The following is a 120,367-nucleotide window of genomic DNA, read 5'->3' on the forward strand; positions in this document are numbered from 1 at the left end:
TTCTATACATTCCATTCATTCTTAATGGAAGTTCAAACAAATGCGGGCTACATACGCGCCGCGCATGCGTCATAGCAACCTGAAGATTAGGATTGCAGTCTCCTCTGGTCGCCCGCAGTTAAGTTGAAACTTTGAAAGGTCTAGTTAATTTGAAAATTTGTGCACTTTTCAGCTGCAAGCAATCTATAAGGAGACAACAGCCATCTAAAACTGCGAAATTGTTAAGTGGCAAAAAAGTAAAATTGCAAACTTCCAGTTTTTAAAAAATAATTTCTCCGAAACTGTTCTGTGTATTGGGTTCAAATTCTCAGAGATACTCATATTCCTGTCTTTCAATATTCAAAATACATTAATGAGGCAAAAAAATGTAAACAAGGATTCGCCTATACAACTTATCAACTTAATGCACGTTTGATCAGGACCTTAAATGATATTGTAAATAATATCAGTAGAGTTAATTTAAAAGGTGTCCATACTCCGTTGTTTTAGCTATTGTCCAGTATCGTTCAAGTCTCCTCGCAGCAGTTTTGTCACACAATTCTCCTCCCCATTACGAGCCAAGCGTGACGAGCCAAAACTGGGCTGCGTGGTAAACTAGTATACCGTGTGGCACGAAATTTTTGCGGTTTTTCCAGCGATCCGTAAAAAAAAGTTCGCGCAAATAAAAATTACCGCAAACATTTTTCCCGCAAAAATTTACTCCAGAGTATATATTCTCCAAGTTAAATTCGCTACACAAAAATACAGTAAGAAATCGTGTCTGTTCAATGACAACTTGTCTCTTTTATTTAGAAACAACGAAATACTGGTTTATTGCTTGAAAATATGTATTTCTATTGCACGTACTCAATAAAAACGAAAATATTATCAATGATGGAACTGGGTACTTTCAGAAAGTCACAAAAATTTATTCCCAGCAAGAAAAACCAATCTGACCTAATCGCAGAAATTAGTTCCCGCAAAACACAAAAAATCGTCAATCCGCAAAAATAAACTCCCGCAAACATTTCGTGCTACACAGTACTTAAAGGATTAGAGAAATTACCTGGGCCTGTCGTTAAGCTTTTTAGCCTCTACAGCGATCGGCATCTAAGTTCTCCTACGAATATTAAGGTGTAGTCAGCCAGAGAGGTAATGAGAAGGTTAGGTTAGGAAGGTTATGATAGGCCAAGATAAATTTTTGTGAACTTGACAGCTTCTCGTTACTTCTTTTAGAAATGTAGGTGGAGAAGAAAGGAGAATTTGTATGCTGTTAGTGGGAGTTAAGTTAACGGGGGGCTCCACTGTGCCAATGCGAGTGGAATTTTCCCCGTGGTAAAGGTTACAGAGTTTAAAAATGGGTACACTCTCGTAGAGCAGTTTTGGTTTAATGTCGAACATCATTTCCTTATGGTCAAGGTTTTGAATTTCAAAAGTTTGCTGTTGGCGAAAAAATCTCGCCCTATTTTCGCAGCCAATCAGAATAAAAACTGAAACCATTCGTCAATTGCTCTCATCACTCCTTTTCCCGCGCGACACTGGCTGCGGGTGTTTTTGCTTTGACTTTCCTTGTTGTGATTGGTCAGAAGTTTGATTTTGGTTAGATACCTGATTAGTACATTTGATTGACTATCCTTGTTGTGATTGGCCAGAAATTTGATTTTTATCCCTGATTGGTTCTTTTGATTAACCAGCCTTGTCGTGATTGGCCAGAAGTTTGATTGAACGACATTGTTTTGAAAACTGCTCTATCAGATTTAGAAAACCAAGAAACTAAACGATATTTCACTCACAAAGGGCAAAATGTCCTAAAGAATGTTCCCAGTTGACTATGTTTGGATGGTTATAAAATAATTAGGACCTTTGCAGTACCGGATCCAGACCTTGAGATAAGTTGGGGGGGGGGGGGGGGGGGGGTGGGCGGTCATCCAGACCCTTAGATAAGGGGGGCTGCTCTCCAAAAACATTTTTTCGGCCCTTCGGGCGTCAGTTTGGTCTAAAAATAAGGGTGCCCCTCCCTTGGATCCGCCACTGCTTTGGCGACATATTGTGTTGCGCAGAGGTTGTAATAAATATATATATCTTACACTTTAGACAGTAATTTTAAGAAATAGCCTAGAAATATTTCAATCATTTCGTCACCATGTTGGTTTGTGGTGCGCTGCGAATAGCTTTTTTACTGCTAGTTTTAAAAGCCCAACAAGAATTCTTAGTGATGGTAATCATGTTTTTATACGAGTCCGTAGTTGTCCACTGCGTAGCGTAAAACATAGAGATTCACCACGGTCAAACGAGAGATTGCAAGTTAAGTTTGTTGCGTTCACTGTGAAAAGTGTATCACCAGCACACTGTAAATTTACTAAACTTTATGAAGGTGACTTACAAAGATCTTTTAGAACTGAAAATGATACTACTGTTGACGTTATTCGTGAACGCGTTTTTCCTAAGGGGTGAAGAGTTGTCAACGAAGCGATGCTCAGAATGCAAAAAAAGTAACATGCTTCATACGTTTGACCGTGAGGGAAAGGGGGAAACCTCGCTTCCAGGGACGCTCCAAAAGAGGAGAAACCCTGGCCACTAGGATAATACAGGGTTGATTGCTTACTACAGTTGACGTGTTGTAAAAGCGCTGCATCAGTGGCAACAAGATTCAATATGGTGGCCGAGAACCTTTTACGTTGTGTTAAATAAAATACTCCCCGAAGTTATAATGTTACTGAACTTATCCTTTTAAAGACACAATCGTTTATATATCAATAGTGTTACTGGAGAGAATGTTTATAATAAAGAAACTGCCTTGGTTGGTTGAGTTGTGAAGAATATTAAAGACATGGAGTCGACATAGTGGCTCCCTAATCTACTTCTATGGTCTCTCATGTTTTTGGTTTCCAAGGTAACAGTTGATTGTGGCACTCTGAACAACGTTTCAGCAGTTCAGCTGTGAAATGTGTGAGTTCCGTGGGGAAGGGAGAGGTGGATCCCCTAGGGGTGGGTAGGGGTGTAAATGGCAGACGTAAGTACCTGGTTTAAAAAAGAACTGTGTTTAAGACAGCATTCGCTTTCAACAGCTTATTAAGCATAATTTAAGTCAGTGTAGCTTTTATTCGCTTGTCTGTTTTAGTGAGGACTCCTTTAGGTAGCCTGCGTGGAAGGCTCCAAAGGGGTTGGGGGTGGGGGAAATGCGAAAGGCAAAATCCCCCTCCCTCACCCCTTTCGACGCGTGCCACCTTTAGTTCATAATCATTGCCTTAGCCTTAGCCAACTCTTTCTGGGTTAAATTCTTTTCACTGTCTTATGTTCGGACGAGCTTTCCAGTCCTTTTTATATGCCAGTCGTCCCTCCCCGCCATCCCTCTGGAAAGTCGGTGACTTTTAGGACCTTTAACAGACTTTTTTACGGGTGAACGTCTCTGAACTACGACACAGTTGATTATTGAAATTGCTGATCAGGGCAATATATCCATAAAGGCCGCGTCTAGCTTTACCTGTCAGCTTTCACGTCGGTGGATTTTCGTCAAATATAGATAGTAAAATTAACAAAACTTGATGCGGGAAGGTGAAAAGTCAACTTGAAGAGTCGTCCTTTTTCAGAAAAAATTGAGTGGGCGTAAACTTTTTTTTGAGACTCTCGGAGATTTTCGGGGCTCAGTCGTGGACTACGAAAAATCCTGTCGTTCTCAGTGAATCGAACCTTATCCCCGACCTAGAAAACCCGATCAGTCCGAAACGTAGCCAGAAATTCATCCGACTGCTTCGAGTCGTTTACTGAGGGAGTAGTAACGACTCGAAGTAATCGGATGAAATTCAGGCTATCCGAAACGTTGTTCTGATTCAAAAGGCTAACACTAGAAAACCGAATTTGCTTTTTCACTCTCCTATCAACTCAGCACCACACCTTATTCCAAGCCCTTTTCCCGCATTTTGTGAGCGTGGTTTCCGATTTTTTCCTACCGTCACTGGAGCAAACGGCAGGGATAACCACGTGACCGGTAATTTTTCCCGCCATTTCACCGTTTGCGGCTTCACGTTTTCAACACGAGGAAAAAACTTTTCATGCAATTAAACGTGGTGAGTATTTTTTCCTCTCATTTTCTTAAGTTATAGAGCCAATTTCTACGCTGAATATAAATAATTTACTATTCTAAAGAACTGTAAATTTGATAACCATTGAATTGTAGGGGGAAAGGCAACACATCGCGAGAATAAGCGATAGGTCTCAGAGTTGTTTTTTTTTGCTCGACGAATTCTTTTTAAAAGTTTATATGTTTAAGGCTTCTTTATTTGTTGTACGTTGAACAAACAGTTAATGTTGCCTTGTTATTCGAAGTTTACAGACGCCGGGACCAAGTGGGTGTAGAGCTTCGTCGACGAATCAAATGTTTCTCAGGCTACAAGAAATACAACAAAGTTAAGAACCGACGTTAAACAAAAAAACCGCTTAAGAGCGCTCATCTTTTTAAGGCTTCAGGTACTAAAACAGGTACGTACGGATTTCAAAGTCAGGGGTGTTGGCTCTAGCCTGGGAAAACAGCCGTTTTCTCCTCGCTCTTCGCCGCTGGGGACGTTTCGCGAGGAGGAACTTCTGCAACTCAGCGACAGAAATTCCAAACAGATGACGTAAAATCTGTCCGGAATCCTTGGTCGACGTAGTAGTTACATTGTTTTAGCTATTTTTTACGAATGACCGACAAAAGGCCACAAAGGTCAAATGTAAATGCGATGAATCTCTAACAATAAAGTCAATATTTGTGGAATATATAGATTTGCTGGAGCCCTCTCGCAGATGTAAACAACACTTTACCAAAATCGACCATGATAAAAGTGGAACCCCACAACTAACGGATTTATTATGTAAACATTGATTTACGTCATCAGTATGGAATTTTTGCCGCAGAGACGCAGACGTTCCTCCATGCGAAACGTCCCCATGCCAGCGGCGAAGAACGAGGAGAAGCGACTGTTTTCGCAGGCTATGTTGGTTCCTGCCGTTAAATTATACAGAAGCCAGGGTGGGGACGTTTGTCACTGAGATATTTAAACGCGCTTTCCATTACTTAAACTGAATAGATAGTGACCCCGGGTCTTACCCTCAACAGAAGCGCATAAACAAATACCGAAAATGGTCCTTTTCACATCAAGCGTAAACTTCCAAGACTTGTTAATCATTATGATTTATTTTAACCCACAGAGGTGGATCCAGGAATTCTTTCCAACTCTCCCCCCTGTTGTTAAAAAGCAAATAATTCAGGCCCTGGCTAAGGCTCCTTTTTATCCGATTTATTAGGGAGGTTAAGCAACGTCGACGGCAACGAGAACGGCAAAAAAGCAGTAGGTTTAGATCAGCAAAACAACAACTTTGCACGTGCATCACGCTTTTTTGTACATTTCTTTGCCGTCACTGCACGTCTAGCTACGACGTGAAACTTCCTAATTTTCACGTTTTATGGAGGACGGGAACACATGACAACGAATTTCTTTTTCTTTTTGTGAACTCAGATACAGTCCTTCGGAATTAAACTCCTGAAAAAATCGCCAACATTTGACAAATTAAAAGAGTTGCAATAAGAGCGATGAAGTTTGAAGCAGTGCTAATTCACGTTTCGGGTGACGTTTGGCGGGGCTGCCGTTGCCGTCGTCGTTGCGTAAGCTCCCTAATTTAGTTGGGGGTAGGGCGGGTGGGGGACGGCGGGGCTAGGGGATCCGGTTCCCTCTGGTCTTCTTCCCTTGTGGGGGATCCACCACTACCCAGTAACGTCGTATTGATTAAAACAGGGTTCGTACCCTTTTTGAACAAAAAATTCAAGGAATTTTCAAGGACTTTCAAGGAAACATTTCCAATTTTTCAAGGACTCCATTTAGTGCAAAAAAGAGCCTTGAGTCTGTCTTTTTTTGTTCTTCCACAACATGAGCAATTTTATCCTGATAGGTCTTTCTGTGTTTGCTCCTTTTAGACACTTGAGAATCTGTGTTGGATAAAGTTAGCACCGAAATTCAAGGACTTCCCAGCACCGACTGCAATTTTCAAGGACTTTCAAGGTGCGTGCGAACCCTGTTAAAAGTAAATTGGGGTGTGTTTTCTTTGTCTGCCCACAAATCAGCTCGAAGTTTCTCGAAAACGCGGATTTTTTTTCTTGTTATCGAGATTGGAGTGGTTTCTCTGCCCCCCCCCCTACCCCCGCCCCGCCCTTCAAACATCGTAGTTTTGGTGAAGCTTTCATAACCAGTAAAATCTAATCCTTAATCCTTATAGTTTTAATTAGCTTTACCGGGTCAGTTACATTTCCATGGTGTTTATTTACATGGGAATTTTTTTGGGTAGAATTTGAAAGGAAAAATCTGTCTCTACCTGCTACCATCCTGTTATTCCTGCCCTTGTTGTTTCGTTTCTGAATTTATTTTCAGCCGTTTTCTTCGATATTTTGTAGCGCTTGTATAGTCGTGGTAATAATGGACTTGAATGGAGCAAATTGCACCCGAACGGAATTTAATTAGACTGCCGCTATGAAGTTATTGAAAAATTTTAAAAGAACATATAAAGGTTTGATAAAGGCTCAACTACAGAATATTCCGGTGAGCCACATTCGCCGGGGGAGACTCCCATATAAAAGTGCCGGGAATGCTCGTCGGAAATTTAAACCGTAAGGGAGACCAATGTGGGTGTGGCTCAAGCTTAAAGTGACCCCCTAAGGAAGATTTCTGTGTGGTCACTGTCAGGGCCTTTTGTAAATTTCTTTATGCACAGTAGTAAGCGATACCTGAATGGGCAAATATAGTAACTTTCCATCCCAAACAGCTTAAGTGAGACCAAAATCTGCAATTTACACCCCAAAGGGAGACGAAGAGCATCCCCGCCACTTTTATACGGGAGTCCCCCACCGGGGCCACATGTAAGTTTAAACTCCAGAAAAGTGAATCTCAACCTTAAGCCCTATTCACACTAGCCTCCCACGCAGGCGTTTTTAGGAGAGCTCACTTTTCATCCCTCCCTTTAGAGGCGACATTCACACCAAAGCTTAAACATGAGCTAACATGTTTAAAAACTGTTTAGTCAAACATTAAATTTGTTTTGTCCATACAATATGTTTACCGTACTTTTATTGATGGCAAATTTAAAGCTCATTTGAATTCTGTGTAAAATCCTGTGTTCTAGTAACTATTTTTCATGTTTTTAAAATCAAATTTAATTAAAAATGTTTAGTTGGTGCAGAAGCATATCACCGTGAAAGAATTATATGCTTCTGGTTGATGTTAGTGGGGCTGCGGGCCAATTTAGGCCATTTCTTGTCTTATTCAGCGCATTTCAAGGCGCACACTTCTTTAATTTGCCGCTTAACTGGTTGTTAATAATTAATGATGTCCATCCATTCTGAGCGGGGAAAAACCGATCTGGAACATTCGGTCCTTTATGTTTTGTACATTTATTTCGTTAAAAAATAATACCTTTCTTAAATGCATTGCTCGATGAAATAAGACCAAGAAATAGACGGAAAAGACACTAAAAACAAAAAGACAAAAGAACAAACTAAAAGAACAAACAAAAAAAACACTGTCTCATTTCCTGAATTTCTCTCTCTAATGGTTAACCGACCATAAACTTAAAAAACTGGAATGTTCTTGGGTAGAAGTTTTTTCGCTGATAGCGATTCATAGCAAGGCATGCACTCTTCCACAACAGCCGCCACTTCCGGTGGGAGATCTTCAACATCGAACACAGCGCATGGGCGACTTCTGTTCTTCTTGACTCTAGCTTTGAACCCAGAACTCTTCAGTGCATCTTCATGCCATCCGGCCCAAACATCCCATTCAGGAACCGGCCCTGGTTCCCAGGAGGTCATGTTCTCTTCAAACTCTAATCCAACAGCTTCACAGTAGCTCTGCATCATTTCAGTGGGATAATCCAACAAATCGTCTGCGTCCACGACTATGGGGTTGCTGTGAATGTGCCTCTCGACAAAGTCACACAGCTCCGCCATCTGGCGAAATCCCGCTTCTGCGGGATCGAAGTAATCCCATCCCGTGAGCTTCGGGTTTGTAGAAGCTTTGTACAATGAGTATACTGCCTTAAGAGGATGGCGGATCAGAAATGTGTGTTGAAAGTCCTTAAAACCTTCTTCTGTGAAGATGTGGAACTTGTTTTCCACGCAGTAAGCCATTTCTTTGGTGAAGACGAAATCACTTCCGTCGTGCTCTTTCTGAAGCAGTTTACTTATTGAGCGGTAGGTTGCCTGCTGGTTGGTCTCTTGGGCTGCGTATCTAGGGCTTTGTCTCTCTGGGCCGAAATAATGGGCTGCTGAGTAAGGCTCGTGTAAAATTTTTGAATTCTTGAGCGTCATTATCGATCTCTCAAACGCGGTTGAAACACATCGTGGTGCAGTCCAAAGAATAACACGACGTTTAGACATCTTGTAACGTGAATATCCACACTCAAAACCAATTTGCTGACGGAAAACTGACGGGCGTTAATTGCCGGAGTATTTCACTCGTTTGCGAGCAACAGAGCTTTCAGAATTTTTTTTCTACCGCTCACCCCTTTTTTTCGCTGAAACCGCCTCCGTTGCTCCGTATTGATCGTAGTACTAGCAGCTTAGGTTGTCGACATCTGATTTATAAACTTGATTACTTTCCCGCTGTTGGTGTCCCAGGTGCGAAAACTTCTCCCCACGCATTTTGCAAGTTAACTGTTATTAATGAAAACAGGTGTGCATGTACAGAAAAAATTTTCTTTCCTATGAAAAAAACAACTGGGCACAATCTCTAGAAGACAATGACTGCGGCGGAATAAAAGAAAATTTAAGTTAAATCCATTTCAGTACACTCTTTGAAAGCCATAAGACCAAGAGCTAATAATAACTTGGGCGCTTAAAGTTTAATGAGCACTCCTGACCAGTTTTTGAAATTCAAACTTTGAGTATTATTCAGTAAATTCTGGATTAAAAGTATACCCATAGAGAATGTTATCTCTCTTTGTGGATTGAATACCATCTGCCCTATGACGTCACGTATTAAATCCTCAATCTTAAATTTTGCTTCAAATTTTCATTTTTTTACAAAACTACTTTTGCGAATACATTTTAAAGATTTTCTGGCAAAAGAATCAAAGAATCGTTCATTTCTAGGAAATATTGCTGTAAATTATTGCAACCATTATTAATTCAAAAAGCGTGTTACGAATGGTTTTCATGTTCGCGGTTTTTGATCATAGATTAAATTGCCCGGGCGTGAGAAACCACCATAAAAAAATTCAAAAGGGGATTTTTTATAATTTATTAGATAATTTAGGGCGTATATTGCGTTGCCTCTATTGATTATTTTGATTTTTACATCGTAGATTGAGATGTAATCGTGTAATTTTAATACCGCACATTTATTTTTGCAATAACACTTCCTTTATTCTCAAATTCTAACCAGTGATGACCTTCCGCAAAAAAAAGAAGATAAAAGTATGTAGGAAATCGCCTTTAAAATACGACAAATTTTTTTAGTGTCAGCGGATGAAGGTTAAGACACATCGACCGGTCTGACCTCAAAGTTGACTGGCAATGATAAAGTAAACCTCTTTATAGCAACCAAATCAGAGACGAACCAACTGGCCTTCATCAGATCGAGTTGAGATTTTAAATTGTTGGTTCATACCACCACACCCAGGAGTGAATTTAAAAATTAACAATTTTTGGAACTTAACTTCACAGCGTTGTAGTTCAACTGGTGATAGATAATTTATGGCGTATATTGCGCTGCCTCTATTGATTATTTTGATTTTTACATCGTAGATTGAGATGTAATCGTATAATTTTAATACTGCACATTTATTTTTGCAATAACACTTCCTTCATTCTCAAATTCTAACCAGTGATGACCTTCCGAAAAAAAGAAGATAAAAGTATGTAGGAAACCGCTTTGAAAATACGACAAATTTTTTTAGTGTCAGCGGATGAAGGTTAAGACACATTGACCAGTCTGACCTCAAAGTTGACTGGCAATGATAAAGTAAACCTCTTTATAGCAACCAAATCAGCGACGAACTAACTGGCCTTCATCAGATCGAGTTGAGATTTTAAATTGTTGGTTCATACCACCACACCCAGGAGTGAATTTAAAAATAAACAATTTGTGGAACTTAACTTCACAGCGTTGTAGTTCAACTGGTGAAAAAGATGACTTGGAATTTACCAAACTGTTGTTTTGATTTTATACCAAAATTTAAGTGGAACTGTCTCTGCTTGTGTGAAGTACTAACAACTAAAAGCTTGTTTTATTAGCGTTCACTTTTCACTCCATTTGGTCACAAAACCCAAAATTCAACAACAGTCCCAATCTTTTTTCTTTAGCTGATTCACCGAGTGTATCCTTTACCATCTTTCTTCATTTTGCCACCACACAATGTAACAAACCTTATTGCAGCTTCCTGGCGGTTTGGGGCAGTTTAATGGTATTATCATGGTTCCGTTAAAATTTTTCTTCCCTGTCATTCGCCGAGAGCACAGCACATGACCTGCAAATAACTGCCTACAAATAATAGTATCCCAGTATCCTATTACAAATTTATCCAGCTTTTTTCGTCTCTTCAAGATACAGTACAAACCCGCGACTAAGAAAAGCTGCATTTTCCGGAGAAAAGCTAAACAGATTCTTACATAAATGAAATTTGCACAAATTTAGGCTATTTTGGTTCTTAAATAGGTTCTTATCTTCTGAAGAAACAACACATTGTAGCTAAGAGTATTTAGTGGTATTCATCTCATTCTTTATTAGAGGTGAAACCTGTATACCATTATAATTGCAGTTAAAGCAATGAGGCACCTATGTCTCCAAAGAGTATCCTGTACAGATTTTTTTAAATATAGATGTAAGAAAATAAGAACATGTTTCAAATTTTACGCTCAACAGGTTCTTGTAAAGAGGGGCTCTAACTAGGAAATTTAAGCATAGCAGGTTCTTAAAAACCAGCTGGTTCTTAGTCGCCGGTTTCTACTGTATATTACTGATTTATCGCTATTGTTTCGTCTCAACATGGCCTAAAGAACAAGATATACCCGTATCACACGCGCTACTTTATTCAACTTTATTTCTCTGTATTACAGCTGATAAAATTTCGAACATGAGTCACATGACTATATATTTCGGGCGACATAACTCTGGTTTCGACTTTCGAGCGATTTGATTGTTTACCGTCTACACATTGCAAAGTCAAGAAGTTTTCTTTTCTAAAATAAACCATTCATTCGGGAGTTGTGAAATGTCCACGAAAAGTGATGTCCAAGATCGTATGTAAAGGTTCCAAGGCAGGGAACTGAGTCAAGGTAAGGGGACAGATGCAGCACATTCATAATGTCCCTCGGCATCATAGCGTCCTCTTGTAGACAGATGAATTGTGCCTAGATGGTATTCACCAAAGCTGAAGTCTTCAAATAACTGCAAACAAGAAAAGAAATAGATTGAAAGTTATAGACAAAACATGCAACAAATGAAACTCATCATTTGGGAGCAAGAGTGGTGCAGTGATAAAAGCACAAGTCCAGAGACGACGACGCACGAACCGACTTATCTCATTGACATTTGAAGTATACGGTTCGAGTGATCAACCAATTTTTAAGCAGGGAGTCTCCCCTGAGGTCCAAACCCTGTACCCTTTTATATACCATTTTTAATAGAAAAGCAACTCCTTTCGTATAACCTTCTATTGAAAAATGGTTCCCCGTTTCACACACCCAGCTTAGAACTTTGAATTCCTTTTAACTGATATGTAAATATATGAATAAATCATATAACCAGAACGTTTTCACGTCTAACTCATCATAGCCATAAAATGCATCAGTTACAATCCCTCTTGGGTCTTTTTACAGACCGAAAGGATATATTTTCCTACCCTTTCATATACTCCCTACCCTTTCATAAACCAAAAGCCTGAAAAAAGTACCCCCTTTTGGGCGGGGCCTCCCTCTATATACCATTATGGGGATCCCCTCAGGTATGTAGCCTTACCGAAATAATTTTCCTTGCATCAAATGATAATTTCTTTACAAATCTGGGGGGCACATCTGTTCGGCTTTTCTTAGCTGGGGTTTGTTCATCAGTGTTGCGCAGTTTGGAATTCATGACAGTTGCGTGTAGCTTGACTTGGTCATATTGTTTTTTCATCAAACCCTTGGATACAAATCTCTCAACAATTGCATCAGCCAGCCTTTGGAGCCTAAATTAAAAGACATATAAAAGATACTGAATATTGCATATTCAATTATTCCTACTATTTAATATTCTTATCGTTGTTGCTTCATGTTGAAATCGTGGCAGATTTTAAAGAGGAATTAGTGAAAAGATGTTAAATATTGATTGTGATTGGTAATAGTAATAGTAAAAATAATAAGTAGAGAAATATTTTCGTGGATTATATTTTAAGAGATACTGAGACATTATGATCTTTTCTTTTTTTCTAACAGATGTTAAGGTACAAATTTCGTTTTAATTCTTTTTAAGTGAACCACTGTACATAGGTCTTTTTTGTGAGTATTGAATAGCGATTTTTCTTTTTTTTTATCATATAGAGAAGGTTATTATTATCTTTACCTAACTTAAGCCCTGTCCACATGTATCCGAATATTTTTGAAAACGGAGATCTTTTCTCCGTTTTCAAAAATATCGGGATAAGCGTGGGGCAAATACAAAATAAGATCGACCTGAGGGAGATTTTGTGAGCCCGCGACACTGAGCAACACCAACAAACCCTTGTTTTTCACTAAAACCGCTGGACACAACACTTCTCCTGGGTCGATGTTATATTGTCACAACCTAGGTGTGGACAGGGCCTTAGATCGCTATTAACTTTTAATGAAAACGTGCAACTTGTTATGCAACATTGCTGCAAAACGAGTTGAATAGCGATGTTGCGCGTTTTACCACCCACGAATCAAACTTGTCTTGCAACAAATCAGGTTGTCGCAAGTTGCGAAAGTTCTTGCGGAAAGTAGAGAGAAGTTCTACTCTTTGTAACATAGTATGTACTCATTTCGCGTTTTACTGGCCCAAGGCAAACTGACTTTGCAGCAAGTGACGTAAATCCTGTGTGTGGTATGGACTCCCGCTTGATTTTAACCAATCAGAAGTCAGTGTTTGTGTAACATGCAATAACCTGATTTGTTGTACGTGGGTAATAAAACGCGAAACATCGCTTTACAACACATTTTGCTGCAATAGGGACCTTAAGATGCGACGACGGCGACAGCAACCTGAACGTCAAAACAGCAATAGGTCTCATAGGCAAAACAACAACTTTGCACGTGCAGTACACGCCTTATTTCAGGTTTTATGGAGGACGTAAACAAGCCACAAGGAACTTTTCTTTCCCTTTCTGAACTTGGACCTTAGGAATTCAACTCTAGGAGAGTTCGCCTACACTTGACAAAGTAAGTGAGTTCAAATAATTGCGATGAAAATTGAAAGACCGTTAATTCACTTTTTAAGCGACGTTATCATCCACTATAAGGAATTGTAGCACACTTTTATCATTTGAGAATAAAATAGGGAAACAAAATTTGACGGAACTTGTAGAAAGGGTCTGTCCACCAGGCTGTTTTTTCAGGTGCGTCATGAATCAAGTCTTCTTGTGGTTTTGTTTTAATTGGCAACCCAAATGGGATTCGACGTTTTTGGTGCGAAATCGCGTGGCCACCCGGACTTTCAGAGAGAAAAAGCAACAATTAAGTCGAGTCTTTTTTCAAATAAGTTTTAATATCTACACTGACGTGGATAACAGAGAAAGAGCTACAGCGAGAGATAAAAACAAAGGCGACGAATTATGTTGGAAAAATAAGTGAAAGTTTTAAATCGGCGATGAGAAATTGAGAAATGCTAGCGCTTAGCAAGGAGAAGTCAGCAACGTAAAAATGAGCGGCAGCGAAAAAAAAAGCGCACAGGAACGCAAGCAACAAAATCTTTGGTGAGCACATAGGACTTTTTTTTCCATAAAATGTGTAACTAGCAAGTTTTACGCTGTGGACGTGCCAAACAACGGCAAAGAAATCATTAAACAAAAATGTGTGCTGCACGTGCAAAGTTGTTTTTTTGTTGCTAATTAGACTTGATTTTTTGGCAGTTCTCGTTGCCGTCGCCGTTTAGCATTGCTCGATTTTATTTTTTGTTTGAGAAAATTATAAGTAAGCTTCAATTTTAAGTCTGGCTAAAAAGTGACGTTTTTGCTGCCTTCGCCGTCGTGGTATCTTTTTTAATTTCCTCTTTCTCAGCGAGAGTGCCGTTAGTAAAAAACTTCAAGAGCATGACACAGTCATTTCACCAGGTAATTCGAGAGATAAATTGTAGTGCAGTATATAACAACAAGATAACATTTTTTATGATTACAAGTATCACCTGTCCGAGCCATCTTTGGGGAGAACTTTTGCATACAAAACATCGACCTCCGCCGGATCATCGTTCATGTACTCTACACCTTTAAGTTCTATTTCAACAGCAGTGTCCTGCAAATACTCCCTGAAGGTATTGAACAAGGAAGTATATTATCTTTCTAATAAGTTCCTAAAAATTGTATTTGTTATAGTGTAATCCTTGACCAGTTGTTATGTTACCACGGAGTTGCATTAACGACTACACGGTCAACCAATGCAGCGAAACCACTCTTATCTTGTGTACGCCTCTTTGCTTGTTCAATGGAAATATTTTTAAAATAGTATTGCGATATTTTGCCAAGGGTCCAGTTGGTAAGGACGCTTCGGCTTCTCATATGGACATAAGTTTGCTAAATAAGCATATTATTCATACTGAACAATAATGTTTACGACAAAAAACTTAGATCTTTCATAAAAGATGTCAAATATTTATAGTAGAACTTGAAGTCATTGTAATTTATAAGGAAGAAGGCAGAGACATACATTCTCTGACAAAAAATGGATGCATTACAAGTACACTCTTACAGGAATACAAATAAAAGTTGGTCATTGGACAATGTACACTTAAATTAGCCCAGGCAGGTCAAATAAAATCTTTGTGGCATGTGGTAGGACAAGGACAAGGGAGTTCAAGCCCGACCTGTAGTACGCTATGAGAACCAGACAGTTAATGAATATCACGTCGAGTTGATGCTGAAGATTTCCATAGTACTAAAACATATACATGAATGGACGATTCTGGTTGGTCCAGCTAAAATACAACTGCATGGCCAAGTCTGTCAAAACATGTCCTTTCTGAAAAACATTACATTGCAACTCTGTTTTTTAAATGCACACACCTGACAAGTTCTTGGTAGCATTCTGACAATAAGTCTGCTGCATTTTTCTGCAATACAAAGATTGCTACATTTAACTTTGTTTGTAAATGTGGGACCTTTATGGAAGTACGTTTCAATAATCTCTCAAAATAAATATTGCACAGACCTATAGAAGGATTTTTTGAAGTTGACATCACCTCGTGGTTTTCACTTTGTTGTGTGATCTTTTAACTCTTTTTCACCATTACCAACCAAAAAATGCTACAGTAAGAACATCTGAAAACTGTACACCACCACTCAAAAGTAGGTAAAGAAAGAGTGCCTGTTGCTTGCAAGAACTTTAGTCATATCTCAAGGTTTTTTTTTTGTTTATTAATATCATTTCTCAACAAAAATGGCACCTATCCAACACTCAAGAGTACTGTATCATAACTGTTGGTCAACATTGTGAAATAATTTTTCAGTTTATTGACACTTCACCATTGTGGCACTCTAATCACTTGTGTCTGAAGTGACACAGATTGGCAAGAGGTGCATGCATATGTTGTGGTTCAATTTTATCCATGGTTTAATTTTCATTTCCTTTTGTTAAAACTCATTGCCATACCCCAAAACAAAGGGAGGTAAAAATTCTGTGGAGCAGCTGTTTTGAAACTTATGGACCAAAGGACACCCGTTAATTGCTGATGAAGTTATAAGGGGTGTATAACTGTGTATACAACTATTTCAAGAAAAGTTGTTGGAAAAAATGCGTATGCAACAGTCCCTAAAGATAATATTGGATATGCTCAATACACTGTTCCAGACACGGTAGCTGTCAGACCTACTTTTGTTGCTTTCCTTTAGCACTTGCACTCGCACGAGCTACTAGGATGCTGGCACAACAAATAAGAGAAAGTTTTAAAATTCCATTTCAGTTGAAAGTGGGTGCAGTTATTTGCAAGAGGGAGTCATGATCACTGAATGACTTGAATGGATTATAAGTTTGTTGAATAGAAAACCAGTCACAAGGTGGCCAGGGTTGTCATTAATATTATTTCAATCAAGAATAGCCATACTAATGTCAGCTAATTTTATTGTGATCTTATTCTACTTAAAACTCCTGTGTGGCCATGAGAGAAGAATGTTCAAAGCTGCCTCTCTTATGATCAGTATTTCAAAATTATGTACTGCATGCCACCAAAATAGTATCAGGTTCTCAGGGTGGAAGTTGTCTAAGAAAATAAACAGTAACAAGAAGAAAGAGTGAAAATTATTCTGATTATTAGCTGTTTGAAATATCATCACCCCCCATGAACAAATCATTCCTCTCCTTACCACATCTTTGTCACTCAACAAAGTCAGCATGCCGATGGTCAAGTGAATTTTGCTTGGTAGTTGGAATATACTTGCATCTATTCCTCGGCACTGCAATAATAACATTGACAATTATGCCTCACTGATTACAAGTACTGAAATTAAGGGCTTGAGAGACAGATGCCCACAAGTAGTTTACAGTGACAGATTTTAACTTGCGAGTCACCCTGGGTTCAAGTCCCTTTACCCAGCAGCTAGGGTTGATTACAGTTTCAATTTTCAATAGTCCTCTGGTTTGCCTGAGCCCCCTAGTTGGGATTTTAGTTTAACTTGCCATATTGTGAGTTATTTGTGGGTGACAGTGGATATTGTTTTTAACAAAAATGTTCATTAAAAATAAAGAAATCGTGAACAAAAGTGCCATGTTAAAGTTGAAGTTATCCTTTCCAAATTTTTCGGGCCTGGCCCTTCACCAGTGGAATTACCAATTCCTTGAAACCATTGCACGGTTTATTGTTTATAACCCCTATAAATACTGCAGTCGACTTTCTCTTAATGAACACCTCTATAAGACAGACACCTTGACAAATGGACACCTAGAGTTGGTCCCTGCCTTTCTTTACTCCCTTCATTTGACCCAAGAAAGACACCTCTTTAAGATGGACACTTAGTGCAGGTCCCAAATTAAAGGTGTCGGTCTTAGAGAGAGTTCACTATATGTGTTTATAGTTAGGTATAATTTGGTGGTATTGTTTTTTACTTTAAGTGATTATTGTGGTTTTAACATCCCATAGCCATGTTTAAGACATTATTATTGAGAATAGAAGAGAAAAATGAAATATGAGTTTGGTGAAAAACCTACCTCAAAACAATCCTTGAGTACTCTTACTTTGAACTCATCAACTTTCTTTTCCAAGTTGCTTTCATACAAAGGAAAACACAAAAAATGTGTAAAAGGAATCTTTTGTCTTGCAGATTCCGTTATTACTTCAATGCGGCTTCTTGCCCCCACTACACCACTCCTTTGGGGTCCCGTTATCACTGCAAAATGAGATACAAGGTAAGTCAAAAACAAGAGTCCAACATTATGGGGCAAGGTTGGGCAAAATGTCCCCATTTTATCAAGGGCAAGTGTAGAACAGATAGCATTATTTGTGTCTTATTTGGCATCAGCAAATAATATTTACTTTATTAAGTGTGTCAGATGAAAGATCATAAATTAAACTCATGACCTCTGGCTCTGCAGTCAACAGCTCTATTAACTGCACTAATCCTGCCTAATAAACGAGAAAAGTGACGTTTTAAAAGAATTGTCTCCCCTTCAAAGAACAAAAATAGTGCTTGCATATATTGTCAGTCAAGAAGAGCACTCAGGCCTTTTGTTAGCTGCAGATAATAGGGAAATTAGGTGGAATTTCTTGGAAGTCACATTACATGGCAGGTCTGATAAAGGGACTAATCATCAAAAATAAAAATCATTAACTTTAAAAGAAAATTCTTTTTGTCGGTTGTTACCATGGGAAATCAGTATCAATCTATGAGTTTAATCAAAGGAACTGTCAAATGGGTCTGTAGGGACATAATTTTTGTGGCACAAAAATAATAACCGTCCAACCCTATCAGCAACCATCTAAACTATAATGTAAATGCCAAACTCTGTTTACCCAGTAGTTAAAGTTCTGTACTGTAGTAAAAACGTTCTCACAAGCAACCAGCAAATTTTGGTATTTTGAGTGGTCTCTTATGTGGGTTTTGACTTTAGTACAATATAAATCTGATAAAAGGTCTCACCTACGTCTCCTTCCTGGCCCTGTCTAGGAATCCAGATACGTGTACCAGTGTCTTTCTCTATTTTCCTCTTTGTTTCCCCTCTTCTTCCAATAATAAATCGATGGAGCGAACTTGGCATTTCCATCGACAGCTTATAACCTTCATCAGTTTTTTCAACCAAACCAAATGCATCGCAAGCTTCATCATCCCACATTACCTCCTCTGCAAGTGACAAGTACATGGTGTTCTCTTAACTAAATCATTTCTGTTGGCTTATACTGTATGATACCATTCCACAATAATATTCATTGAATACTCTTTGGTTAGCCCGCTATGTGATATGTAAATCCTATTACAAATGCATATTTCTTGTTCTTAAAACATGCCATGCTGAATAACTACATACCACTTAGCCCACTTTTTAAGTTAAGATAGAGACTACTCTTGAATATGATGTATGTGTACAGGGACAGTGGAGTTGGAGGGCTGGCCATGGGATGGGGGGGTTTAGTTGCCCCCACTTTTTCTGGAAAATTTAAAGACTTAATGACAGAGGTGAGTCCAGCCCTTTAGCTAGCCTGCGAAAACATCTGTTTCTCCTCGCTCTTCGCCACTGGGGACGTTTCGCGAGGAGGAACGTCTGCAACTCAGCGACAGAAATTCCATACTGATGACGTAAAATCTGTCCGGAATCCGGTCAGAAGCGCTGATTGGTCGACAGAGTAGTTAGATTGTTTAAGCTATTGTTTACGAATGACAGACAAAACACAAAAGGCCACAAAGGTCAAATGTAAACGCAAAGAATCTCGAGCAAAACAGTCAATATTTGTGGAATATACTCTTCTCTAGAAGAAACATTTGAGTTTTGCTGGAGCTCGTTGGCAGATGAACACAATACTTTACCAAAATCGACCAGAAGACACATAAAATTGGACAAATTTGCATTTGGAACCCCGTGACTATCGAATTTATTATGTAAACATTGATTTGCGTCATCAGTATGGAATTTCTGCCGCTGAGTCGCAGACGTTCCTCCACGCAAAACGTCCCCAGCGGCGAAGAGCGAGGAGAAACAGATGTTTTCACAGGCTACTCTTTAGCCTCTCCACCTCAATTCACACTGCTGTCTACACTTTTAGTCTCTTAGCCAATGAGAAGACTGATAGTGGCTTCAATGTACAATAATCATCATCATCATCATAAAAACATAATAATAATAGATATCTGTAAATACGATTGATCGTACAATACTCCAGCTTTACATCCTACAAGGAAATTCAAACTAACTTATAAGTGAAATTTTTTTACAAACAAACATCCACCATTGACAACAACAAACATACAGAACAGTACGCTATTAAGCAAAGAAATGTACAAATTTTTAGCTTAAAAAAATTTATTCCTCTTTCGAACATCACATCGCTTCTGTACTATGCTTCTTTTGTATGAATGAATCCAACGTGCCTACCTTCGTCATTTCTTTGGCCTGAGTTCGAAGCCTGTTCAGTATAGGGTTCGATTTTCTGCTCAAACGGCATTTTTCGGTAACATCTTCCTCCTATGTTTATCAGAGTTGGCTTCATTACATCCATGGTAATTAAGAAACTCCACAGTTTCAAAAGAAACATGATCAATAACTTCCTTCTCTGTCTTGTCTGTCCGCCATCTTGAACGTTGGCCGAGTGCTGATTGGGGCGAGATTTGGTTCCCGGTTCACATCGGTTCACATCCGCCGGGGAGTGTAAGGAAATGGGTACGAGCGCAAATTGCGGCAACTGCATTAGTTACCTTATTTCGGATATTACAACTCAGTGTCACTCCAAACTTTGGGTACCAAGTAATAGGGAGGGTTCGTTTCTGCCCGCCCATGAGTGGAGACAGGAAACAGGGCTGACCACACCTTTTTTCCCAGAGTCTTTCAGGTACCCGTTCTTGAATGACTCCCTACCGGTCTAGTGGTAGGCTGACCAGTTCGCCGTGTATAAGCTTGAAAAAAGTTTGGTTCAAAGGGTACAGTACGTACATACATGCACACACAACCAATTTTACCTACAATTTTAGCGTAGCTACAAGTTAATATTTCCGAGGAAATGAAAGAATACATTATTGTCAATCCAACAAGTGAGCTAAGACACAGGACCTTAAAAATAGCAAGTCCAGATCTATGATTAGCTAGAAAACACCAAAGCCCGAAAGGACATCCGAGTGAACCTTTTCTCGTGTTTTCCTTTCAGTTTCTTTTCTTTTCTTGTTCTATATTTAGAGAGGTATGTATTTCTCATGCTCTGTAGACCTTACGAACGGGTTGTTCAAAACAGGGTTAAGATAACCTCGGGTTAGTGCAAAATTCCAATTCAGATATGAAAGCTTAAAAAGCAAATTCAGTTTTATTCCTTTGCCTACAATTTGATGATTGGATGCTCTAAAAAGAATAGAATAAATTATCCGGGAAAATGCTTGTGAGCAAATTAAAAGAAAAAAGAAACTCATGTTAAGATTCAACCCTGGGTTAGCGCTAACCGGCCTTCGAACAACTGGGCCCAGCTGCAGGGCTCTACTTATTCTAAAGAGAGACGGTTGCATTTAATGAAACTTTTAATTGCTGCCTTGTTCCTATGCCTCCCTCTCCCTGTTATAAGGTAAACTGCACTCAGCCTCTCTATTTTCTCCATGCATACTGGAAAGAACTCGACAAATACGGGTCAAAAAACTACCGCAGTGCAGTAGAGACACAGGTGTCCAAGTCATGGGAATAAACATAAAAGAGCTTAGAGGCTTGGACAGAGGACACTCCGTACCCAGTTGCCTGCGTTTTGGTTTCCATGACGTTCAGGTGCTTTAAAAAAGAACACTATACAAATGGTCGCTTTATTCCAATCATTCCGTATCCAGAAAATAAATAGGTCCCCAATATGTAGATGTGACTTCACATAACGTTATAAACGAGACTTCTTGTTGGTGAATTATAAGTCACGTTTTTAAATACAAGTCTGAGAGTCGTCATCGCCCCAAGGCCAATTAGTTTACTAGTAGAAAGAACTGTTGTTGTTGTTACCATACTATGGTATACGAGAACTCTAACTTGACTTGACTAGACTCATAACCTGATCTGTAAACTAAAAACCTACTCAGATTATCAAGTTACAACCGTTCTTATCAGAGGTACGTTACAGGCTGGGATGACAATCTACAAACATACGACACCTCTCCGTCAAAATCATACACATTTTTCCTTAAATAAGTATAAAAAAAATCTTGAGGTATATTGAATTTATTTTATAGTTCATTTTGAGACTGAGACTTAGATAATAATATATTAATACAAGAAAGGATTAGATATTTATCCTCTCTTAATTATTAATAATGTGTCGTTCAGTTATGATATGGGGCAAGGATTTTCGCATCTTTTTCTTCTACACTATACTGGTTCCACTTTTTATTGAATAAAAAATTAAGAAATAATATAAGGAATCGTATACTTTTGAACGCGAAAGGATTAATTTTGACTGCGAATGGATCAAATTTAAATATGCTATCAACCACATTTCAATCCGAAACGTGTTTACCATTTTCCACAAAAAATGAAAAAAAGCTCATTTGGACCGTCTACTTTTCTTCTTTTTGTGATATTGCTATAACATTAGAATCGTGAGAATGCCTCATAGTGTGGCTTACAATCTAAGTTCACGGTCATGCTCTGTGTTAAGAGTGTTAAGTAATCCTCTCGTAGACAATTAGGAATTCTTTGCCAGTCATGTACCCGAAGGGTTGACATGATCGATAAAGACTCTTGATCATTCTTATCTAGGGCCAACGTTGACTTTGGTTACAGATAGAATAACTCTTTCATTTTCAAATGATGCTTGGTGTATAAACGTCATTCAGTGACCAAACAGGCAGATTACAAGGTCGATCTTCTGAATGATGTTACATCACACAAACGTAACATTCACATCCATCGTAGAATTCGGACAAACGATCCCTGGTCCCCAAGGGCCACATACGTCCTATCGGTGCCTGGTATTGTCGTTGCTGCAGCCGCTGAAACGCCTTGAGGGCTCGTCATGTGCGCTAACTGTAACCCTGTATATTTCAAACAAATGCATGTTTTTCAACGTTGTGAACCAATTTTGTTTCCACGATCAGCCTTAACATAAGCGTAAATCACAAAACTTTTTTTTTTCTGCCAAAGTCCGAACAAATTCGAATGTAACAGATAGATTTTAACACGATTTTGAATTTGTAAGCTGAGCGCTTTTAAACTTCTTTTACATTTTGCCAAGCAACACCTATCATTGCCAAATCGAGACCCTTTCACGGTTTTTCCAACTTTTGACTGGGAGCAGTTAGTGAAAATCTGTCAACATGGCTAAAAAGAACGCCACAATAAATTAGCAAAGATACTACGTCTGAACATGATTTGTTGAAAACTAACGAAAATACATCTCCACAAAATCACCTAATTTTATACACGCTTGTATGGTGGGGTGGGGGGGGGGGGGTGCAAGTTCGTGCCCCTACCATACAAGCGTCTGTAGAAATTTCGCGACTTTGTGGAGCAATATCGTCGCTAGCTATTAACGTGTCACCTTCAAATTTGGTAAGTTTCCTAAGTTTAAGGCGCTCTTTCCAGCAGTGTCAATGGATATTCGCTAACTGGTCTTGGAAGAGTCTATTATGTAGAGGCCTGTTCTCGTCCTTGTGACAAAAATCTTAATAAGCAAAATTGTTAAAATGTTAGTGCTCGTCGACAGCAACAATTACGACACGCTAACTATTCGCGGGCGACACAGTTCTTATTAATCCCTGTATAGTGATATTTGACGGTCCATTATCATATAAACGTTTACAAAAACTGTGAAAGAAAGGACATACCGGTCTTCATGTCCAGGACTTTGAAACTTCGATCCTCGCACCCACTGACTACGAAATCCTGGCCATCTATTTGAAAACTACTGATACCTTAAATGACAAACAAAGGAAAAATTAAGTTAGTAATTGTAAAGAGAGTAGGTCATCCTTATGTTCACATGTTTTCAGAAAAAGATATTACCCATTTTAACTATGAAATTACAATAGAGGTAGATGCACGCGAAACTGGGTTGGTCTTGTATCAAACTGAAATGTAGGATAATCGTAGAGAGCTCCATCGCTTCTCCTATTCAGCTGCCTATTGCCTATCGCTTTATCGCTTCTACTATTTTCAAGGCCGCGCAGGAAACTGGGGTAATTAAAATTTCACCCCAAACCACTGTTTCAAAGGAAAAAGAATACTTTTTTCATAGTGCAATGCGATTCAACACCAGTTCAGTCTCTCGCATGATTTCACGATGGTCGTTTATCCTCAAAAGCAGTTATTAGCCTTGAAAAAACGCTTAAGGCATGGGCACGCACTAAATAAAATTTTTTGACAAATTAAGGTGGTTGACTGCAAGTCACAACCGAATGGCCTGAATTTCAGATATTTCTTCTAGTCGCTTACTCTCTCTCTTTTTCAACGCAAAATGGCAAAGAAAATGGCTAGGAGCATACTTGGCGTTCCCCATTTCTTCCAATCCTTCCTTTTCAGGTAGGTCTGGCAGTGTTCTTTGTTATTCAGCGTAAAAAATAATCAACGTTTCTAGAACAGCAACTGTTCCCGGTGCGTCAGTTTGCTGAAGTATGACTGGCTTGCTGTTTTCTTACCGTTAATTCTCCAGCTTTGGGGCTTTATTTCTAGCAGGTTCTTTCCGGTTTCCAGCTCAAAGACAGAAACATTTCCATCCCAGGACCCTGAAATAAATTCATAAATAATAACGTGACTAACGTTTTGTAATTATGAACACTTGGAGGTTAAGTTTCACTGACGACCCCCAATTCAAAATGGTCAGGCCTTTTTTGTCTTTTCATCACTTCCCTGGCTTGGCTCGATCTCCGCCGTTTTCTAGAGTTCGGTCTTCGATCCTCTCGTACCTTCGGCAAAAATGTCCAATATACTCCATTAAATTCCAGTCGTTCAATAACCAGAGTCCTTACTTTGGGGGGAGAAGTGGAAGTGCAATTCTCAGGCAGCGCTTGGTAATCGCACCTATAAGCCATTTGCATGATGGCTTCATTTTATTACTACGACCAGAATCCTTTTCGTTTTTCCTTTCATATTCAAATTTGGTAATCCTAGCGAGGTTTGAATAACAAAAGTCTTAATTTGTACAAGAAAGCAAAGCCCTGAAGGATTCTGGTCGTGGTAGTAAAATGACGTCATCATGAAAATGGCCTATTCCCTCAGATGCTGTTGTTGAAACTCAAAAAAAAAACGCTAAATACGCTAAACTGATCCTCAAGCTCAAAGCGAAGAGGAAAAAATTCTAAAATAATGTTGAAACATCCTGAAAGGTCAGCATTCTCTGACAACCATAAAAACTATCTGTCAGAGGATGCCCGTTGTAGTGTTGAGGGGTTTGAATGTTCTTCTAAATCAAGAGGCTTACCAATGATGCATTTGGTGCCGCTTACATCAAGACAGAAGCGACCAAACCCTGTTGGAGGTTTGATAGTCTGTAGAACGCTACCAGTTTTCATGCAGAGAACTACAATGAAATTGTTTTGCTTTTCGCTGCCAACGGAATAAAGCTTGGAGCCATCTTTCGAAAAGAACACCTGAGAAGTGAAACAAAAGAAAAAGCTTTCAATCAATAAGCACAAGGGAACTTCCTCAGTTATTGTAAAAAGTGAACTTGATCCTTCATGGAAAGTTTGCATTCCCAACTTAAGTACAAGAAAGACCTAAAAAATTGGAAGAACTAAAACATTGTCTTTTTTTCTTCAAATAAAGGTGTCATTGTCTATTCAAATCCTAAACTCAGAATCAGCATACGGGAATTTTTTTCAGTAATCAAAGTAACTCTTATGCCTTATATCAAAACGATAAAAATTTCATTCTTTACTTATTGCGCATGTATTAAAGAAGGAAAGATAAGATATAAGGAAGATTACTCACGCAGGGAATAAAGGTGTTATTGTCACTCAGATCATCAAACTGTTGAACAAGCTGCTTATCTGGATAAGTAAAGATCTTGATTTTACTCCGTGCATACCTCTGGTCTAAACCCTGTACTGCCAGTTGTCCTGGGTGAAAAAAGGTCCGCAGTGAGTGCTCCCTCTATTACATGCATAATTTAAAGCAAACATATTCTGCAATAGTGATGCAATGGCGAACTCACGTCTGCTTAAAGAGAGTGTTTGGGAAAAATAAGGAACTCAGGAACTCCTTTCTCATTGATTAGTTGCCATGTTAAATAATCGCAGCCTTATCTGCCTCCTCGACCTCAGGCGTTTCATTTCTCGCACAGACGCGAGGGCGAAACGCGAGTTACACGCGGTTGACTGGTGGTGAAGTGCAAGGAACTATGGGGAGGAGAAAAACGAGAGGGTTAGGGTACGAGGTAGCAGCCTTACCTTGTGGACTGAAGCAGGCCCTACCGGTCTCATAGCCATAAATATTCTTGAATCTGTCGACTTCTTTGCCGTTCTCAACATTGAACACGACCAGATTTCTTCCCTTAGAGACTAGCAGTTGTGAATCGTCGGGCGAAAAGCAACAATTATCTCTACTTGTGTAGAACTAAGAGGAGAGAAAAGAAATGAAAAATAAGTCGATTGTTTCTTACTTAAGCCAAAGTTGTTTAAATTATCATTTTCGATTGAGGTCGGCCCGAAACTTCATCCTTGTTCCCAGGGCTCTCTCCTACTAGCCTGGAAGGAGGTTGCCCGAAACTTGTGTACTACGAGACAAAGGGCGTCATTCAATTCCCAAACAGCGATACGTACGTAAAAAAAAAAGAGGCACAGGCTATTATTTTTAAACCAACTTCGAAGCACAGTCGTCTTATGACAAACACCTCTCTAAACAGACACTTCTGTTTGTCCCGAAGATGTCACACTTCATATATTTCCTACCTCATAAAATACGGTCACCTCAATAATGTAAGCAAGTGGCTCTGGTTTTCTGTTGCCCGAATAAAGAAGGTTCGACTGTAGCTGGATCTAAGATCAAACACTTTGTCGAGTGTTTTATGTAGTTTATCAAATGCGCAAAAACTCTTCAAGAAATTTACGATTTAAAAATTATAAATTTGCAAAATTGTATCAATGGTGGATTTCCTTTGTCTTTTTGTTCATTGTTTTCTGTTCGATCACTTTTATAACCTCTATGCTGGTTAGAAGTTTTCCACTCTCTGTTTCTAATACTTGGACATAGTCGCAATTATCTATGACAGCAGCTAGTTTGCTTCCGTCGTGCGAAAATTCCAACGCGGCAATCTCCATGGCTTTAGTGTCACCTCCATGTAACGACTGCTCTCCAGCTCCTGTCGAGGTTGTGTCCCAAACCTTAAACAGAAAAACACACATTGAGGTTTTAAAAAAGCAATCGTCTAATAGCCTTATAAAGATTGACCTTGCCACAACTAAGCCAAATGGGAAAGTGCAATTAGCGAATGAAGGCATTTAACTTGATCGCAACAATTGTTACACGCGACACTAGATCCAAATGCGTGTGCTGTTCTCCTGGCCGGGAGGAGGGGCTATGCGATAAAGCTTTATAAGGGGACCTCTTTCGTACATCTTCCATTGAAAAATTGTACCTTTTAACATCATTCGTCATTCTACTAGGAGTTTTAGCAAGAATGTCTCAGTGGCGGAAACAAGTTATCAAATGTAAGACGTTTTATCATTTTGCTATCGGGAGAGGGCTGAACCTCCTTCAGTATAAATAACTGTACTAACTTTTTTGGTGAAAAAACAAACAAACAAAGCAAAATGAAGCTTTCCGGCGTGCCTTTTGTTTCTGAGAATACGCGACTGTTCACTTAGAGTTCTTAATTAGAACTATAATTTAACTCACCAAAACATCTATGTTGTCACCATCGCACAAAGACACTAAACGCGCTCCATCGTAGCTGATAGCCAGTGTTTGTATTACGCTGCCATGTACGTACTCCGCTATTTGCTTTAGAGAGAAAATATACGCAGTGCCGTTTGCCTACAGTTCTCTTAGTTAACAGAATCATGTATAATACATATACATACTTTCGGTTTCAAGTAGCCACTTGCATGCAGTGTAAGTCTTTATCAACGCTGTTGTTAGAGTGGTTTTCGTTTGAGTGTCGTAAAACCAAAACCAAAGTAATTACTCTGGCCAATCACATAGGACACAGACAATACATTGAACCAATCAAAACTCGAAGTAATTACATGTGGCTGACGCAAAGCGAGGGAAAATGCATGCGAGCGCGTCACAATTGGCTTTGGTTTTACTTCTGATTGGATGAAAAGGTGGCGCGAATCTTTTAAGCCAATCGCATCGTGTAGAAAGTGCAAAACCAATTACTTTTCGACACTCAAATGAAAACCGCTCTAGCTATCTAGTCCGAGACTCTATAAAAGCCTACAAAAACTGAGATTCTTCGCAAAGGGAAGCAGGTGTGAAGAAGGCTCATGATTGAGGCACTGCCTCCATTGTTCATATAGTAAAACGCCGTGTGTGGGTGTTGTTTAATTGTTATTGGCCCTCCTCCTTACTCCGTAAGGTTTCTCTTCGAGAACTCCGCGGCTTTTTCCTCTCTTCTTCAATAAGTAAATGAATAAATTGAGATAAATAACAAAAATCAAAAGCATTTCTCAGAGACCGAAAAGCAACATGATCGTGAGTGGGCCACGTCGACCATCATTGCAGTTTTAATTTATCCCAGTAGACACTATCAGTATGAATTACATCTACTAACATCAAGTCTTCAAAGTAGGCTATATGACACGCAAGATGGATAGAATTTGTTCTTAATTACCTTCCGTGTGGACACTGAGAATCCACACACCGAACCATGCGCACTGCATCCATATACTACATCCGGGTTCTTAGGGTGAAAACGGACATCTTGTGGGTCTCCTCCCTGAGTACTGTAGCGGATCCACGTGACCATTTTTCCAAGCCCTAAGGGCTTTCTTCTTCTAGATGACACTTCTTTTTCATCTGAAATACACGACGTTTGAGTAATGACTTTCAAATTTCTTGGCATTCACTATCTCGTTTTGGCTTTGCAGGCTATAAAGTGACATCATTTTGTATGACGTACTTTGAAAGAAGCTTGCAGTATCACAAGGACAGAATAAACTGTTTAGGACATAACGAAGGTAAGAAGTGTATGAGGTCTAAAAAAACGCCTCTCTGAGAGAAGTGCTCGCACCAACTTTGTTCAATCAGGTGACACTGGTTAGCAGATGCTCTTTTTGACAGCTGTCAAGTGACTATAACATGGATATCCATAAGGAAGTCCACTGTCAAGTTAAACACAGATAGCGTATGCCTTGGACACCCAGCTAGTAATGCGCGGTCATTGCAAGAAAACAGCCAATCAGAGTGAGCACTATTTTCGCCATATAATCGGAAAACATACATTATTCAGAGGAATCCTTTTGACTCGTTAATGTCTAACGCAGTGAACACGAAGAACGGGGCTCCTATCTCCAAAGAACTGCGGTGTTCTTACCCTGAAGACTGTATATTTTTAGAGTACAGTCATCATTGGCCGTTACTGCAAGACGAGAATCCCCTGACACATCACCACTCCTGGCTCTGTTGAGATTTCCTTCTTCTTTTGGATCTTCCCTGTAAAGGAATTAGACAATACTAAATGGCGCTAATTCAGATTCCGAAATTCGGCAAATTTTTGCTTGTGGAGTCCGGAACCCTGGGAGTTCAGTTCAAGGAATCCAGAATACCTCTAACGATTGGAAACTAGAATCCAAGTTCCACTGAAAAAGAATCCGGAATTCAGTAACTGAAATCCACAACCCAAGACTATCTTGGATAGCCTGTGTATAGAAAATCTCCGCCTCCTCCCCTTAGGAAAAAAATCTCCGAATATCTCCGATTTTTCCTGAGGGGAGGAGGAGGAGGGGGGAGGGGGGGAGCTGTACACAGGCTATATCTTGGATTACCTTACATGTGACGAAATACGGATATTAGAACCGGGTGGTTAGGAACGAGTAACGGCATAACCGGAAATTGAGAAACGGCCAACGGGTTATTTAGAAAAGGGTCACGGCACGGGATATTGAGAAACAGGTTGGTCGAATTTGAGAAACCCGTAACAATATAACAGAAATTAAGTAATGGTTATCTAGCCACAAACTGTTTTAGAAAGAAAAACTGAGTGAAGAAGTACAGATTTGTTGTACTTACGGGTATGGTTCCGTTAGCGTCATGTCAATTGTTCCTTTATACGTTCCTGCCCACGTAGGAATCACATATTTTCCCCATATGTGGCCTGATATCCAAAAAGAAACGGAGAATAATAACAGTTCGCCTAATCGCTCCTCTATTTGTCAATATTTGTAATTAGATTGCAAAAAAGTCTTTATTTAATAGAACAGATGGGTCACTGAACAGATCAGTGATCATCGCAGTTATATGAGCAAATCACCCAACAGCGAAAAGAAGCCTGTGAAAAATAAAGTAATAGGATTCAAACCTTTGGGGATACTTTGTTTGACGCAAAGCTCTAATTTTGCCATTCACAAGTAATTTCTCAAGTTCCATAGCGAATAAAGACGTGCAATTGGCATTAATAACAAATTTAATCATAACTATAGCAAAACTCTCAAATCTGATTGGCTATCAACTGTCCTGATTTCAGCAATACGGATGAATTTACACGGGGCGATTCGCCACCATTGCAGCCATTGGAAACAATGTCGCAACAATGATGCAACGCTTTGCTGCGCTAAAAATGGTCGTTGCGAATCGTCTCGTCTAACATCACCTTAATAGGACAGTGAAATAGGACAGTCCGCGTCATGCCTAGGTGATTGGACAGTACGCACCATCGCACGTGCGCACTCAAATGGCTTTTTTCTCTGCCAGCAAAAACTCTCGGAATTTTTTGTTTTAATTTAAAAATACCTATAATATCACAAATTTTGTTATAGTTATGATTAATTGGTAACAGAACTTCGTGTCGTCCAATTCGGTCTGTAATCACACTCGTGATTAAACAAAACGCAAAACAAATTAGCTCAAATTGTTAATCACTCGTATAATTAGTATAGGTAATAGCATGATTTGTAGTGATATTTGGCATAAATATCAAGAGTGATATTTCGAAATTGTTATACATAAATTTGAGCCAATTTTGAAATATCACGAGGAGTATGTATGCCAAATATCACATACAAATAATGCTATTATTTGTTTTTACTACTACCCTCAAAAAGTTTGTTATTTTCACATGTAGGTATTTCAAATTACGCTGAAATACCACTGCTCTAAGCCAATCAAATAGCAGAAATTTCTCACGTAGCAGGCCGAATTACACTCCACTCAGTCCTGTTACCATTACGAACTAGAGAGTCGTGACAGAGCCCCTTTAAGAATCCTCGCGGTGCACACCTAACATATATCAACACTAGTGCCAACCCCTCGGGTGTTTTTGCTCCCAAAAGAAAAGGAAATATATTGGTTTCAGTTAATCCTTTGCTTACATGTTCCGTCAGCAGCTTCAGTGTTTGGAGTAAACTCGAACTGCAAGTCATACTCTGCTGAAGCAATGTACTGCTCCTGAACAAGCTTCATCGTACCACTGGCTAAATCGTAAGTGCCTACAAATAGAAAGGAAGTACCTACAGTCTTGTAGAGACTCAGTCTCAATTAGGAGGCGGCTTTTAAGGCAGTCCAAACTTATCGATTTTTAAATACTTTGGTTTTACCTCCAACGATCACAATAAAAATTGTCTTGGCTCCTTAGAAAGAAGTGGAAGCAAAACTGTCCAAAACTTTGCGGTGGAAACAAGAGCCGAACTTGAGTTATGAACATTTTCATTTGTCATCATTTCTGTGGTCTATAGGGTAAAGACCATGCAAAATGTTTGTCTTTTTTAAATAAATACTTAGTAGACCATAGAAATGACGTCAAAAAGTCCAAAAAAGAGTTTAGAGGGTAGAAAATTATTTTCTTTTTGTTAAAAAGATCATTTCTCAGGACTAATCCAGGATGAATAAGGCTACAGAGCGGTTTTGCTCACCTGACCATCAGTTTTGTAAATTTATTAGAACAAAAGAAAGTTTTTTACATAAGAAAAGTTTCAACTCCCACAGAATTGGTTTGGGACACCAACATGGCCGCCGTTTCATCGTGTTGGGACACCAAAACAACGTGACGTCATTTGAGAACTCTCTATAAGACAAAAACTTGTGATTCATTGTGCTCAGATCAAGAAACAGCGTCTCAAGTAAGTTCCAATACATTTTTCGATCATGATGCCATTTTAACCTACCCTTTATAGTATAGTCGCCATCTTTATCTGAACCTTCACCGCTGAGGGTTCCATCGTCCCAAAATCGTATGGGAAAACTGGCATCTCCGCTGTTACCTGGAGACAAGAATTGATCAAATCTTACACTGTACTTTAAACATCAAAAAGAGGCAAATAATTTAAAGAAAACAAAATGAAAACTGTGAAGACGAATGCAAGAAATTGTATGACTCTGTTTGAACTCTTGTAAAACCTGGATCGATTGGCACAACTCAAGAAGGGATAGCTGCCTGGCCGGAGCTTTACCACATTTGAGTGATCAAATATTTCTGTCCCGATATCCTGGTTCAACCGCGTTAGCGAAAAGGAAAAAAGGGGGAAAGTATAAACTTATGACAAGAACGTGTAATAGTCTGGGTACTTCACAACCATGCAAAGCTTCCAAATTGACTTTAGTCGGAAATTTTACATATCTAAGTTTAGGAACGCGTTGCAGTTCATCACACTTTTTATATGTGTCACCTAGAGTTTAGGGTTACTTAGCCTAGCACATTCCCGTGAATCAAAAGCCTGGTTAAACCAAGGTTTACCAGGGTTCAAGCCTGGTTCAACCATCCCAACCTTTCTGGTTGTCAAAACAGGCTTACCAGGCTTTACCATACATGCAAAAAGCGTGGTTAACCAGGGTATTCATGGTAAACTTGGCTAATCCTCAACTGCTGCAACAAGATATACACAGCAAGATTCTTAACTAATTTCCTATTTTACGTCATTACATTATTGAATTTGGGGCTACCTTCTGGAAATTCCATTTCATAATGCCCTGTAAATATTCCCCCAGGAATCTCTCCTTCTAATTTATCTCCTTCGTCGTCATCATACCTGTATGAATCAAGTCATGTAAGTAATCAAAAAATAATAATAAAGAAATAATCGAAAAGGGCTAAGAACGACCTCAAACCTAAATGGTGTTCTAAGTTCCAATCAGGAGGCAAAAGTACTGCTGAGCCGGACGAAATAAAACCCTGTCTGTGGCCACCTTTAGAGACATCTGATCATGGCATTAAAGGACATAACATCAATTCTGCCTAGAAGCCTTGATAGCTTTTTTTTTCACAACCCCCCGGGGAGTTGTCCCTATAATGGTCCACAGGGGAAGGCTCCGCCCGGAAGGGTTACCGTTTTCAGGCTTCAGGTTTATGAAAAGGTGGGGGATTTTACTTGTTGAAGTATACGAAAGGGTAGGAAATCTGTCATTTAGGTCTGTGAAAAGGCCAAAAAGGGCTGACAGATGCCTTTTATGGCTGTCACTAAGTCGAGAAAACGTTCTGGTTTTGTGGTTTAATGATTTATTCATATTTTAAGGACAGTACATTTACAGCAGTTAAAAGGGATAGAAATTTCTGAATTAGGTATGTGCCCTTTCTGTCAAAAATAGTACGATATAAGGGGGTAAAGGGATGGACGTCGGGGCGGAGCCTCCCCGTATAAACCTTTGTTCAGTAGTCCTTCCGGGACAAAAACGCGTTATAGGTTCATGCACTTGTTACGAGCCAGTTTCTATACACTTATTACATGCCTATTTTTGAGCTTTTGGATTCACCAAACAAACCTTCTCAGATAACGTGCAAACAACTTACCATTTTGCTAAACAAGTTCCTTTAGCTAGACATTGGTAATTAGACTGCGCGTCCCATGTCTTGTGTATTCCTTTCTCCTCTACGGACCACAAGTAACGTCCGTTTGGTGTGTACCGAAGTGAAGTGATCTTGCTTTCGTGGCTATCAAAAAGGTTAAAAAAATCATCAACCCCACCTGGATCAAGCTTTTCAATTCCTTTTAGAGAACTTGGAAGAGTGTAAAGGCTTGTGTGATTTAACATATTCTGTAGCTCCACCTCTAAGTTTGATTAAAATCCACACACAACCTACAATCCCTTCATTCGTTCTTGACCTAAGCTCTTTAATTTTTTACAGTGGGAATTCATCTTCATTGACTGCTTAGATAAAACCTTTTTTATGTTTAACTCCCTCACCAGCGTAGCACTACAGTTTCTTTTGAAACTTTATTTATCTAACAATAATCAACGGCTTTCCAGTTCTCTTAATAACTGTTTTCTTCATGGCATCCAATAAAACTCAGCGTACAGCTAGTAATTAAACCATACAGTCTTGTTCCCCGGCCAGAGGACCTTGGATAGATAGATTTCCACAGCCTCGTCTCCAGTCGTCGTCGGCGATTTCGGATGTGACGTCACCTGTCAAGCTTGTCGGTAAAATTCACTAACAAAAAATTCGCAATCGCGCTCGGTTCCAAGCCTCCTCTGGTAACTCGGATAGCGCGAAATGGCCTGGGTACGAGGCTAAGATTTCCAGCCATGGTCTACCGTGAACGTTAAATTGAACTAAGGCTGACCACGGTCAAACTGCTCTGACAAAAGTAGGGATCAACCGTAGTTGACCATGGTAAAGAAACATGTCATAGCCCATTTTTCTGACGTACCACTTAGAGGAACTGTCTTCGTTTACCAATGAATGGACCACCTCACAGTTTTCAACATCCCAGATCACAATGTGGCGATTTCTAGATATTTGAAGGAAACAATAAACGTGAGCAAAATATTTCTTACAGAGTGAAAGTGATCAAATAGCCGAATGGTATAACGCACACACAAAAACATCAATTCTGGGTTTTTCACAGAAATGGACCTGTTGTGCTTTGCTGTCTACCGGTAGCGTTTTATGCCCATTTTGCCTCACTTCAGGCCGCGAGTCCCTCTCAAAGAATTTTTCATTTGCCTGAATGCGTTCATATAGATGTCAATAGAATGAAATTTGAACGGAAAAAGTTCTCATGAGTCATTCAAGATAGGACAACGAACACACCAGGCTACAAACGTCTACCGCGGCCGGGAAATCACTTGTTTGTAAGGCTGTGCTACACTTATTAGACGCTTACTAGTTATTACACTTACTCGTATCCTGCAGCAAGATATTTTCCATCTGGAGAGAAATCCATGTGAACGACTTCGGAGTTCTTAAACTCTTTGCTTGTATTGGTCATACTTTTAACCTAAAAGGAACATTAAAAACCGTCATACAAACGCGGCACTGAACTTTTATTCAGTAGTTGTAGGCTGTTAAGCGTGTTTTCAGCGACAGGGAAAGCGAAAGCCATTTCTTATCTTTCCTCTTTCCAGACCCCGTTCCAGGCGTCCAGACCTTGTTGCTGGCGTTCCGATAGTAAGGAAATACGTTCATCCACGGCTGTCGCTAAGTCCACCATTTTTCATCGCTTCCTTTACTTCTCGCCGCTCCCTACTATCTGAACGCCCTGAACAAAGCTGGGAACAGGCTACTTGTTCTACTTAGCCTAATTTCGAGACGGTCGGCGGACACTGTCTCAGAGAAGGGAGTTTTCATCGAGTGACTCTAGAACGTCTGAAGACGTACCTACTTCCACTAACTGTCCTTGTGCGACTCCGTATGTACAAGTTTTAGAGCATATGGTGGCAAAAGAGAGACATAAACACATTACATATAAATGCATAAACAGAATTCAGCGGCGGAGAGAGGTGGATATTGCATCGCTGGAATAGCCTTGAGATTATCCTCAACGTTTCCGACTTGTTTTCGAACTTTGTTTTCTCTCCGCGGTGGCCAGTGCAATATTCGCGGACTAACAGATGCAGCAGCGCCCTACCTGTGCTCCAGTGGTACTGTCCAGTATTCTGACTTCCGCCTTACTCATCCCACAGGCAACGTGACTTCCGTCGGGCGAATACAACACTCGGAAATAACTTTTATTCTCACTAGGAACTGTCATCAACAGTGCTCCTGAAAAATATGACATTGGAAAAGTTACTAATGTTTCCAGTTGCACGAAACAAGTTGGCTTTGATTAAGACCTTTTTCACAGTTTAGACGATCGAGTTATTGGGCACATGTGTTAACCCCTTCAAGCCCCAAGAATTAGTGGAGAGAATTTGATAAAAGACCAAGGCATTTTCCTATTGGTGATCATTTTATAAATACTCAGTGTGTACTGATATTGCCAAGAGAAAAATACTTAAAGGATTAAGCCGTTGGTCTTGTCTCAGCCTGCATATTTCATTGTCGAAAGGGGAGTTGAAAGGACCCATACTGCTACTCAAATCGTAAAAGGGACCTACAGCCCGGTAGCGTAGTCCACCTTTCGTGTGTTGTGTAAAGAAGGGATTCCTGGATACCCACATTAGTTGGAGCCGATGGCCGTAATGTCCTTGTCAAGCCACCCTCTCTCGCGACACCTCAAAGTCGGTCTTAAAGAAACTCTGCTCATGTCGTTTATTGAACTTACTTCTCTGTGTTTGAATATTTAATGAAACACCCCCTCTGGTGTTTAATACACAATCGCAAACCAAACATGGCACTTGCCTGTTTCGACGTCCCATAGGGTCAAGTAATACGTGCGACCAGTCTCGGATTTTGTGCCACAACAAAGATGGCGGCCATCGGGTGAGAAAACAATACACTGAGATCCAGAGAATCTACCCCAGTTTAAAGACAGCACCTTGGCGCTCAACTCCTGAGGTTTGTTCACGTGACATAACCAATGCGGCTTGTTAGTCAGAGAGGCTATATAGGTCTGGAAGTAGAAAGAAAAGGTTCCTAGAATACATCTGTGTGTTTCTTTGATTGTATTATTTGTTTTGATGGGTTGAGAGTAATGTACTCTTCCTTGAAGTTTTCACTTTTCAAGTTCGACTCAGCTAACTTGTTACGGAAACCGGGCGAATGAACAGCCAATCGCCAGCATATTTTGGCTTTTGGAATCCTGAATTCAGTTCAAGAAATCCGGAATCCCACTAAACATTGGAATCCAGAATCAAGTTCCACCGACAAGGAATGCAGGATCTAGCAGCTAGAATCTAGAATCCATGGCGTGGTTTCCAGAGTCCAACAGTATTGAATTTCCTTATGCAGGGCGAACATAACATGATTGAATGAATTCGTAAGAAGACTACATTGTTTACCTGAGCCGCCTTTGCCGGTGCGCTTGAGTCAGGAAAATTAGCAGATTGCTGTAAGGTGCATTCTGGGTACTGATCTAGAACTTGAACATTTTCACTTAACATCTGCGCAAACTCTTTAAAACTCAAGGCTGCTTGTTGGTTCCCACGTGACCTCGCGAGGCTTGAAGCCTGTTTTATTTCGTTTATGAGCTCGTAAACTAGACCAATATTACACTTTGCCTGAAAAAGAGGTAAAATATATAAAAAAAAAACCCCGACATAACGAAACCTCGGTATAGCGAACAAATTTTGCCAGTCCCTTAGCCCTTCGTTATATCGTTTTATTATATGGCTACAATAGCACGTGCGCACTGATTGGCTCTTTTCTTGTAATGACCGGGCATTACTAGCAAGGTGTCCAAGGCAAATACAATCTGTGTTTAACTTGATAGTGGGCATCCTTATGGACATCCATGTTATGGCCAATTGACGGCTGTAAAAAAGAGCCTCCACTGACCAGTGCCACCTTAATGTATCTAGGGCTCAAGTATACAAATCGTTAAAGTGACGTGTTTTTTAATGTTATCCGCGGACCATGTGTTGGTTTTAATGGATCGCAAGCTCAGGTGAAGAATGAAAAGGCCATATAATAATTAACTTGTTAACCTCGTCCGTTCGGTCATTACGGGGAAATGTCTGACCTCACTATAATTTTAAGTATTTTAATGTGTTAAATGGAAACGACTCTTGGGAAAAATAGCCTCATTATGTATCGAAGAACATGGTTCGTGGCTTCAACATGGGAGCCTTTCACCCTCATCCCAAAACATGTAAGGGTTACCCCATATATAGCTTACCTCTATAAACGGAATACAGCAGACAGACTCCAAAAACAGTTGCCATCGTTCTGCGCCAATGAGAGCTGTGGGTAGTTCTGTCAGCTTCCTCATGTTGTACTGACGAGTTTTGGAACTAATTAAGAGGAATAAGTATATCATTTTTATTACATAAAATAAAGGGTTTCTTTCGATAAGTAACAGTGAAGAACAGCATGTCGCCTAGTCTTTCTAAAAGTCCTTTTAATTTTTTTTTTTTCTGGTCGGTTATGCCTTACCTCGTTGAAGCTCGCTTCGTTTGCTTTTGTTCGCTCACTACGCTCGCTAAGGTGTGAACTAGGTGAGAACTACGAGAGATCGACTTGTAGCAAGTCTACATGTCGCCCCTCATAAGTTCAAATCTGACAGGGTCGCACAAAAGCGCTGCTCTGTAACATTCATTTCTAATAGTCACTGGTTGCTTCTCCAGCATACAACCAGAGAGTTATAAATCTGTCATATGAAGTATAACGAAAAGTACTCGATCGAGTACAGTACCACTCGTTGCCCATGTCGTTTGAATCCGGGTCACGTTTTATAACCAACAGCTACAATAGGTTGCAACATTGAGACACTATTGAGAAATTAAAGTATATTTGGGGAAAAAACCCGGGCCCCTCCCAACGCCCCATCGCCAACTAAGGTTGCTTTGTTTGCAGCTTTCTTCGGGTATTCATGTTTTTTTAAGCAGCGGTACAACATTGTTTAGGGGGTAGTGGGGGTAAAAACGTAGCTCATTTTTTTTTAAAGTAGATTGTGCCGCGACAAAAAGGGGGAAATGCCGTGGACAAAAAACTGGTCCAGGCCATGACCATTTCTGGATATCAGTTTCGTGCCTTGTGATTGGTTGAGGTCAAAACCAAAACAAAATAAACTTGGCAGAGAGATACTAGAAATGAGTAAGAGTTAAACATTTTTTTGATGGCAGTTATTTGCGGCAATCGCCGAAACAAACTTCGGTAATAAACCAGAAAAGTGTTATTGAATGTGCAGTTCATTCTTTCATGCCTGGAATCTTAACATCACGAGCGTACATGAAAGCTACAGTGTTATAAATGCAGTTTTCAAAACTACAGAATACCAGGCCATGTTATCTGGATTTTAAATTCAAAAAAATAACAAAAATTTTGAAACGCCTCACAAAAAAAAACAGTCCCAAAGTAAGGATTACACAACTCTCCGACAGCTATGAACAAAGGGAGTCAGTGCCTAGTTTGTTCCATAACGTCCGGGCACTCGAATTTAAGTCTTGGGCACTCGACAGGAACTTTAAGAAAAATCAGAAGAAAATTAATTGTAGGTTTTGAAAATATTTTTTTTGCTGAAACCAAAATGATGCTACATACCTGAAAACGGTAACTTAAGAGAGGCGACTCCTTAATCAGCGCCCTCGCAGAAAGCTCCTTTGCTCGACTTTTTCACAGAATTTCTATCTCCAATCACGACTGAAACTATCACCTATTCGGTTGTTGTATGTAGTCACTCTTTGCCTCTAATTTCACAAGGTTTCCTTGAATATAACTGAGAACTAAATCCGCTAAGGCTTAAATAAGAGATGAAAATGAGTTCTGACAAAGTCAGCACCAGAAGCCATTATTGATGGCGTCATCGAGTATCCAAAAATGGTTATGGCCCGGACTGAAGTTGTTTCGACAAAGTTTGGAAATTATAGGATAACATCGAATGATATTCTAGGGTTGACTCCTTGGTTGAAGGTGTAAATTAAACTGTTTATTACCTTGTGTCGCTGGAGGACGTCTGGTTTAACACGAGTGGTTGAGAAGCAACTTTGCGATCAGCTGTTTTTGACAAACCTGAAAACAAAACAAAAACATGACGACACAAAAATTTACTGTGGTAACTGGTTATCGTGGGGGAGTGGGGGTGTAGTCGATAAGAATTCCGACTTGGGATCTATAGTTCCGTGGTCAAGCATTGCTGTTGTGTTTTTCCCTTAAGAAGAAACGTTCCTCTAATTTCTGTCTTTTCACACAGGTCCCAGTTGTTCAAAAGGTGATAGCGCTATACATTGTATGGATAGTGCAATTGGTTTTCCTATTACGTATCCACTGGATAGCTATTATCCGGTGGATAGCCCTATCCAACTTTTGAGCAAATAGGGCCAGGAGTATAAATGGGTATTAGCCTGCCTCGTTCCTTAAGGTCTCAAGTGTTTGGAAAGCGCGACTTCTGCGGGCGATCAATGATCAATGATTTCCGCGCAATGGACCATGCGAACGTTTAACGTTGACGAAAACTACGCTGGGAAGGGTGAGCGAGAAAAATGAGACGCCGCGTGTTAGGACATTCTGTTGGGGGTTAACCTTGCGAAGGACTAGCACTCCTATGTGCCTCATGCTCCTAAAACCGGATAATTTTCGGTCAATAGTAGGAGGAATCTCATTAACTTGCGCGGGAATATATTAACGTCAATGACGCCATAGCCTTTTGTCTTTATTTCATGAATAAATCGAAAATCAAGACATTCATCAGTCCTAAAATAACTAGGAAACTTGTCCAAACGGGTTAGTCCACCTAAAAAGAGGACATGACCTTCTCTTAATGATAATCCACCTCATTTTATTCATGAGATTAAGACAAAAGTTTATGACGTCATCGGCGTTAATAGAGCCATAGAGTATCCAGTAACTCAGTGGTTAGGACGTCCGAACTAGAACTCGGAGGGTCGTGAGTTTGATTCTCACCTGGAGTTCGGAATTTTTTCTGAGTTTTCTGGTATAAGAATTCCCTTTCTTCCAAAATATATTCCTGCTTCAAGTTAATGAGACTCCTGTGCAAAAAAAGGATAAGTCGGTCCCTACCATACTACTACGGTCACATGGTCTCAATGGCCCGAAGCTGTTACTTGTGACAACTAAAAACACTGCCTTTTACTGACTATAATTTTGACGGAATCAAGCAAAATTAACCACGAGAGAACGACTGGACAACTGACAATTTGAGTAACAATAAAAGACTGTTTAATTGCGACAATAGACGGATTGAAACGCACCGATGACATTTACGAGTCTTCATAGCCAATAGCATCACGGCTTAACCGATAGACGACCAATAACATCGCGACTTAATTGACCAATCAGGCCAATAACCAGAGTTTAATACCATCAAATCAACTGAAGTGATACAACTCACTTTGACTCTGAAGATGACAACTGCACAGGTTGTCGAAACGTCAGTCACTGCCAACAACAACAGTCCTGTTGAGGACTACGTTCACCCGGACGATCAAACTCAACCTACTTATTTACAACTTAGTTGTGTAGTAACTACCATATATACCATATATGTTTCTGGTAAACTGCCCGCCAACCCCTCCCTTAAGCCAACATTCTGCCCTAACTGAGACGTTGGTGTTAATGTTGGCTTAGGGAAGGGGTAGGTGGGCAGTTTCCCAGAAACGTATAATGACCCCTACCATCTTTCCCCACGTATGGTAGAGGTTGTCCTGCCCAGCGGCCAATAAAATACTCGGCAATGGCGCCGTGACGCTTCTTCCGTACTTCTGGATCAGAAACAAACCTCTGAAAATGAAGCATACAAAATGCTTTGTGGATGATAATTTACATCTCCGAACAAAGCTTCATTATCAAAGTTGAATTTTACCACACACTTAATAGATGATGAAAATATACGAGCGCAAATCGCAGTCAAGAGAAGTGTTGCAGAGTCCGGCTCGGAGATCATTCTTTACTCACGTTTCGGTGCCTTTTAAAAGGATCTGTCTTTTTAGAGCCAATTGTATTTGCCTTATTCCTTTTCACAGAAATTCTTAAAAGTTTCTTTATCCATACAAGGAATTGCGTCCAGTTAGTTCGTCCTTGTTTTCAGGTACTTCATTGTTAAAAATAAGAGTTTCCCACCATGATTAACTAATTTTCTAGTCGACGTAGGCTTTCCTAACAACCTTTAAAGTATGAAGATTCGGCTGTTGGGACATGATATTTTTATGTTTTTACTGCTTTAAGAGTACATAAATCGATTATAAAAATGTCCCTGTCCCATTAATTGAAAGTAGAGATATTATAAGGCAAGCGATATTGCTTGGTCAAAATAATCATTTCAATGAGACCTTATTAATGAAAAAATATCGCTTAATACCTTTGGGCTTTCCCTCTAAAAGCGCTTTTAATTCATTTGGTTTATGAGGCGTTGATGGGTTTAAGATGCATTCGGAGCAAAATCAAGAGAAAGTACGTAACTCCATACCTCCTCAGCCGCCTCTCTGAACTGTCTGTGATACCATGACAACACGGGTGTGCCTCCCTTAAGCCCTCTCTCTACAAGATAGGGTCCCAGGTCTGTCTGAATGCGGACCCACAGCAACGGAGGAAGCCGCCTCACAGGAGGTTCCCACCATTGGTACACGTCATTCAAAACTTCGTCGTCACATGACAGTATATCTTCTAGTTCATTGGCTGCGAAGTAAGACAAGAAACACGAGGGGGAGTGTCTTGAGCGGTATTCAAACACTGATATTTGGGCTTGTTATACAAAGAGCGGCGATTTTTTTCTCGAGTGATGTTTGATGTTTGATTGGATTATTACTTCGATTGTCAAATAATGATATATTTCTAAGGAAGATATCAAACACGTAGAAAAGTGTTTTCCAGTGAACGAACAAGGTTTAGTCGAATGTTCTGGACTGAATTCGATATGTGTGAATAAAAAAAAATCAATTTGTTTGTTCTAAAAACAAATTAACTATCGAAGAATAATTTAAAACAAACTTCCCTTACACTATACAATAATGAATTGGGAACACATTTCGAATATTCAAACCTCCTTCAAGGTAATTATTTCCTTGTTTGATATTGTTTATAAGTCATCAATGACTTTGCGAAGTACATATGCAGTGATAACAAAACAGACGGGCAGATATGACATGGAAAAGCATGAATGCAAACTATGTTTGCTTGCTATTTTCATCACTGTCGTCCATGAATGAGATCAGCTTTGTAAATATAGGATGAAAAAATAGTAATCAGTAAAATGACATGCAGCGATAAAAAATAAACGTTTCCTCGCACACACACAAAAAAACTAGTTTAACAGATGACAAGAGAATCAAAATTGAACCTGTTAATCCAAACTTAGCAACTGTAAGGTATCCCAGGGCGTGATCAACCAACAAGTTGCCATGGATACGAATAAGCCTGTCAAACATGTCATCGATGAGTTGTCTCACAGTCCTGGACAGAGTGATGTCATCAACTGGAGTGAAAGAGGTCCACGTACATGAAGTCTCAAACGCAATCTGAAGATAAGAGATAAAGAGAAGGAAAAGGACTTCTCAGAAACGTCTGGAGTCCTCACAAAAGAAGATAGCATATATAACGTAAAAAGGGAGTTGGCTATTTCACCCTTGGGAAGACGATGCGCCAGCACATTAATCATCGATTTTCTAATAACGGCCGAATTGTCGATTAATTTATCAACTGAAATATGTGATTTCATGAAAGACCACTTGGATTACCAGATAAAGTTCATTTTCCACTCGAATTTATTTTCTTTTAACGCTTTGCGGGCACTCCTAAAAAAAAATGATTGCTTGGTGATATCACTGATTATTAAAAAAGCTCAGCCAATCAAAGCAGAGTAAGATTTCCAGCAATAGCGGATGGGATCAGCAAAGAGTGAAGCCAAAAGAGTTAAGCTGATTGAGGAACATCGGAAAAGCAGACCAGAGAGCCTTTATAGAAGACCAACTGTCACATTAGATTGTGCGGAAGTCTGCGAGCAAAAGGAATTTCGTGCGAGGGCAATCTTATAAATGACTGAATGTCTAATTCACTCAGACACTTATTGACTGATGGGGTAGACGCTCAATGGAGATAGTTCCTATTAGTGCGCAAGTTTGTTTACCACCCAAAACAAGTTGCTTAGAATTGTTTCCCCTTTGATGCCGGACAACTTAAACATAATAAAGTAATTGCGACGAGGGTGCTGGGCTCTTGCAAACCTTGAGGAATAGCGGATAAGGGCATTCATTAAAGGCGTCTAAGACTTCTAACATTTGTGAAGCAGTCAGACTTCTATTGCTGGCTTTTAACCAGGATTCAAGGAGTTCTTTGCCATCATTAGCGGACATCTTAGTGACCTGGAAAGTAAGCATACACACTGAGCTTATTCTGTGTACACGAGAATTTTTTTTGCCTCGAAACTTGGACTAAGAGCATAAAAACAAAAACAATAGATAAGAAGCTTTGCGGGTGTCAGGAGGAACCCGCAATCCTAAGCTCTAGGTTTCCATCACGTATGCGTCGCATGTATGTAGCCAGCTTTGTTTGGACTTCCACTAAAAATGAATGGAATGCACAAGACGTTTGGACCTTTTATCACTGGGAATCTGATCACGCGTGTTTTGACCATCTATCACGTGAACCGTACGGAAAGCACAGCCTTGGAGCAAGAGCGTTTTGACCCGCGATCATTGTCGCCCGCACTCCATAACCTTTGGTTATTACTAATGTTAGTATAGATGCAAGCAGTGTTCTTATGAGAACTTGGAGCTTGTGAGTCGATACCTCTCAAAGAAGCCTCAAATGAAACGCCTCCAAATTTGGTTTCTCAAAAGTGGTTCTTGGACCTTTTTTTACTAAGAAAAGTGGTTCGCCACGTCATCTGACTCTCTACAATACACACATCTCTCGAAAATGTTAGGTAAACTCCTCTACCGAGACAGTGTAGATTACTTGCTTCAACCAAACTTTGCATAGAGGCCTCGTGATTCAAAGAGCAACCAGCTAGAAATAATTACTTAATGTCCTGTCACACACTTCACACGACAACTCGCCAAAGTACCCTCATTCTATCCAACAAATTAACCTACCTCTACTAGTCCTTCTTCAGGTAAAGATAGCCGTAGCTTATTCAAGCATCCTCCTTCTTCGGGCAAAGTAGACACCACGATTTTGACATTGCGGGAAGGCAACTCAAAAGGAAGCCATTCTAAATTGCGTCCATTGTCTTCATCTGTCATCTGATCCAAGGAGTCCAGGAACAGGAATAAGGGCTGTCCGTTGGTTGCAAGCTTTAGATTTTGGATGAACTCTTCGCAAAGAGTCTTGAAATCGTTGGCAACCCCATTGGGATCTTTACTGTATATTCTTCTTAGCTGGATACACAGTGATCGGAGAAGAGGCCGGGCGGCTGTGGAATCCATGCTGGTCCCCAGAAAACGATAAATTATCACTGCATCTGAAGACTGCATGGAATGGGGATAGCAAGCTTCAGCAAAGACGTTTTTGAGCGACGAACGTCAACCGGAAGTGAGGCATTTTTTCCCTTTCAATTTGCCTTGACGCTACCAAATAAGTATTTATAAGCGTTTTTACTCTTATAGAGACGATTCTCCGAAAAATCTAGGCATAATAACTGACGAAGAATACAAAAAGTCCCTCAATTTGACATGCGTCGCTCAGAAACATCTTTGCTTAAGCTCTCTAAGGGTCAGTCGTGTAATTGAAGGGACTGTGTTTTCTGGCTCATTTTGTTAATAAAACCAATTGCGTGGCCACTGCTACAATCAAGTGCAAAAGTGCTTGAGACACTGTGCCTTATTTTGGCTTAAATGGCCAAACCATGATCTTGTGCTTGTGATCCCTTCTCCTCCCCTTATCAAAGTTGCAAGCAATACAAGACCGTGCTCAAAACTTTGAGGAACAACTTTGAATGGAGGGTAGGAGGGAGATGAGTATTATATTGCACAGAAGTCTAACTACCAGAGATTTGAAGAAAGAAAGGCCGGTTATAAATTTTACGCGCGTAAATAGAGACAATGTATGGAAGGTCAACAGAAAACGTAAAAGTTGAACCTCGCTCAACTTTCACGTTTATGCGTGGCCTTTCATACATTGCTTCTATTTTATTTACGCGCGTTTACACGGAACAATTACGCGACAATGGATATCCACCTTTAGGCTAAGAAGTTTCCAAAAAGTGAAAGTGAAATCCATTTCAATTTTCTTCAAGTTTGTCCATGTCTGTCTCCTTTTATATTTGTTGTGTTAGTTATACCTTTTTTTGTAAACTTTCGAGAGCTTATTTCTATGTTTAACTCAATTTCATGGCAGTTGTAACTGTTTGAATTTTGATAAATTCAATGGCACACATCCTTTAACTATCAGCTATACAATTTACATGGTGAATTAGAAATCAGAGTATAATTCGGTGTACATTACCGATGCCACAGCATTAGCTATTGCTTTTGCCATGATGCTTGTCTTTCCTGAACCTGAAGGACCATGAATCACCAAAGGCGTGGAGGAATCGCTGGTCAAATACGAACTCACCTAGGAAAAACATGATAAATATGTATGTAAAGCTATAGTTCTTTCTCCATAAGACGCCGAGGCTCCGAATAAAAGCCGGGTCTAAAAGAGGAAGTTGTGGATAACTCCCTCAGACATGTATTGTGGGGTTAATGGTCTTATAGTATGGTACCCAAACGGTTATTGCACCTAGTCAATGGAATTGCACACCATGAGTCTCTTGTGGCTCATTGGCTAGAGTACCCTGGCCCTACCAGTTTGAATCCGATTCCCAGCGACCTTACAAAAAAAAAAAATTTATCTCATATAACCATACAACACTATTGTTACTTTGAATCACTGTAGCTCCTCATGCAAGCGAGTGGGAAAACAAACTGCTCGAATCGTGACGGAAATGCACGGAATTTCAGGAACATTGATGCTTCTCCGTACCGTTGATGGGATCGACTAGAAAATCCGAAATACTTAGTTTGCTGTTTTTAATATATTTTCATGTGCTCAAAGTTCACTTTCGATACCTTTTCTAGAATATCATCCTTTCCATACACTTGCGCAGCTTTCTCCAGGCAAAACACTGCATGACTTTTGACCTCCTCAAATAGTACGTCATCAGCCACGTGACCACCTTTGATTGCTTCAGTCATTGACTGCACCATGAGGTCACAGAAATGGTCGCCAAACTCTCTTTAAAAACAAAGTAATTAGATCAGTAGAAAGAAACGTTTGCAACATGACGACTGATAGTAAGAAACGCTTTCATCCGATTGGCAACATCTCGGCGAAATGCACTGTTCTAACGAAATAGCTTAAAACATAAAAATGCCAGAGTTCACGCAGCTACTATACTGCGGCGGGCCACCTTTTGCCGTTTTGGCCATTCCGACTAGAGTTTGTTGCCACAACCGCTTGACGGAGGTTAAAATGCAGCCTATCCACAAACATTTTTTGTGTCTTTGTATTTGTTTTTTCTTCCGACGAATTTGGCGTTCGCGAGATTGGGAGCATGCGAGCGAAGCGAGCGCCAGAAAGAAAAGCTTGTAATAGTGCTTCCCAGGTGCCGTATAGATTTCATTTAATTTGTCACACCATAGGATCTGAAAAGTTACAACCACATTCTAAATAAGAGGTATTGTGTGAAAGGTCACACCGCCACAGATTCAAAAGATAGAACGACAAAAATGTCTACATAGTTGACTCTTGTGGTAAAACGGGTGGGCAAAATGTATTGAAACCCAAACTAACCTGAGGTAATCTGCATGTTGCTCCAGTGTTATTCCAGGACCCCAGTTTACTGTATAGTTTTTAATGTTTGAAGGATTTAGAGCACCTGGTACCTTTTCGTCCTTTAGTTTATGAAGAAACCTCTGCGCTTCACTGTCAATAGTACCATCGCTGTACTTAAAATAAAATTAGAGAGAAACATACATTTGAATCTATCTTTATGGAACCTTCTACTATACTCCTATCACTTATCTAGTGTTACACATAGTTGCGGTGGCTCCCCCGGGGGGGGGGTACTCCCTTATATAAGCCATACAAGTATGTGCCGTCCCAAAGGGTATGGTTTTAGCGCCGTTTTGGTCTGAAAACGGGTATAGATTTTGCCCATTTTGGCCTGGAATCGGGTGTGGTTTACAAAGGAAACTACGATGGTGTATGAATATGTTCGTCGTTTTATTATAAATGAATAAGAAAGAAATATTTCTGTTGGCGTTCTAATCTCAGCAATGATGACATTATTTCTGTCGATGTAAACGTGTATGTTGCGTTTTGTGACCACCTCCAGGTCTGAAAACAGGGATGGATTTTAGAGGCCAGGTCTGAAAACGGGTGTGAAAAATGACATTTTTTGGTCTGAAATAGCGTCAGGATTTGGAGAACCGGGTGGCACACCCCCATCAAGAATTCCAAGAAATACCTCCCCCTAGGGTGGCTCTTAAAGGTACGGTAAAATGGGCAACAAGAACGTGCAAATTGTTTTGCAACATTCCTGCAAAAAGAGTTGAAAAGCAATGTTGCGCGTTTTACCAGCCACATCAAACCTATTTTTCAACAAATCAGGTTATTAACAAGTTTGAACGAGGTTGGTTGGGTTAAACGCGCAACATCGTTATTTAACTCGTTTTGCGGCAATGTTGCACCTAACAAGTTGCACGTTTTACCGAAGCTTATTGACACTCAAATAAAATGCGTTGCGGAGTGGTCTTAATTAGAATAGCGCTATTACAAAGGCAGACTTTAAATTAAACAAGAAATCGCACATTAAAATGCTTAAAATGGCACTACTCGACTGTGCAATCAATGGAAAGTGTTGCAGTGTTGATGAAGGACGGGGCATTTGCCCTCTTTTTTCGTCCCCACCCCGGGGGATTTGACAGCTCAAGAGTCCCTGCACCAGGAAATTGCCATCCAAGGCAAAAAAATGCTAATGCCCAGGGTTCAGCCCGGTGTGTGTGTGTGTGTGTGTGTGTGTGTGTGTGGGGGGGGGGGGGGGGGGGGAAGGGGGGCTGGGCGCAGCTGAAATTGACTGACGCATAAATTGACAAAACTTCTAACGTTTCTAGCTAAAAACCCGTAGTAAAATGAGGACGGCTAGCACGTTAAATCTTGTTATCGTAATCGTCGTCTAAGCTTAGAATCTAAAGGTATCTAATGATGACACGGCCTACTAAGATAAAACTAAGTGATTGTCGATCCTACCTTTTTGTCAATAAACTTTCCTGCAGGTTTGTCTTGGTAGTTGTTGTCTAAATTAATGATTTTCCTGCGATAACAGAACGTCTTTTGATCTCTGTTATTCATGTTAAGTAAACCACGATGGACTTCTTCTTCTGTGACTGATACTGTGTACCACTTTGCTCTAAACATAGAAAAGAAGATAGCTTTCTGAAGGCGTGGCCAGACATTCTTCGAGTGACCCTTAATGAAAGTTTCTTAGCGAGCGGAACTCAGTGCGGAAGCTGGGCCGAGTTGCTCGTATGGGGGACTTGGAATCCAGTCACTAAACGTGGGTGTAAACATGGGTGTGGTTCAACCTCGTTCCCAGGGTTCCCTCCAACCCGTCACTGTAGGAACGAATAGGAGAGAACGCTGAATAATCCTTTGCTCAGCTTACTAAGACTACTTAAGAGGTTTTAATACAAGGGAAAATAGCACAATAATACCTTTCTTTGTCCTTTAAACAGCGTGACGCCTTTCTTAGAGTCATCTGTAACTTCTCGAATATATCCCACCACTTTCCATGTTGCGCCTGACTGCTTGGCTTTAGGATGTATGTATGAGGTACCAGATTTGTGTTTAAATCAAACCTGGGAATGAGAGACACAATTACATGGCCCCTTAAGAGAAGGCAGATCGCAATTTCGTTCCTGTTTTTGTCTTTCTAAAATGTCCGGTTACTTTCTAATGGAGAACCAAGGCAACCGTTTTCTTCGCTGACCTGACGCAATGTGACTCAGGCGGCCCGAGCTGCTGCGAAGGAGACTAGTTATCGGCTTTACTTGGATAGTTTATTCCATTGTTTGCCTCCGTTGCTGATTGGCTAGTTAGGGCCTAGCTAAGCTTGGAAACAATGTTTCGTAGTCAGTTAGTCAGAGCAGTTCGCACTATACTTACCGCTGACTGGTTAGCCTAATGGGTTGAGTTTCAGACTTTTGAGCGGTAGGCCCGGTTTCGATTCCCGGCTGGTCCAGCGCTGGTGCAGCACTGGGAATCCTAAAATAACTAAGGAAAAGGTCCCGCCTTTGTTGAAGATTTACATATCTAGTTATCTCGGATAAGGACGAAAATCCATGGCTCTGTCTCAAAACACTTTCATTAATCTGGTTCTTTTCGGACGTAAAAGAACCCACACTGTTGCCAGAGTGGGGGGTGGAAGGCATAGACCCCGATAGTGTGGTGAACCTCTCTTGGGTAAACGTTACGCTGCTAGGATCCTAGCACGTTAAAAACGCAAAAGAAATCGCTTTGTTATTACGCGACAACCCAGTCAGCCCACTAACGTGAAATACCGGGATAAAAGTCACTTGGGCAAAGCGAGCGAGCTCGCCAAACCGGGCGCAGCGGTTCATGTAATCAGCACCCATATGTAGTGAAAAACGTACTTAGGAGTACATTATTAGCGTACATCTCAACATAAAACCGCTACAATAATAGTTATGAATAAAAAGCTAGTCAAACACAGTTACAAGCTAACCATTCACTGAGCAGATTAACATCCGGGTCATTGTCCTTTTCAGCTTGTGCCTGAAGCTGCTCAAATTCACTTGCTTCAATACGCGATGGAAAAGGACGAAACCCTACAAAAAAAACATTGAACAAGGAAGCCTTTAAACAGTACTTTGTATTGGTATCGTTACTGCAAATTATTTGTAATATCCAAGCCCTGTATCTTACTAACGTCCTAGTCACACTAACTAAGCATGTTTAATTAAAGCCAGGTTTAAAAAATTAAAAACATTGACGGAAAACTAAAACACAGGCTTCTACACAGAATTCAAATGATCTTTAGTATGTTACATAATTGCACTTAAATTGCCAGCAATAAAAGTACAATGAGAAGAAAATTTAAACCGTATTTGACTTAACAGCTTTTGATGTGAATGGGGCTTAAGAGAAGCCAAAACGAAATTCCCCAGTGCAGACATGCTAAGAACAAAGCACCCAACGATTTTCTTAAGGTGATGTTACATGGGAAGATTCACAACGACGGTTTTTTACAAAAAACAACAACAACAACAACAACAACAACAAATTGCAACCTAGACGCTGTGTTGCGATAAAAATCGCCGTTGCGAATCTTCCCGCGTAGAATCACCTTTAAAGTTACTCTACAAATCTTTGACAAAGGACCCGAAATAAACATGAGACATCAATCTACCATATACTTCTTTGTCACACGTTTCTATTCCTTGAAGCTAAGGCGTTAAAAAAGTTTCTATGAAGGAGTTATTTAGCAAACTCTTCATTCTTCCAAAAAAAGCGCCTGAAACGAGACTTTTCGTTGACGAACTGAAATGTTTCCCTTTGTGACATAACAAACGGCGAATTTGCGCGCGCAAATCTAAGCCAATCAAATAGCGCATGTTATGTGCGCGCACAGAGGTTTAAACTTGTGCGCGCAAGTTGAAACGCAAAACAGGAGCCCATAACCTGCGCAAAACCATACTTTGAAAACTGAACTGCACAATCAAAGCATGCTTCAGTTTCTAAACAATTGATCTTTTGACTCAGGGGTACAGTAAAATGTTGAGTCGCATAAAGTCTACCCTTTAAAAGAAAAATCATATTTATTTTGAAACTTACGTGATTACGTGAGAGCAATAATAAAAACTTGCGCTAGAAGGTTTTTTTTCGAGGCGTGTCATATATGGTGCGGAGCTATGCAGCAATGTATGTCACATAATCTAATCAGTCATTCTTGGTAAACTCGCTTTAGCTTTTGGTTCTCCTAAAATTTGCACAGCGTAGTAATAAAAATCCCGTTATTGTCTTGTTTTGTGCAGCAGAAGCAGTGCACATTAAGAGTTGACGCCATCTAAGTTTTTTTGAGGTGTACTTCAAAGCCTCACTAATGTATGTATTCATGAGTGGTGAAAGGAGAAAGCAATGTTTACAAGATTAAAGGTTTTAGGAACGAACTATATAATGTTACACAGGTGTTATTTTCAACAATGAGGAGGTATAGGAAATGCACTTGATGACTGGGTGACTGCAGGACTCCGCAAGTACAATTCGGACTCGTTGACTAAAGGACAAAAGGAGTGAAGGAGTCAGTTATCAGATTGGCCGGGTATTCAACATACCTTTTGATTGTTTCTTGAAACCTTCCGTAACTTAGTTGAAGTTTCGCAGTAAATGCACTCGTTTCCTTGGCAAAGACAAATTCCAGTAGAGTGGCATTTGCCGTTCGAATAGTTACGCAATAAAAGGGAAAAAACGCGCGCGCAAAATAAGAGAGTCGTTTCTATATTACGAAATAATATTGCCAGCGGTGATTTTTAAATCAATTTACCCCAGATATGCCCATTCTTCTCTCTTGTAGTCCAGGCCACTACCGAGTTACTCACGTTCAAACCGAAGCAAAGTGCAAAATATTTCTTTTGAAAATGACTTTTATTTGCATGAGATTAAAAAATCATTTTCATATGAATGTCTTCGCATTAAGCCTCGCTCCGAAACAGAGGCATGGGACAATTCGGAAATGCATTGGTTGTTTATGTTCGTCGCTGTCAGATGCCGAGATAAATCACCGCCTGTTCTACTTAGAATCAAACAGTTCTTAAACAAGGAACGCTTGAAAGCTAAATCTTTCCACCCCTCTGTAGCTTTTAAAAAACGATCTATGATTTGTGAAAATTTGATGCCAATAAATGTTTGAAAAATGACAATTTAACAGCAGAAGAAATCAGCTAAGTCAACCTACCATATTTATCACCCAAGAAAGCAACATAGTTGATTCCTTGCGACTCTCTTTGACACCTGTGAAAAAGAAAACAGGCCGGTAAGTCACGTGTAATCATAAGTGAGATGCATGCATCACCCATAAATATTTACCTGGCTATTTCGGCCATACAAATTATCGAGGTCATGTGATCAGAGGAGGACCTGAAAGAGTGAGTGGGTGAAGAAAACAATAAGCACCAAAGAATTGATTGGTAGTTCAGTATCGGATCTCATCGGCCTAAATCCCTTGGACAACGCATCATTCTTTATTGCTTCCACACTACACTTAGATGAAATTTTTTAAGTCTCTTGAAATTACTGCTCAGTAACTGTTCATGAAAGTGTAAGTCACTTTAATTTTTAAGGAAATTAGGGTATGAATCGAACCCGGAGTGTGGTGTCTGCAGTCCGTCACTTATACTATTACGTTTAACTGGCAAGAAATGGTTTGATTTGAAGCTGACAAATTCGAGTCAGTGCGCATGCTTAACCCTAATCGCTATTTTCAGGGCTTTACCCTAATCACTATAGTCAGTGATTAACCTTAATCACAATTTTCAGTGCTTAACCCTTGTTAGTATTGCTTAACCCATATCACTATATATAGGACCATATAGCGAAGCAACAAGTAATACTGGGTGGTGTAAACTTCATAAGGCGTCCAAGGGGATTTAGGCCAATGTGGACTAATGCTTACCTGATTGCTAAGCCATACAGTCAAGAGATTACTTTTAAGTCAAGTTTGCGGACACTTACTCCTCTCTGATCCCCCAGCGCATCTCCGACGACGCAAATTCAAATCCATATTTCCTTCCGAACAGTTTCAAGTACGGATAGACTGGTGAAGAAGAAAATAAGCCATTATTTCTTGAGCCAACAGCGAAAAATGGTTTCCCCACTAGTAGAGGTCTCTTTGGGTATTGCGGCTCTGACATTCGCGTACAGTTGGCTTTTTTACTTCGCAAGAAAGAAAGTAAAACAAGCCAGCTACTCGGTCAGCGACACGAAGTCGATCGAGTCGTTAAAAAAACTTACCGAAAAGAATTCTCTGGTAGAATTAGTAAGAGGCGATCAGTAACATATGACATACGAGTGAAGACTAAGTCATTTTTCGGGTTGGGCTCAGTCCTCGCAACCACCTACATCTAACTGATTGCGAGACAATTTTCCCATCTTGTTTTGAGTGCAAGCGTGCCGGACAACTGAGAGAAACGTATGAGATACCTAATGCAACTAGAAAATGTGAAAATAGGCGCTTATGCGAAGAGGACAAGTCTTATTCCAGGCTTAGAGAAGTTTTCTGTTTCACAAATAATTTTCACACTATATTTTAGTTGTTGTTATAGTAGTTGTTTTAGTAGTTGTTATTTTAGCCTGCTTGGCAGGATAGTTGTGCAAAAAAAGGAAGTTTCCCGGTTAGGCTCAAATAAGATGAAAGAAGTTCTCCAGAGAGGGAGGTTTTTTTGGAGCAATTTGACTTCCAGCCTATCGACAGTCTGATCTTGCCTAGTCCCTGTACGGCGTCTTCCCAGGCCTTCTGGGTCAATAAATTTCGGTGACGTATCTGAGACGAAAGGACCACGTCAGATTTGAAACGCATAAGCCACACGGAACAATGAGGCCTGGGGACTGGGCAATGTCTGACAACAAGAAAACAACAAGAAGAAAGAGCCATGTACCATCAGCGATAAGTAGGTTTCTTTCCTGCGCTGTATCCGTAAAGGTTGAGCTGATGAAAACCCGAATGATCCGAATATCGGAAGCCTAAAACAAAGTTAGAACAAAAGATATATATCTGAGTACAGTTACACGATATCGATCCTTACAACACAATCGAGCGCAACACCAAGAGATACATTAAGAATACTAAATTAAAAGATGATAGTTCAAACAGAAAAACTTTTTTCACCTTAGTTTGTAGCGTTTTTCCTCGCAGCAATGTATTCACCATATTTTTATCGAGAGGAACAGGTTCAAAGTCCACTAAGTTCTTCTCCAAGAGTTCTTTCCACTTGCCGCGTTCATGTCTTGGCTCCTTCCACAACGTTTCGATTGTTGTTTTTTTCTGCATTCCCGGCGCTAAAAAAGAGAAGCGTAAGGTAAAACTCGGCCTGTGTGCTAATTTTATACCTCTACTTTTGGCCTTTTTACAGACCGAAATAACAGATTTCCCAACCCTTTCATATACTTCAACTAGCGAAATCCCGACCCTTCCATATGACCTGAAGCCTGAAAAACTATACCCCTTTCGGGCGAAGCCTCCCCATATAGGTTATTAAAGGGAGTAACCCCCTTGGGGTCAAAGTACTACTTTGTTACAGGGTGTGTTTAGTAAAGGGTAGCTGAATTCGCGCTTACGGTAGCCATGCTTTATTAGATCCGATATTCGCAACTTTGTCCTATGTTTCCTCTTGCTAACACATTTGCGGGATTCTTTATTGATCTTCACAAATCTTTGTACAACCACTTTTCACTTTCGCCTCAGAGTTTAAAGCTCCCTATCAGTGACGTCACTGAAAACCGGGAAAAAGGCAATCATTTACAAAGAACACAAACCTGGAACTGCGCCTGGCTTTGCCAAGGCTACCGCTGCCATGAGCTTACTGCGTGCAGGCTTGAGTTGTTTATTTTCCACTTTCGGCTTTTTTGACGCACCAGTCCCCATGTTTGGTTCTAATGAGCCGTCGATGAAAAATCCAAGTTTTATCGTTCTGGCATTAAAAGAGATGCCTTATCAACTTTGGGCAAGAATCGCTGCAATAACAAAGAGACGGAGAATATCAGTGATATATATGAAAAAAAGTCAGCTTTATCTTCCACCACCCTCATCCCTAGAATGACCAGGCGCCACAAACGCGAGGGCAAATAGGGCACAAGGTGTTCCAAGGTACGACGCGTGTTGAAGACCCGCGCTAAGTTGAAGTAAGGAACAATCATCAATGATCGGTCGGCATTGGAACTATACCATTTCTTCGAATAAGCGCCCAGGCGCTTGTTAAAAATTTCGGCTAAAACGGTGAGCACTATAAATGAAAGGAGGGCGGTTAATCTAGGAGGACGCTTATTAAGTGCTCCCGGTTGGTAATCAAGTGACTACCTTAGTCCCATTATACGATTTACACTCAGAGTTATCAATAAAGTGGCAATAGAAACAGGTTTTCCTCTCTGCATTTGGGAGAGTAGCGAGAAGTCACGCGACCGGAGACACGAATGCAAGGGGCGCGTTCTCTCGCAGCTTGCTTTGCTCGCTGCAATTGAAGAGCTTGCTCACAGGCTACGTTTCCCTTGCATTCCTACTATTAAAGAAAGTGATGGGGGAGGGGAGGGTCGCTTATTCGAGGAGGGCCTGGGATACTGTTCCGATTGAGAATAGAAGTGGCCGGCAACATTGGTCATCCCAGTCTTTACCGCCTCAATGCCTGCGAAGGTGACTCGAGTTCAACTTCATAGGCATGCCGGCGGTAAAGATCTGCGATGGCTCTAGTTGTCGGCGGCGCATGTTCTCATTCGTCCGAGAAGTAGCCCAGGCAGTACCTGCGGCTACGTCGGCAGATATATCGGCGGCACATGAGCGACCAGGCATAAATCTGGGGAAGGCGCTTATTAGAGCGTGAGCGCTTATTCGAGGAAATATGGTATATTGTTTTGGTAAATATTGTCGAGACATCAAAAACCGTATTTAACGTATTAGTGCTTTCGTTGATTGACGACTTCCAAGTTATCTAAATCCAACAAACAGTAAAGCACCTGTAATATTACTGGTGCATATATTGCTGAAATGTACCGAGTGACATGTAAATATCAGAAATATACTGTCATGGATCTAAAGGTCACGTCGCGAGAATGTAAGCTGCAGTGTATTCAGATTGCTTCGATCTTTGCTTCTAAACCAGAATTATTGCTAGAGAAAGCTCTGAGATATGAGTTATACTTTCCCGCGATCATCCAAACATCTAAGTTGCTATGTAAACATATATCAATTAAGAACTTTAAATGCAAATTGTTTGAATGAATTTTACAATTTTGAAGCCTATAGATATAGAATCGAGCGATGTAGTTGATTATTAGGGACCCTAAGCTACGTAGTTACTTTTGATTAGTACTTACCCTGATGATTAAATCCCTCATGTTACATTATACACATCCACAATTTAAGAAGATAGTAGAATTGCGTTATCAACGTTGCGTGACCAATGTAAGTCATGCATTATTTGAATAACAATATCGAACAATAGCTCTTATGGGATCACTTGACAGTCATCTTCACGTTGATTGTTTTCAAAGCTTTAATATGTTTGTAGCTTTATCGGTGATATTTTTTGCACCTAAGACTGTAAATACTGATTTTTGGAAACTCATTAGTTATGCCGATTTTTAGCTATTTGCTCGTTACCTGTCTTAAGTTACTTTATAATTTCCATCGAACTCAATGGAACAAAAGTTTTTTCATTCAAATTGCCCTTGTTTTTATATATCAATTGTTCATCGAAGTGGTCAGAAGGTGTTTATCCAGTGTTTTCATTTTTTGAGCCTTAAAAAAAGTTATTGGAGTCAGTGTAAAAGGACCCCTCTTCTGTTTCTTTATATTTTGTCGGAAGCTATCAACCAAATAGCTTTTCGAAAATTAACTTTACTTAGCTGTCAGTGTCTCATTTTAGATGCAAAACAAAACTTTTTGTATTACACAAAAATTCAAGTAATTGCGCGACATGTGCGCGATTGTCACGCGTGTATCATTGTGGCATCCCAGGATTCCTTGTCGTCTTAGACGTTGTTGCTAAGGTAACCCCAAAAGCAATATGGCGGCCTCGGATGGCCAAAAACGTGAAGATAGAGTTTGCTGCTTTTAGTGCGAAAAGCAGACACGAAAAAGGTACAACTGAGAGTTTTAGAAATGACTCAAGTTATTCGACGGAACAAGAATCCTTTGAGAGGAGTAAGATAGCCACGAGGTGAAAAATAAACGAAAAAATGCCGGTTGAACGAGTGCCTGTTGTACACAAATTTGGGATTATCTCTCACACACAACGCCTAGCGTTAGAAGACAGGCTCGCAAAGAGGTCTTTAGCTACTGAACCTCCACGTACGTTTTCCAGAACCAGGTAAGAAAGTAATTTTCGTATGTCAGTCGGTCAGACTTCCTAGCTCGTGTGGTTTCGGGTGGTTTACATTTGATCATAAGCTTATAAACATTTATAAACTCCCGGAACCGACAGGAGCTAAGGAGTGAAAGAGGATATCATAGGTTATATAAAGTTTATTTTTGTTTTTTGTCTCTTGAAGATCACCATATGAAGTCACAGAAGATTTTATTGCTAAGGTGAGTGGTCTTGCCATTTTTAATTTTTCCCCTTCTGTTGCTTTCTTGCTGATGCACACATCCAAAAGGTTAAGTACAAAAGTGCAGTGCTTGAAGAATTTTTTTTGATTAATTAAGCTTATAAACTTATTTCTGTCAATTTTTAGTTTAATGACAGTAATGAAGAAGACAGAAGGGAACTTGAAGGAGTTGCTCTAAAAATGATCTCTAGGGCAAAGGTACAGTGTAGGCAATTATATCAATTAAAGATTAAAGATCAAAGATTAAAGTGTCACAAGAGAACAATAAATGTACTTCAAGAGATAACTGTCACTGCTGCACCCCTACCAGTCCCAGCCAAGGGGGTACTGTGTAGTTAAAGTGATGCAGATGATCAAAAGGGGACACGAATCAAATTCCAAAAAAACCCTATGGGTTGGTTATTTAAACAAAATCTAACTTAGGCTGCACTTTAGGAAATCTTTGGACCTCCAGATCTCTTCCTTAATGGGTTATTTTAAGTAGACAAATGCTTTTCTGGTGTACTTTATATGCTTTGATGAAATTGTTCACAATAAATGGTGTTCACATAAAAGTGTTCGGCTAATTGAAAATGGCTTAGAACTCGGTTTTGTTAAATACTGGCTAAACTTCGTTTAAATAACTGGCCTAATGACTTTAAACAGGACCCAAACAAATCCTAATGGACGTAAAATTTACCCTCCAAAATCCCATTCTGCCGCCGCCCGGTTAGCTCAGTTGGGAGAGCGCCGGTCTGCTGTGCGGGAGGCCGTAGGTTCAAACCCCGGCCGGACCAACACTCAGGGTCTTTAAATAACTGAGGAGAAAGTGCTGCCTTTGTAATAACATCTGCAAATGGTTAGACTTTCTAGTCTTCTCGGATAAGGACGATAAACCGTAGGCCCCGTCTCACAAGCCCTTGCACATGTAATAAATCTGTGGGACGTTAAAGAACCCACACACTCTTCGTAAAGAGTAGGGCACGTAGTGCCCGGTGTAGTGGTCTATCTCACTTTCACACTCATGTATGGGGGCATCATCACTCATTCCTTCAGTACTGGTAAACTGCACCTTAAGCAGTCTGGCAAAGTCCCCCAACCAGTGTTGTAAATTATCCCTGAAAAGCCCTGAGGGGAGTGGATAATAAGATATTTACAATTACAATTTACAATCCTGAATTTTTGAGCCTTAAAAATTTTCAGTAAGGGATTAAAAATAAAGATATTACATCCAAAAAACAAAAAAAAAGGAAATTTGGTGTTTCTGGTTTTAAATGAATATTTCCGTTTGCAGAGGAGAGCTGGTATTCTATCAGGAGGTAAAGGGGATCATGTTGATTTGGGCAAATCATGGACAGAACTTGGATTACTGGCTCAGTGTACAAGCAGAGCAGTGCAAGAGGGTAAGAGGTTTATGAGACACAAAGTTAGTACTTCTTTTGTTGATGAAACCTTAATCCCAGGTCATTAATTGACTAAACAACATCAACTGTCAATAAAATATGGAGCTGTAAAGCAAGATGTTAACTGTCTCCTAACTTTTAAAATAAGACTTTATGAAAAGAGGTAATACAGCTACAAGTACAGAAACATGAGATTTACATTTTTAAAACTATTTTGCTACAGAAACTTTAGACTTGCTGATCACATCTCTTGGACATGCTCCTCCTGCAGAAGATCAACTTCCCAGGTAAGCCAAACTGACTTTGTAGCCAATATTTCTTCTCCAAGAAAACTTCCCATATAAAAGAAAATTCCCCTATGGCTATTGCTAATTTTTTTGTCAATTTTCAGGTGATTTTAAGTTAAAGGTTCAAACTAATGATACAGTTGGAGGAGGCCTTTTTGCATAGATCAAGCCCTTCAATTAACAAAATTTTGTAACATTATAATTATTATAATGTTACAAAATTTTGTTAATTGAAGGGCTTGATCTATACAAAAAGGCCCCCTCCAAATTTAAAGAAAATGAGTGGACATATTTCACATGCAGCTCGGCACTTACACAATTACTTCTTCTTGAGGGTGACAAAAAATTAGTTATAAATTTATTGTTGAGTGTCTTCTTGTCAGCATTGAATTTTTTTCCCTTTTGACTCTCAGTTTGCTGTATCTTGCAAAGAGCTGCCTTCACTGGCTGAGAAAGTGTGTGATGAGCCCAGCTTGTCTTCGAACAGCTGAACTAAAACTCATTAAGGTATGGCAAACGTAACTGGTATTATTTCTTGTGTTAAATAGCCAACAAAAATCACTGGCTGCAAGCTACTAATGGCAGCCATCAAAATCCAATATTATAAGTTACATTTCTAGCTCCATGATTCTGGTGGTCCTGCATTTTGTCCAAATCAATCTTTGTTTCCTCTACCCTACTCTTACTTAGTTTAATATTTTTTTTGTGTTTTTCTTTCAGATGGGTCACCTGGCATTTTCAAGATTGTATTACCACAACATGACACAGGATCTCAAGGTAACATAAATCTCTGATTCCTTTGAAGATTGTAATGCTATATCCCATTGATTAGTTGCTGCTGATGATGATGATGCCTATGAGCTTTATTAAAAAGCACTTTCCAAATGTCAAAATTGGCTGGCCAGACCATTGTTCTTGAAAATGAAATGAGCTTTTTGAGAGAGTTTTTGCCAGAAACCCAGTCCTTGGAGGTGTGTGTGACTGAGCGGTTAACACCTCGAACTCCAAATTTGGAGGTCCAGCATTCAAGCCTCGCCCACCGCGTTGTTTCCTCAGACAAGGAACCTTACTCCACTTTGCAGGGCTTCTGATAGGTTGCGGAAAAAGAGGTCAAATTTCGCGGGATTTTTGGGGACAAATTCGTGGAAAAATCAGCCGATTTTGCAGAAATTTTTGGGGCAAACTTCACTGAAAAGCAATCGGTAAAGAAAAAGCGTATTTTGTGGTTATTTTCAGGGCAAATTTTGCTAGGAATCGATCGGTTTTTGTGCTGATCAGACCAGCATTTTTAATGTTTTTCTAACAGAGGTCATCATTTGCTCTTGCAACAACAATACATTCCAGAAATGAAGCAATGTCAAAGCCTTTACCACAATGGATAGTGCCCAGTTTTTCGCAACATAATCTACGCCTGGTAGTTTCAGGAAGCTGTTTGCACATTTCAGTGACAAAGTTTCAAGATAAATTTGCATGTTTACAGCAAGTAAATAGCCCCAATACCTGAGATAAGTTTCAAAAATGCTGTACCGACATGTATTTGATAAGATTTCTACTGAATTTTGCGAAATTTTGTGTGTTTTTGTGAATTTTGCGGGATTTCGCGGATTTACCCGAATTTCACGGCTCCACGACCACAAAATATCAGAAGCCCTGACTTTGCCTCTCTTCACGTAGGTGTGTAAATAGGACCAGTGACATACTGCAATGCATAACCTTGTGATGGACTAGCATCCTGTCCAGGGTGGAAGTAGCAACACTCCTAGGCGTGCTTCCTGCTAAGGAAACCAGGATAAGCTCTGGCCATTTGGCTTGTGTGCTTTTACCTTTACCTGTCTTAGTTTCACCAGAAACCCAACAATGTTGTGTATAGAATTAAAAAAAGACTAATTTGACTGGAGAGATCTGATTCTAACAGTAGAATAACAACAATAATTGGCTGGTCTAGCCAGCCAGTTGAATGACTAATGGAAACTGCCCTAAGTGTCAAGAAATCTTTTTGCTATCCTGGTAAGGCCTGCTTGTAAGGAAAACTGATGATAAAGGGCCAGTTAAGTACTGGTTTGAAATTATCATCCTTTGTTTAAAAAGCAACTAGTTAAAATTAGCGGCATTATACCTTTCTTATGTCATTTGTGTGTGCTAATTCTCTTAATTTTGCAGAGTTATCAAGAAGAAAAGCGGTCACTGCTCAAGTACCTTTCAAGTCTCCCCGATCAACAGGAAGAATCATACAAGTCATTTCCAGGGGCTTTATTGGCAGTTAGATATATCAAAGAAGTGGTGAGTTTTCTTTTTAAATTACGAGAGAGAAAATCTTGGTCAGTAACTAAATGTTAAAGTACTGGGCCTTGTTGTTTGAAGCCTGGTTAATTCTGATTGTGGGTAAGTTGCAACTAGGAAACTGCCCAATCTATAGCCACCTACCACTCCCCTATGCCAATACTTTTCACTGAGTGAGAAGTAAGTGTTAATGTTGGCTTAGGGGAGGGCAGTTTTCAGAACCCTAGATTGATCGCTTAATCCATCCGTTTACTACTCAGTGCTGCTTATGAGCAATGCTGTTGCTGTCATGGCAACTATCCCTAGATTTGCTAACATTCTTCAAACTAACATTCAGAAATATTTGTTCTCTTTGTTAGTTACATTTGTTGTGTATGCCTTCTCTCAGGGCCGTCTTATCTGTACTGGCTGTGGTGAACCAAACCCTGAAGACTCTAAAGTCATAGAGCCTGCATCTGTGGGAGCAGCCACTGCTCAGGAACCAGAACCCGCAGCCCAGAATGTGGACGTTCCAGTTGTGGAAACTACTGAGGGAGGGAGGGTGGGACTACCACTGTTGTTGGAAGAGGAAGAGGAAGAAGAGCCATATCAAGGCAGTGGAGATCTGGTAACTAGGGCACAATATTTGAAAACTTGAGTCTGCACAGTCAAACTTTTGTTGTTGCTCTCTTGCCTCCAAAATATCTCGTGTTAAAAGACCACCTCATTTGCGATGCGAACTTCACCAGTTGTAACACTAAAGGTCATTACCAGCCTCATTCCAAAAATATTCCATGCAAGACAATAAATTATTTCCCTTCCTGACAGGCATAAATAGTAGCCTCCCAAGCAGACCTTCTTTTGACTGGTCATACAATGAAAGAACGCGTGATGAAACCCCAATAACGACTTCGTGAGAGGCAAACGTCGAAATAGTAGGCCGGACGAACACTCAGGGTCTTATGATAATTGAGGAATAAGTACTGCTTTTGTTTTGCAACTGTTCAGACATTCGAGTATTCTTGGATGTGTCACACAGCAGTTTCACTGATGTGACTCTAGTGGGAAGTAAAGAATATATGTTACTGTTCGAAAAGAGTAGGGGACGTACACCCCGGTGGTGTGGACAAAATTTCATAGGTTCGGTGGGTCATCATCATCAGTATCGTCGTCATCATCATCATCGTCATCATCATCACCACCACCATCATCATCACCGTCATTATCGTCATCACCATCGTCGTCATCGTCATTAGTGAGTTTACGCAAAAGGACGGCAGGAAGAAGTGCACGGCAAAACGCTGGTCGTGAAAATTATTGTCATGGTTGTCACACGAGGTTTGCCGTCTTCTTTCCTCTCCCGTCCTGTTGCATAAGTTCACTATTATCATCATCATCGTCGTCATCGTCATCATCATCACCTGTCACGATGTTGACGCACCGGCTTAAGAATTAACTTGACTTAAACTTCAGGCCTCATGTAAGCCATGTAAGTATTGTCAAAAGAAAGAAACCGTAATTTGAATTTCCTACTGGACATGTTTTCTTTGTTCATTTAGGGTTTTAATGAGGCCATCAGCTTGAGCCTTCCACACAGTCCAGCAGCAGCCAGCACTATCCATGACTTGTCACCAACTCTCTGGCATGCTTTGGATGTTTGGAGGAGTGTCATGCACAGGGTGACTGGGCTGAGACAAGCGTTGGAGGGACTGAGCATGTGTGGGACAGGCTTGACTACTGAGTTATGGTAAGAACAAAGTCCATAGCATTATATCTGTGTACCTGCCCAGTGTCACGCCTGCTGATCGAAAACTTCGATCTCACGCCTGGTAGAAAAGTTTGAGCCATTGCATCATTAACTGACACATTTTGAAAAATGTATTAATTATTTAAAGAAACTTGAACTAATAGGAGAAAAGAAAAGTCCATGTGAGTGATCGACTTTCTCCGAATTCACTTATTTTAGAAGGGAAACTCACTGCAGACGAGGTCGTGTTCCTTCGTGTTCCCGTGTTTGATTAGACGTAACTCTTCGGAACGTCTTCAGAACGTCTTCGGACATCTTCGGATATTATGATATCGCACCTCAACAAAAAAATTCCTGGCACTCTCAGGATGAAAATGACTCGTCTATAAATTACAAAAAGTTGGTAGGTATATACCTGCCATATTCATAATTGTTCACGATCAACCGAGAGAAATCTGCAAAAGCCTAAGCAAAGTACTACAAAGCTTAAGTGGTCATTCACTCTGTTCAAAACTGAAATTGCTGTAAATCCAACTTAAGACTGGAATCCGAAATCCAAGTTACCCTTCTTGCAAAGAATCCGGAATCCAGTGGTTGGAATCCTGAATCCATGGCTTGGAATCCAGAATCCAAGACTGTTTGGATTTCCTTACATGGGGGGGCTGCGTATCAGTAAAATGCTACATGATAATCGTCGCCCTGTAGGGAGGTGCCAAGTCTTTAATACCAGGTCAAGCTCCGATCGGTTGGTTTCGCTGTGGCGTCTGCCCATCCCTTTATCTTACCCAGCCTTTCGTCTCTTTTTACTCCTGGCACAGGTTAGACGTCTGTTGCGCTTTTCAAGTTCTAACAGAAGTATCAAAGCGTGACATTGCCGTTCTTCGCACTTTCCAAGCTCTCGCTGCTGGAATGTTTGCGAGACCAGCAGAGATTTCAGACGAACATGCGCGTCACGTTCACCTATGCAATAACTGTCTGTCGACTATCGCTGGACATCAGACCAAAAGTCTGCCAGACGATTTGCATTTGAACGTGGACAAAGCTCATACTGCGTCGGGATTTATGTCCATTGGACAGACGCCTAGTTTCGTTCGAGGATTGCGTGATTTTGCTGACCTTGGCCTCGAAGATACGTCGGTTAAACAACCGGAGGATGATGCAGTGAGCGTCACGTCACGCAATACTGCCAGTGATGCATCGTCTGAAGCCAGCTTTGCAGATGTTAGTAGCGTAGAAAGCGGGCATCGTGGAAGATTAGATAACGTGATGGAGAGAGCCACGAGCGTCTCAAAAACGTTTAAGAAAACGCGGAAAACAGCTGCTAAGAAAGACGAAATGTCTTCCGACTCCGAAGACGACGCTGAAAAACCAGCAAAGTCACCAACGCAGTCATATAGACAGAGTATTCCTAACAAAGAAACTGAAAACTCTGTTCGCGCCCGCGGTGGAACAGCAGTGCGGTTTAACGTTCAAGAGGATGCTGAGGTTGTGAATACTGAGAGTGGAGTCCCTAAGGCACAGATGGAGCGGTCCCTGACAAAAGAGAGTTTGTTTACACAGGGAAGCTCAGTTAGCATTCCACTAGCAGAGGAAGGTGAGCTTACTCGCCGCAAATTTCCAATTCGACCGTCATTTCGGTCGTTGACCTTTCTAAAACGCTTCGAATACGTTTCTGCGAAACTGCCCACCTACCCCTCCCCTAAGCCAACATTAACACCTACTTCTTACTTAGGGCAAATGTTGGTTTAGGGGAGGGGTAGGTGGGCAGTTTCCTAGAAACGTATAATGATCCGAAAGGAGAAAGCAGTCGACATTTCGCGACGCCACCATTGAGACGTCATCAGCGTGTAATTTCTGCAGTCGTCCCTCGGATGTCATTTCGCGGAGAAAACGGTGGTGACGTCGCGAAGTGTCAACTGTTTTCTCAGGCTAAGAAGGTTCTGTATTCTAATCTCTCTCTCTCTCTCTCTCTCTCTCTCTCTCTCTCTTGTCACCATACTAACAGTTGTAGAAGAAAAAATCTAGAATGAGGTAAACGTTTTTACTCATGTAATCTTTTCAACTTCGTTTCTTGCAGATGACAAAAGCAGCGTGAAAACCGGAACTTCACTGTTTTCTAATGCAGCCGGGCTAACCGGGTGGCGCTGGGAACTAGCGTACCTCTACACCGACTGTATGACGTCAGTTTGCATGAACGGACAGAGCTCTGCCATTCAGAAAACTGCTCTGCTTGGAAGCGAGGCTAATCGCAAGGTTACCGTCTATGGCAAGAGAAACGCCATGTCAAGCGAGGGCTTGGGGCTCTTGGACTTGCTGAAAATCAGATTGCCTGTCGTAGAAGGTATCGTTAAGGCTTCATTTGCTTTATTTTTACTGCTTTACCGATAAATATTTATGTAGTACCTCCTTATTTTACAGGGAATGAACACAAAGATTGGAGTTGGAGAGTCAGGTTTGCGGCCGTGCAAGGCCTAGTGCGAATTTGCCGTCACTGTGGTGGCGATAGCACAAAAGATGGAATATGTGGAGCGGCCTGGGCACAACTCATGAGACATCATTCGCTGGAGAGAGATGTCCGTGTTTTAGAAGCCTGGAAACTAGCTCAGGTGGGCTTAATGTAACACGAGGGACTTATAAACAAACCAAATGGTCATTATAATTGAAATCTCAGTAGCCGCCGATAATCTTGTAAACCTTGTTAAACTGAAAGCAAATCTGTTTTTAAAAATGCTTGGAAGAGTTTCGGTTATGTTGGCGTAAAACTTTTGATGTTGACATCTTTTGGTGAATCGTTGAATCATTCCGTATGAAAACAGTCAAATAAATCTCTCTCGCTGTCAGTGAGGCGTATCAACTCATAGTCCTAAATTATTAATTTGCAAATTGAATAAACTGTTGTTGCTGTTTGCTATTTTAGGAACGTGAAAGAAACTGAACCGAGTTAACTTTCGCAAAGACTTCTGGGATCATTACTGGGGATGCATCCAACTGTTTTCCCTGTCACCAGTTACAGTCCCAGAAGTCTTTGCAAAAGTTAACTCGCTCCAGTCTCCTGGTTTCTAAAGAGGCGAATGAAACTGGACATTAAAAAAAACAAACAAACCAGGCCCCGGTTGTTCAAACGTTGAATAGCGCAATCCACTGGATAAATCTCTATCCAGTGGATAGTGCAATTGGTTTTCTTAATAACTTATCCGTTGGATAGTGATATATTCGGTGGATAGCGCTATCCAACTTTTGAACAACGTGGGCCAGACTTACATTAGGGACCTTACGATCCGACAACGCCGACGTCCATGGAAACTCCGCATCCTTTCAAACCATTTCTCGATTATCCCAAGTCGCCCAGTTACTTAAAAGAAGGGAATTTATGTTGGAGAGGGCCGCGCCCGAGTTCAGACAGAAATCATGGGATTTATCACCTTGCCGTTCCCGTCCTCAAAAAAACGTTTGGTCATTTCACGTCGTATTCGTGTAGGGACGGCAAAGAAATGTACAAAAAAGCGTGCAGAGTTATTGTTTTGCTAACTAAACCTATTGCTTTTTGACGTTGCCGTCGCCGTCGTGGTTTCGTAAGGTCCTTATTATTTAGAGAAGGTGACACATGACAGTTTCAAGAACTGAAATACTTGTGTCCCTTTAACCCTTTAAGCGCTGAGAGTGATCAGCATCAAATTTCTCCTTGTAATATCATTTCTTTGTAAAACAGAGTAATCATGAGAATTTCGGACATGATCACACACGATGAATTTGCTTGATATTTTATCAACTTCCCTCCACTACTTCTGTAGGAAATGAATAGGGGCAACAAATGAGAATTCAAATTTTGATTTTAAGGTTTAAAGGGTTAAGTGTCGTCAACTCATTGTGGCTCGCTGCGATCATAATTTTTGCTGGCGATGATTAAATAATTTTGTCGTTTTTTCTTCAGGTTGAATCGGAACTCGATAAGAAGCTTCCACTGCTCGACGTCGTAAACTCATTTCCGTCCTGGTCTGCAAGCAGATTGTCAGCGATATTACTTCCTCCCCTTCCTCCCGTTGTACCCTTGAGCAGTCGTCCCAGGTCTCGGGCACGTACTACTCCGCTGCCCAAATCTACTGCCTTCGTCAAGAAGGGACCCAAGCGTCCTTCTTTAAGGTTTGTTGAATTACTTTGTTGTGTGCAGATCTATGAATCTGTTTTTACTTGATACGTACCTCCAAACTGATGCTAAAAAAAGTTTTAGCTTCTTAGAAATAAAGCAAATAATTTGATTTGGCCCCTTTGAATGTCACGGAAGACATTCAGTCTATTTTTAGAGAATTTATCCCGCTAAGTTTCACCTGAATGTCCTTTATAGGCAGGAGATTCTGTTGGCTACAGCTGCTCGGGAACCTCAACCCGACTACCGCAGCCGGCGGAGCCATGACCTGATGTTGGTGATAGAGGATCAGTGGAGGAAACAGCTCCATGAGGAGCAAGTGCAGGAAGAAGCGGACAGGAGAATGAAGGAAGCCAGCAGGGTGGAAAGCATCGTGGCGAAGGAGGGGAGACGGAGCAGACAAGGGAGGGAGGATGAGGGGAACGATATGGAAGGAGGTAAACAGGAGGGGACTACAGATAGAGAGGGGAGACGACGTTCACAAGACGTGGCTGCGGATAGGAGAGGGTTGGAGGAAGGAATAGGTGAAATACAAGAAAGAGGTGATTGGAAGGAGGTAACTACAGAGGAATCGTTTGCTCAAAATGCAATGGAGAGGAAAGAGAAGAGAAGGAGTACTGGAAAAGTGACTTCCAGTGGAAAAGATGTGGAGATATAAAATGGAACAAAGAAACCCACTGACGGTACTTTGCTGAAATGGTGAAGAGGAAAAGCAGACGTAGATAGGGAAGTGTGGGAGATGCTTAAGGGGGCATTCTGGTTAAAAGCATTGTTTTTCGTTTATTTCCGACCTTTTTCTTAATTTCTATCTAACCAATATTTTATTCGATCAAAAAATAATGACTCTATTTTGTTAAAGTCCTTGGTTCAATAATTTTTTGTGAATTTTTGAATAATTTTCCGAATGTGTTTAATGTATAAAAATTAGTTGGGGATGTTTGAAATTTTGGAAATTTGGAAAAAAATGGATTTGGGGTTTGTTAAAAATTAAAATATGAAGTGAATAATTGGTAGACGATTACCAGATAGTCCACCACCATAACAAGAAGCCTCTGATCCCATTAGCGCACTAACTGGTTTATGTGTATACCTTTTCTTCCCTGATTTATTTCCTTCCGAAATCAACATCATTCCCCCCGTAAAAAAAAAAAACAACAACCAGAATTCCCTCTTGTTTTAAAAGGAAGGTAAACTGATTGTGCTTGCGAGTGACGTCGTAGTAAGAGGAGAAATAAATTTAATAAAGGAACAAGAAGATATTTCAGTTACGTGGCGAAATATGGAGAAAAAATGTAGCAGAATGGCAACTGAGATATAAAGTGATTTTACTTGAACCGTGAAACAGATACAAACAAATTGTGCGAAATGGCAAGAGGTAAATGAAAGAGGACAATAGAATTAGTGCATAATAGTGCGTAGTATTCTCCTACCTATTTCACGGGTCAAGGAAAATCACTCTATTGTAGGGTTTGAAATACTGCTTATCAGTTTCAAAGTTAGTTTTAAACTACATTTTAGATAAAAGCACGAAGCTTGCTGTAAGAAAACAGACAGATAAAGTCAAGATGTGTAGATTTTTGTACTTAAGGATTTATTCAGTTTACAGGCTACGTAATAAATATTTTTCTAAATTAAAATATTGAAGAAAGCCGTGCCTTTGTTAATGAATCTTTTCTTTTCCTTACTTATACCTACCTATTAGCAATAAGGCCGAAGGCCGAATGGGCTATTGACTTGGAGGCGGAATAATTGACTCGAGAGGAATAATTGTTTTAGTAAAATCCAATTATTTGGTCAAAAATATCGAGACGAAACAACTTTAGCTAGCAAAACGTGATTCAGCCGCCACTGTTTTGATTTTCAAAGCCGGCACTTTTCTCTACTAGTGGACACAGCCTAGTAGTAGCTCAACCAATCAGAACGCAGCATTGAAAATGGACCACTAGTTGGATTTTACTAAACACCTATATGCTCATTCTAGTTATTTATTTATTTATATTTTTTATTAAATTCTTTTGAGCACCAAAAAAGCAATGAAGCTTGTTTTATTTCTCCAACCGTATACTATGGAGAAGAAAACCACGTTTCAGTTAGGGTGTGAACGGCCAAAAATTATCCGCAAAATATACTTGCAGGATATGGATATAATCCTCCGAAACAAAGTCTTTTCGTGCAGTGTGCAGTGTCAGAATTATGGAACTCATGGATTTAAACTTTAAATCCGTGATCCCCAAAATTAAACATTAATATATTTCCCTAGGTATATATCTGTTGTTGGATGAAGTGTCTATCTTACCAGGACTGATCTTACAGAATTCCTTAGAAAAAATATATGGTAAGCCTGTGGCTCTCCCGTTGCTAGGCACCTGGCAGTACTTGTTCACGAATCTTCTTGTTGGCCAAGTTTAGCCCACGCAACCAAACGAATTAAAAGACATACATGCAGTTGAAGACCTAAAAATACATTTAGTGTATCGACATAAATTGATTTCAAAGTTTAGAGGAATGTAAGTTTAGTGTTAAGAGTTAAAACACTGAAGTTCGCAATTCAATACCCAATGCTAATTTTCAAGTTTGTACATAAAATCCTTTAGCGTGAAGGCTAATATAAGCGTTACCTCCCTGTAGCGATAGTTATTGCTCTGAATTTTCTTAGACATGCAGAGAAAAAAAAGGATTCACTGTAAACCCTCCCAGGATATTTTTTAGTATGTTTTAAGCAGTCCATGGAGATAAAATTATTCTTAAAAGTGGTCTTTCTGAAGGGTGCTAAATCCTATTGTAAATAATTGGAATGAACTATATGTCCATGGTAATTATATTTCCCCTTTGTAAAGTTAATCTTCCATTTCATTGGACTCCACGCTTCGTTTGTTTATCGTGGTTTCTGAAGAGACGGTATTGTTTCGCACAAACCTTTCAATGCTCTATAAATTTCACATTGCCGGCATGGATGCGAGAAATTTAGCATAAAAATAATAAAGTTCTTTTAACAAGAAAAGGATTCAGTTTTCGAAAGCCAGATAATGTTTATAACAGTGCGTTTCGGAGGTAAGTTTTAATATAAGGTCATAGACGTTGATTATCATTGCACGTTTCTAATTCCATAATAACCGAAAGAAATCAAATTGAATCTATTTCTACTCTTACAGACGGTGAAGAATCGATTTTTAACCCGAACTGTCGGACAGACATATTGTTAGACGATATTAAGCGACGATGTAATTGCACCAAAGATGGTGAGATACGCAACTTTTATTTAGAGTTAGTTTAATAGCATTACGTGAGCTAAATGTCATCCCACAGACTCGTAAACTTGACCTGACATCAATAAACTTTGTCTATTTTTTTCTTTCAGCCACTGTCGATTTATCTGATGAATCTGGAAATCTTAAATTCCTTGTCAACCATCCTTTGATTTACGCCACAGAACTTCTGAAAGAGCGGGAGTCATTTGTTTTAATAAGAGTTGAAAGTAAGTTGGTAACTGATAAGTTAAACCCTCCCGTTGATTGAGTTGTTTACTCTCTTTAAAGCATTTGGACGCTATCTGAAGTTAATCTTGACTCTTAACTGTTCTCGCTCTATATATATGAACTTGAATAAAGTTGCTTATCATCTTTCATATCTTTCTATAAAAATCATCTTTAAACTACTCTCTCAGTGCTTCATGCTTTCAACAGTGTTTATCAAGGACTCTCGTTACTCAGATCAAAATTTGTGACAGTGAATCTAGAAAATAACCCGGAGATAACTTTAAGCAAAACTCAGTTATACGTTGCCCGTTAGAAGACTGCCTATTTATTTACGACCATCAAGCATATGCTGAATTCTAAATCATAAGAACTTAAAGCTAAAAGTGTGGCAAACGAACATTCTTATTAAAAGGTTTTTCGAAGCAACAGATGTCGCCTGGTACGTAGACCTCGCTTAAAAAAGTCATATGCAAGATTTTCAGCTTATTCAGTTCACACATTTATTTTAAGGATAAATTAGGCTGAGTTGACAAACTGATATTTGAGGACTTATAGAAATATATTTTTTTCTGAGACAGTTTTAAATAATTTATTAAGTTTGTTTTGTCTGAACTTTATGGAGAGAGTGAAATTATATTTAACTGCCTTAATTTATGGGACGCGTTGTTATTCTTTTTATAACGCGAACACCCTCCTTTTCCGGCATTTGTTGTTGAATAATTCCGTTACTTTTCTTTATTACTTTTTATCCCCATTTAAACCAGCTTTTGCTGCATGAACTAGACATCGCTATTGAAATATTGTTAAAAGATAATAAAACAGAAAGATTTAAATTTCGAATCCTTCTCAATAACATAAATAGATGATGGCCTTTCTTAAGGAAAAAAATCCCCTTTCTGAGTTACCCGAGCCTCTGTTTCAAACTGAGGTTCTTTACGAAGCTATTGATATGAAAATACTATTTTTATCCTCAAGGAAATGAAACCATTATCACAAGAAAGATTTTGCACCTACCCTCGTTTTGAAAATGAGGGTTTTTTACTGTGAGCCCCTTGACCTTTTAAGGAGACTGGGTCGATATTGTGTCGAATTGCACTATGGAACTATTTTGGCACTACAGCTTTTACGAGGAAACTAGGGCGAAATTTGTTCCCAAAACAATCCCATAGTGCAATTCGACACAACACCAACCCCTGATGGCCAACTACATTCAGATACATGCGCCCACTTTTTACCCACCAGGCCCCGGTTGTTCAAAAATTGGATAACGCTATCCACCGGATAAATCGCTATCCAGAGGATAGGTATTACGAAAACCAATTGCGCTATCCTTTGGATAGTAATTTTTCCATTGGATAGCGCTATCCACCTTTCGAACAACTGGGGCCAGGAAGTAGCAAAGTAGACATGAATTTTGCCTCCGCTAATACCTCTTAGCAATATTTACTACAATTATTTTCCTTCGCTTATGTAATACTTGCATGTCAAGTCAAGAGTCAAGTCAAGTTTATTGTGTAAAATACACGCTTAGGTATTTGTGAGAAAATTCACAAGCTAGTTTGCAGGTATTACATATTAAAATCAGAAATTAAAAAATGAATAGATAATTATAATTAAAAAATATATATATAATAACTAATTAAAAAGATAAAATGTAAAAACTATTTACATGAGACTACAAAATTTTACGAATAGGATAAAGCTAAAACTATTTACAATGCGAGACTAATAGTAGGAGTAATAAATTATAATTAGTAATAGTTATTGATAATTATGTTTTCCCGCGCTTTCTACCAGTTGCAAGTTTTCGCGCTAGATGAATGATTTCCTATAAACGAAGGTACCCAGTCACTGGTTATTTTATTTTGGGAACTGCTCAGTTTCGCCGTAAAATAACATATAATAATACAAAAAGTAAAACAGGGTGGGGGCGACTAAGTAAGGACTTGTGTTCATTGTTATTACACCTGTTACAAAATTAAGATTTAAACTACCCGAATATCTTTATTGGTTTGTGTTACTTTCATAGAAAAGGGTGAAAATGAAGGTGACCAGTACACACCAATGCTCAATGACATGATTACTGTAACTCCAGCGTTTCTAGGTAAGTTAGTGATCACGTTAAAACGTTATGATTCGTCTATTGTCATTTCACTAGCCTGTTCCAGGCTCCAGGATAGCAGCCGGGAAAGCGGATCGAAAATTAAGTTGCGCGAAAACCGCATGGGGTGAGGGGGACTGGGAGGGACGGGGAAATGGAGCTTCTGGTATACCCATTCTCTCTTGGTATACCCTATGATTCGTCAATTTTGTCAGGTTACGTCAACACGTACAGTAAAAATCCACGAGTAAGAACCCAACATTTAAGAACCTGTTAGGCTAAAATTTGCAATTTAGGCCCCCTCTATATAAGAACCTCTTTTGCCTAAAATTTGGAGAAAGGTCCTTATTTTCAAGTTAGTACATATATAAATGTTGTTTGATTGAGGTCATTGAGAAAATGTTTATAATATTGTGTTTTACAGCACAATCATGTATATAAAGTTGTTTTGACTCAAGAAATTAAAATTCATGTGAGAATAGATCTCTATTATGGTCATATTAAAATATAAACAATCATTAGGTATGCAAATTTAAGGGTGCTGATCACTAAAATCTTCTTAGCAACGACATAATTTTTTGCAAGAAATTAAGAACCTATTAAGAACCTAGAAAGCCTAAATTTATGTTAACCACCATTTATGTAAGAACCTGTTTAGGCTAACCCTGGAAAATGTAGTTTCTTACTCGTGGGTTTTTCCTGTTTGTCAAACATTTGGCTTCATGCGCGCCTAGGCAATCAAACATGGCGAGCAGTGAAACCTTCCTTCACCGCACATTTTGCCTCGAGAAACGGTTTCCGGTTCCTGGCTCCCGGCTCCCGTCTCTGTTTTCTTAGCTTCCACCCTTCTCCTCCTTTTCCTTCCTCTTCCGGCTCTTTTAGAACTCTCACCTTCCGCCATTTCCTCCTACGCCTTCCATACCTCTGCTGCCCCTTTTCACCCAGGCTCCCAAAACCTCCGTCCCCCCCCCCCCCCCACAAACGTCCTGTTTTAAAATGTAGACTACGTTTCCTCCTGGAGTGAGCACAAAAAGAATTTTTTGTCTAAACGCGCTTAACTTGACTTACATATTCATTTAAATTATATTTTCTCAGAGCGTCTTTCTAGATGCGAGAGCGACAGTTTAAGCGCTAAACACTCCGCCATGAAACCTCCTCGTGTAGGCAGTGGCTCATTACAAAGAAGACAGACGGGGATTAAGGCAAAAGCTACCGGTCCCATGTCGAGTTCTGCTGCCAGGAATAAGGCATCGAGAGAGAAAACGCCGGGACAGAAGCGAAATAGAGAAAGTAGATGATGACTCGGACAAAGAAATAGGGTATAAAGTAGATTTACAATTGATATGAGAAAAACAGCTTTTCAACGTAGACGTATTTTCGGTTGTCGCTTCTCTTTTCTTGAGGCAAAGATCCAGAGAAGTGGCAACCGAAAATGAGTCTGCGTCAGCAAAAAGCTGTGATGGCTATATTAAGGTTAAGCCTGGGACTTGATCGTTGTTGTGTCTAATTACAGCAGGGACTGTTTTGGGGACGTTATCACCTCTTTCATTGGTCGCAAAGGAATCTGGGTCAAAATTCGTCTCCCAAAATATTCCCAAAATGCAAGTCGACACAACATTGACCCAGTCTCCGAGTCAAACACAACGTAAAAATGGCCATGACGTGTGACGAAGATGTGACGTCATTTTAACACCACGGCCAGAATCCATCAAGGTTTTACTTTCTTGTGCAAATTAGGACTTTTGTTATTCAAAGTTCGCTGGGATAACAAAATTCAAATATGAAAGAAAAAAAGAAGACGAAAAGGATTCTGGTCATAAAAGTAAAATGAGACCATCGTGCCAATGGCCAACTGCGTATAAAACATCTTTAATGACTCTCCATACAAGGGTAATAGGCCTTTGTTGCTACAATCAGGGACAAAAGTAGTTGACACACTTGTTTAAAACGGGTGCTTTTAACAAACATTTAAACATTTCCCCCGAATCAATGTTGTCTGAAGTAAAAAAAAAGACTTGAGGATCCAAAATTCAACATTGATTTTTGGGGAGAAGGGGTTGGGGTAGACAGGGGAAGCGGATAAGTATATCCACTATGCAAAAAGGGGCCATTTTACGGAAGTACGTCAACACTTCAAATGACAAACTGTCGGTAATAGTATTATTTTCTGCCTCAGCTGCAACGGCAGAATTCAACAGAACTTGTACTTTAAAGATAAAAGAATTAATTATTTTGCACCAGTTTGGAATAATGTCTGAATTATCTGCGATCAGGCGGTCCTCCTTCCCTCTTTGTTTTGGAGGCGGGGGAAAAGGACAAAACGAAAAAAGAGTGCCTAATCAAAAAAAGAACCCCTGACACAGAGACAATGAGCTGTCAGCTTGATTTGTACACTACTTCGAAATGCCATCGAGCGCTGTGGATCATTGAATGAAACTTTACTTAACTATAAGACTGTCTAAGTACATATAGATAGATCTTTGTACTTTTATATTTATAATAATTTATTTCAGTTGTAGTATTTAGGTATACATGTATTTCATTGTATTGATTTTTCTTTGGCTTCCAATAATATTGAAGGAAACCGAAAAAAACGGCTGGATCCTCCTACAGAGAAGTATGTTTTAACTGAAACCGAACTCTTTGCCCCACCCCAGACCCCTTCATGATAGCAATAACTCAAAACCGGTGAACTTAAAAAAATATATAACGGACAGATGTAAATTGTAACAGTATTCTTGGCTAATATTGCGCGATATTCACTTCGCACCTGGCGTATAACTGTAAGCTACTATAACATCATCACGCAGATAAATAAACAATCCAGTAACAGATGTTAAATAGAAGATACGAAACAGGAAATACAATTCTTGCATATTTATCTACAACGTTAATGCCTTGAAAGTTATGAACAAAATCCCCGTCTTCATCGTCGAGTAGATGTTGAGAAGAATGTCTCTGCCGAGGATAGGCGCGCTCGCGGTCTCCATCCACGCTGTTTTCCAGTTGTGAATGTTCAAAACCACCGTTCGCGTGTCCGGGTTTGTTCCTCGTAAGCTTTCGAAGATCAGAACTGTCCTCCTGAAAAATATGAAAGCAGGCGAGAACTTGTTAATAGAAATGGCGTAGTGGTGAAAGCGCTTATCTCTTACTAATGTGATCTGGGCTAAGGTCGAGGCGTTCACGCCATATGTGAGTTGAGTCTGGTTTGCTCCGAGAGGTTTTTCTCTGGGTACTCCGGTTTCCCTCTTTCCTCAAAACTATCATGCCCAAATTCCCATTCGTCGTAGAAAGTGTCCGTCTCCAGTTAGCTGAGTGGGGACACTTAGGGGGCCACAGGTTTTATCAATTCTTGAAGCAGTTGAGCGTCAACGTCTAAAGTTAGTTTGTTGTGGTCGTTCACCTTTTGTAGTTTTTTATTTTTTTTTTCAGTTTACAACAAAAATACCAAGCGGTAAATGCGATGACCGTAAACGTATGCCGCAAATGAGTCTACTCTAAGCTTAAAGAAAGTTTTTACCAAAGAGATCTTTTTTGTCACACACTTATGGTCAAAAGCGAAGTCTGTGACGGATCAGCACATTCTGCAAGTTATTTTAAAAACACCATAAACCATTTATGAAGGGATGGGGATGGGGATGGCGGTTCCCAAAGCTCTGCGTAACTTTCAAGAAATTGTTGGTGTTGAAGAGTATTTCTTTGTAATTATTGAACAATTTAGTACAGTGCCTCTGCTTTGCAAACAAACTGGTTTGATTAGCTTGTGTTAAAGAGAAAAGTTGCTCTGGTATGGCTAGCTCAGCACGTTGATGTTGAATTACATGTCGTACGACGCAGGCTAAGTTTGACAGGGTGGAGTTTCACTCACCCGTTGTTTGTCGGTGCTGCCATATCGAGTCCCCGAGAGCGGAAAATCTTCAGGATCATCTTTCAGGCCTTTCACCTTTCGAAGGATGTCGGTCCCCTTTCTTGTTAGCTTCTTGGCTTGAGAAGTGACGAAAGTGGAACTCGGATACTCCACCAAGGCGGCGAACACGTAGAGGAAGGAGACACAGAGAAACCAGTCAATAGCCTTGACATAGCTCACCTTCGGCATCGACGATTGAAGTCCGAAAATTAGAGTCGTCAGGGCCAGGACTGTCGTGATTCCGAGGGCGACCCGAGCGGGAGGCGAGCTACGTGGAATCCAAAAGGACACCCAGCTCAGAATGGTGATAAGGATTGTGGGAATGTATATCGACACGACGTAGTAAAACTTCTTTCGTCTGATGTGGAAAGTTAATTTCAGCATAGAGAAAGTTCCTGGAATGGAAATGAAAAGGTAGAATACATCCATTCTGATAGCCGTAGGACTTTTCGTCATCAGCTGAATTGAATAGTATGTTAAGCTTTTCTTAGCAAGAAAGGTACATTCTACAACCTCGGTCATAATTTCTGAGGGAAACACTTCCAGAAAAAAATAAGGTAAACGTTTTTGTCGTTCCACGAATACACTTATGGTTTCCCTCTTTTTCCCCAATGTTGGTGTCAAGGGTTTTGTTGAGCATCAACTCTTGAAAATCAACCTTGAATGGGGAAGGGCAGGAGAAATTTAAAGGCGTTCCAACAATTATGACCAGCAATGTAGTTACTAATCCGCAGAGAGCCCGCTTAATATCATAGGGTGTTTTCTTCCCATAATGCATCGTGTTCCGTGCTTATTGTCAGTCTTATAATTTCCAATACCTGGCTGGCGAAGGGAAAAGAGAAACGAAAACCGTCAAAAAAAGCCGGGAAGTACCTGTGACGTAGGAGGCGGATATTTCCTGAACGGTAAAATCATCCACCGCAAACTGTGACATGATAAGCTCTTCTCCTATCGATACAGCTGACTTCATGTCCCTGCTCACATTTTCCCACTTGAAATATAAGTCAGCTGTCGTCATACCATCTGAATCAGAAGGTAGTCATTGTTTATGTGATGTTTAAAGCATGAACAGCAGTGTTTTGTCACCAGTTAAACATTCGAGCGTGGAACGGTTTAATGAAATTGCACACTGAGCTAGTGGTTGGGGTTGTTTTGGTCTAAAAGATTGGACGTAAAGTTCAGCCGTGCCTACATCAGATATAAAGACACTCATTTAACATTGATTTATAGCAATTAGTGAATGAGGCTGAGTAGGAAATGAAGAATTCTGCAGATCGAGGAAGGTGTGGCGGCAATAAATGAATTCCCGGTGTTAGTCATTGTCTAGTTACAAGATTATTTAGCATTTTTTTCTACTTACAACTCTCAAAAAGTAGACTACAGTTTTGTTTATCCATGGGATAATTCCGTAGATCCATTTTGCAAGCAGCAATCACAGTCAATCTACAAACAAACAACATTACTTAAATTTCATTCGACAATGGGGAGCTTAAGCAACAACGTGACGGCTACAAAAACTTCGCTTAGAAAGTGAATTTGCGCTACTTTAATTTTTATGGCGTTCATACAAACTCGTTTAATTTGTCCAATATTGGGAAGTTAAATTGCCAACATTTGACAAATTCTAAAATACTGTATCAAAAGTTCAGGCAAAGAAAAAGAAAGTCGTTGTCTTGCTTTCACGTCCTCGACAAAACGTAAAATTAGACACTTTCACGTTGTGGTTGTGCGGCGACGGCAAACAAAATGTACAAAAAAGCGTGATACACGCGCAAAGTTGTTGCGAGTGCCAGACGAAAGAGTTATTTGAAATATATCGTCACCGGATGGTGTCGGCTTTGGATCGGATATTACCTAGTCCCTAGGCCTCATTTTCCGCAGAGTCTATTCGTTTCGCCTCACGTGATCCGAGTTTGGGTCGGCTACATCAAAGTAATGGATTGACCGAGAGGGGCTGGGAAGACCGCGTACAGGGTCTAGGCAAGAGCTATACTAATGACTTCGTGGCAGGTTACTCTCAGAGAAGAAGGTGAAGAAGGTCTACTAGAGCATATTAAGGTGTCGCTCATTAAGCGGGATAGAGAAAGCAAAAAGACTGTCAAGATATGTGTTAGACTGGGTACGAGGGAGACTATATGATAACCTTACATGGAAAATGCCGTCTCTTCCCTGAGACTAAATTTCTAGGGAGAAGTAGGTTGGTTAGGCTGCGTGCAAACGGACGCAATATTGTTGACCAACAACTCCCAACATTGTTGGATGTTACATGTTGCGTCCGTTTGCACACCCTGTTGCATGTTGTTGGATGTTGTTGCGTGTTGTTGCGCAAAGTTTGAAACCGGTCAAACTTTTCGCCCCGTGCAAACGGACGCAACATTGTTGGCTGACAACTCCCGACATAGTTGGGAGTTTTTGCGCCCGTTTGCACGTAGCCTTAAACTTGAAGTTAATCTAAATTTTAATTTAGCCTGAATGGCCACTAGTTTCATATTCTTTCGTTCATATTCAAATGAGCCTTACTATCCTTGTTCTTGGGGTCAGAGTTCGAAAGAGTTATACCTTTCCTCAAGCGATTTTTGTGAGAATAATTCCAATTTAAACAAACAAATAGAATGCGAGCAGTCCCTCTTCAGTCAGTCAAGTCTAAGCTCGGCAGGACTGGAGAGAGCGAATTGGCCGAGAGGGAAACTGGAGAGAGGCGGGAAGAAGAGGTTAGGTCACGCGAGCGAAGAAAGCGCGAGCGAGGAAATCGAGCGAAGCGAGCGAAAGCCGAGGGGAAGTTTCCCTCTCAGCCAATTCGCTCTCTCCAGTCCTGCCGAGCTTAGACTTGACTGACTAAAGAGGGACTGCTCTCAGTCTAACAAACAAATACCAATCCAGGGGACATTTTTGCCTTGGTTGTATAAGTTAACAGATTACCGTTGACTGTAAATAATCCTGCCATCAGGAAAAATTGTGAGAAGGAACTCCTGTTCAGGAGCCACTTTGGATTTTTCGTTGTTGACGTACGTGTCTGGGATCCAGATTTGTTTCATTATGTCTCCATTAAGCGTCAAATTTCTCTTGGAGTAAAACTGATCATATCGAAGACGTGAATCATGCCACAACTGCCTCATGAAGAATGTGCTCTCAAATTGCTTTAATGAGACATGTAAGGAACAAATTTAGTACAAATCAAAACGAGAGAGCAGTAATGATACAAGAAAACCTGAAAAAACCCAGTGTATTGTTCACTCCATAAGAAGGACTAATCAAACTTATCTCTACTTGCTTTCCAAAGTCAAACTTATCCCTGCAATAATCCTAATCTTATCCTAATCTTTTGACCTAATTCTAAAAACTTAAAGATTAGTTGACAGTTTTTTTACTATTGTGTCTGTTGACAAAACTGCAAAAAATAATAATAATAATACTAACGTAAAGAGCGTTTTCACATGGAAAAGAATGTAAATCCTGTGAAAAGAATCCTAAAGTGTGACCATTCTATCGAAGAGTCGTTGCTAGTTAACAGCGCAGCGTGCGAAAAACTATGTGTTCTTCGAACTTATGAGACCCGTAAAACGTCGGCTCGATTAACGGAAGCGCGCGGCCTTTGAAAGAGAATTGTAGAGCTAGTTTAAAATGGTATTTTGTCTCTCCTGCGCGCGTGCGCTCGCGTTAACTGCGCTTCGCGCTTAGCGACAGCTTTGAAGTCAAAGCGCATGCCGGATGGTGTCACTGCACTTTTTGGACGCTCAGGAAAGTGAGTCGTTTCTTACCATTTCCCTTTCATCAAGTCCACCTAGCGAAGTTACGAACAAAGTCACTAAAACTTTCACAGCTTTTCCTGTGAAACAAAAACGAGTGCTTATTAAGGTCTGGTTCAGACGCCAAACTTTTCATGTACTTAATTCAGTCAAGAGCCATTAATTCAATGTATTATCACCCCATGTAAGTGAATCCAAGACAGTCTTGGATTCTAGATTCCACGCAATGGATTCCGGATTTCAGTCTTACTCAGTGGAAGTGGATTCTGGATTACAATCGTTAGTGGGATTCCGGATTCCCAGCGATGGATTCCAGATTCCAAAGCTCGTAATTCCGGATTCCGCAAGCAAAATTTTTTGGGGATTCCGGATGTTACAAGCAAAAATTTTCCGCATTCCGGAATCCGAATTCCCTTTCATGGGGCGAGTATTAAGTTCGGCTCATGAAAAGTTTGGCGTCTCAGCCGGGCCAAAATCATTCGAAAACAACCATAGCCTATTCACGTGGGCTGCATGCAGAGGGTGGAGTCGGTGTCCATGTGAAAATATAAGTTAAGCACGGTGGCTGAAGGCGTCTTCTCGTAGGCATTCAGTCAAAATTTATTAATCTAAAATCAAATGTGTTATTAATACTTACCTTCTGTGGCCTTTTAAACAATTTCTCGGGGCGTGTGAGATATTTTGTTCCCAGTATCTCAGAAAAAGAAAACCCTTTTAAGTCTTGAACTGAGAAATAGGTTAGGAGGTGCTCTTTTGATCACGTATAGGTGAAATAGTTGAAGCAGTAAATAATATAATTTTATATTAATATTTATAATATCTTCCAAGACCCCTATCGCACTAGTATGCCAAGTATGCATTAAGTACACCATTTGCGCAAATGAAAGGCCTTTTTTTTCCGCACCAAGTTAGCAAGATAGTAGTCGTCACGCGTCACACAACGCTCCTCCGCACAAGAAGCGTTGCGTGAAGACACAAAGAACGCTGCGAAGCGACTAGCAAGATGGAAGAGTGATATGCTTATCCAGGCGGTCAGAGTTGAGGCGATGTTACACGGGACGATTCGCAACGACGATTTTTTGCGCAACACAGAGTAGCAATGTCGGAACAATGTTGCAACCATTCGAAACAATGTCGCAATAATGTTGCAATGATGTGTTGCGTTAAAAATCGTCGTTGCAAATCGCCCCGTGTAACATCACCTTTAAGCACTGAAAGATGTCCATACCCTCATATCCAGGCCTAAACCGTTTGTCATAATTGTTAGGATCGAGGAGCATGCGCAGAACTTGCGATGCATTCTTCCCGCTCCAGTCTCCCTCGGATGAGCTTTGGAGAACAACAACAATCAAGATAAAAATACAAAAAGATCAGTTACATGGGACCTGGCATTGCATTGTCCGTTAAGGTGGCTTGGGAAACGTATCCTCATTATGATAAGATTTTACTTTGCACTTCTTCAAATGTTATTGATCAATGGCCGGAAGATATGCCAAACACTCAAAAGAGTTTTGCATCCGACAATAAAAAACAACATTTCAAAGTTCTAGCTCGATGAGGAATATGGTTGACGGAGACACATTTTGTGAACTTACCACCACAATCATCATATTCACTAAGATACTTCAAAGTAGCTTAAAAACTTCTTCTTGTAAGCCACAAGCACTTTTGATGTTTAATATTATGAAATACGTCTTCGCAAAGTGTCATAAAAAATTGTTTGACCGTATGCTATTCTTTTATACATGTTCGCAAGAGATTGTTAATTCATTCACGCATTTCCACTGCAGACCGCCACGAGTAAAATTTGCAGCGCTGATCGAGAAACTGCCTCTCCATTACATTCAGCTGTGGGATACCACGCAAACTTGATGGCGTGCAGAGAAAAAACATGGAAATCAAAATTTGAATTGAATTTAGTTTCTTGGCTGACATTCACTGAATTACGCTCTTAAAGACAGGTTGAGGGACATCATGACATGGAAAATAAAATAGAATAATTCACTCTCAAATCAATTGAAAGATTTTCTTCTAGTTTATCAAAATCTTACAAAGCAAATCACTTTACCCTTTACGAAAATATAGAAAACTGTCATCGATACATTCGCTAGATTTGCCGATATCACTAACAGAGGTAAACGACTGCTCTGAAAGTTTAATACTAAATTAATGTTAAGACGCTTAAACGCTATTAAATTTTTAAAATCATTGATCCATATTTAGCGATTTATACTGAATCATTTTGGCAGATAGTCAGTTAAATATACACTTGTAGCGTGAGTAATAGCAAATCTTCCATAAAGCCAAGTTAAGTTGCTTAGTTGTTTAGTTGCGCTTTCGTGTAGAAAATCTTTTACCTTAATCCAGGCTCCTGTAAAGAATAACCAAGTACGGCCAGTAGGGCAAAGGAGACTAAAACACAAATCCGCGGCAACATTTACGTTTTCTACGCTAATAATAAAACACGCAAGCCTGTCTTATCCATAACAAAGGGAATCCTGGAAATAAAAAGACGAAAACAACTTATTAAATTGTATATTTCTCGTCTTGATAATCTTTACAAATTTATCAAATGGAAAAGGTTAGATTTACTTAATTTGAACTCTTATAAAACGACCGTAAATTAGCCAGGAATCTCCCCCCAACTCGTGATTGAAAACGGACGTGAATTGAATTTTTAAGCAATTTGTTTGCGAATATCGTAACATTCAAACACACCTGCCTCCGTACTTGAAACACGATTTATATTCTGAGGTAGCCTATGGTCGAGAACATGTTTATCAGCAATGTGACAAAGATTCCTGCCTGTTTATATTCTCACAGACTATAATTACGTTTTCAAAAACCTATTATTTGTATGTTTTAATATAAGTGAAAATTACACGGATTCAGACCATGGGATATCGTACGTTTTTGTAAAATGTTTCCCTCGCCCATCGTTACTACGAGAACCTCTTTTTATACACATGTAAACAATAAACTTCCGTCGCAGGTAGCCAAAGAAAATTAATCGACTCACCAAGTAAAGCCAAAACGGCGTTTTGCATTGCAAATTTGAAAGTTTTCTATTTATCTCTTATTTTTTGTTAACATAAGTAAATGCATTGTTGAATATGACAGCTTTTAGATAGGGCGTTATTTCACCCTACCGTAAAAACTTTAACGTTCAAGTCTATGCCAATATTTGTAGTTCCTATGTTCACTTGTCATTTTTTAATCATTTTAGGCATAATCTTTTTAAAACTTGACCTCTCATGTCGTATTAGAAGTAATAAAAAATATAACTTTTCCTAAGAAGCCAGGAAAAGATTGATGATGTTGTTTATGTACCTTGGGGTTATAAGCTCAATCTACGGAGTAAAGTGAGTCTTTTATATTATCTAGGGTGATAAAAACATGGTTAAATAGTGAAAAACGCCTTTTTAGAAAAACCTATTGCCTTCATAGTTTATCCTTTGAAAGATAAGTTCGTAAGAGATTTTTCCAACAGCTGCGCAGTGAAAGACACAGAAAATGTGACCCATGCTGGTTAAAAATTGACATTTAAACTGCAAAGGACAGCAAACGAATATGCCGCAGAACGTAGGATCTATAGAAGACCCGATCAGCAAAAATATACAAAGGAGACACCTTGAATTCTGCCAAGCTGGTCGTATTACATGAAAATTAACTTTGCAAGACATCAACACGACATCGAAAGAACCCAAAACATTGCGGGGTTGCCGCCGTAGACAGCTGTTTCGCCATTCTGCCTGAAGGCAGTGCGGAAGGTCGAATCTTTCAACAGTTAAGAATATTTCAAGTACCAATTTTAAGACATTTCGGGCTAATTATTTTAAGTTTCATGATCAATGTTAAGGGAATAACCGGGCTATAAAGTGAAGAAAAAGTTCAGGCCGGCTAAGAGATTTTTCAAATATCGATCTCGACTTGGTAGTTCGTTAAGTTATTGATATCCTTTATATATAATTTCAGCGTTAACGAGAAGCCTAAGCTATTAAGGTTTTACACAGATAACATTCATGTCACTCTTGAACAGTCAAGAATGAAATTGTTTTCTCGAGCCCCGATCCGTTGTTCTTACCATCCAGGGCAGTGGCTGTTTTTCTTTAAACACCATAAAATAGTTTCATCTCGTTCCGCTGTCAACCGCACTGAATCAGGACGAATGCCGGTTAACTTGCATTTACTGAAAAACAGCAGAGATGTTAAAACGTTTTAGCTATACCGTCATTAGTATGAATAGAAGCGCCAGGCTCAAATTCACTATCAGTGTTTTACAAACCAAATGGGCTCAGTTTCCCACCAAATATCAACGCCTGAGTTAGAACCTGATGATTGCTAGGGTTCTCCAAGCAACCTTGATCCTAGAATCTAGGTATTTCAAGATGTAAATTCGAATAAAAAGTCTTTAAAAACGTAGTACTTAGTTGTAAGTACTTCAGATACAAATAAACTAAGTGTTTAGGCGCGGTTCGTGGACAATATAAGTATGTTTAACAATGTGTTACCATCCAAAACTGTCAATGAAAAACCCTAATTGAAATCCATAAAGAAACACTGGAGAAACTTGTGGCTAACCACGAATCATTTTAAAAAGCGAAGTCGACAAAACACTTTTATATTTGTGCTAATGGCTATTAACTTTTTCCCCTAAATTGCAGCTTTATTATCAATGAAAAGTGTTTAGTTACCACTCACTAAACATTTCTTTCAGCTCCTTTCGCATTCTTTATTCCTTGATATAACCTGAGTTATTTTAAAAATGTAATTTTTGGGGTACCTAATATTCAGGACGCTCCGTGATCTTAAATGGTCGCAAAATTAAATAACCGCGAAACAAAAAAGGCTTCTAAAACAACACGAGTTTTCATTGACCCTACTCTGCAGTGGCTCAAGTTTCACAGTCGCAATTAGTTCGGCATATCGTAAACTCCCGCTTATAATTAATTTCCGGGCTTAAACATCTTAGCAATGGGTTTACGAACGGAGAGGGGGTTGTAACCGGAACAGAGAAAGCGCTTTAAAACAGTTCAGTGCTGATCAAAATACATTCTGCATTGATGGGTTTTTCTTAAGGTTCAAAACGTCATAATAAATCGTTTTTTTTTAATGAATATGGAGAGGGCTTTTATCCGGGGGACTCATATCTGGGGGGCTTATATCCTAGGGGTATAACGGGGGGGCCTTATATCCTGTGTGGCTTATAATCGAATGTATGTTTTTGTTTAAAAATAGATGGGTTCCTAACCGATGGGGCGCATATAGCTGAGGGGGCTGGCTGAAGCGGGAGTTTACGGTAAACGATCGAATACATAGCCTGCAAAGTAGGCGTATTTTGCAGCGCGATCCATGCTTTTTTTTTAAGGAACAACGCTATCCCGCCATCTTGGTCGTCAATACTGCTAGAGCATTAGGGCGAGTCAAAAACTGATTTAAAGGGAGAGGTGATCAATGTACCCCTGAGTCAACCCTGGGAAAGAGGTTGCCTCTGAGTTTCCGTTAAAAAACGCCTGCTCTGCAGGCTATCTTATACATTGAGACCGAAAAGAATAAATCAGTGTCATTTTGTTTCCTCGATCTAAGTATATTAAATCAAATTATAAATGATCTTTTAATGCTAGCTTCCTTGCAGTGGTCCTCTGCCCCATTGAAGGTCATAAAATTAAAAATTGGTTTAAAATTTTTTTTTGCAAGCCGATAGCTCTTCGGGGCAACGTTCTTTTAAGTTTTCGTTTTCAGGTCTTCAAAACACCTTAACGGCTACGTGTGAACAATTTACGAAGTAATAAGACTAGTATTGACTTTTGTATGGTATCAGCTTTTTAAATAGCTAAGGAGACTCTAAGGCAATTGTAAGCTATGTAAATTCAGTTTTCATCTTCTGTCAACCTGAGCCAGGACATAGTTTTATTTGATTAAACTGTCTCGTACCCTGCAAATCTGAAGCAGTTCAATAACTCAGGTTTCATCTTCTGTCCAATTGAGCCACAACATTGTTTTATTTGTTTAAACTACCTCGTATCACGGAAATCTGTAGCACTTGAATAACTAGTAAAGTAGCACTTAATACAACACGTCCTTTGATACTTTTTATTCATATCAGTTATCTGGCACTAACAAAGCCATGCACGCCAATTATTCAGTTACCTGAATATATGAATATTTTAGACGTCTGGACTGGATACTGAACAAGTTCTTAGTTGCAAATGTATCGAAAAGAAAACGACAGTCTCAAAAAGCAGAATAAAACTGTGCTCAGTACTACTGGTAGTAGTAGTCTGTTACTATTACTACTACTATTACTATTACTATTACAATTACTATTATAATAATATTATTTTTATTATTTACTTTTTTTGTTACTATGAGCGATAAACACAATGGCAACTGAATCGCAAAACTGAGCAGAATTTTCCTTGCTAATATATATCTATAACCGATCTATGCTCGACTTTTACATGAGTTCTCGATGCTTTTTTTTCTTTGTTTTTGTTTAGTTATTTCATTTGCTGTACTCATATTCGGAACTCGTGTTGTTAGCATTTTTAAGAAAACTTGAAAAGCAACGGGCGAATCATTGCGATTTCTGATATGATTTAAAAATCATATAGCTATCTGAAATAGAAGGTCACGATATCTTTACGAGGAGTATAGGATAAAATTATGAATTATTGTGCTGATGGAAGGTACTTAGTTCTCAGGTGAACTCGTATCGACCTGCGGATAAGAGTTGTCAGGCAGAGATTTATGAACTTTTGAAACAATGAATTTATCACTTCTAATTAAAAACTTGTAGTTATTTCTGTATTATTTATTACTCAATATTTTGTAGTAGTCTATGTCACTTAGGTCTGTGAAGGATGTGAGGTGATTTTCTTGTATTACCAAAAACAAATATCGTTTAACTTTTTCTACAACCTAAATCTAGCATTATAAAAATAAATAAATAAATAAGTAATAAATCGAGAAACTGAACTGAATATATTGTATTACAATCCCTTACCTTTTATTATCTTAGTCTGTACAACGGATTTATGAGTTTATCCCAGATTTAAACAGGAAGATCTTTTGTAACGACACCAGATAAATGTAAACCTGAAGGAAGTTGTCGCCAAGACCCAAAGCGGGCAACTGGTTTTAACCATGCAAGTCGGCTAGGGTGACAAGCTTAGCGTGGGCAGCGTTCTGCTATGAATGACAACTGTGGTGACTGTTTGGAAATGATCCTGCTGGTCGGGGATCCTTATCACCTAGCAACGCCGAAACGTTGAAAGAATCAGAGTATATTACTGCAACAAAAAAAAAAAACAGTTTTCCTTACGTAAAATGTGTGTTACATCTCTCGCGGGTGCATGGTTCATGGGTCGATTTATGGCCGTTTTATGGGTTGTGTACTGTAGACAGTTTTCTCTCTCTATCCTCTATATAAGGCTTAAAACCGTTTCAGTACAACCCATAAAATGGCCGTAAATCGGCCCATGGACCACACAGGAGAGAAGTAAGATACATTTTATGTAAGGTAAACTGTTTTTTTTTTTTTTTTTTATTGAAAACCTTTCATTTTCGTAGGCTACTGAAACGGTAGGTTTTTTCCTATACAAATCCTTATACTTTGAATGTTACGCAACAACGCCGATGCTCGCGGATGCTCATATTTCGAGCTTGGGCTACCTGTGCCTAAACTTGCCGATTAACGTGCACTATCGTTGATGAACTTAACATCGATGGAGGTAAGCATGTTTTAGCTTGTTTTAAAACTAGGAATCCTTCTTTAGTTCTAACCCCCGAGGTCAAATATTCATCTCGCAAAATAGCGCTTAAAGCAGCACGGGACGGCGAAAAAAACATGACACATGACTCAGTTAACATTTTCTTTTGACTTTTATTGAAAAATTTGCTTTAAATTCTGCATTTTGGAACAAATTATAGCCACCGTATTGTTCATATGTATTTCTTCTATAAATAACAAAAGATCGTTGCTCAGATTTCAATCAACAACGGCCCCCCACTAACAGAGGGTGGTCTGCCTGTGGTAACATCCACAAAAAAGGCAGTGGCATCTCTGCAACAAACTTACTCTGAATACTGGTTCTAGACAAAATCTGAGTACAATATCTGAATCCCTTGAACTGTCGATAGATAATGTTCCTATAAAACAAATTTCCACTACTAAATCACTTGTGATCCTTATTGATGAGAACATGGCATGGCATAGTCATATCGACAAACTATCCAAAAAGATTGCCTCCGTCATTGGCTCTATTAAGCGAATTAAACCTTTTGTTTCGCCAGAAATACTACATTGCATCTACAATGCCTTGGTACAACCCCATTTCGATTAGTATAATATAGCCTGGGGGAATTGCGGCAAAACGCTGTCTGAAAAATTACAAAAACTGCAGAATCGTGCTGCTCGCATTTTGACTTCGTCCTCCTATATGTTGACGTTGGATTCTTGTTACAACAACTTGGTTGGAAACACCTGATTGCCCAGCGTCAAAACCCTCGCCTGGTTGGCTCAGTTGGGAGAGCGCCAGTCTGCTGAGCGGAAGGTCATGGGTTCGAACCCCGGCTGGATCAACACTCAGGATCTTTAAATAACTGAGAAGAAAGTGCATGCTGCCTTTGTAATGACATCTGCAAATGGTTAGACTTTCTAGTCTTCTCGGATAAGGACGAAAAACCGTAGGTCCCGCCTCACAGCACTTCAGTACACTTATCTGGTTCTCGTGGGACGTAAAAGAACCCACACCACTGTTCGAAAAGAGGAGGGGACGTAGACCCCGGTGGTGTTGTCAACCTACACACACCACATCATTCACATCATGGGTTGGGTGGGTACAGTAAGCTCGTAAATGAACTGAGAGCGGCTGCGAGTGGCGCCTTGATGCTGACGTCCGAGCTTACTGTTCACATGTTAAGATATAAGAGTATTGTAAGAGGGTACGTCTGTTGTCCCCTCATCCACGATATCTTCATTGACTTCATTCATTCATTCAAATTCAAGTAGCTTTAAGTGTTCAAAGCTCTTAATGATCTGGCTCCTGACTACTTATATGTTTACAGTGAGCGCAGTACGTCAGGCTATCTGGTCTTATGGGACTCTACAAACAAAGGGACATTTACTAAATGTCCCTTTACCAAGAGAACAACTACCTATAAAGGAGCTATAGCTATAGAGGTGCAACCCCGCAATCTTAGGCAAGTGAAATCTCTAAATCGTTTTAAGCATTTGTTACTGAACAAATACACGACACACGGTATTCATGGAAAACAGGTCTAGTTTAATGTAAGTATGAGTAATATTTTTACTGAAGAGACTCTTGAGATACGTATTTATTGTTATTAAATATTGTTTTGAAGTTGTATTTTATATTGTACCAAAAAACCTGATAAACTGATTTTTACCGTGAGCTACCGTGTTAAAATACATATTTGACATTTGAGATAACACCCTCCTCGATCTCCATAATTCTTCAAATGACGAAAGCCGAATTCAATAATTGTTAAAAATGTAGTATACATGTCAATAAATATTACTACACAGCAATACATGTGCGAGTATATGAAAATCCAGAAAAGGAATGCGTTCATTCTTTTTTTAATTATGATATACTTTAATACCCCTACTTAAAGTACCTATCAAATCATAAGCCGGCAATTTTCCAGCGGTAAAATTTAAAACTAAAAATGGAGGGAATCAGGAGGCTGAAGTAGATTATCACGCTGTTTTGAACGTCAAAAAAGAGGTAAAAATAGTCTTTCAAAGAGAAAGGAAGAGAGAAATATTTGATTAATCATGTAAAGTGCTTTCTATTGCATTTCAGGCAAACAAAAATGAGCTTAAAGACGCTTACAGATCCATGTGAATGTTGTATCACCCTGACAAACATCAAGATCCCGCGAAAAAGAAAGTAAGTTTAAAAAGGCTTAGGCCCTGTTCGCACTAAGCAAAGTTTTGTTTGTTTTGCGAAAAAAATCTGTCAACAGGGAGCCATCTCTAGTACGAACGATTTTTTTCACCTTCAAAATTTTTCTCAACTGTCACCATGCAAAGTTCAAAGATACCGTCGGCGAGAAGATTTAGAGGCCTACAATTTCTTGTCAGGCGACAAACTCCTCTGTTCGTTAACAGTATCCTTCACCATGTTATCAACAAGGTCCTTTGACCCAAACTTTAAAGAAACACGCAGCCGTTTTCTTAAAACGTTGTTAACATGATCATCTCCTCCAAGGAATTTTGCCGAAAAACATGTTTTCAAGCTAGTCGAGCCATTTGCTGTTTTGGGGAAAGCTTTTACGATCTCTACTCAGGGGCGAATGGGTTAATACCACCCGAGTTCCATGGCTTCTGGGTGGTCGCATGAAGGATTCTTTTACTATAGACATTGTAATTTAGCAGTAAGATTAAGTTTACATTAAAAATCATGACAGTACCCCTGCTTGATCCTCATAGTAGCTAGTAATTACTGCCTTTTCATAAAAGTGATGGTATAAACAACAGTTTGTTTGCACTTGTTTTGACAGATTGATGTAGAGTTATTCAGTCAAATTCAAAAGGCTTATGAAGGTATGGTACACATTTACTACAGTTACTGTATGGATTATTATTGTGACTGTCTACCCTTCAGTCACTTGGATGATCGTGAATTTCAATCTGTAATTGGTTGTTGGTCAATAGATGCAAGTAAGTTAAAAACTTCTCTGTTTGACCTAATTACCAATCCAGATAAATTTGACAAGTGTGATCCTGATCACATTCTTTCGCTACCATCATCTGACTATTATTCTGTATCTGAGATCAGTAGTACCTGTGGAAAATCTGGATCAAATGCCCTCACTCTATTCTTTTTTAACATAAGAAGCTTGCCCAATAACCTGAGTCTTCTTCATGATATTTTATATTGTCTTGATAGCAGACCTAATATTATTGCAATTTCTGAAACAAGACTACGATAAGAACTCAGTTTGAAACATTGAACTCCCTCACTACCATTTCTTTCACCGTGACTCACCTACTGTAGCAGGTGGAGCGGAACTTTATGTCTCAGAAAATTGAAAATCAATCCCAAGGCCTGACCTTTCAATTACATGTAGAGCTGGTCGAGTCCTGCTGGGTCGAGGTCGATCCCTGTAATGGTAAAGCCATGTAGTTATTTGATGTATATAGGCACCTATAAGTGAATATAGATGACTTTACTAGGAAATTAGATGAACTAATAAAAAATCTCAATTGGAAAAAACTTTAAGTGCATATTTTGGGTGACATCTACATAGACTTTTTAAAATGTAATGGCCATTCACCAACCAAGGACCATTTGGAAATGCTTTATTCGAATAATTTCCTACCTATTACAACTAAACCAACTAGTGTAGGCTAACATATCATACTGCTACCCTCATAGATCATATATATATATACAAATTCTTTTAAGCAGCAAGTCATATCTGGAATTGCTACCATTGATATATCTGATCATTTGCCCATATTTTGAGTTACTGATACTTCAATTAAAATTAAAAATAAAAAACAAACAATGTCATTCAGAGACTACATCTCTTTCAGTGAAGAACTATGCAAAAATGACATCAGTGTAATAGACTGGAATGCAATATACAATGAGTGTTAACTGACATGAACTTACTGCCAAAGTAATTCAATCTATTTTCAGTTGTTGTTGATAAGCATGCCCCTAATAAAACAATATCTAATAGTATGAGAAAGAAACTGATGAAGCCCTGGATTACTATAGGTATCCTAAAATCTATAAAGACAAAGCAAAGAATGTGCTTCATTACTGTAATATTAATGAGCTATCTATCAACTTTAAGAAAACAAACTACTTGCAAATATCACCTCCTCAAAAAGCTACAAATATTATAATTTTTTAAGTAATAAAACACGCAAGACCCATATCAAGTACTTAGATGTGTTTATTGACGAGCAATTAAATTGGGACCTGCAAGTTTTGCACATTAATAACGAAGTGTCACGTGACATGGGAATGATTAAAAGCGGATGTCTGTAAATATCGACCAGAGGTGGGAAAAATAAAATTTTTGAAAAATCCCCCCAAAATTATGTAGACTCCCCCTGGTATTCTACTAATGAAAATATAAATTTTAGTTTCATTGGATAAATATTTTGGCGATACGGCGAATGTCAAGTTCGGGCGATTGACGGCCTCCGCCAGACCTCTTTTTCAGGCCTCTAGACCGGGCAACGAAAAGACCTTGCTTTCAATCGAATTCAATTATCATCCAACCCAAAAAGCTTCTTATCGTATTAAAACGGTTTTAATACACATATTGACTGGTCATGTTCTTGAATTGATTGCAACTGTAATATTTTATGGATTTTTAAATATTTACAAAATTTTAAGGCTTTTACGCGAGCAAAATATTGTCAAATTTCAAAGGCCTAAAATCTAATCCGATACATGATTTCAAATGGAAAAAGACATTCCATATTAAAGAGTAACCTCTAAGCTTTCAAACTATGCTTTCAGAACTCTGGGCAACATATGAAATCAATTTTTGGGAACGCAAAATTCACGGAGCATTTGAGTGTAATTTGACCTTTCTGACTTGAGAGTTAAGAGGTTCGGGGCGACACAAATCAATCCTCCAACAAATCTTTCAGTCAAAATACGTTTAATTTTAGGCAATCTCATGTCCCACAGTGATACATGGATACTTCATATACATCGGTGGAAAGTTTCATGCCATTTTGTCAGCCGCAAAGAACTATTACTCTGGCCTTCAGGTGCAGTATTTGAACTTGCCTCGATAAGGTAAACCAGGGTAAACATATGTAAGTCAAGTTCTTATCACAAAACAGCGAAGTTTTCGAAACCTACACCAAATATCTATCCTGTCTAGTATACGATCAGGTCTACAATTTGATTGCTTGTACCTTGTGTCCTTGTGTGACTTCATTTCGGCAATGAAACTTAGATAACCCACAGCAAAATTCCCGCACGACCGCCATATCACGAGTTACGTGAATGGGTCGTTTTAGACTTTATTGCGTTACGTAAGCATGTCTTACAGCGCTTATTTCTGAGTTGTGAAAAAAAAAATCCATTTCTAACTTACATGTTATAGGTATGCCATTGAATGAACCGAACCACAATCTTAATTTTTTTTTTTACCATGCAGTTTTACCTTCACAGACTTGTCGGATTCCCGATGAAACCAAAAAAATCCTCGGACCAAAAATTAACACCCCAAATTTCCAAGCCCTAATTTCTCCAAGCCCTGAAATTTTTCTGTGAAGGTTCAAATGATATGGCACGCTAAAAAATGAAAAGTAAATGTTTGTGGTTGGTTTATTCATCTTACCATCTGCTGAATTTTTTTTTCTCATCTGACAGTCTGAACTGTGCGGCCAACATTGCGTGCGGTACTACAGAAACAGATTGCCCTCTACTCATGGAAATGCCAATAAGTGTTGCTGTTGTTGTTGTTGTTGTTGTTTTGAATACCCTTTAAAATTCCTATTCAAATCAAGCTACCAAAAATGTCTATTTATATATTTGTATTTGCCAAATTTTCCTATCCCCAAAGAAATCCCGTGATGAAAATTTTCAAAACAAAAAAGAAATCCCTTTATTATCTCGGTAACTTCAACTCTCCCCTCCCCCTTCAACCCCCCACCTTTGGCCGGGCCTAAGGTCAAACGACATTGTTTGCGCTTTTCTGATCAGTGTCGCTAATCAGTGTGGTTCAAGTAATAAGTAGAGAGCAACCGATCAGTTGAGCGCCACTTTACAAAAAATTCTGCCAGGAGCCGATTACTTCGGCTCCTGATTCTGCAGCATCCCATCTGACTGGCATCCGCCTAGAGAGATAAGACTCCAGTGACTCCCCAGGGAGAAGAGTGTGTGCAATCGTCAAGCTACAACTGTCCAGGTGCATGTAGGTTAGCCGCAATGTCAAAGAGGGCCATAATGTAGTTTGCGCAACGAAGAACTTATCATGGTTTGGAACTTGCACAGGTGCCTGCTCTTGCGCATCTTCGAACCAGAAGAACCATTGTAACATGAACGAACCTTTATCTCCCGTGCCCTTGGTCCTTCCCCGCCAGGTTCCAGAGTAGGGCCAATCATAGCCTGTGTAGCGGGTGCCAGTTTTGTGGGGGGGGGGGGGGGGGGGGTGGAGGAGAGAAAAGGGGAGGAGGCCTTCTCTCCCTTTTGCGTGTTTCCCTTGCGCAGCCTGTGATTAGATAATTACGGGCTCAAGCTATGCAGGCTAAGCCAATCAGCACCTGCTTTATAATTGCTGATTGCTTGAGTTGAAATACAATAATAATGATAATAATAATAATAATAATAATTAATAGTAATAGTCACAAATGCGTATAGAGTGTAATACATTTATAGCCAGCTTGCAAACCACGCTTTTGAACGCCATTCATTGCAAACTATAACAGGTATTTTTTATCATAATTTTTACTTGCCTTGTGACTACAATAGTGCAATTGGTGGACAGCTTAAAGTGAGATTTAAAACGTACCTAGCCTGCCGGCGGTGTTGCACTCCCGATACGCACCGGTACTCTGTGCTCATGTATTTGGTACTTGTACCACACTCGCCTAAAACCAGTTCTCCATATTCGCATGCTGTAAATATTGTCGCATGGTAGCAAGTAGATGGGTACTAGCTCAGACTGAGAGTGCACTTTCAAAGACTGGTGTCGCAAGGCAAGATAAGACTGTAGCAGGATTTTCTATGTGTAATTATAAGCTGTTTGCACATGATAGGCCATATTAGTGTGTTGCAGAATTATTGCGAAACGCATTAGGTTATTTCCCAAGGTGACAGATCTATCAGGACGGGGGGAAAAGTGTTGAACTAAAACAAACAACGAAACAAACAACTAGAAAAAACACATTATTTACATATCGCAGTTAGACACGCGCAGGAATCACAAGCCTGAGATCGGTAAAACTGCATGGTAAGAAGAAAAATAGCCTGTGTAGCAATTGGAAACGCTTGCTACACAGTCTAGAAAAAAAAATTGAGATTGTCTGCTCATTCAATGGCATACCTATATCGTATAAGTGAGAGATGGATTTTTTTTTTGCACAAATCAGAAGTAATCGCTGTGTCATGTTTACGTAATGCAATTGGGTCTAAAACGTCCCTTTTGCGAGACATGTGACATGTCAAGCGAGAGGGAATCTCATTGTAGTTTGCATGTCTCAGTTTCTTTGTGGAGATGAAGTCAAACAAGGACACGAGGTACAAACAAACAGATTGTAGACCTCAGTATATACTAGACAGGATAGGTATTTGGTGTAGATTTTGAAAACTTGTGTAGTTTCGTGATAAGAACTTGATCCACATGTTTACATTAGCGAAGCGAGTTCAAATACTGCACCTGAAGGCCAGAGTAATAGTTCTTTACGGCTGACAAAATGGAAAGAAACTTTCCACCTAATGTATATGAAGCATCTATGTATTACTGTGGGACTTGAGATTGCCTAAATTAAACGTATTTTGGCTGAAACATTTGTTGGAGGATTGATTTGTGTCGCGCCGAACCCCTTAACTCTAAAGTCAGAAAGGTCAAATTACACTCAAGTGCTGCGTGAATTTTGCGTTCCAAAAAATTCATTTCATATGTTGCCCAGAGTTTTGAAAGCATATTTTGAAAGCTAAGAGATTGCTTTCTAATGTGGAATGTCTTTTTCGGTTTGAAATCATGTATCAGATGTGATTTTAGGCCTTTGAAATTTGACAATATTTTGCTCTGGTAAAAGCCTTAAAATTTTGTAAATATTTAAAAGTCCATAAAATATTACAGTTGCAATCAATTCAAGAACATGACCAGTCAATATGTGTATTAAAACCCTTTTAATACGATAAGAAGCTTTTTGGGTTGGATGATAATTGAGTTCGATTGAAAACAAGGTCTTTTCGTTGCCTGGTCTAGAGGCCTGAAAAAGTGGTCTGGCGGAGGCGGTCAATCGCCCGAACATGACATTCGCCGTATTGCCAAAAGCGACAAGCATTTATAAACACCGACACGAGACGTTTTAAAATTCAGACGGGCAACATGGGATCCCCCCTGGCAGTAGGCTTGATTACCAGCCGCTGTTCGGGAAAATGAGCCAGCACTCATCCCCCGAAAGAGCGGCTGGACACGTGCGATTTCCTTTGTTAGTTTAAGCCAATCATGTTACCGCCTGCAGATTTTCGTCTGGCAAAGATTGCCTCTTCAAGGATCTTTTCAAGACGCTTTAGGTGTCGATGACTGCGTTCGTTATAGATGTAACCGTTGACGTTTATATTTGACAGAGGAAAATTTAATACGCTGGAAATTCTGTCTGGTAAATCAGACACTTTTCCATTTAATTTGGTCCGCCTCCTAGAATCAGTCAGTTCGGACCCACAGAAGACGAAATCCAACATTCGAAGATCAAAGAAAATTAACTACATGTCGCCGTGTACAGAAATGTACCGAAGAATCTTTTTCACAATGAATGGAAATGTACCGAAAAAGCTATTTCGAAAGTCATTTGGGAGGGTAAGGGAACGCTTGATGCAATTTTGAGCCAAATAAATAAGAAAATTGGAGACCGGTTTCACTTCCAGTGACGCCTGAACTGTCAACTTTCCAATTACGTCATAGACAAGGTCAACGGGTCACGCGTCCAGCCGTCTCTCTTCAGGGAGGATCAAAGACCGGACCGGGGAGACGGCGGAAATCGAGCCTACCCTGGCAGGGCCTCATTAAATAAACTAATCTCAAAGCAAAATAGGTGCATCGGTAATATTTTCTTTGCAGATAGTAGGGAAAGCTCTGATCCAAATTATTACAAACTTCTTGACATTCTAAAACTGGATGAAATTTTTGAATTAAAGATTGCCATGTTTACTCATAAAAATTCTTAACAATAAAGAGTGCATTCCGGCTATATTCTCTGATTTCGTTCTTCCTGCAGCGAGTATACATTCTCATAATACTCAATATGCAAGTGATCTGAATTTATACAGAATCCATGTAAGAACCAACTATGGGAAATTCACGTTTAAATATAAGGCAGCTTTAATTTGGGAAACTATTCCAAAAGAATTGAAGTCTCTTAATAGTTTTGCCTTTAAAAGAAACTGTAAAACCTTTCTGTTACAAAACCGATGATAGCGAAACAGCTCACAACCCTCTTTTCTTTAGCTTCCTGTCTTCCTTGAACAATGCAGGAATAGTAATATATAATTAGGTAATTTTATTCTCCTTTTTTTCCCTTTTTTTTATTATAAACTTTAATATAGCACTTTATTGCACTGTATCAAAAAGTCTAGAAAAAATCCTATTTAAACAAGTATTCTCTATACCCTAATTTATTATTACCTCACACTTATATCTTGGGTTCCTCTATTTACCTAAATGGGACAGTGACCAACACAAAAGCTTCGGCTACTTTAGTCACTGTGCACATATCGACAAACTTGTATATTATATTTATTTTTCATCATTTGTTAACCTACTGATTCTGTAAGCCATCTTATACTGTATCAACTTAAATAGTGCGAAATAAACTTGAACCTTGAACCTTAGCACCACCATCAATAAAGCACTGTGCCATTGCAATCAAATGTTTCTGTTAGTTTTACAGGTAATTTAAAAGGAACAATTCTTTCCAATTTATAAATAAATGCCACCCTCTAATGAGCACCACATTGAATAAACACCACTTTTCAATAGACATTTACCAGACCAGATGGTAAATGCAGTTAATGGAACATGAAGCCCCAGGAGGAGTAGGCTAAGGTAGCCTGCCCCGATATATGCTAGTTTGTATCTTTAAAGCTTTATTTATAAATGAAAGTGCACTATTCTTTAAGATGTAAACAAAAGCTGTTCATGGCTGGAATTTTACTAATTTGTCGAATGTTAACTTTGTGATTGTATGTTTCTTTGAATCACCCAGATTGGTCCCTGTTTTCAAGGCCGTATTCATGGCCAGACTTTTATCATGATAAGACGGTCGAATAGACTCTTAAGACTCTAGTCATATGAACATTCGTCCCTTTGCTTGCTAATAAGCTTGTTATTGTTCATGATGAGCAGTCTTGTCAATTAGGTTAAGTCCCTGATGAAAAGCACATGGTTTTGTTCTTTACTTAGTTTTCTCTTCGACTGCCATTGTTGCATTCATTCATTGTTCAATGTAATTCTCTATGGTTCTAACAAAACAGTTGATTCAAGTTATCTCTGCCTACTTTCTTTGATTACGACTTGTGTCTTCGTGAGAAAGACTAGGTAGCTTATATTACAACTGTATCTATTTGTCGAGAATTGGGACACTGTCCGGCTCTAAAGGTACTGCTGTTTCACACCTAGTCATTATTCGGCTAGCTAACACCAAAGCAAACAGTTACAGTATTTTGATACCTGTAGTTGCACTTATCATACAACAAGAAGAGCTAATGTTTGACTTTCCATTGAGCATGGGCATCCATGTGATGCCTATGTCAAATGGCATCACTTCCTCTTGTTTCGCAGGAAACATTATGGACTTAAATATCCAACAACAAGATGGCAACAATAACATCACAATGAAACAAAAGGTTTAATAAGCAAAACAACAATTTTGCATGAAAATGTCTAATTTCGCATTTTATGGATAGCGTAAACAAGCAACCGCAAAATTTCATTTCACTTTGCTCCTGAACTTGGATATGGTCCCTTGGAATTTAACTTCAGTTGTCTTTGCGTACATTTGACAAGGTAAGTGGGAATGAATGATCCCACTAAAATACTGAATTGAAAGAGTGCAAATTCATAGCAGGCTCTTGTTAAGGCAGCAATTTTAAGCGTAAGCAACAGGTTTAACATGTTTGAACAGGTTTTACATGTTTAAAGTTAACTTATTTGTCCATGGGGCTGGACGGCGGCTCGATCAAAGAAGCAGACAGTTGCTCACAGTGGTTTCTCTCCCTTCGTAGTGTAGCATATGGCCTGGAGAAACCACTGCTCACAGGGTATTGCATCTGTCAAGTAACATAATTTGCATAAGTTTTGAAAGCAAAGGTTAGTGGGTATTTTTTGGTTGATGTGGTATTTAAAATTTAGCTTCCCTTATTACTCTTGCTGCTATGCCAATGCCATCTTTGTTGTTGATACATTTGAAATAGTAGCATTATTTTTTTGACATTTTCGTTCTTGATTTCATTTCAAGCAACATTTGGAGCTGGAAATGGTCCCACTGTAATTCTGCGATCATTCTCAAACCTTACGCTGGCAAAGTAGTCTATTTTATCTTTACTATAAACAGTTAATGGGTCTATTTACATGGAAGGAGGAAGATGCTAGTACCAGAAAGATCTTGAAGGTGGATCATCCTATCGCCATTTGTTTTCTGTATTCAGTTTACATGCAAAGGGTTATACCTGTCCCTAGTGCTGGGATCTTCTTTGTACTAGGATCTTCTTAGCTGAGAGGTAGACAGATCCTGGCTTCATGTGAACTGCCTTTGTTAGTAAGATCCTAGTACTAGGGACAAACCAGACAAAAGTGGCGAGGGGCTGTTCAGTGGCTAATCATAGCAATAAAGGCTCACCATTTCTTTTAGCGTTACCACATGCTGATTATTGTGATTATTGCGCATTTGAATATATTCATATAGATATTTGCGCCGAATAAGTAATAAATTATTAATTATTAATTATTCTACTGAAATGTGAAATGTGTTAGAACAGCGATGTATAAGCCCTATATAAATTCCATTATTATTATTATTATTATTATTATTATTATTATTATTATTATTATTATTATTATCATTAAATGTAGTTATTAAAACCAGTTAAGAGAGCAGAAGGAACCAAAATTTCATTTTTGTTTTTGTGGCTCCTCCTTGAACCTTCTCTACTTGGGCACCATATGGGCCAACATTTCTGCGCGTAAACCCAACGTAAAGTTGTTCTGCCTTCTGGGATCTTCCTCCTTTCATGAAAACAGCCCGTGTCAGAAGGATATTGCTGTCTTAAGTCCTTTCTGTGAGGAAGTCATTACTTAGCTCCTTTTAATGCCCATACACAAAAATTAATGCCCTTGTAGAGTTGGGAAATGAAACAGATTTTATCTGGTATTAAACTTGAAAAAGTTGGGCTAACTTTTTCCACATTTTAATCCATATCCATCCATCCCATTGACACAGTTTCAGTGCCTAAATATAGTGTTAAATAACTGAATGTACCATTATTTTTGGAATTCAATGATGCAAAGACACTTTTTAGCTCTATAAAAAGATAGTAAAAGGAGGTTAAATAGCACCTTTAATCACTTAATTTATAATTGCCACTGTGCAATTTATTGTGTGACAAATCCTTTCTTAGCTCTTCATAGTTGCTGCATTGGAGGAATTGCGATTGGAAGTCATGGAAAGGGGATGTCTGTGGGATTGAATGGCAGTAAGTGAACATATTATTTGTTATTTGCTTCGGTTCTAAGAATAGCAGCAAATTATTGTTTTCACGGTTCCAGCTTATTGACAGCTGTCCAGGAGACTCAAGTATAAAAGGGCGGGATTTTACTGAGGCGATCATTCTAAGCTGACATCACTGCCTGAGTTTCGTTTGTCAATGCTTTTTTCTTTTTGTGTCATTTGAATTGATTGTCGTTAGTCGTTGATGTACTCATAATTTTGTATTCTAGTTCAAGCTCTCTCCCTCGAGGTTCATGTTAAGTGTCTGGCTCTGCTTTCGGGAGGGTTCAGGTTTCCTCCTTAGTGAAGGGAGTTTTTCCTGATGGGCAGCACACACGATATCATCTTTATTATTGATCTATTGATCAAAGAACTTTACTTGGAACTTGTTACATTTTTTCTACTTCACTGCCTTTGCAGTACCTAAGTGTTTGTATTTGTATGAATAAACAGGGACTGATGTTCCCATTACGCTGGGCTTCTATCCAGTGCAGCAGTCAGTTTTCCTATTTAACACGGAATGATTTCATTGTTTTCACTCTTCATGGTTTTAACAAAAGGGAATAGGGAAAACTTAAATAATATTATGATAACATTTGCTGTGGGAAATCTTGAAATCAAGCTACATGTAGTTCGTGACTCATTTTCCTCATGGGGAGTAGAGTGAAAAAATATGGGAATCGATGGATGTTTTTTACCTTCAGTTAAATTTTAAAAACATCATGAAAGTTAAAAAAATTAAAGATAATAAAATTGTCAACTATAAAAATAAATTTTGTAGTTTATTATTGTTTTTTGTGACTGCATGCGAGAAGTCTGTCCCTGTGAAAAGAGTTGTGACTGTGGTGCCTGCTGCAATTTCATTTTTAGTTTTAGGTACTAACAATATTTTCTCTTGTTACTTCAATCAGTGCTTTCTCGGCAACTTGACGAACACACCGTGGGATATTTAACTTACAAGGGCGGCACTCACTCTTCCATGAATGCAACAGTAATGAGGGAACAGAACAAAGTTAAATGCAGTTTACCATTCAGGTAATGACTTAGTACTTAATAAAAATATCAAAATGATTTTAAACATTTGAAATTGGAATGTCATACTTCCAAACATTTAAATTCCAAACGTCATTCTCTCTTCCAAACATTTGTTTTCTTTATTTCATCCCTTCAAACTTTAGAATTGAGAATGACATCTTTTCAAACATTTGCATTCCAAATTTATGTCATCCTTCCAAGCATTTAAATTCCGAAAATTATCCTTCCAAATATTTAAATTTCGATTGTTATTCTTCCAAACATTTGAAATCTAAATGGTATCGCTTCAACCATTTGAATTCTGAATGTCTTCCAAAAAATTTAATTCTGCATGAAATCTCTCCAAACATAAATGTTAGAATTCTGTATGTAATCCTTCCAAAAATTGGAATTCTGCGCTCATCTTTCCACCATTAGAATTCAGACCTTATCCTTCCAATTATTGGAATTCTGACCTTATGCTTCCAAACATTGGAATTCTGGCCTCATCCTTCCAAACAATCATTAGAATGTTGATCTTCATCTGGACAAACTTTGGAATTGTGACCTTATCCTTCTAATTAATTCCAATTAATTTAATTATGACCTTATCCCTCCAAACACTGGAATTGTGACCTTATCTTTTCAAATATTGGCATTCTGACCTTTTCCTTCCAAAATTGTGACCTGATCCTTTCAAGCATTGGAATTCCGCTTTGTCCTTCCGAACATTGGAATATTCTAAACATCGCACAGCAAAGGACCCAACTGCTTTCATTTACTTGTAGGTAGCCGAAAACATACGATTAAAGAAAGACCCATCAGTGAGCTTTTACAGAAAACATGCACATGTTTTGCCAACCTAATCCTATGCTATATATCAATGTCTTTTATCAAGTATGATAGATCCTGCTGCATGACTGAAATCGGGATAAGCCAGCACTGGTACGTTTACCAGGTGATCTTTCAGCTTCTCATATGCAGCTTGTTGTTCATGTTGCCAACAGAATGAAACATTCTTCATACACAGTATGTAGAGGGGCTCAGCAATAATGGAAAATTGTTGTAGCTATTTCTTTAGAGAGACTCAGACCAATAAAGTTGATAAAACAAAACAAAGCAAAACAAAACAAAATCCAATGATGAACTATCTGTTATAGCCAGCAAGACCAGGGAAGCTTTGATGCTCTTTTACATTTACTGGTACTGGCTATATTTTGTATGGGTGATCAGTCTTAACTCTGTCATATTACATAACATTTCAAGAAAAGTAACCTTTTCTTCTGAGTGTGTTCTTCAATGGTGCAGATGATGATATCATCCAAATACAACAGACTGTGTGTCCAGGAACGGAGCCAGTATTATTAATCAAGTGAAGTTAGCAGGTCCCATTAGTCTATCAGAAAGGACTTACTCTCCACTGGAATTGCCCTAATGAGTTAAGAATGCAGTGTTAGGCCTATCCTATTCCTGCCCATTTGGGGGTGGTTTCAGCTTTTCATTCCAGCTCATGACACCTTTCATTCACACCATGAATCTTTTCATTCACACCACTGGGTAGTGGGGATGCAATTCTGTGCGCTGACCACCCAATCCTTGGCCAAGCGGTAATTGTCTTACATCTTGATTACCCGAACTGTTATGAGTCTCAGGATGCTTTCATTTCAGGCCATGTAGAGCGCCCATCCCTGCCGCATCGCTCAGATGTGTTTCCCGGGGTGATGGACCAGCAGCCCCAACCCTGCAAATCTTCCCGCTACTTACAAGAAAGATAGAACTCAAAACGACAGATCAAAACGGAAACGACTGGCCATTGATTTTGGGATAAGAATCCCAGTCATTTAAAAGCTGTGTTAATCACCATCTTTTAGCAACCTGATTTATGTAGCTGTTGATTGTTGTATCTTCAAATTGTGAGCTCTTGTGAAACATTGATTGGCCATTTTGGATCACTGCATAGTGCATTTGTGATTCCTTTGGTGGCTATTGTTCACTTTTGCTTGCTATATAAAAAGAGAGCAAGTTCCTCAAGTTCTGAAATCTCAGACAAAAGGTTCTCACTGTCTGCTGAAGCACTCACAACATTCACAGACTTTTTCTTCTCAACAGATGCCACCACCGGACAAGCTTTATGCGCACTTTCTAATTGATGAACAGTACAAACGGCCTCCACCAGCGACCTAGGTTGGCTCTTGAATACTTTGGCTCTGACCAGTTGGCTGTTCTTGTATGGCCTTGTATTCGTCTTCTGTTGCCTCCTCCCTGCTTGTCTCTCTGTTTTGAACATCTTCTGCAAGTCCACCTCCCTCGTTATTGGATCTGTATTTACTCCCTTATCACATACACCACCGCGTTTGAGTCATCCGGCTGGAACCATATCAGCAAGGCAGCACCGATATTCACTCTCGTCTGGTAAGTTAAAAACGTCGCTGGGAAGCTCATCATAGGCCCCAACCTCGATAATTACCTTTGATGCTCTGATAATCACCTTTGGCCTCATGTTTGTCGTCTCTTGTCTCCTCCCGGCTCGTCTCACCATTTTGAAAATCTTCTGCCAGTTCACCTCCCTCTGAATCCGATATATGTACTCCCAGATCACATTCACCACCATGTTCAAGTTCTCCTACTGGAGCTAGATCAGCAGGGCAGGACCAATACTCACTATTGCATGGCACCTTGGCAACCTTGTCGGGAAGCTCATCATTTGCCCCAATTTTGATAACCTGTTCTGATCAACTAAACGCTGTACTACGCTTCATTGACTGCACCTCACCAGATGCTGGCAGTACCCACTCAGGAGCCTTGGTCTTACCTTCAGGAGCATCCCCAGGACCTCTCCAGCTTGAAACACCATGGGTCTCAGGCACTTATCAGATACATCTTTCTGCCAATGCTGAGCTTCTTAAAAGACTTTGCCTCACATCCCTATTTGCAGTTTCTAACGTATCTTGAAGGTCACTGACAAATTCAGAGTAGTTAGTCTCATTCCCTTCAGTCCCATCATCACATCGAGAAATATTCGTATCTCTCTTCCAAACGTAAACCCAAAAGGAGTATGTACCCTGGAAGAGTGGACACTACTTTGGCTCTGGCAGGTTGGCTGTTTAACTTCTTCCTCGTGTTCGTCTTCTGTTATCTCCTGCCCACTCGTCCCAATGTTTTGAACATCTTCTGCAAGTCCACCTCCCTCCGTATCCTATATATCTACTCCTTGATCACATTCACCACGGTGTACAAATTCTCCGACTTAAACCATATCAGCAAGGCAGGACCAATACTCATGCTTACCTGACATGTTCACAACCTCACTGGGATGATCATCATTGGCCCCAACATCGACAACTTTTTTTTTTGCTCCGCTTATGACCATACCAGACTCAACTGACTCCACCTTACTCGACCCTGGTTGTATCGATTGCTGGTCCTTGCCCTCACCATGAGGAGCGTTCACTGACCCCCAGTAGCCCGTGCTTTCTTCCTGCCTTCCCTGGTACACCTGCAGGTTGTTCATATGAACTACTTGACATCGCCTGGAATGTGCCTGACTTTACTGGATACGTGATGTCCATGACCTGCTCCTTTATTTCAAATGGTCCCTCCCACTGTCAATGGAATTAGTTTGCTTCACATGGTTTCAGCGGTGGAGTGTAGCTTTGCACTAAATCTCCAGTTTGAAAGATCATGTTTCTAATGTCCTTATCATATGCATCTTCCTGCCGATGCTGAGCTACTTCTGACTTAACCTCACATCATGAGGTGCAGTTTCTAACCTATTGTGAAGGTCATTGAAAAGCTGCAAGTAGTTCCTAGATGGTATTGAATGTAGGGGTGCCCTCAGTTTTGGTCCAGACTTGCACTTGGCCCATATCAGACAAGCTATGGTACCTATTATATGCTTTAGTCGACCAAAACCTGGCTTTTATTTTCCTCAAGGTCTTTATCCTGCCCAAATGGCCACCTGCTGGACCATTATGAACTTCAGGAAGGGCTTCTTTAACAAACCCTTGGGGTAAAACCATCTTGCCCCTAGCTGACACCAACAAAAACAACAATCTCAGAAATGTGACGAGGAGCCTATATTTGAAATATATTGGTCATGTTTGCCATTGTCCAAACACTATATATGCTGACAAAGAAGATGCTGTTTGCAAAGTTGAAGCGTCCATAACAACATGACCTCGCAGCGTTGGTTGACGAGATAGTAGCCGATGCAACTCCTTGGTAACATGATTACTGACTGGAGGATTTAACTGTACTGTACTGTAGTCGGTTGTTCTTCGGCCTCGTGTTTGTATTCTGTTCTCTCCTGCCTGCTTGTCTCGCCATTTTGAACATCTGCTAGTCCACTTCCCTCCATATCTGATATATCTACTTCCAGATCACGTTCACCACAGTGTTCCGTTTCTTCGACTGGAACCATATCAGCCAGGTAAAGCTGATACTCGTGCTTGCCTGGCACATTAACAACCTTACTGGGAATTTCATCATTTGCCCCCATCTATCCATTGCCCTCTGCGCGGTACGCTGTTGACCACATTTTGTTAGTCTCAAGCAAATGGCACATTTCCTTAAACACCTGGGACTCAAAGTTTCTTCCCCGATCACTGTCTTGTGCACCATATCGACACTTCCAGTTCTTCCTCAATACCCCTGCACATGTTTTGCAACTTGATTGAGGATTGCATACACTTCAGCCCACTTCATAAACCCACATTGCATGGTCAAGAGGTACATGTTTCCTCTTTGGGATCTTGGCAAGGGATCAACAATGTCAATATGGATTCTCTGCATAGCGTTTCCAGACATAAACGGATGTGGGTGCCTTCGGGTTTGGTCAAGACTTAGGCTTGTTAGATATAAGACAACTGCTACAGTAGCTATGCACTGGTTTCGTCAACCCAAATCTGGCATTTAGGTTCCTCAATGTCTTCGTTCTTTCTAAATGGCCACCTGCTGGACCACCATGAACTTTATTAAGTGCCTTAAACAAGCTTCTGGGTTAAAACCATTCTGCCCTCAGCTGACAACGTTCCTTTGGCTGACTGCAGTTAAAGGACTCCTTCTCGTAGCTGTAATAGTTCCTACTGTGCCCAGATTTCCCTTGTTGCCCGACTCAAGGGTTGGAGCTCTTTAGCAGTCAGTTTCTTCAATTCCCGTGACAGCTGACCTACAACAGGGCAAGTATCAGGATTCTGGTCTTGACCTTGGGCCACTTTCTTGACTGACCACTCATTATTTACATCCTTCTGTTGTTCACTGCCGTGCAGGCTGCCCGTAACTGTTGCTACCTGTGGTGCTGCTGGAGGAAGACATGAGCGGCCTTCTCCATAATTCTGCCTAGGTCGTCAAGACAATGTGTCTGCATTTTTATGTTGCTTTCCTGGCCAGTGTTGGATCTCATAGTCAATCTTGGAGGTGTTACAGCCAACGAGCTACCTTTCCTTGGGGTCTTTAAAGGACATCCACCATTGTAATTACATTGTCAGTTCCAAGAACACCAATGGATTACAAAGGAAACAGTTTCACAATGCTGGAGTGACGGGTGCGAGTTTTTGTTCATCTATTCTTCTGCCTCCCAACCTCAGGCCAGTGGTGTTAGGTTACTGATTTGCAAAAAGTTCGCAAACTCATACAGGGCTGCTGAGAAAGTCTCGGAACAAATTCTGAAAGTTTACTTCAAGGGAAACCCACTCGTAGTTGTGTACGTCATCTATGCTCCTACCGATGTTGCCAACGATAGTGACAAAGCAGCCTTCTTCAATGACCTCCATGAAAATCTCTCCGAGAAGCAACCTCACGCCCTTGTCATCATGCAAGACCCAGACCCCACGACGACAAGCCTACTTCACTCTAGCAATTTCTAATCACTTTGATGCCCTCTCTTCCTCTTGATGACGTTCAAGTTCTTTACTCTGGCATCGTTTCAACTGTTCAAAACACTGCTGAAGAAGTTGTTGGCAAGCCTCCTAAACGCTCTACTCACCATTGGGTATCTGCCAGATTAGAGGACCTTGTCCAGCAATGCAATGCGGCAAGCATCGATACCTACAGAAATGCAACACTCACTCAAGACAACGATGGTGGCGCTCTGTCAAGAGGTCTGCAAAGTCTATGAGGAGGACGACCATAATTATCTTGCCAGACAGATCGCGGAACTTGAATTAGCAGACCGACAGAATGCTGCCAAAGGGATGTGGAAAATTATTGGTGAGATTCAACCCAGCTTCCAAGGTCCAGGCCCCAAGCGGACTTGTTATCAACTCAAAGAAAGACCTAATGGGAGAATGGAGGAGTACTTTGCAAAACTCCTCAACTCACCTCCTGTTTCTTCAACTTCGGACTTTCCCCAAACGGAAGTAGATCTTCCAATCGAAACTGGTGACTACACTCGTACAGAAGGTCAAGTGGCAATCCAAAGCCTCAAGGACTCGAAAGCTCCCGGCATTGACTCTGTTATGTGAACTGAAGCCCAAAGTCAACTGTGCTTGCTCTGCCCGATGTTCAAGGAAGTCGGTCTATACATTAACAATAGAAAGACCAAATTTGTTACTTGTAATATTCCACACTTGAGTCTTCAGCTCGAAGGAGAAGATATCGAGAATGTCGAAGATTTTAATATCTCGATATGTACATTGCGTTGACCGGGAAAGAGATCAAGTGTTTGAAAGGAAAAGCATTGAGTGCGTTTTGGGAATTGGATCGTGCTTGGAAGTCTCTTTCATCACTTTAACAAAAGGTTCAACTTTTCAAAGTGTCAGCTTTAAGTATGCTTCTATATGGGGGTGAGTCTTGGGTCCTAACATCCGACCTCTCTTGTCAACTTGATTCCTTCCAAACATCTTGCCTTGGAATAATACTTGGTTTTTCTCGTACTGATCATGTTAGCAACGAGGAAGTCTCTGATAGAACTGGAACAGTTCCCCTTTCCCAACCAATTAAAGCCTGACAGATTAGATTCCTGGGCCATTGTCTTCAGCGCCCTCAGGAGGACCTTATTTCTAATTGCGCTCTGTGCCACCCGACACATGGTAAACCAAGACCTCGTGGACATAAAATTCTATTCTACGAATGTGCTACAAAACTAATCAATCCCGAAAATCCCCCCTTCCTCACGAAATTCATACTTTGGCACAGGACCACAAAGCTTAGAGGCACATGGAGGTCGACTGTTGGCACCACTGGGAACCCCCATGACCGCCTCAGCCGAGCTGGGAGAGGTATTGCAGGACTGAAATTGGGACAAGCCTGTCCTGGCGTTCTTACCAGATGATCTTTCAACTTCTTAAATACAGTTCATTGTCCCTGTTGCCAACAAAACAGTACATTTTTTGTACACAGATTGAAAAGGCGCTCAGCAATAAAGGAAAATCCAGTGATGAAGTGTCTGTTATAAGCAGCAGGGCCAAGCAAGTTTTGAAGCTCTTCACATTCAGTAGTAGCGGCCATGTTTTGTCGGCTTTGACTTACACAGGATCAGTCTTTATTCTGTCAGATGACACAACATGTTGAGGAAAGTAAGTTCTCTTCTAAGGAAGTGACACTTGGTAGGCTTCAGTTTCCAAACCAGCAGTCCTTGTATGATCAAACACTAACCGCAGGCAGTGGATGTGGTCTTCAAAGATGGGCGCCCTGATGATAATATCATCGAAATATACTAGACAGTGTGTCCAGTTAAGGCCAATGAGCACCAAATAAAAGAAAATTAATAAAACAAATCAAGCTAGCGGGTCTGTTTGTCGATCCAAAAGGCATAACTCTCCTCTGGAATTGAACGTTATGAGTTGAGAAGGTAGTCTTAGGCCTATCCTCTTATTTCACTTGCATCTGCCAGTTCCCAGAGGCACGCACTGAACCCCACCCAAAGGCTCTAACACATCATCTGTCTGATGTAGTGGTATGGTATTCTTCTTTGTCAACTGGTTAAGTGTACAGTATTCAATGTAGATATAGTATAGTAGTTTCACGGGCTTGCAATCACTTGTGTGGATTTCGTAAATCAGAGCTGTCATTTGCAAAGATGACCTCCCAGTGCATTACCAGGGACAAACACTATTCTCTTTAGACTCCCGAAAGCCCTTCTAGGTCACCTGGCAATCTGGACTTCCCTTTTCATCCTCCTTTGGCTTCTCCCCTTTGGCCACTGGTTTGTTTTTAACTGAACATGATGACTGCGGGAAATTGGCGAAATCTGGCTTTGGTTGCAGTGAAACAAATGGCCACCCCACTACTGACAGGGTGCTATCGGCAACAGGAACATCTGCCTGTAGTCTCATGGGCCTGTTTAAGAAGTTAGCAACTCGAACTAGAGTTAGTCCATCTCTTGGAATTATTAAGGTACGGGCTAAGTTGATTTCAGATTTGCCTCTCAGTTCCCTTTTCTCCCCTAAGATCCCCGAAGTACCAGTATTATGATCAAATCCATTCCCCAATTTGTCGTCTATTATTTGTTCAGTTGCGGCTTCCACACAAATTACACAAGAAATTTCTACAAACACCAGGTGTAACCTTGTAAGATCTGATTGAAAGTTGTGGTGTCATAGTGAGTCTGAAATTTAAAGTGCTGAAAAAAGTCTGAGCCAAGTATGAGGTCGTGGGATTGGCCCTGTACAAACAATGAATACTTCTAAAGGAAAGCTAACTTCCGTTTCTTTCAGAACTGTTAATTTATTTCCATTTGCTATAGTCAGAGTCCCGGTTACTAGCCTCACTTTTGATTCAAATCCACTCTTCCTCCATGTTCCCTCATTCAAGACACTGCCAGTTTCACTAGTGTCTAGCAATATACAATTCACACTATGATTCACAATTCCTGTGACATAGATTCGAGAGTCTGTTGTTGCTGACAGTATTGTTATTAACAAAAGCAGGGTTGGTTACCTCATTATTGGCGATTGCTGATGCTTGGGCAACTGCTTCAAGAATGAGAGGAACTGCCTGGCCCTTCGGCAGGCCCAAAGCTCTGTTTCCCCTTTGTTTGTGTGGGCCGTTTCAAGTGAGATCGCCAGGTTCGCGGCAAGCAAAGCATACCACATCATTACGGCACTGCCCATTAAAGGGTGGTTTCAGCTTTTCATTCCAGCTCATTAATCTTTTCATTCACACCATTGGGTAGTGGGGATGTAATTCTATGCGCTGACCACCCAATCCTTGGCCAAGCGGTAATTGTCTTACATCTTGATTACCCGAACTGTTATGAGTCTCAAGATGCTTTCAGTTCAGGCCATGTAGAGTGCACATCCCTGCCGCATCGCTCAGATGTGGTTGGAATTCTTGGAACATTGGAATTCTTGCCCTATTTTTATAAACATTGCAATTCCCGCCCTATCCTTTTGAAAATAAGAATTCCCGCGCTGCCCTTCCGAACATTGTAAAATTCCGGCCTTATCCTTTCAAACGTTGGAATTCCCGCCTATTCTTTTGAGCATTGGAATTCCGGCCCTACCTTTCTTTTGTTGGAAATCCGGCCCTATCCTTTCCAACATTGGAATTCCAGCCCCATCCTTTTAAACATTGGAATTCTGGCCCTATTTATCAACACTGATCTCCGGCCCTATCCTTTCAAACATTGGTATTCCACCATCATCCTCTTTAAAACATTGGTGTTACGCCCCTTTCCTTTCAAACATTGGAATTCCGGCCCTATGCTTTCAAACATTGGAATTCCTGTCCTATCCTTTCAAGCATTGGAATTCAGGCCCTATTTTTATGTAAATTCGCGTTTTGGCCCTATTTCTATAAATATTCGAATTCTGGCCCTATCATTTCAAACGTTGGAATTCCGGCCCTATCCTTTCAAACACTGGAATTCCGGCCCTATCCTTTCAAACACTGGAATTCCGGCCCTATCCTTTTTAACATTGGAATTCAGGCCCTATCCTTTCAAACACTGGCATTCAGGCCCTATCCTTTTTAACTTTGGAAAATCCGGCTCTATCCTTTTTTAACACTGGAATTCCGGCTCTATCCTTTCAAACAATGGAATTCTGGCCCTATCCTTTCTATCACTGGAGTCCTGGCCCTATCCTTTCGACCCTTGGAATTCCGGCCCTATCCTTTTTAACTTTCGTAATCCTGCCCTATCCTTTTTAACTTTGGTTATCCGGCCCTATTCTTTCTTACATTGGAATTCCGGCCCTATTCTTTGTAACATTGGAATTCAGGCCCTATCCTTTCTAACATTGGAATTCCGGCCTTATCCTTTCAAACACTGTATATATTTCCCTATCCTTTTTAACATTGGAATTCAGGCCCTATCCTTTCAAACACTGGAATTCAGGCCCTATCCTTTCAAACACTGGAATTCCGGCCCTATCTTTTTTAACATTGGAATTCAGGCCCTATCCTTTCGAACACTGAAATTCCGGCCCTATCCTTTTTAACATTGGTATTCAGGCCCTATCCTTTCAAAACACTGGCATTCCGGCCCTATCCTTTTTAACATTGGAATTCAGGCCCTATCCTTTCAACAATGGAATTCCGGCCCTATCCTTTTTAACATTGGAATTCAGGCCCTATCCTTTCGAACACTGGAATTCCGGCCCTATCCTTTTTAACATTGCATGGAATTCAGGCCCTATCCTTTCTAACATTGGAATTCCGGCCCTATCCTGTTTAAAATTGGAATTCAGGCCCTATCCTTTCAAACACTGGAATTCCGGCCCTATCCTTTATAACATTGGAATTCAGGCCCTATCCTTTCGAACACTGGAATTCCCGCCCTATTCTTTTTAACATTGGAATTCAGGCCCTATCCTTTCAAAACACTGGAATTCCGGCCCTATCCTTTTTAACATTGGAATTCAGGCCCTATCCTTTCGAACACTGGAATTCCGGCCCTATCCTTTTTAATATTGGAATTCAGGCCCTATCCTTTCGAACACTGGAATTCCGGCCCTATCCTTTTTAACATTGGAATTGAGGCCCTATCCTTTCTAACATTGGAATTCCGGCCCAATCCTTTTTAACATTGGAATTCAGGCCCTATCCTTTCAAACACTGGAATTCAGGCCCTATCCTTTCAAACACTGGAATTCCGGCCCTATCCTTTTTAACATTGGAATTCAGGCCCTATCCTTTCGAACACTGGAATTCCCGCCCTATCCTTTTTAACATTGGAATTCAGGCCCTATCCTTTCAGAACACTGGAATTCCGGCCCTATCATTTTTAACGTTGGAATTCAGGCCCTATCCATTCGAACGCTGGAATTCCGGCCCAATCCTTTTTAACATTGGAATTCAGGCCCTATCCTTTCAAACACTGGAATTCCGGCCCTATCATTTTTAACATTGGAATTCAGACCCTATCCTTTCAAACACTGGAATTCCGGCCCTATCCTTTCAAACATTGCAATTCTGGCCCTAGCCTTTCAAACACTGGAATTCCGGTCCTATCCTTTTAGCCACTGGGATTCAGGCCCTATCCTTTCAAACACTGGAATTCCGGCCCTATCATTTTTAACATTGGAATTCAGACCCTATCCTTTCAAACACTGGAATTCCGGTCCTATCCTTTTAACCACTGGGATTCAGGCCCTATCCTTTCAAACACTGGAATTCCGGCCCTATCATTTTTTAACATTGGAATTCAGACCCTATCCTTTCAAACACTGGAATTCCGGCCCTATCCTTTTAACCACTGGGATTCAGGCCCTATCCTTTCAAACACTGGAATTCCGGCCCTATCCTTTCAAACAGTGGAATTCCGGTCCTATTCTTTTTAATATTGTAATTCCGGCCTTTTCCTTTCAAACACTGGAATTCCGGCCCTATCCCTGTTAACGTTGAAATTCCGGCCTTATCCTTTCAAACACTGTATATATTTCCCTATCCGTTTAAACACTGGAATTCAGGCCCTATCATTTCTAACATTGGAATTCCGGTTCTATCCTTTTTAACATTGAAATTCCGGCCCTATCGTTTCAAACAATGGAATTCCGGCCCTATTCTTTTTAATATTGGAATTCCGGCCTTATCCTTTCAAACACTGGAATTCCGGCCCTATCCTTGTTAACATTGAAATTCCGGCCTTATCCTTTCAAACACTGTATATATTTCCCTATCCGTTTTAACACTGGAATTCAGGCCTTATCATTTCTAACGTTGGAATTCCGGTGCTATCCTTTTTAACATTGGAATTCCGGCCTTATCCTTTCAAACACTGGATATCTTTCCCTATCCGTTTTAACACTGGAATTCAGGCCCTATCATTTCTACATTGGAATTCCGGTTCTATCCTTTTCAACATTGGAATTCCGGCCTTATCCTTTTTAACATTGGAATTCAGGCCCTATCCTTTGAAACACTGGAATAACGGCCCTATCCTTTTTAACATTGGAATTCAGGCCCTATCCTTTCAATAACTGGAATTCCGGCCCTATTTTTTTTAACTTTGGAAAATCCGGCTCTATCCTTTTTAACAGTGGAATTCCGGCCCTATCCTTTTTAACATTGGAATTCTGGCCCTATCCTTTCAAACACTGGAATTTCGGCCCTATCCTTTTTAACTTTGAAACATCCGGCTCTATCCTTTTTTAACACTGGAATTCCGGCTCTATCCTTTCAAACAATGGAATTCTGGCCCTATCCTTTCTATCACTGGAGTCCTGGCCCTATCCTTTCGACCCTTGGAATTCCGGCCCTATCCTTTTTAACTTTCGTTATCCTGCCCTAACCTTTTTTAGCTTTCGTAATCCGGCCCTGTCCTTTTTAACATTGCAATTCCGGCCCTATCCTTTCAAACACTAGAAGTCCGGCCCTATCCTTTCTAACATTGGAATTCCGACCCTATCCTTTCTAACATTGGAATTCCGACCCTATCCTTTCTAACACTGGAATTCCGGCCCTATTGTTTGTAACATTGGAATTCTAGCCCTATCCTTTCAAACACTGCAATTCCGGCCCTATCCTTTCAACCACTGGAATTCCGGCCCTATCCTTTTTAACATTGGAATTCCGGCCCTATTCTTTGTAACACTGGAATTCCGGCCCTATCCTTTTTAACATTGGAATTCCTGCCCTATCCTTTCAAACACTGGAATTCCGGCCCTATCTTTTTTAACATTGGAATTCCGGCCCTATTCTTTGTAACATTCGAATTCTAGCCCTATCCTTTCAAACACTGGAATTCCGGCCCTATCTTTTTTAACATTGGAATTCGGGCCCTATTCTTTGTAACATTGGAATTCTAGCCCTATCCTTTCAAACACTGCAATTCCGGCCTTATCCTTTGTAACATTGGAATTCCGGCCCTATCCTTTCTAACACTGGAATTCCGGCCCTATTGTTTTTAACATTGGAATTCTAGCCCTATCCTTTCAAACACTGCAATTCCGGCCCTATCCTTTAACCACTGGAATTCCGGCCCTACCCTTTTTAACATTGGAATTGCGGCCCTACTCTTTGTAACACTGAAATCCCGGCCCTATCCTTTCAAACACTGGAATTCCGGCCCTATGCTTTCTAACATTGGAATTCCGGCGCTATCCTTTCAAACAGTGGAATTCCGGCCCTATCATTTTTAACATTGGAATTCTGGGTGTATCCTTTCAAACACTGGAATTTCGACCCTATCCTTTTTAACTTTGGAAATCCGGCCCTATCGTTTTCAACATTGGGATTCCGGCCCTATCATTTCTAACATTGGAATTCCGGCCCTATCCTTTCAAACAGTGGAATTCCGGTCCTATTCTTTTTAATATTGTAATTCCGGCCTTTTCCTTTCAAACACTGGAATTCCGGCCCTATCCCTGTTAACGTGGAAATTCCGGCCTTATCCTTTCAAACACTGTATATATTTCCCTATCCGTTTAAACACTGGAATTCAGGCCCTATCATTTCTAACATTGGAATTCCGGTTCTATCCCTTTTAACATTGGAATTCCGGCCTTATGCTTTCAAACACTGGACTTCCAGCCCTATCCTTTTTAACTTTGGAAAATCCGGCTCTATCCTTTTTAACAGTGGAATTCCGGCCCTATCCTTTTTAACATAGGATTTCCGGCTCTATCCTTTCAAACACTGGAATTCCGGCCCTATCCTTTTTAACTTTGGAAAATCCAGCTCTATCCCTTTTTAACACTGGAATTCCGGCTCCATCCTTTCAAACAATGGAATTCTGGCCCTATCCTTTCTATCACTGGAGTTCCGGCCCTATCCTTTCGACCCTTGGAATTCCGGCCCTATCCTTTTTAACTTTCGTAATCCTGCCCTATCCTTTTTAACATTGCAATTCAGGCCCTATCCTTTCAAACACTGGAATTCCGACCCTATCCTTTCTAACATTGGAATTTCGGCCCTATGCTTTGTAACGTTGGAATTCTAGCCCTATCCTTTCAAACACTGCAATTCCGGCCCTGTCCTTTCTAACATTGGAATTCTGGCCTTATCCTTTCAAACTCTGGAATTTCGGCCCTATTTTTTTTTAACATTGGAATTCCGGCCCTATTGTTTTTAACATTGGAATTCTAGCCCTATCCTTTCAAAAACTGCAATTCCGGCCCTATCCTTTGAAACACTGGAATTCCTGCCTTATTCTTTGTAACATTGGAATTTTAGCCCTATCCTTACAAACACTGCAATTCCGGCCCTATCCTTTCAACCACTGAAATTCCGGCCCTACGCTTTAACATTGGAATTCCGGCCCTATTCTTTGTAACACTGGAATTCCGGCCCTGTCGTTTCAAACACTGGAATTCCGGTCCTATTATTTCTAACACTGGAATTCCGGCCCTATCCTTTCAAACAGTGGGTTTCCGGCCCTACCATTTTTAACATTGGAATTCTAGCCCTATCCTTTCAAACAGTGGAATTCCAGCCCTATCCTTTTTAACATTGGAATTCAGGCCATATCCTTTCAAACAGTGGAATTCCGGCCCTATCCTTTTTAACATTCCAATTCCGCCCCTATCCTTTCTACCACTGGACATCCGCCCCTATCCTTTCTAACACTGGAATTCCTGCCCTTTCCTTTCTAACACTGGAATTCCAGCCCTAATCTTTTAAACACTGGAATTCCGGCCCTATCATTTTTAACATTGGAATTCAGGCCCTCTCCTTTCTAACACTGGAATTCCGGCCCTATCCTTTTTAACATTGAAGTTCAGGCCCTATCCTCTCAAGGATTGGAATTCGTGCCCTAACGTTTCTAACATTAAAATTCCGGCCCTATTATTTCACACACTGGAATTCAGGCCTTATTCTTTCAAACATTGGAATTCCGGCCCTATCATTTTTAACATTGGAGTTCAGGCCCTATTATTTCAAACACTGGAATTCCGGCCCTATCCTTTCAAACATTGGAATTCTGGCCCTATCCTTTCAAACACTGGAATTCAGGCCCTATCCTTTCAAACACTGGAATTCCGGCCCTATCCTTTTTAACTTTGGAAAATCCGTCTCTATCGTTTTTAACATTGGAATGCCGGCCCTATCCTTTCAAAGAATGGAATTTCGGCCCTATTCTTTCTTACATTGGAATTCCGGCCCTATTCTCTGTAACATTGCAATTCCGGCCCTATCCTTTCAAACACTGGAATTTCGGCCCTATCCTCTTTAACAATGGAATTCCGGCCCTATCCTTTCTAACATTAGAATTCCGGCCCTATCCTTTTAAACACTTGAATTCCGGCCCTATTCTTTCTTACATTAGAATTCCGGCCCTATACTTTCTAACATTGGAATTCCGGCCCTATCCTTTCTTACACTGGAATTCTGGCCCTATCCTTTCTAACATTGGAATTCCGGCCCAATCCTTTCTAACTTTGGAATTCAGGCCCTATCCTTTCTTACATTGGAATTCTGGCCCTATCCTTTCTGACACTGGAATTCCGGCCCTATTCTTTCTTACATTGGAATTCCGGCGCTATCCTTTTAACCATTGGAATTCCTGCCCTATCCTTTTTAACAGTGGAATTGCGGCCCTATCTTTTTAACCATTGGAATTCCTACCTTATCTTTTCAAACACTGGAATTCCGTCTGTATCATTTGTAACATTTTTATTCCAGCTCTATCCTTTCTAATATTGTTATTCCGGTCTGATCGTTTTTTTACCTTGGTATTCGGGTCCTATCCTTTGAAACATTTCAATTGCAATTCATTCCTTTCAATTATTGGTTTTCACCACTTTCCTCTTTCTAACATTGGTATTCCGGCCCTTTTCTTTCAAACACTGGAATTTTGGCCCTCTTCTTTCAAACATTGGACTTCTGGCCCTATTTTGATAATCGTTTTTAATTCGTGTATTCGAATTCTGACCCTATTTTTATTAACATTGGAATTCTGGGCATATTTTTTTATAAACATTGGAATTCCGGCCCTATCCTTTGAAACTTTGTAATTCTGGCCTTATTTTTGTAAACACTGGAATTCCATCGCTATCCATTCAAACATTGGAATTCTTGCCCTTTCCCTTTGAACACTGGATATTCTGCCCTATCCTTTCAAACATTGGAATTGTAGTCCTATCCTTTAAAACATTGCATGGAATTCCGGCCCCATCCTTTTGGACATTGGAATTCCTGCACTCTCTTTTCAAACATTGGAATTCTGGCCCTATCCTTTCAAAGATTTGAATTCCAATCCATTCCTTTTAAACATTGGTATTCGGGACCTATCCTTTCGAACATTTGAATTCTGGCCCTATTTTTGTTAACATTAAAATTCCGGCTCTTTGCTTTTAAACATTGGCATTCCGGCCGTATCCTTTCAAACATCGGAATTCTGTGCCTATATTTATATACGTTGGAATTCTGACCTTACCCTTTCGAACATTGGATTTCTGATCTTATCCTTGCAAACATTAGCATTCTGATCTAAACCCTCCAGAAATTTCAATTCTTATATTATCCTTCCAAACATTAGAATTCTTTCCCTGTCCTTTTTAAAGATTGTAATTCTGATCTTATCCCTCCAAACATTTGAATTCTGATCTTATCCTTCGAAATACTGGAATTCTGGCCCTATCCTTATAAGCATTGGAATTCGGATGTTTTCCTTTCAGACATAGACCTTAAGAGAGATCTTGTATCTTTCTGTCAGGATACCCAATTTTACCCTTTTTATCCAGGCCGAAGCCTATGACGCAGGTTGTACCGAGTTACATGGTTAACCGGTAGCAGGCAAGGCACACCTGACCTGACCCTCCAAACGTTTGATTCTGTCGTCACTCCAAACATTTGAATACCGAATGTCATCACTACAAGCATTTGAATACCAATGTCATCGCTCCAAACATTTGAATTCCGAATGTCATTATTACAAACATTTGAATACCGAATGTCATCACTTGCAACATTTGAATTCCGAATGTCATCACTTGGAACATTTCAATACCGAATGTCGTCACTCCAAACAATTGAATACCGAATGTCATCACTACAAACATTTGAATACCGAATGTCGTCACTCCAACCATTTGAATACCGAATGTCGTCACTCCAAATATTTGAATAAAAAAGAAAATAATGATCTGGAGGTAGCACGTCCACAAAGTAGTTCTTCGTCTACCTGATTACTTGGCGAATTGGAACTTGGAAATGTTGGTTTTCTGGGAGAGGGAAAGCTGGAGTACCCAGAGAAAAACCTCTCTACATACATTTGAATTCCGAAAGTCATTACTCCAAACATTTGACTGCCGAATGTCATTACTCCAAACATTTGAATTCCGAATGTCATCACTCCAAACGTTTGACTACCGAATGTCGTCACTCCAAACATTTGAATACCGAATGTCATCACTCTAAACATTTGAATTCCGAATGTCATCACTCCAAAGGTTTGACTACCGAATGTCCTAACTCCAAACATTTGAATTCCGAATGTCGTCAATCTAAACATTTCAATTCAAAATGTTTTAACTCCAAACATTTTTATTCAGAATGGGGGAATTTCAACCACTTGAATTCAGATTTATTTAGCTTGTCATATTTGAGTTATTTCTGTATAATTACACGATAATAATGCATTATTTTACCAGCTGTACTTGGTTTTACTGGTTTGCAATCTAATCATGATATTTTTGTATTTCTTTTTTTCTTTTTCTTTTTCAGTTATAGCTTGGAATTCCAACTTCGTTTGTATAAGGTTCATAGACAAGAAAAATAGAGAAGGACAAGGAATTTAAGGGCACTATAAAGTATGTATTGTTCTTCAATCGTTTCACGGGTCCGTACATTATGTATTTCTCTTAGATCTACCCAGTCTCCAAGATATCAGTCACTGACGCTGGAGGGTACCCTGTGTTTATTATCCACTCCAGGGTGATCCCTAGTTCCACCTGGTCTGTACTCCACCCAGGAGGGCCAGCCCTAGTTCCTAGTGACTGGGGGATATGGGCCTCACCCCCGGAGACTGATCAGGACTCCTGTCCAGGGTGGCTAC

General features: G+C 40.0%; 8 protein-coding genes across 8 annotated transcripts; 2 read left to right on the forward strand and 6 right to left on the reverse strand.

Moving 5' to 3' along the window:
- Positions 1–7,056: 7,056 nt before the first annotated feature.
- LOC140950354 (uncharacterized) lies at positions 7,057–8,788 on the reverse strand. The gene has a single exon (XM_073399561.1). The coding sequence runs from the start codon at positions 8,378–8,380 to the stop codon at positions 7,574–7,576; it is 807 nt and encodes a 268-aa protein (XP_073255662.1). The 5' UTR covers positions 8,381–8,788; the 3' UTR covers positions 7,057–7,573.
- Positions 8,789–10,555: 1,767 nt separating this feature from the next.
- LOC140950928 (activating signal cointegrator 1 complex subunit 1-like) lies at positions 10,556–19,933 on the reverse strand. Its single transcript, XM_073400143.1, has 8 exons — positions 19,727–19,933; positions 18,280–18,480; positions 17,351–17,529; positions 16,510–16,599; positions 15,214–15,260; positions 14,340–14,459; positions 11,961–12,168; positions 10,556–11,390 (listed from the first exon to the last, which is right to left on the reverse strand). The coding sequence occupies exons 1-8, from the start codon at positions 19,884–19,886 to the stop codon at positions 11,274–11,276; spliced, it is 1,122 nt and encodes a 373-aa protein (XP_073256244.1). The 5' UTR covers positions 19,887–19,933; the 3' UTR covers positions 10,556–11,273.
- A 5,262-nt stretch (positions 19,934–25,195) lies between these two features.
- Positions 25,196–28,252, reverse strand: LOC140949719 (uncharacterized). The gene is made up of 5 exons (XM_073398857.1): positions 28,080–28,252; positions 27,140–27,244; positions 26,443–26,625; positions 25,693–25,858; positions 25,196–25,362 (listed from the first exon to the last, which is right to left on the reverse strand). Exons 1-5 carry the CDS (start codon positions 28,212–28,214, stop codon positions 25,196–25,198), a joined length of 756 nt encoding a protein of 251 aa, XP_073254958.1. The 5' UTR covers positions 28,215–28,252.
- Positions 28,253–28,752: 500 nt separating this feature from the next.
- On the reverse strand, positions 28,753–35,977 carry LOC140949721 (uncharacterized). The gene is made up of 10 exons (XM_073398858.1): positions 35,884–35,977; positions 35,248–35,381; positions 34,520–34,617; positions 34,048–34,128; positions 33,186–33,326; positions 32,342–32,427; positions 31,567–31,662; positions 30,775–30,891; positions 29,477–29,561; positions 28,753–28,900 (listed from the first exon to the last, which is right to left on the reverse strand). The coding sequence occupies exons 1-10, from the start codon at positions 35,975–35,977 to the stop codon at positions 28,753–28,755; spliced, it is 1,080 nt and encodes a 359-aa protein (XP_073254959.1).
- Positions 35,978–41,592: 5,615 nt separating this feature from the next.
- LOC140949722 (NACHT and WD repeat domain-containing protein 2-like) lies at positions 41,593–54,813 on the reverse strand. The gene is made up of 15 exons (XM_073398859.1): positions 54,705–54,813; positions 54,058–54,227; positions 53,828–53,912; positions 52,905–52,986; positions 52,129–52,184; positions 49,900–50,002; positions 48,869–49,012; positions 48,405–48,564; positions 46,947–47,101; positions 46,223–46,388; positions 45,615–45,725; positions 44,264–44,638; positions 43,394–43,531; positions 42,511–42,688; positions 41,593–41,849 (listed from the first exon to the last, which is right to left on the reverse strand). The coding sequence occupies exons 1-15, from the start codon at positions 54,811–54,813 to the stop codon at positions 41,593–41,595; spliced, it is 2,289 nt and encodes a 762-aa protein (XP_073254960.1).
- Positions 54,814–56,949: 2,136 nt separating this feature from the next.
- LOC140950875 (uncharacterized) lies at positions 56,950–69,009 on the forward strand. The gene is made up of 15 exons (XM_073400093.1): positions 56,950–57,250; positions 57,432–57,468; positions 57,615–57,686; positions 58,762–58,870; positions 59,094–59,157; positions 59,571–59,664; positions 59,878–59,934; positions 61,318–61,437; positions 61,826–62,044; positions 62,976–63,163; positions 63,982–64,757; positions 65,241–65,504; positions 65,582–65,769; positions 67,095–67,303; positions 67,506–69,009. Exons 1-15 carry the CDS (start codon positions 57,120–57,122, stop codon positions 67,963–67,965), a joined length of 2,988 nt encoding a protein of 995 aa, XP_073256194.1. The 5' UTR covers positions 56,950–57,119; the 3' UTR covers positions 67,966–69,009.
- Positions 69,010–69,601: 592 nt separating this feature from the next.
- On the forward strand, positions 69,602–74,305 carry LOC140950956 (uncharacterized protein CXorf65 homolog). Its single transcript, XM_073400169.1, has 5 exons — positions 69,602–70,358; positions 70,460–70,546; positions 70,666–70,782; positions 72,813–72,887; positions 73,980–74,305. Exons 1-5 carry the CDS (start codon positions 70,334–70,336, stop codon positions 74,180–74,182), a joined length of 507 nt encoding a protein of 168 aa, XP_073256270.1. The 5' UTR covers positions 69,602–70,333; the 3' UTR covers positions 74,183–74,305.
- A 998-nt stretch (positions 74,306–75,303) lies between these two features.
- On the reverse strand, positions 75,304–87,724 carry LOC140951038 (glycine receptor subunit alpha-2-like). Its single transcript, XM_073400260.1, has 10 exons — positions 87,544–87,724; positions 84,622–84,726; positions 82,895–83,035; positions 81,766–81,866; positions 80,550–80,617; positions 79,711–79,928; positions 78,152–78,234; positions 77,665–77,814; positions 76,753–77,186; positions 75,304–75,965 (listed from the first exon to the last, which is right to left on the reverse strand). The coding sequence occupies exons 3-10, from the start codon at positions 82,972–82,974 to the stop codon at positions 75,687–75,689; spliced, it is 1,413 nt and encodes a 470-aa protein (XP_073256361.1). The 5' UTR covers positions 82,975–83,035; positions 84,622–84,726; positions 87,544–87,724; the 3' UTR covers positions 75,304–75,686.
- Between the last annotated feature and the right edge of the window lie 32,643 nt (positions 87,725–120,367).

This window comes from Porites lutea, chromosome 10 (genome assembly GCF_958299795.1).
Source record: "Porites lutea chromosome 10, jaPorLute2.1, whole genome shotgun sequence".
Classification (NCBI taxonomy): domain Eukaryota; kingdom Metazoa; phylum Cnidaria; class Anthozoa; order Scleractinia; family Poritidae; genus Porites; species Porites lutea.

Coding starts and splice junctions, on each gene's coding strand:
- LOC140950354 (XM_073399561.1), bottom strand. CDS start 8,380: ATGTCTAAACGTCGTGTTATTCTTTGGACTGCACCACGATGTGTTTCA.
- LOC140950928 (XM_073400143.1), bottom strand. CDS start 19,886: ATGTTTCTTTTGAAACTGTGGAGTTTCTTAATTACCATGGATGTAATG. Junction 14,460..15,213: donor TGCTACCAAGAACTTGTCAG/GTGTGTGCATTT, acceptor CAATACCTTCAG/GGAGTATTTGCAGGACACTG. Junction 11,391..11,960: donor ATGCAAGGAAAATTATTTCG/GTAAGGCTACAT, acceptor TCTTGTTTGCAG/TTATTTGAAGACTTCAGCTT.
- LOC140949719 (XM_073398857.1), bottom strand. CDS start 28,214: ATGGTCACGTGGATCCGCTACAGTACTCAGGGAGGAGACCCACAAGAT. Junction 25,859..26,442: donor AACTTCTAACCAGCATAGAG/GTTATAAAAGTG, acceptor CTCTCCTCTTAG/TTCTACACAAGTAGAGATAA. Junction 25,363..25,692: donor GGCCTGCTTCAGTCCACAAG/GTAAGGCTGCTA, acceptor TTTTTCACCCAG/GACAACTGGCAGTACAGGGT.
- LOC140949721 (XM_073398858.1), bottom strand. CDS start 35,977: ATGGGACGTCGAAACAGGCAAGTGCCATGTTTGGTTTGCGATTGTGTA. Junction 33,327..34,047: donor GAAGACAGTTCCTCTAAGTG/GTACGTCAGAAA, acceptor CCTTTTTGATAG/CCACGAAAGCAAGATCACTT. Junction 30,892..31,566: donor TGGCGACTATACTATAAAGG/GTAGGTTAAAAT, acceptor TTCTATTTGTAG/GCACTTACGATTTAGCCAGT.
- LOC140949722 (XM_073398859.1), bottom strand. CDS start 54,813: ATGGGGACTGGTGCGTCAAAAAAGCCGAAAGTGGAAAATAAACAACTC. Junction 50,003..52,128: donor TTTCTTGGGTGATAAATATG/GTAGGTTGACTT, acceptor TTTTTTTTGTAG/GGTTTCGTCCTTTTCCATCG. Junction 42,689..43,393: donor CTTATCCGCTATTCCTCAAG/GTTTGCAAGAGC, acceptor TCTTATCTTCAG/ATTGCGTTTGAGACTTCATG.
- LOC140950875 (XM_073400093.1), top strand. CDS start 57,120: ATGCCGGTTGAACGAGTGCCTGTTGTACACAAATTTGGGATTATCTCT. Junction 57,687..58,761: donor AAATGATCTCTAGGGCAAAG/GTACAGTGTAGG, acceptor TTCCGTTTGCAG/AGGAGAGCTGGTATTCTATC. Junction 59,665..59,877: donor CTGAACTAAAACTCATTAAG/GTATGGCAAACG, acceptor TTTTTCTTTCAG/ATGGGTCACCTGGCATTTTC.
- LOC140950956 (XM_073400169.1), top strand. CDS start 70,334: ATGTTTATAACAGTGCGTTTCGGAG. Junction 70,547..70,665: donor ATGTAATTGCACCAAAGATG/GTGAGATACGCA, acceptor TTTTTCTTTCAG/CCACTGTCGATTTATCTGAT. Junction 70,783..72,812: donor TGTTTTAATAAGAGTTGAAA/GTAAGTTGGTAA, acceptor TTACTTTCATAG/AAAAGGGTGAAAATGAAGGT.
- LOC140951038 (XM_073400260.1), bottom strand. CDS start 82,974: ATGTTGCCGCGGATTTGTGTTTTAGTCTCCTTTGCCCTACTGGCCGTA. Junction 77,187..77,664: donor ATCCGCCTCCTACGTCACAG/GTACTTCCCGGC, acceptor TTTCCATTCCAG/GAACTTTCTCTATGCTGAAA. Junction 75,966..76,752: donor GCAGCACCGACAAACAACGG/GTGAGTGAAACT, acceptor CATATTTTTCAG/GAGGACAGTTCTGATCTTCG.